At 42.4% G+C, this 144,179-nt stretch overlaps 1 protein-coding gene across 2 annotated transcripts; it reads right to left on the bottom strand.

Moving 5' to 3' along the window:
- Positions 1-59,054: 59,054 nt before the first annotated feature.
- Positions 59,055-143,759, bottom strand: DICER1 (dicer 1, ribonuclease III). Of its 2 annotated transcripts, XM_038744448.1 has the most exons (29): positions 143,672-143,759; positions 120,343-120,409; positions 118,879-118,979; positions 112,590-112,778; positions 111,888-112,050; positions 110,730-110,860; positions 110,108-110,242; positions 109,199-109,359; positions 107,991-108,159; positions 104,802-105,274; positions 96,613-96,745; positions 94,667-94,909; positions 94,424-94,578; positions 92,963-93,095; positions 92,203-92,278; positions 91,029-91,168; positions 88,409-88,588; positions 83,867-84,080; positions 83,227-83,380; positions 82,210-82,392; positions 81,950-82,055; positions 79,033-79,208; positions 76,457-77,237; positions 73,454-73,609; positions 69,130-70,012; positions 66,581-66,849; positions 64,286-64,448; positions 64,124-64,199; positions 59,055-63,776 (listed from the first exon to the last, which is right to left on the bottom strand). In XM_038744448.1, exons 4-29 carry the CDS (start codon positions 112,731-112,733, stop codon positions 63,611-63,613), a joined length of 5,763 nt encoding a protein of 1,920 aa, XP_038600376.1. In that variant the 5' UTR covers positions 112,734-112,778; positions 118,879-118,979; positions 120,343-120,409; positions 143,672-143,759; the 3' UTR covers positions 59,055-63,610. The 2 variants fall into 2 exon arrangements, with proteins under 2 accessions (XP_038600376.1, XP_038600377.1); XM_038744449.1 differs by lacking the exon at positions 118,879-118,979.
- Positions 143,760-144,179: the final 420 nt, after the last annotated feature.

Here is a 144,179-nt window from a genome sequence, read left to right as displayed (position 1 = left end):
ACAAAGATGAATATTGTCCAAGTTCACATGGAAGACACTCAACAGTGAGCTGCTGATTAGCTTTCATTTCTCAGTTCACTCACTAGTAAAGAGATTCACTACCTGGACCCCAAAGAGAGAAACTAGCCCCAAGATTGATTGGGTGTGGCGAGGGGAATGCTGGCATTGTGACATCATCCAGTCGATTTTGAAATCGCTTAAAGAAATACTGCAAGCTGCCCCAAACAACTCTTTCATTTTTTAATGGTATTTGTTAAACTCTTACTATGTGTCTATCACTGTACTAAGCACTGCAGTAGTGATAATAATAATGATGGTATTTGTTAAGTGCTTACTATGTGCCAGGCACTGTACTAAATGCTGGGGCCGATACAAGCAAATCTAGTTAAACGCAATCCATGTCCCACTTGGGGCTCACTTGCATAATCCCCATTTTACAGATGAGGTAACTGAGGCACAGAGTAGTTATGTGACTTCCCCAAGGTCGCACAACAGACAAGTCACGGAGCCCAGATTAGAACACAGTTCCTTTAACTCCCAGGCCTGTGCTCTTTCCTTTAGGCCACGCTGCTTTCTCCTCCTATCACCCTCTCCTGCTTCCTCCCCCTCAACACATTAAAAAGTACCAAACACATCAAACAGCTCAGAGGCTTCGTTTTTGCAAAACAGCAAGGACAGCACCGGGGCAAAAAAACCCCTAAGTTGCAGGTTTGCAGTCTGTTTCCTTTAAAGCCAATAAAGTTTGTAATGTAGGGGACCCTCCACGGGGTAAAGAGATTCATACTATTGAAACTGAGTCAGTGAATGCAAAACATCAAAAATAAAGTATTGGTATTTGATATTCCTATATTTCAATACTCCTTTGATACTCCAATACGAAACTGAAACTGGCTGGGGTTTTATGCATTCTTCGTCTTGCCTTTGATTTTGCCCAACTGTTTCCTTTGAAAGTGTTTTCTTTAATCACTGGACCATGGAGTAAGAGGACTTGCAACTTGTTTCTGGAGGGTTGAGCTGTAACGTGGCAGTTTACACAGGGGAGGGGGACAGACCCCTGCCATCTGTTCTCCCTTCTTCCAGGAAGGAACTGGATTGGGCTGGTCCATTTTAGAGTACAACCTCACCCCAGAGCTGACACACGGTGTGCAGAATCTCAAAACGCCAAGTTAAGGAAATCGCCTTCAAACGGCATCGGGTGAGGCCCCGGCCCTTATATTTTTCATTCTGAAAGCAGAGAGCTCATCCTATCATCCCTGTAGTCAGGGCCAGGAGCCCCCCCAGAACCGTCAGCCCTTCAGCCCCCCAGACTGCCCCTCAGGCTCCCGGACCACCCCTCAGACCTGTAATGGCAGTCAAGTTTTCGGAACACCTGATTTGCAAATGATCTGAAAGTGTTTCCTATTAGACATCTAATTTAGGGGGTAAAAATTGCACAAACCCAATGCTGAGGATGATTTCTAAAGAAACTCAATCCCCTTGTCACAGTTTCAAACTCCAAATAGGTCTGGCTAGGAGGAGAGTAAACACAACAGATACCTGATTATTAAGAAGGACTTTGAATTGCCCAAGACTTTCACGCCACCCCCCTCCTCTACAGTTTTAAAGCTATACGGTGTCATCCTTGACCAATCCCCTGTAGCCTATAGCCCAGTCCTCACCTCCCCGCTTTTTTTTAGTGGTATTTGTTAAGTGCTTACTATGTTCCAAGCACTATACTAAACACTGGTGTAGGTACAAGCTAATCAGTCCGTGTCCCACATAGGGCTCTCAGTCTTAATCTCCATTTTACAGATGAGGTAACTGAGGGACAGAGAAGCGAAGTGATTTGCCCAAGGTCAAACAGCTGATAAGTGCCTGAGCCAGGATTAGAACCCAGGTCCTTCTGACTCTCAGGGCCGTGCTCTAGCCACTAGACAACACTGCTTCTCACCTCTGCAGACTTATTTGCCTTTATGAAATGAAGTCCATATGTTTGTGTATATAATAATAATAATGATGATGTTGGTATTTGTTAAGCACTTACTATGTGCCAAGCACTGTTCTAAGCACTGGGGTATATACAAGGTAATCAGGTTGTCCCACGTGGGGCTCACAGTCTTCATCTCCATTTTAATGATGAGGGAACTGAGGCCCAGGGAAGTTAAGTGACTTTCCCAAGGTCACACAGCTGACCAGTGGCAGAGCCGGGATTAGAATTTGTAATCTCTGACTCCCAAGGCCGGGCTCTTTCCATTAAGCCACGCTGCTTCCCATATATTTATATATGTCTATACACACACGTGCGCACACAAACACACATACACACACATGTATATTCATTCATTCATTCAATTGTATTTATTGAGCGCTAACTGTGTGCAGAGCACTGTACTAAGCACTTGGGAAGTACAAGTTATATATGCACACATATATAACCATGGTATTTGTTTCATCCGGACAACAGTGCTCAGCACAATATTAAACAATCTGATCAGTCACGGTCCCTGTCCCACACAGAAAATGGGAAAATTGAAGGTTTTTGAAGATTGGGAAGATGTGTGCAGAGCAACGTCTTGGAAAAACATTTTAGGCAGCTGAGTGAATAAAGGACTGGAGAGGAGGGAAACTGAAGTAGGACAACCCTGGAGGAGCTTAATAGAGTAGTCAAGATGGGATGTGTGCCTGGATCAAGGTGGGAGCTATTTGGATGGAGAGGAAGGGGCAGGACTGGGAAATGTTGTGGAGGAAAAACTCATAGTATTTAGTGATAGATTGGATGCAAGACTTAAGGGAGAGCAAAGAGTCAAGGATAATACCAAGGTTGCAGGCTTCGGGGCAGTGAGGTTGGTGATGTTGTCAACTGTGATGGGAAAGTTAGGTAGAAGAAGGGATCCGGGAGGGAAGATGCAGAGGTATAGATATATTGAGCCCAAGATATTGCCTGGACATCCATGTGGAGATGCCCTGGAGGCAAGAAAAGTAGTAGAAGTAATAAACAGTTATAGTATTTACTGAGCACCCACTGGGTACAATAGACTGTACTGAGCACTTAGAAAAATATAACAAATACAAGAGACGTGTTTCCTGCCCACCAGAAGCTTATACTCTAACAGGAGATATTGACATTGATGTACTTCCAAAATGAGCCAAACTGAGCATATTTCCCAGACTGAGCCCCCACCTTCCTCTTCCCCTCCTCCCCTTCCCTATCCTCCCTGCCTTACCTCCTTCCCCTCCCCAAAGCACCTGTATATATGTTTGTACATATTTATTACTCTATTTATTTTACTTTACATATTTACTATTCTATTTATTTTGTTTGTTGTCTGTCTCCCCCTTCTAGACTGTGAGCCTGCTGTTGGGCAGGGACCATCTCTATATGTTGCCAACTTGTACTTCCCAAGCACTTAGTACAGTGCTCTGCACACAGTAAGTGCTCAATGAATACAATTGAATGAATAAATGAATTTCCACATGGCTTTTTGAGTAGTTTCCCTTAGATGACAGGTACCCTCCCAAAGCCTCTATTTCTGATATTCTCCAGGATAGCAACAATTTATCCCAAGCTCACTCCTCCAGAGAATTCCTGTTTCACGATTCCCAACTTCTCACCAGATTCAGAACAGTGCCTGGCACATAGTAAGTACCTAACAAATACCATTCAGACAAGATTGTGGTTCATGACAATCAAAATCAAGCCTTCTCCTGCTCATCCATGAGATTACAAAGGGAGTGAGAAATCGGGGCTAGCAGCATTGATTTGGGAGTGAGCTGCATAGAGGTAATAGCTGCATCCTTGGAAGTTTATGAGCTCCCAAAAGGAGTAAGTGTAATAATAAGTCGCATTGCCTAATGTAAAAAGCACAGGCCTGGAGTCAGAGGACCTGGGTTCTAATTCCACTCTGCCACTTACCTGCTGGGTGACCCTGGACAAATCACTTCACTTCTCTGTGCTTCAGTTCTCTCACCTGCAAAATGGAGATCCCAAACCTGTTCTCCCTCCTACTTCATCATCATCATCAATCGTATTTATTGAGCGCTTACTACGTGCAGAGCACTGTACTAAGCGCTTGGGAAGTACAAATTGGCAACATATAGAGACAGTCCCTACCCAACAGTGGGTTCACAGTCTAAAAGGGGGAGACAGGAACAAAACCAAACATATTAACAAAATAAAATAAATAGAATAGATATGTACAAGTAAAATAAATAAGTAAATAAATAAATAAATACAGTAATAAATATGTACAAACATATATACATATATACAGGTGCTGTGGGGAAGGGAAGGAGGTAAGATGGGGGGATGGAGAGGGGACGACGGGTAGAGGAAGGAAGGGGCTCAGTCTGGGAAGGGCTCCTGGAGGAGGTGAGCTCTCAGCAGGGCCTTGAAGGGACTTAGACAGGGAGCCTCTTGTGGGACCTGACTATCTTGTATCTACCCCAGCACTTAGTACAATGCTTACATAGTGAGCACTTAACAAATACCTCAATTATTATTATTTTCAGTGTTATTATTAGCTGAAGCCATGGGAGTTTATGAACTCCCCAAGGTAGTGAGAGTTGTGTGAAAAGAGAAGGGGACCCAGAAGAGCCTTGAGGGTTACACAGAGTTAATGGGTGAGAGAGAAAAAAGAAGCCAACAAAGGTGACTGAGAAGCAGCTAGGGAGGTAAGAGAGCCAGAAGAGAAAACGGTGTCAGTCAAACAATTTGGGACAGTACTTTCAGGAGAAGGGAATGGTCTAAAGTGTCAAAAGAAACTGACAAGTTAATCAGTCAATATATCAATCATATTAGCTCTGCCACTTATGAGCAGTGTGACTTTGGGCAAGTCACTTACCTTCTCTGTGCCTCAGTTACCTCATATGTAAAATGGGGATTAAGACTTTTAGCCCCACGTGGGACAACCTGATTACCTGGTATCTACCTCTGCACTTAGGACAGTGCTTGGCACATAGGAAGCGCTTAACAAAATACCGTTATTATTGTTATTTACTGAGTGCTTATTACAGTACAGTGCTCTGCACACAGTAAGCGCTCAATAAATACGATTGATTGATTATCACATGCAGAGAACTGTACTAAGCATTTGAGAGAGCACAATACAACAGGCTCAAGGACAATTAGAATAAAATCCATTAGATTTGGTAAGGGAGAGATTATTACTGACCTTGGAGACTGCAGTCTCAGTGCAGTGAAGGAGGTGGAAACCAGGTTGTGATAGTTCAAGAGAGAGTTGGAAGAGAGGAAGGGGAGGCAGCGGGTGTTCAGGGAGTTTGGATAGAAATGGGAGCAAGGAGATGGGGCGATAGCTGAAGGGTGCAGAGTGATTCAGAGAAGCCTATTTTGGTGGAGAAGAAACATGAGCATTGCTTGAAGACAGAGAGGGAAGATCCATTAGGGGGCAAGAAGCAGTGTGGCCTAGTAATAATAATAATAATAATAATAATAATAGCATTTATTAAGCGTTTATTATGTGCAAAGCACTGTTCTAAGCGCTGGGGAGGTTACAAGGTGATCAAGTTGTCCCACAGGGGGCTCACAGTCTTAATCCCCATTTTACAGATGAGGGAACTGAGGCACTGAGAAGTGAAGTGACTTGCCCAAAGTCACACAGCTGACAAGTGGCGAAGCTGGGATATGAACCCCTGACCTACGACTCCAAAGCCCGTGCTCTTTTCATTGAGTACTGCTGCTTCTGCAAGTAGCAAGTCACTTCTCTTTGCCTCAGTTATTTTACCTGATAAAATGGGGATTAAGACTGTGAGCCGCATGTGGGACATGGACTGTGTCCAACCTGATTAATTTATATCTACCCCAGCGTTTAGTGCAATGCCGGCACACAGTAACCACTAAACAAATACTATTTTAAAAAAATGAAAATGGCAGTCAGGGAGGGTGAAGAGTGGTAATAAGTATTTTTAGAAGGGAAAAGGCTCAGAGGCACAGGCTGAGGCTCAGAATCAGGCCAGAGATCTTTCCTTGAAGGATGGCTTGAAAGACTGAGTGGGCTAATTACAAGATTCATCCCTAACACCAGGAACATCAAGGGAACACAGGAAAATATATGAACTAGTCACAGCCACCAAGTTCCACTGAGAGTCCTTTCCTGATACAAGAATAACCTATCAGTAATAATGATAATAATAATTATTATTATTATGGTATTTGTTAAATGCTTACTATGTGCCAAGCACCGTACTGAGCTCTGGGTAGTTAATGAGATAATCAGATTGAATACAGTCTCTGTCCCTTGTGGTGCTCACAGTCTAAGTAGGAGGGAGAACAGGTATTGAATCCCCATTTTACAGATTAGGAAACTGAGGAACAGAGAAGTGAAGTGACTTGCCCAAGGTCACACAGCAGATAAGCGGCAGAGCCAGGATTAGAACCAGGGTCTTCTTCTGTACTAGGACATGCTGATGAGGGCTTTAGGGGAGGTGGGGATAATTAGGAACTTTTCTTCCTTTCCTTTCAGATTTGACTGATAGAATCCAGAGAACATAAGAATATAAGCATGCAAGCAATTCTTTACTGTGAGAATTGCATTCTCACAGAAGCTGGTATTGGAGAAAACTTAAATTGTCATGCTCACACTATGTCTGTTGCTATGCACCTATATGCAACCATTTCTTCTCGTGCAGTGTTGTTGTACATACAGAGCTCAAACACTTAGCACAGTGCTCTGCAAACAGTAAATGCTCAATAAATGCAATTGATTGATTTTGTCGGACTAATGTTCGTTTATTCTGACCCTGCATTCAGGCCAAATCATGTAGTGACAACATGTGTTCTTGCAGAACTGAGGGTGTTTCAAAAGGAAACAAAATCTTTTGATTGTAAACTCCTCGAAGGTAGAGACTGGGTCCCATATTTCTTTTTCTAATTGTTATTTGTTAAGTGCTTATTATATGCCAGGCACTGTACTACATGCTGGGATACCTCCTCATCCCCCCCAACCCTACCTCCTTCCCCTCCCCACAGCACCTGTATATATGTTTGTACCGATTTATCACTCTATTTGACTTGTACATATTTCTATTCTATTTATTTTGTTAATGATCTGCATTTAGCTTTAATTCTATTTGTTCTGACGACTTGACATGTCTACATGTTTTGTTTTGTTGTCTGTCTCCCCCTTCTAGACTGTGAGCCCACTGTTGGGTAGGGACCGTCTCCATATGTTGCCAACTTGTACTTCCCAAGTGCTTAGTACAGTGCTCTGCACACAGTAAGCATTCAGTAAATACGATTGAATGAATACAAAATAATCAGGTAAGACACAGGCCATGTCCCAAATGGGGTTCACTCACACCCTTAATCCTCATTTTACAGATCAATCAATCAATCAGTCAATCAATCACATTTATTGAGTACTTACTGTGTGCAGAGCACTGTACTAAGCACTTGGGAAGTACAAGTTGGCAACATATAGAGACAGTCCCTACCCAACAGTGGGCTCACAGTCTAAAAGGGGGCAACAGAAAACAAAACCAAACATACTAACAAAATAAAATAAATAGAATAGATATGTACAAGTAAAATAAATAAATAAATAAATAGAGTAATAAATATGTACAAACATATATACATATATACAGGTACAGATGAGGCACAGAGCAGTTAAGTGACCTGACCAAGATCACACAGCAGATACAGAACTGATGTTAGGACCCAGCTCCTTCTGACTCCCAAGTTCATGTTCTATCCATTAGGCCTCACTGCTCCTTATGTTCTCTATACTTCTATTGTACACTTCCAGGAACTAATTCAGCAGTGAGTGAGTGAGTGAGTAGGTTCTAATCCCAAATTAAAAAAATTCATAGGCCCCAAACCTTTTCATCAGCACAGATCAGCAGTGAGTGTACTGGATAATTGTTCATAAGGGAAAAGCCTGGGAATTTTGTACTTCTTTCTATCCCAAGCCCTAACTCTGCATAAGGACTCTGGGAAGCGCTTTAGGGTGCAGAGGAGGTTGAAAGGGAGCCCCTGGAGCAGAGGGAGAGTCATATTCCTAACCTCCCCTTCTTGACTGTAAGCTTATTGTGGGCAGGGAATGCTTCAACAAACTCTGTTAGATTGTACTCTCCCCAAGCTCTTACTACTGTGCTCTGCCCAAAGTAAGTCCTCAATAAATACAATTGATGGATTGATTGACCTTCCTAGACACTTCCTTGCCTGCCCCAGGCAGATTCCTGATTCCAGCCATGCTGATAACAATTCCCAGGCTCTACCCTATCCCTCCCCTCTCAGGGTCGAGTTTCCAGTACTCTACCAGTACTCCTCCAGCTATTGGAGGGAGAGTCAAGCAGAGGCATACCCATTCCATTCCTAGCTTGGCCAGTGGCTAGTGAGTGAAAGGCAATCTTCTACAAGTCAAAACTCACCCATGCTGGGCAGCAGCGGCATGGGAGAGAGTAGAGGGTGGAGACTCAAGTTTACTGAGCGGAAGGAGGCAATAGTAAACCACTTCCATATTTTTACCAAGAAAAGTCTATGGATACACTACTAGAATGATTGCAGATGGAGAGAGGGGTTTTCTGGGAGAGATGTGTCTGTGGTGTCGCTATGGGTTGGAAACGACTCGACGGCATAAGACAAGACCCTAGCCCTTCTCATCTCTTTCCATCTGGCTGACAGCACATGAGTCACCAAACCCAATCAAAATTTCCCCACAGATTCCCATGGAAACCTAAGAAAGCTGTAACAAAAAGAAGAGCAGAGCTAATTAAGTTCCCTTTCGGCCCACTGCCTGGGTTCTTTGAGACCTTAAGTAGTTGTTAATTTACGTGACACTGAATCACTTCTGGAGGAAGAACAGAATTTTTACATGGATGAAACGAAATAGTTTTAAGACACAGTAAATAGCACCATAGAGCTACAGGCAGTATGGGAAATCCAGAAACCCAGCTCTCGTTTAAGGAAGCAGCGTGGCTAAGTGGATAGAGCATGATCCTGGAAGTCAGAAGGATGTGGGTTTTAATCCTGGCTCCGCCGCTTGTCTGCTCTGTGACCTTGAGCAAGCCACTTCACTTCTCTGTGCCTCAGTTACCTCACCTGTTAAATGGGGACCGAGAGTGTAAGCCACATGTGGAACAGGGATTGTGTCCAGATTGATTGGCTTGTATCAACCCCAGCTCTTAAAACAGTACTTGACACATAGTAAGTGCTTAACAAATTCCATTATTATTATTATTATCGTTACCATTATTATTATTATTAGGAAAAGGCCTAGAGCCTCCCTTCCCGTTCTGAAAATGGTTTGTCCTTGGCAGTGGCGGTAGTGGCCGTTTGGTCCAGTGAGGAGCAGTGCCCCCAGGGCAGAGAGGGGCTGCAGAGCCTGGTCCCTTTGCCACCAAGTGGAACTAGAAACCAGGCTTCAGTTGGGGCAGAGGAGTCAGAAGTGGCCTTGGAACCAATAGCCCCTACCTCTTCCCTCTCCACCAGCCCCTGCTTGGGGACCTGAGGGGAGGGGGCACCTGGATAAGGTGACCAGAGGCAATGTCTCAATGCGTGAGAAGCAATGTGACCTACTGGATAGAGCATCAGTCTGAGAGTCAGAAGGACCTGGGTTCTAAATCCCAACTCCATCGTGTGCCTGCTGTGTGACCTTGGTCAAGTCACTTCACTTCTCTGGACCTCAGTTACCTCATGTGTAAAAAGGGGATTAAGACTGTGAGCTCCATATGGGGCTGTGTCCAACCTGATTAGTTTTTTTCTACCCCATTGCTTAGTAGAGTGCCTGGCACATTGTAAGCACTTAACATTGTCATTAAAAAAAAAAATTAGGCCAGGGCGAGATGTCACCTCCCCAGCATGGCCCAGTCCAGCCAGCCTCACCCCTCATTCATTCATTCATTCATTCATTCATTCATTCAATTGTAATTATTGAGCACTTACTTTTTGCAGAGCACTATGCTAAGCTCTTGGGAAGTACAAGTTGGCAACATATAGAGATGGTCCCTACCCAACAACAGGCTCACAGTCTAGAAGGGGGAGACAGACAACAAAACAAAACACGTGGACAGGCGTCGTCATCAGAATAAATAGAAATAAAGCTAGATGCACATCACTAACAAAATAAACAATAGTAAATATGCACAAGTCAGCTACTGCTGCCCTGTCTACCCGGGACTCATTGCTGCTCTCCAATATCAGTGTGGCTCAGTGTAAAGAGCAGGGGCTTAGCAGTCAGAGGTCATGGGTTTAAATCCCGGCTCCACCAACTGTCAGCTGTGTGACTTTGGACAAGTCACTTAACTTCTCCGTGCCTCAATTACCTCATCGTAAAATGAGGATTAAAACTGTGAGCCCTCCGTGGGATAACCTGATCACCTTGTAACCTCCCCAGCGCTTAGAACAGTGCTTTGCACATAGTAAGCACTTAACAAATACCATCATTTATTTTGTATTTATTTTTACCACTCCACCCTGAATCTGTTTCCTGGGACAAAAGGCCATGGTGGTCTGCTCCCTCCTCCCCACCCCATCTCTTATATCTTCCTTTATATCCTCCCAGCCTCCCACCACCCCAACTGCCACTGGAATGAGCCAGTGAACTTGCATCCTCGCATCTGGGAGGAAACTGGGGTTCCTTGTCTCCAGCCCCGGATGGGATATCATCATGTTATTTTATGTGATATCATAGGCGTTTTTCTAGTTTCATCCCTGGCTACACGAGAATATTTCCCTACAGTCTTTAGATGAGGAGTTAGATATTGCTACATTAGGGAATCTTTCAGCATTCAAAAGGGCATGAGGTGAATGGCAACTCTTACTTTTTTGCCCTTGCCCTTGTTCCTTTCATTAATCAGCTTTGCTTTACTACCAGTCAGTGGTATTTATTGTGCAGAACACTGTACTTAGCACTTGGAAGACTACAGTACAACAGAGTTAGTAGTCGAGCATGGCCTAGTGGATAAAGCACCAGCCTGGGGGTCAGAAGGACCTGTGTTCTAATCCTGGCTCTGCCACTTGTCTGCCACATGACCTTGGGCAAGTCACTTAACTTCTCTGTGCCTCAGTTACCTCATCCGTAAAATGGGGATTAAGATTATGAGCCCCATGAAGGACAGGGACTGTGTCTAATCTGATTTGATTGTAACCAACCCAATGCTTAGTACAGTGCCTGGTACATAGTAAGTGCTCAACAAATATTATTATTATTTTTATTTTCTTTCCTTTTGGGGCTGTCACCAGATGCACCCCCACTAACTCAACTCCCCTTCGACCCCAACAAGCACACTTTCAGACTCTGTGCCAGGATCATATCTGCAATATCATCCTGTTCCCTCTCCCAGGAGCTTAGTACAGTGTCTTGACCAGAGTCCATCTTGTTGACTCTCGCGGGAGCTTAGTACCGAGTCTCACACGGAGTAAATGCTCAACACAGGCAATAAATAGTAACTAGAATTAAATGTGAATTTAGGGCAAAAGGAAGCTTCAGCAGGAAAGGTCATCTCCCTGGAGTTGGGAAAAATCTCCCAAATCTGAAATTTACCAAGTGGCCCCCAAGCAAACTCTTAAAACATGTGCTGTTTTCTGCACCACCAAGCAGGAAATGCTTTTCTGCTCTTTCTCCTGATGGGTGGTGGGGAAGGGGGGAGAAGGGGGTTTGACCCCCTAGGGTCAAATGCCAAATTCTCATTCCCACTGAGACCTAGGAGATCACAAATTATCCATCTGATAAAAAGTAAGAAAAGAAACTGGTAGGAGAAGAACTCTCCTCAACAAATAAGATATGCTCACAAATTAAATTGTTTAGTACAGTACATGGCACACAGTAAGCACTTAATAAATACCACATTTATCCCGGCGTGTATGTTTGATCCAATTTCAGAGGGGAAACTTGTGTGTTTCCAATGTAACTTGAGGTGTAACAAGAGAAAATAATAAGTTGATAAAATGCACTAGAACAAGATCTTGAGACGGTTTGCCATGAATGGGTTGAATATCAGGCTGGCCGATATTCCTCCTTGACTCCTTTCCCAATCACTTAGGAATGAATGTCTTTAATTAAAACCTTTCTGTTTTCAAGATGCAACACACAAATGACAGAAATATCTTCTTTGTCTTTGGTCTGTCAACATCTTGGAACCATAGAAGTGAATAATAGTGGTATGTTAGGAGTATTGAGCTCAAGAGCACTGTTTTTAGTTAAGGCTCAAAAGGTTGCCAGTAATGATGGTCTTAAACCTCAAAATAGAGGCCTAAGGAGGCCCAGTGGGCTCCAGGGTTCAGCAGAAAGATACCAAGGCTTTTGCTTGGCCATAACTGGTTTGAATTCACTCTGGTTGGTGATGAAAGCAGCAGCAGTTATCACCTGGCCACTGGGTGGGTATGTCAAATGAGTAGGAAATCTCTCCAGCCTGGTTCTAATGAACAAGGAGTCACCGTGATCAAAGAGGCTAGTCCTATTGGCTTTTAGACAATGAATCATAGCTTTAGCACTTCCTCCTGCTCTCATTAAATTGTTCATAATCGGTGTCTCTGCACATCCGCCCACAAGACTGTAAAATCCTTGAAGGCAGGGGTCTGGTCTTTTCTCCTACAAGGACTTAGTATAGTGCTCTGCAGCCATCAATCAGTTGTGTTTCTTGAGTGCTTACTGTGTGCCGATCACTTTACTAAGCACTGGGGAGAGTACAATACAATAACAGACACATTCCCTGTCGGCTACGAGCTTACGTCTGGAAAGGGGGTTGATTAATCAATCAACTGCACACAAGCTGATCAATTAATTGACAACTTGAAGAGCTTCCAGCAAATAGATCACCCAGATTGAGCTATCTCTCTCCCTGCAAGGCTCTATGTAAGCCACCTCAAATTTTCTCTCAGAAGGTCTATTTTTCCAATCGATTTTCCATTCTTCTTTGGATGGTCTCTGGCCCTACTGTGGGTCCAGTGGAAAGAAAATGGCTCTGGGAATCAGGAGAACAGGGAGTTAGTGTTAGATCTATGAGGAAGGGAACACCTCCTGCGGCTATGCATCAGTGATGAAAGTTTCTGACTGAAGAACCATGTAGGGGTTTCCTCAAAGTAGACAGGCCCAGAAGGATTTCTGAAAATTAGTTGGTTAACACAGGTGGCAAAGACAACAGAGGTTCCCACAGCAACCACCAGTTGGGTTATGGTTCTATGATTTAGCATCAGCAGTAGACAGGAGGAAGGATTCATTCATTCAATTGTATTTATTGAGCACTTACGGTGTGCAGAGCACTGTACTAAGTGCTTGGGAAGTACAAATTGGAAACATATAGAGAGGGTCCCTACTCAACAAAGGCTCACAGTCTAATGTGGGCAAGAGGTTAACAGAGAGAGTTGGAGAGAGAGAGAGAGACAAAGAGATATATGAAATCAAGGTACAGTGAGAAGGTCGGCAGTAGAGTAGTAAAGGGAATGTGCTGTGTTGTGGTAGAAAAAGAAGAAGGGGAAAGAGCCAGTTAAGTGTTTTAAAATGATGGTAAGGTGTTTCTGTTTAACGTAACTGTAGAAGAGCAACTGCTAGAGGTTCTTAAGGAGTGAGGATACATGGCCTGACTGATTTTATAGAAAAAGGATCCAGGCAGCAGAGTGAAGGAAGGACTAGGGTAGGGAGAGATGGAGGTAAGGAGGTCGGCGAGGAGGCTGATGCCGTTGTCAAGGTGGGAGATGGTAAGGGCTTAGGTCAGTATAGTAGCAGTTTGGTTGGAGAGGAAAGTGTGGATTATAGAGATGCTGTAAATGTAGAACTGGCAAGATTTTGTAACATTGAATGTGGATTTTGAATGAGAGGGATGAGTCAAGGATAACACCAAGGTTTCGGGCTTGTGAGACAAGGAGGCTAAGTGGTGTTGTCCAGAGTGATGGGAAGTATTCATTCATTCATTCAATCAATCATATTTATTGAGCGCTTATTGTGTGCAGAGCACTGTACTAAGCCCTTGGGAAGTACAAGTCGGCAACAAATAGAGATGGTCCCTACGCAACAATGGGCTCAAATATAAGGGCAGGATAGGATTTGTACCATATCTGTGATTTATCCAGGTCATTTTGAGATTGATTTTTGTGTTAAAAAAGATAGGAAATGCAGAACAATCTGTAAATTTGATGAGCCTATTCAAGATTATAAATCAGTCATATTTATTGAGCACTTATTGTGTGCAAAGCACTGTACTAATTACTTTGGAGAATGTAATATAATAATATAACAGGCACATTCCTTGCCCACAGAGAGTTTACAGTCTAGAGGGGGAAACAGACATTAACATAAATAAATAAATTTTGGATATGTACATACATACGGGGGGGCTCAATAAAATGATAAAGACAGGGCTACACATAAGGAAGTGGGAAAAGAGGAAACGAGGGCTTAGTCAGGGAAGTCCTCTTGGAGGAGATGTGCCTTCAATAATGTTCTGAAGGTGGGGAGAGTAATTGTCTATCGGATATGAAGAGGGAGAGCATTCCAGAACAGAGGCAGGAAATGGACTGGAGGTCAATGGTGAGATAGATGAGATCAATGTACAATGAGAAGGTTAGCATTACAGGAGTAAAGTGTGCAGGCTGGGTCATAGTAAGAAAGTAGCAAGGGAGGTAGAAACCGATGGTAAGGAGCTTCTTTTTGATGTGGAGATGGATGGACAATCGATGGAGGCTCTTGAGAAGTGGGGAAACATGGACTGAACATTTTTGTAGAAAAATGATCCGGGCAGCAGAGTGAAGTATAGACCAGAGTGGAGAGATACCGGAGGCTGGGAGGTCAACAAGGAGTCTGATACAGTAATCAAGGTGGGATAGGATAGATTAACGTGGTAGCAGTTTGGTTGGTGAGGAAAGGACAGATTTTAGTAATGCTTTGAAGGTTGAACTGACAGGATTTAGTGATAGATCGAATAAGTGGGTTGAATGAGAGAGGGGCGTCAAGGATAACACCAAGGTTATGGGCTTGTGAGACAGGAAGGCTAGTCCATAAAGATCTGGACTAGAACTCACTTCTGGGCCGATTCCTATGAGACATCACTTAAAATATCCCCCACGATTGGCACCAAGCCATGATGGCTTCCCATTCATGGTGGCCCTCAAACCACTTGCCAGAAGCATTCAGGATTAAGATTCTCCTCTCCGAATTCTCAGTAAGGAATGTCCATGGGATGGGAGGCCAAGTTGTGCCTAGAACTTCCTGATTCTGCTGACAACCCCCAGGACTCCACTCATTCAAAAGAAATAAACTTTGATTTTAAGAAATGACATGCCAGTCTTAAGCTTCAGAAAGCCACACGACTGGGTGTGCAATCCAACCTCCGCAGAGGGTTCACCGGGTAAACTGAACTCAGAGATTTGACACTGCGAGGGTATTTTTTTGTAATGAAGGAGAGGCATGTGGCTATGGCCACTGTGTTTCTGTCATGTCAAACCTGTCCATTTCCATCAGCGATAGGTCTTGGAAGTACAAAACACATGCACTGCCTTTGGGCTAGTTTCAAGTTTCTACAACGCAGTAAATCCGTTTGTTTTTATTTCTTCATTCTGTAAACATTTCTCCATCTAATATGGTAACTGCTGTTTATACAAATGTATAAAAACAGAGGTCATAGAGCCATAAGATTAAAGTCTTACTTCAATATGTCCAATCCATAATAAAATAAAAACTTACAAACAATCCGAAGTAACAGTTTGAGGGTCTTTAAGAATTAATGTATGGAGAATGTAAGAATCTTATTTGGACAAAATATTTTCCACAGCTGTCAGGGCTTATTTAAAAGGCAATATCCTTTTTCTGGCATTTTATTTAGGGTCTGTTTATACCATGTGTAGGATTGTTAATCCCATGATGTATGAGTCAGTGGTCTCTGATTACATGAAGGTAACATACAAAATGAAGTTAATAGATGATTTGGTGTGATAGTAGAAAAATGTAAATTGGTTGTCTTATTTACAGAGGTGCATTTTCTATTGATGATGTGTGTCTAAGGATGGAAAACAGCAGCACTGGAATCAAACATATTGTTTCATGCAATTGGACTATATGCTCTCCAGAGCAAATGAATCCTGCTGTTTGAGACAGCTGACAAAATCTTTACCCTAAAATTGATTAATTCCCCATGAATGGGTCCTTACATTCACTGGGGAAGTTAATTGTTGGGCTTTAAAGCTTCAAATAGCAGCCAAGTGATTAATTGAAATCTTGCCCAAAAGTCTTATTTTTTCATAAGTCAGCTTCACAGATGAGAGTTCCATTCAAGCATTTCTCCAACGCTGAAGGAGACCTCAGCACTGAAGCGCTAATTCACACACTGGGCCAGAGGGGCTGAGGCCACAAGGCTTTTCTCTCTGTTGCTGTAGAACGCCCCCCTCCTTGCCCCCCAGTTAACCAGAGGTAGGTGAGTGCAAGGAATTGCCTGCCAAGAAAATAAGATGTCAAATTTGCCCTAGCAGCTTTTCCACACACACAGCTCCTGATTTGACTCCAACACAGCAGTCCATCACCTTGCCCCCTTCTACCTCACCTTGCTTTGCTCCTTCTAAAACCCAGCGCACATATTTTGCTCCTCAAGTGCTAACCTTCTCACAGTGTCTCAGTCGCACCGCCAACCCTTAGCTCACGTCCTGCTTCTGGCCTGGAATGCCCTTCCTCCTCAAATCTGACAGACGACCACTTTCCCCTGCTTCAAAGCCTTATTGAAGGCACCTCTCCTCCAAGAGGCCTTCCCAGATTAAGCCCCACTTTTCCTCATCTCCTACTCCCTTCTGCATCACTCTGACTTTTTCCTTTTGCTCTTCCCCACCTCCTAGCCCAAAAACACTTATGTACATATCTGTAATTTTATTTATTTGTATTAACGTCTGTCTCTCCCACTCTAGACTGTGAGCTCATTGTGGGCAGAGAATGTCGCTGTATATTGTTGCATTGTACTTTCCCAAGAGCTTAGTACAGTGCTCTGCACACAGTAAGTGCTCAATAAATACGATTGAATGAACAAACAAACGACTGCCAGGAGTGATACCTTCACAGACCCCAGAATGGAAGATTCTTGAAAAATGGACTGTCGGATGGTAGCATCTACACAACCCTTCGAGAAAACGGTACCTCACCTCTCCTTTTTAGCAGCAACTGCAGTGCCAACATAGGGCTGCGGGAAAGAAGTTTTGAAAAGCTACAGAAAGCCTGTGGGGTTTTCCCAGCTAATGGAGATGTGGCATAGAAACTGGTTAATATGCAGAAACATCCTGAGGTATACACTAAAATGAAATTCAAACAAACATCTTCTTTGTTCCTACTCCTTGTAACCAAGCCCTCCTCTTTCCGTTATTGGTATTTCAGCTAGTATTAACCACAGGATTTGCATTTATTCCTGACAACCTATATGTGATATGGCTATAAATGATCATCTGCTAAAAAGTTTTTTTAAAAAATTTAATGGTATTAGTTAAATGTTTTCTATGTTCATTCATTCATTCAATCATATTTATTGAGGACTTACTGTGTGCTTGGAAAGTACAATTCAGCAACAAAGAGAGACAATCCCAGCTCACAGAGGGCTCACAGTCTAGAAAGAGTGAGACAGGCATCAAAACAAGTAAACAGGCACCAATAGCATCAATATAAATTGAATTATAGATAAATACACATATCAAAACAAGTAAACAGACATTAATATAAATAAATAGAATTATATATGTACATATATACACAAGTGCTTTGGGACAGGGAGTTGGGGGGTAAAGGGAATGGGTCGGGGCTATGCCGGGTGTGCTGGGGAAATGTGGGGCTTAGTTTAGGAAGGTCTCCTGGGAAGTGTGATTGTTTGGTGGATTTGAGGAAGAAGGGCATTCTAGGCCAGGGGTAGGACATGGGCCAGGGGTCGATGGCGGGACAGGCAAGAACGAGGCAAAGTGAGAAGGTTAGCACATAGTACTATGTGCCAGGCACTGTATTAAACACAGGGGTTGATACACAATAATCTAGACTCCTAGTCTTAATCCCCATTTTACAGACAAGGTAATCAATCAGTGGTATTCGCTGAGCACTTACTACGTGCAGAGCACTGTACTAAGCATTTGGGAGAGCACAATGTAACAGAATTGGTAGACACATTCCTAGCCCACAACGAACATATGGGTAACTTAGGCACGGAGAAGTTAAGTGACTTGCCCAAGATCACATAGCAGACAAGTGGCGAAGCTAGAATTAGAACCCAGGTCCTCTGACTCTCCTTCCACTAAGCAATGTTGCTGTTTCTAGGATACCTTTTTTTCCAGGCATCCTATGAGAGTGTATAATTGGAACTTTCTTTCAAAATTATCCCCAGGTTTGCACAACAAAGTGTTTGAATGAAGCATTCTTTCGCAATTGAACATTCCTTCCTGGTGCCCTGTATATGCAGATTGTCAGGCTTAAGTGAGTTTTGAGACCTGGATAATTTCATAGTGTTTCCAATTACACCCTGACTAACCCCCTGCTCCATTTGTCTCTTCAGTAATTACTCTATGATATAACAGTTCAAGTTATATCCAGGCAAATCTTTCCTTTTTATCCAAGTATCTGCTCCTCTCTTTCTTCTCTGATGCTGCTAGAAAATTTCACTACTTTCAGCACCTCACTCCTCACCCAAGATCCCTTTGGCCTTCTTTGGGTCACAACATAAAATAATAACAATAATGATGATGATGATAATAATAATAACGATGGTATTTTTTAAGTGCCTACTATATGCAAGCCAATAATAATGATAGTTAAGTGCTTACTATATGCCAAGCACTCTGCTGGGAGACATACAAGGTAATCAGGCTGGACACAGTCCCTGTCTCACATGAGGCTCACAGTCTAAGTGGGAAGGAGTAAGATTTAATCCCCATTTTACAAATGAGGTAACTGAGGCTGAGAGAAGTTAGGTAATTTTGCCCAAGGTCACACAGCAGACAAGTGGAAGAGTCGGGATTAGAACCCAGGTCCTCTGACTCCCTTCAATGAGCAATGCCTTTCTGGGTCAGACCAATAGTCCATCCAGCCTAATGTTCTGCCTGTGATAGGAGCACCAAGAATGCCTAGGGGAAGAGTGGGATCCTTTCATCTTTGACTATGATTCCCTCCTCTGCCTCTTCTGGTGAGGAAAGTACAAAAGGAAAAGCTGGAGAAGCAGCGTTGCTCAGTGGAAAGAGCCCGGGCTTTGGAGTCTGAGGTCATGAGTTCAAATCCCAGCTCCACTAACTGTCAGCTGCTTGACTTTGGGCAAGTCACTTAACTTCTCTATGCCTCAGTTACCTCATCTGTAAATTGGGGATTAATCAATCAATCAATCAATTGTATTTATTGAGAGCTTACTGTGTGCAGAGCACTGTACTAAGTGCTTGGGAAGTACAAGTTGGCAACATATAGAGACAGTCCCTACCCAACAGTGGGCTCACAGCCTAGAAGGGGGAGACAGAGAACAAAACCAAACATACTAACAAAATAAAATAAATAGAATAGATATGTACAAGTAAAATAAATAAATGAATAGAGTAATAAATATGTACAAACACATATACATATATACAGGTGCTGTAGGGAAGGGAAGGAGGTAAGATGGGGGGATGGAGAGGGGGACGAGGGGGAGAGGAAGGAAGGGGCTCAGTCTGGGAAGGCCTCCTGGAGGAGGTGAGCTCTCAGTAGGGCCTTGAAGGGAGGAAGAGAGCTAGATTGGCAGATGGGCAGAGGGAGGGCATTCCAGGCCAGGGGGATGACGTGGGTCGGGGGTCGATGGCGGGACAGGCGAGAAGAGGCACTCTGAGGAGATTAGTGGCAGAGGAGCGGAGGGTGCGGGCTGGGCTGTAGAAGAAGAGAAGGGAGGTGAGGTAGGAGGATTAAGACTATGAGCCCCCCGTGGGACAATCTGATCACCTTGTAACCTCCCCAGTGCTTAGAACAGTGCTTTGCACATCGTAAGCACTTAATAAATGCCATCATCATTATTATTATTGACTACAATATAATCAGATCAGGCATAGTCCCTGTCCCACACTGGACTCACAGCCTGAGAGAACATATATTCTTCTAGACTGTGAGCCCACTGTTGGGTAGGGATCGTCTCTATGTGTTGACAACTTGTACTTCCCAAGCGCTTAGTACAGTGCTCTGCACACAGTAAGCACTCAATAAATATGATTAATTGATTGATTCGGTGACCATGGCCGCTGAGAGCAGCTTCCCATCTGGGGAGTTCTCCAGTGTATGGATTTAGCACAGCTGGGAGATAGCATGGCATAAGTAGGGACTTAAAGACCTCAAAAAAAGCAACACTCTAATTTCAAAGTTTCAGCCAAGGTTCACCTTCCCACAACCCCCTTTCCACACCACCATGTAGATAATAATAATAATAATAATGGCATTTATTAAGCACTTACTAGGTGCAAAGCACTGTTCTAAGCACTGGGGAGGTAACAAGGTGATCAGGTTGTCCTACAGGGGGCTTACAGTCTTAATTCCCATTTTACAGATGAGGTAACTGAGGCACAGAGAAGTGAAGTGACTTGCCCAAAGTCACACAGCTGACAATTGGCGGAGCTGGGATTTGAACCCATGACCTCTGACTCCAAAGCCCAGGCTCTTTCCACTGAACCACGCCGCTTCTCCCTCTCATATCTGGCTCACCTAACCTCCCCTTATATATGCACCCTCTCCACCTATCCTCACCCACAGAACTACTCACTGAAGATGGTGAGCCCACTTTTAGACTGTGAGCCCACTGTTGGATAGGGACTGGCTCTATATGTTGCCAACTTGTACTTCCCAAGCACTTAGTACAGTGCTCTGCACACAGTAAGCGCTCAATAAATACGATTGATGATGATGATGAGCAGCAGCAGCCAAAGATAGAGACAAGAGAAAAGAGCTTCTGCCTCAAGGCCTGAGATTGCCCTGGGGCTGCGCTTTCTGATGTTCTTCGCTTCTGGGCCCACCAGAGGTGCCACGGCCTGTCGTCATTGTCTACCATGATGCTTTGAATAATAATAATAATAATAATAATAATGGCATTTGTTAAGCGCTTATTATGTGCAAAGCACTGTTCTAAGCACTGGGAGGGATACAAGGTGACCAAGTTGTCCCACGTGGGGCTCACAGTCGTAATCCCCATTTTACAGATGAGGTAACTGAGGCTCAGAGAAGTTAAGTGACTTGCCCAAGGTCACACAGCAGACATGTGGTGGAGCCGGGATTTGAACCCATGACCTCAGGGCCTTTGAAGATTTCAGGGCCTTGCATTGGACCCTTGGGAAATCTCTGATGTAGTGGAAAGGGGCTGGAGATAGGGTTGAGGGGATCTGGAGTTATTTCCGAGGAGCCACTGGCCTGCTGTGTGACCTTGGGCCAGTCACTTCACCTTTTTGGAACTCAGTTTCTTCATTTATAAAACAGGGAAATTCATTCCTGTCTCTCTTCCCCACCTCTCAGGGATAAGTGCTCAATAAATACGATTGAATGAATGAATGAATGAATATGTACCTATATATATGTATATATGTTTGTGTGTATTTATTACTCTGTTTATTTTATTTGTACATATTTATTCTAATTATTTTATTTTGTTAATATGTTTTGTTTTGCTCTCTGTCTCCCCCTTCTAGACTGTGAGCCCACTGTTGGGTAGGGACTGTCTCTATATATTGCCAACTTGTACTTCCCAAGCGCTTAGTACAGTGCTCTGCACACAGTAAGTGCTCAATAAATATGACTGAATGAATGAATGAATATGTACCTTTATATATGTATATATGTTTGTACGTATTTATTACTCTGTATTTATTTTATTTGTACATATTCTATTTATTTTATTTTGTTAATATGTTTTGTTTTGTTTTCTGTCTCCCCTTTCTAGACTGTGAGCCCACTGTTGGGTAGGGACCATCTCTAGATGTTGCCAACTTGTACTTTCCAAGCGCTTAGTACAGTGCTCTGCACACAGTAAGCGCTCAATAAATATGATTGAATGAATGAATATGGCTGATGATAAAGCTGCGTTGGAAAATAAAAGCACTAGAAGTGTAATCTTCATCATTATTTGGCAAAATTAATAATGAAAGGCAAGTTTCTAGGGAACAGTGCACCAGTATGGTGCAACTAAGGTATCCCAGAGGATGAGGGAAGTCTGAGCTTTCTTTTGATCATGGTCCTCTAATACCTCTGTTCAATATAATAATAATGATGATGATGGCATTTATTAAGCACTTACTATGTGCAAAGCACTGTTCTAAGTGCTGGGGTGGTTACAAGGTGATCAGGGTGTCCCACGGCAGGTCACAGTCTTAATCCTCATTTTACAGATTAGGTAACTGAGGCACAGAGAAGTTAAGTGACTTGCCCAAAGTCACACAACTGACTAGTGGCGGAGCCAAGATTTGAACCCATGACCTCTGACTCCAAAGCCCGGGCTCTTCCCGCTGAGCCACGCTGCTTCAATACTACGTAACTCCTGCTTCTTGTCTTGTGCCATTTCTTGGTATGTTGCTGTCAAGGTCATTCTCCTGGCCTCTTGTTCTCTGCCACTGCCCAACCTCTAGGAAAAAATAAACAAATGCCTGCCATATAATTACCATATAATTACCTGCTAACTGGAAGGCGGACATGCCAAACACTACGATGAAATTGTGGTATTTTGATCTTCATTTGGCATAACCAGCTTGGTAGAAGACAGTTTGTGACAGCAGTGAACGTTCTCTCTAAGAGGTAATAGACAGCTACTTCAATTATCCTTTTGACAGCTGAACATTTATTTTATATTGAAGAGCGCTTACTTCTCCCACAGAAAAAGTATTTGTCAGTAAACCAGATACGGGTCCCGCTGCCTCGGAATCTGTCATGTTAATGATTTGTTTTAGAGGCAGAATCCGATCTCCTTATTGATCGTATCTACTCCAATGTTTAGTGTTTGTCACAAAGTAAACACTTAACAAATGCCATTATTATTTTCATTATTATCAGTAGTAGAATTGGAGATGATACAGAACTCCTCACCTTCCCAGGCAAACCCTTCCCTTCCACACCTTTCTCATCACTGTAGACAACATAGCTATCTTCCCTTGTCTTATAAGCCCGTAACCTTGGAGTTACCCTCGATTCAGCTCTCTCATTCCATCTGTCACAGAATCCTGTCAGGTCTGCCTTCACATCATGCCTAGAATTAGCTCTTTCCTCTCTACCCAAACTGCTACTATGCCGATCTGAGGACTTACCTTCTCCCGCCTTGACTATTGCATCAGCCTCCTCACTGACCTCTCTGCCATCTGCCTCTCCCCAGTCTAGTCTTTACTTCACTCTGCTGCCCAAATCATTTTTCAAAAAAAATTCCGTCCCTGTCATCCTCAAGAACCTCCAGTGGTTGCCCTTCCACCTCCTCATCTAACAGAAGCTCCCTTCCATCGGCTTTAGAGCACTCAAATAGCACCCTCTTACTACATTTCCTCAACGATTTCCTAATACAATGCAGCCCACACACCTTGCTTCACTGTACCTCGATCTTGTCTATTTTGCCTCTGACCTCTTGCCTAATGTGTGTCTCACTCTAGATTAAGCTCCTGGTGGATGGGGAATGTGTCTACCAACTCTGTTATATTGTACTCTTGAGTGCTTAGTACAGTGCTCTGAACACAATAAGCACTTAATAAATTCAATTGACTGATTGATATTGCATGAAGGACTCAGGAGGACTATAAAGCCACTGGACATAGATGGAACCACTTGATCCTCAGCCTGTTCCATTTAAACCCCACATGAAAGGTATTACAACTTCTCCATTATCCAAGACGTGGCAGTGCCTGAGCTGCCTGTGTGATGATTACACCCATTCTTCATGTCTGTGAAGATACCAAACTGTGCTGAATGAACAAACCCATGAAGCTTATTTCATAAGATAAGCAGCCATATGTAAACCCACAGCCACTTAGAAACTTGATTCTTCAAAGACATTAACACTTGCAGGATCAACAGATAGATTCCTCCCCCCCCAGAATTTATTTTAAACAAGATAACAAACTGGAATGTTGGCATCAGAATAACCCTACGGATGGGAACATCTGTAGTGAGAAGGAGAGAGCCGAAGTCTTTTAAAAGGGGTGTCCTACATATGACTTACCAAACCCAAGAAAAGCTTTTAAATAATAATAATGGCGTTTTTTAAGTGCTTACTATGTGCAAAGCACTGTTCTAAGCGCTGGGGAAGTAACAAGGTGATCTGGTTGTCCCACGGGGGGCTCACAGTCTTAATCCCCATTTTACAGATGACTGTAACTGAGGCACAGAGAAGTTAAGTGACTTACCCAACGTCACACAGCTGGCAATTGGCGGAGCCAGGATTTGAACCCATGACCCATGACCTCCAAAGCCCAGGCTCTTTCCACTGAGCCATGCTGCTTTTAACAGGACACCCTAGATATAAACTGTGAAAGCTACAACCTCGCTTTTATTTGCCTCTGGAAAACTTCTCACAATATTTCAGTGGTGGAAAGAATGCAATTGGAGTACTCATTCTTAATTTTCACTTGTAAGAAAGTCTATTATCCTATTGTAGCTGAGGTAGATGGGGGAAGGGGACTGTTCTGACTATTTTGACACCTGTCTTTTTGTTGTCTGTCTTCCCCTTCTAGACTGTGAGCCCATTGTTGTTTAGGGACTGTCTCTATATGTTGATGACTTGTACTTCCCAAGCACTTAGTACAGTGCTCTGCACACAGTAAGTACTCAATAAATGATTGCATGAATGAATGAATGAAAAGAGAAAAAAAGAGGAAGAGAGAAAGAAAGAGGAAGAGAGATGAAAAGACAGAGGGAAGGGGGGGAGGCAGGTGGAGGGAGAGGGAGAGCGCTGTCCTTTGTGCTCAAAGATGATGCTACTAACAAGAAACCACACGTGTGCAGGGCTGCTTGAGAAGGTCAGTGTATGACTGTCATCTCCTTATAATAAAAACAGTAGAATTGCTGCAGCATTTACTTTGTGCCTCTAAACTGGGAGCACCATGTCAGACAGTGACAGTGTCTGACCTCGTAATCTTGTATCTACCCCAGCATTTAGTTCAGAGCTTGGCACATAGCAAGCACTTCAAAAATGCCACAATTAAATTAATTTTAAAATACTAGGCCAAACACTAAGGTAGCTACAATATCATCAGTCCCTCTCTCAACTGGGCTCACTGTCTAAGGAGCAGGGAGAAAAATTATACAAACCCCATTTTACAAATGAGGAAACTAAAGCATTGAGCAGTTAAGCGACTTGCCCAAGTCCATCCAGCGGGCAAGTGGAGACCTGAGATCAGACCTCGGGTCTCCTGATTCCTTCCAAAATGTCCCCACATAGAGTCCGTCCTTCTGCCTTTCCGATTCTGAGTCTTAGCTCTGTTTCCGATCAGCCACAATTCACAATCTACCGTCTACCCACAGTCACGCCTGTGCATCTGGGCCCTGACCCGACAATTTCACTAGAGCTCCGAGCAGACTACCGCAGCATTCGGACTGTAATAATATTTTTGTGTAATTTTCTGGCCCATAAAAAGATTTTACAATGAAAATGACGCTATGGCAAGGAGCTATGAAATTTCACTCGCTTGTTCCCTTTTATGTGAAAACAAACCGATGAAGACACAGACATCAGAGAAGCAGCATGGCTCAGTGGAAAGAGCACGGGTTTTGGAGTTGGAGGTCATGGGTTCAAATCCCAGCTCTGCCACTTGTCAGCTGTGTGACTTTGGGCGAGTCACTTCATTTCTCTGGGCCTCAGTTACCTCATCTGTAAAATGGGGATGAAGACTGCGAGCCCCCTGTGGGACAACCTGATTACCTTGTATCTCCCCCAGTGCTTAGAACAGTGCTTGGCACATAGTGAGTGCTTAACAAATACCAAAATGATTATTATTATTTATCAGTGAAAGTGCAAGACAATAAATATGATGTGAGGCAGCTTCCAGTTTACACTTCGTCCCCTCAAAGGTGCAGGAAATCTTTGCAGCAGCCATTTTCAAACAAGTCACCTGCCTTGGTAGATGAAATAACCTCAGTAGTGTAAGAGGTAGGCTCTCCCAGACATTCAACTCTCCCAATTTTTACCATTCCACTATTTCCCCCAGCCACAATCTATTTTAATGTCTTTCTCCATCTGTAGACTATAGGCTCACTTTGGTCAGGGATCTCGTCTACCGACTCTGTTGTCTTGTATTTTCCCAAGCGCTTAGTACAGTGTACTGCATACAGTCAGCACTCATTGTGTATACCTGAGCCCTATTGGAAAAACCAGGGGCCCTCTTGGAAAAAACACCTGAGTTCACTCATCTCAGAGCCAGGAAGCAGAAACTACAGGTCAGCACTCAAAGCCCTTGATGGAGCAAATAATCTCTACCTGTGACTGTTCTTTCATTATTCAAAGAACAAAGTAGGCCAGGAGCCGGTGACTTGCTTTTTGTTTTCATTTTCTTCATCAGACCTGTCTGGAAAATAGCAACCCAGGATCTAAGTAATAAAAATGTACAATTCTAGTTCATCAGGGTGTTGACGCTATGCTCACTGTGGGCAGGAACGTGTCTGCCAATCGTTATATCGTACTCTCCCAAGCTTTTAGAACAGTGCTCTGCACCCAGTAAGTGCTTAATAAATATAATTGATCGATTGATTGACTGAACCCAAAATGACTCAAACCATCCCCCGGCCCAAGGCTGGGTGGGTCCTTGCTAGACGATTAAAGTCCAGCTCGGTTTCGGACCTCTCTCAGTACCTCATCGTCTCTTTCCTAAAACTCCTATTAGAGTGGGAGCTGCTTCCAGCCATCAATTACGATCTGCTGAGCAAATGTTTTGCCTCATCCACTCGTTGTAAAGCAGGGTGTCAAATATATGGCCGGCTTGCTAAACCCGGCTCTCTTGGAGGTTTAATCCCCCTCAGGGAGTGATTACGGACAGGGCCACCTACTTCCTCTGCCCCGTTGGTGGGTTTAATCGGTCCATCTGGAAGCAAGTGAATTTGAGGCAGGGGAGGGAGAGTTGGTCGCCATCTCTGGTGCTTTCCTTGCCCTGTTCCTGAGCTTTCGACAACAGCAGTGGGAACACCACACAGATTTGAAAACAAGATGCTGGATTGACAGATGTTTCAACGCTAAAGGGACATTAAGGAGTCTAGAGATTACAAGCAAGCCCCAAAGCCCAATGGAACCTTTTCTGCAGGAACTTATAATGACAATGACAATAATAATTGTGATATTTGTTAAGCTGTTACTATGTGCCAAGCACTGTGCTAAGCCCTGGGGCAGATAGAAGATAACTGGGTCCCCACACAGGGCTCACAGTCCAACTAGGAGTGAGAACAGATATTGACTCCCCATTTTGCAGATAAGAGGCACAGAGAACTGAAGTGACTTGCCCAAGGTAATTGCAGACAAGTGGTGGAGCAGGGATTTGAACCCAGATCTTCTGACTCTCAGCCCCATGCTTTCTCCACTAGGCCAGTTAGACAGTGAAGTGAGAGACTTGAGGTTAGGATCCCTTTTGAGTGCTTCATAAATTGGACTCCAGACCCATCCTTCACTCTGCTCCACTCTCATCCCCAAACACATCTATAGCCTCTTTTACCTCCTTTAGATTGTGATTTGATTTTGATTTTGATTTGATTTCCAGACTGTGAGTCCGTTGTTGGGTAGGGACCATCTGTATATGTTGCCGATTTGTACTTCCCAAGTGCTTAGTACAGTGCTCTGCACACAGTACGTGCTCGATAAATACAAATGAATGAATGAATGAATTGGGGGAATCAACTTGTTTAACACACTGGGGCACTAAATAGACCACAGCAAAGGTCCAGGCATGATACAGGAATTCTACTGACTGAGTTCAGAGATTCTCACTAGCCCCACTCCATTTCACCTGAAACCCAGACTTGATTTTCTTAGGTTCATAATCTTAGGGCAAGAAAGGTTGCCATAAAATATCGAGTTAATCCCTTTGCCACCAGTAATTCTGTTAGCAGTCTATATTTAGCACTGAAATGCACTGTTTGCGAAGCACTGAAGTAAGTGCTGTGAGGAGTTACATTGGAGTGGGAAGACAGGAAATTTCAGGTCCTGATGGTCTACTGGGGAAATCTTACTGCATATGATATTTGCATAGCTATAAATCGCAGCCAGTAGCAAACTAAGCATAACCAACTCAGTTCCACAGAGATTTGTCCAAGTGCTGAATAATTAAGAGGGTGGGGCTGAGCTATGGGGACTACCCCTAAACTGGGACGGATGGATGAGAACCCAGCCTATGTCTCCAAGATCAGGGACCTCTAGATCTTTTCTCCTCTGATCTAATCTAACCTAAAAAAATCTAATCTCATCTAACCTAATTAGAACCTCAGTTCTAATACTGGGTCTGCCTCATGTCTGGTGTGGGACCTTGGGCAAGTCATTAACTTCTCTGTTCCTCAGTTACCACATCTGTAAAATGGAGATTAAATCCTCCTCTCTCCTTCTTAGAGTGTGAGCCACATGTAGGACAAGGACTGTGTCCATCCTGATTAATTTTGTATCTACCCTAGTGGTTAGAATAGTGCTTGGTACATAGGAAGCACTTAACAAGTAAATAAATAAATAATAATTATGGTGTTTGTTAAGCACTTACTATGTGCCAAGCACTGTTCTAAACACTGGGGTAGATATAGGGCAATCAGGTTGTCCCACGTGGGCCTCACACTTTTAATCCCTATTTTACAGATGTGGTGACTGAGGCAGAGAGAAGTTAAGTGACTTGCCCGAGGTCACACAGCAGACATGAGGCAGAGCCAGTATTAGAACTGAGGTTCTAATTAGGTTAGATGAGATTAGATTTTTTTTTAGGTTAGATTAGATCAGAGGAGAAAAGATCGAGAGGTCCCTGATCTTGGAGACATAGGCTGGGTCCTCATCCATCCGTCCCAGCTCAGCAGAGCCGGGATTAGAACCCAAGTCCTCTGACTCCCAAGCCTCTGCTCTTTCCACTAAGCCACTATCATAATTATTATTATTGCTATAATTATTATTTTTATCCTTCTAGGCACATCATCCCCTGCACCAACCCTGGGCAAAGCAGAGTCAGGGAAGTATTCAAGTTTGAAGTCATGTTCATTCAGCACACGGTGAGAAGCCCAAGTTTGAAATCCTTCACACCCTCTGAATGGCACTCTAGGAATAATTATACTTATTATCTTTCCCAATTAAGAATACCCTGAAAATTTGTCCTTTCCCTTCCCTGGCTGGCTGGCTGACCATAAAACGTTTTAAATGCTTTCTGTAAGTTTCCGAGCAAGGTCTAATGCTATTTATTGAAGAGTTTACATAGGGCTTCGGTCAACGCGGATAAACTCCGTGGCACAAAACCTTGGAAGTGTATTAATGTACAGAACCACCCACGGAGTGTGGTGTAATAAAGTGAGTCCTGGCCACAGCCAAAATAAATGGAACCTCAATTCAATCCGCCAGACACAAAAAAGCCTGGGGAAAATATATGATTAAAGAAAGAGAGAAGTGTACCAAACACAAAACCCTGCCCGATCATGTTTAGAACAGTCACAGGCCCCTGTGTCATGATGATGACAGATGGGACTTTTTTCCAATTTCTTTATTTAAAATGTCTCTCTGTGGAGCTGCCTTGTGGAATACTCAGCTCATTCTTGTGAGGTTCCCAGAGGCCCAGCTGTTGGACAATGTTACGGCAGCTTACTCGAATGCCGTTCTCCAGAACACCCGATGCAAGCGAGCAGCTCGCACCAGTCAGCCACAACTGCTGACCTTTTTTCTCCCGACGAGGTCCATTGGAAGAAATAAAACACATTTAACTAAGTCACTGAGCAGGCAATAAAAAGAAAATTGCAGCACTTTCAGATCACACCAGGAGGGAATCCTTATATTTTACCTTCTCTCTGTGGCACTCAAGGAACTTTCCAGGGAAGCAATATTGGTTAAGTGCCTCCATGTGCTTGGTGCTTAAAGCTAAGTACCACAGAAAAATTAATTCAGAATGCCGTTTCCCTGCCTACTAGGAGTTTCCAGTCAAACGTAGATGCAACATACTGGGGCATATGAAAAGAAAAATGGTTTATACTGATGCAAGAATGAAGGACATGTGCCCCCAACCTCTCTGTCACAGATAAGAGACAGACAGAAAATACAACTAAGCATAACCGTAGCAAACCCAACAGCTCAACAAAGAGTACAATGTGAAAGGAATTGATGTGAAATGTGAAATGTGAAAGTCTTTTAGACTTTTAGACTGTGAGCCCACTGTTGGGTAGGGACTGTCTCTATATGTTGCCAACTTGTACTTCCCAAGCGCTTAGTACAGTGCTTTGCATACAGTATGCGCTCAATAAATATGATTGATTGATTGATTGGTTTGTCACACTTCTATTTTTTCAGCCACATTGGCCTACAAGGTGAAAACATCAATCCATCGATCACATTTATTGAGTGCTTACTGTGTGCAGGGCACTGTACTAAGCGCTTGGGAAAGTACAATATAATAGAGTTGATGGACATATTTCCGGCTCCTAGAGCTTACAGTCCAGAGGGGGAGACAGGTATTAATATAAATATATAAATCTCAACTTACATAGTGCCATAGTTGAACGTCATAGCTTGTTGTGGGCAGGGAATGTGTCTACCCACTGTTTACATATCAGTCATTTTTTAAAATGTATTATTTAACAGGGGGAGGATGCTATTAGAGTTCAAAGGGAGTTCCAGAGTTACTTTGGATGTGTTACTCTGTGACTACTCTGAGCCCCATGTGGATCTGATTATTTCGTACCCCAGCACTTATCACAGTGCTTTGTGTATAAGTACTTAACAAATACATTGATTATTATTATTGTTGTTTGTATTATTGTTGTTGGTATTATTTTTATTGTTAACTATTGAGAAGTGAAGCATCACTAATCTCCAACACATAGAGTCTTCTCTCTAAAATGTCATTAGGAGTTGGTCCCAAGAGCAGACTAATCACCAGAAGATAGCATATGGAAGGCTGAGAAGAAGGAGAGACAGTGAGAAACAGATGCTGAAATTACGCATGTGGGCATTAAACCAGCCCAAAACCGGCCTACTGATGGAACAGCGAACCATCTCCATGACAATCAATCAATCGTATTTATTGAGCACTTACTGTGTGCAGAGCACTGTACTAAGTGCTTGGGAAGTACAAGTTGGCAACATATAGAGACAGTCCCTACTCAACAGTGGGCTTACATTCTAGAAGGGGGAGACAGAGAACAAAACCAAACATACTAACAAAATAAAATAAATAGAATAGATATGTACAAGTAAAATAAATAAATAGAGTAATAAATATGTGCAAACATATATACATATATACAGGTGCTGTGGGGAAGGGAAGGAGGTAAGATGGAGGGGATGGCGGGGGGAGGGGGAGAGGAAGGAGGGGGCTCAATCTGGTAAGGCTTCCTGGAGGAGATGAGCTCTCAGTAGGGCCTTGAAGGGAGGAAGAGAGCGAGCTTGGCGGATGTGGGGAGGGAGGGCATTCCAGGCCAGGGGGATGACATGGGCCGGGGGTCGACGGCGGGACAGGCGAGAACGAGGCACGGTGAGGAGATTAGCGGTGGAGGAGTGGAGGGTGCAGGCTGGGCTGGAGAAGGAGAGAAAGGAGGTGAGGTAGGAGGGGGCGAGGTGATGGACAGCCTTGAAGCCCAGGGTGAGGAGTTTCTGCCTGATGCGCAGAATGATTGGTAGCCACTGGAGATTTTTGAGGAGGGGAGTAACATGTCCAGAGCATTTCTGGACAAAGACAATCCGGGCAGCAGCATGAAGTATGGATTAAAGTGGGGAGAGACACGAGGATGGAAGATCAGAGGGAAGGCTAATGCAGTAGTCCAGACGGGATAGGATGAGAGCTTGAACGAGCAGGGTAGCTGTATGGATGGAGAGGAAAGGGCGGATCTTGGCAATGTTGCGGAGCTGAGACTGGCAGGTTTTGGTGACGGCTTCGATGTGAGAGGTGAAGGAGAGAGCGGAGTTGAGGATGACACCAAGGTTGCAGGCTTGTGAAACGGGAAGGATGGTAGTGCCGTCAACAGTGATGGGAAAGTCAGGGAGAGGACAGGGTTTGGGAGGGAAGACAAGGAGTTCAGTCTTGGACATGTTGAGTTTTAGGTGGTGGGCAGACATTAAGATGGAGATGTCCTGAAGGCAGGAGGAGATGTGAGCCTGGAGGGAGGGGGAGAGAGCAGGGGCAGAGATGTAGATTTGGGTGTCATCAGCGTAGAGATGATAGTTGAAGCCGTGGGAGCGAATGAGGTCACCAAGGGAGTGAGTGTAGATGGAGAACAGAAGGGGACCAAGAACTGAACCTTGGGGAACCCCCACAGTAAGGGTATGGGAGGTGGAGGAGGAGCCTGCAAAAGAGACTGGGAGTGAACGACCGGAGAGATAAGAGGAGAACCAGGAGAGGACGGAGTCTGTGAAGCCAAGGTAGGGTAGCCAAGGTTGGACAATCAGCCAGGGCTGGGCTCAACCTTGAATCCCCATCATGGCTTAATGGAAAGAGCGTGGGCTTGGGAGTCAGAAGATGTGGGTTCTAATCCTGGCTCCATCACTTGTCAGCTGTGTGACTTTGAGCAAGTCATTTAACTTCTCTGTGCCTCAGTTACCTTGTATCTACCCCAGCGCTTGGAAAAGTGCTTGGCACATAGTAAACGCTTAACAAATACTATTATTATTATTGTTATTGTTATCCTAGTTGTAGAACAAAGACCCCTTCTCCAACCCAGTCACAGGGTTGGAGTTTCGTGCTCCAGGTCTTGTGAGCAGTTTCCCCTTTTTTGGGACGATTTCTTGAGTCTCTAGGGAGTCTCATCTGAGCAGGGCCAGGGCCCCTTAACCCTCCACAAGTGGCCAATCCCCCTAACTCAGTGTTACAAACCACCAGATTTTCCAGGTCTGAGGTCTCAAATGACACATGGGAAATTTAGCCCATCAATCCCCTCTGCTTCTCTCTCCTCCCTGATTTTTTTTTCTTTACAGTTCAATATTTTGAAATCTGGGTTCCTATTTCAGCATAAGGGTTTTGCCAAAGGACAATCATCCATCATGGGCTAGTCCTCCAGGAGCATTACTTTCTTAAGGAAGAATGCCAAGGAACAGAATTCTCCCCAAAGCAAATGAAATAGGACCTCTGTCTGAGCTTCCTTAATGAAACCTAGTCAAGGGTGGGGATGACCACAGGGGCTAATCTCTAGGGATGCCTTCTAGGACAATCTGACCCTGGCAATTGGCTGAGTTCACTCTGTTCCCCCTCTCTCCTGAACGCACCCCAGAAAGATGGTCTCTCTGAAGACAGATTGCTCAACCTGTGGCAACATCCATGATGGCAGGATCTGGGAACAGGCTTTGTAGGGATCAAAAACGAAAGCTTGGCACCCTCAGCAACTCACCATGATCACAGAACCCACAGCATTGGCCCGATGAGTTCCAAAATCTTCCAAAAATATCAGTTTTCCCAGTGATCTCTTGAGGACTCCTTAGTGGGACATTTTTGAAATGACAAAGAGATTGGACATCTCTGTGGAAAAGACACAAGTCTGCGCTGGAAAGCCAGAGAGCTTTCAAGGAAACATATTTGAAAGCCACAGCTCCTTTTCATTCACCTTTTAAAACACAGCAAAAAAAATGGGTGGGGGGAGGAATTTTCAGAGCTTGATTTCAGATTGGGAATCCAGAAGGAATGGTCACTGTGGGTGGGTGAATGACAACACGATCTCCAGCAATTCATGGTGACGCCCTTGCCAACATATTGGCTGCATTCCATCTCCTCAAGGCTAAGCAATCAAACAATCGAGGAGTGGAGAGACGTATGCCAGGCAACAGTTTAGGAAGACGATCCTGACAGCAGGGAAGGATGGAGAGAAGAGGCTGGAGGCAGGGAGACCAGTAAGGAAGCTGATACAATTTGCAAAATGACAGTGCTAAGTAGAGCATCACTGAAAACGAATTGGCTGGCAGACCCAAAAGAGGGTTGGGTCTTTTGGGGAGTAAGAAGTTAGGGATATCATATCTCCTCCAAGAGGCCTCCCCTGACTATGCCCTCATTTCCCCTTCTGGCTAGCCCATCTTTGTCAACTCACTCTTGGGTGTGTAGCCCCTAACTAGTTTGATACTAATCCCAGCCACAGAGCACTGTTGTATATCTCCTTATACTCTTTTCCTCTACCCGTAATTTATTTCAATGTCTGTCTCCCCCTGAGAATGTAAGCTCTTTGTGGGCAGGGATAATGTCTACTAACTCTACCACATTGTACTTTCTCAAGCTCTTAGGATAGTGCTTTTCACACAGAAAACACTAAGTAAATACTACTGATTGATGGTACTTCCTCAAGCTCTTAGTAGGGTGCTCTGCACACAGAAAACACTAAATAAATACTATTGATTGATTGATGGTGCTGTTAGGAAGCAGGATTAAGACTCTGTCCCTACGTTGGCGAATCTCTCTCTTCCTTCCTTCTTCCTATCTCCCTCTGGGAACTCTGCAAATGCCTCAAAGGCAACAGCTAGTATAAACGGCAATACAAAAATATGAAATTCCCTCTAGACTGTGAGCTCGTTGTGGGCAGGAATGTATCAGTTGTTGTATTGTACTCTCCCAAGCGTTTAGTACAGTGCTTTGCACAAAGTAAGTGCTCAATAAGTACGACTGAATAAATGAAATATCTTCTACAATACTTCTGAGACTCTCCTGGTAGGTGAGCCACTGGATTGGAACTGATTTTTGTTGCTCTGATGATGACATTGCACTTTTTTGTGGTATTTGTTAAGCACTTACAATATGTCAAGCATTATTCTAAGCACCGGCTGGATACAGTCCCTGCCCCACATGGAACTCATAGTCTAAGTAAGAGAGATCACAGGTACTGCATCCTCATTTTGCAGTTGAGGAAACTGAGGCACAGACAAGTTAAGTGACTTGTCCAAGGTCACACGGCAGACAAATGGCAAAGCCGGGATTAGAACGTAAATGCAATCAGATGTAAGTCAATCAAAGATGTCCCAGCAGACCTTGCTGGAAAAAAGAAGCAAAACATGAAGTCACTGTTGGGCCCTGGGATACATGAGACACGACCATAATTTTTTATTTTGATTGTCTTGGGGAGCAAGAGGCCAGCCAAGATGCTTGATTTTGTTTTTCAAGGAAAGGATGTTTAGGCTGATGGACAAGCCATGGGCTGCAAGACTGTATTAGTTGACCTTGTTGGCCTCATATAAGTAGGGCAAGGTTTAAGTTGTTGCTGGAAACTTGGTGGGGGTAGATTTCCCTGTGGTTTCCTAGTCAGACTATGACAATGAGGTCACAGACAACATTCAGCCTTGCCGCCTGGAATATCAGTTTTAGCCAGTCAGATTGCAGGATTTTAGACCTGAGAACTAGGAAGCAGCTCTACTTCAGGCTTTTCAGAGCAAAACTGGGAACTGGAAGACTGAGAGACCTGAATCTCTCTTGGAAACCTATTCCCCTGGTAAGGGTGTGGACGGAGAGGAGACAGAATTGTTCATCTTCAACATCCTTCAAACAGCCAGCAGGTACCCATCACAGCATGACACCAGCATGTTTAATTTAGAATTTGTTCCCACAGGAAGTATCACGGGACATACATATTGCTAGGGTCAAGAAGGGCTGGAATAAATTTGTGGAAGAGAGATTTAAAATGGGTTACTAAAGAGATTGTTAGAAATAAGTTTGTTGTGGGCAGGGACTGTGTCATTCAACTCTGTTGCATTGTACTCACCCAAGCACTTAGTACAGAGCTCTGCACACAGTCAATGCTTAATAAGTATCATTGATGATGACGGTGATGGTGATTAATATAGCGGGAAAAGATAGGGATGTGAGGTATCTCACCCGTAACAAATATGGTACTTCCCAAGCACTTAGTACAGTGCTCTGCACACAGTAAGCGCTCAATAAATATGATTGATTGATTGATTGATTGTTTAAAGGAGGGCAGCCATCATAAGATTCTTCCAAGCACCCTTTAGCCGTTATTGGAGTTGGAAACTTGTGCTGGATTGATCACTGCTATTTCTGCTGGTCTTAGGCTACAAGGTCAGGAAATTCTTTGATACTGAATTCCCTTTGTTTTCTGGTTTGGCTGTTGCTAATCCTCCACTGGTAATGGAGCTTTTAACACATATTCCTAACCTCACTGTCCCTCCACTCCACACTCCCACAGTCCTTCTTCCACTTGCTTAGGTACTTTCTTCTCCCACCTTCTCCCCACAGGTGGCTGCTGGTTTGGGGGAATAAGACCCAGTCCCAAAGTAAGATGAGGAATGATGGGGTGGGAAAGCCTCCAAAATGCCTGGGGAGCTGCAGCAAATGGCCCGGGGATAGGCCAGTAAGTTAGGCAGTCATATTTATTAAGCACTTACTGTGTGCAGAGCACTGTACTAAGCGCTTGGGAAGTACAATTCAGCAACAAATAGAGACAATCCCTGTCCACAATGGGCTCAAATTGTATTTACTGAGCCCTTACTGTGTGCAGAACACTCCACTAAGCACTTGGGAGAGCACAATACAACAATATTCATTCATTCATTCAATCGTATTTATTGAGCACTTACTGTGTGCAGAGCACTGGACTAAGTGCTTGGGAAGTACACATTTTAGACTGTGAGCCCACTGTTGGGTAGGGACTGTCTCTATATGTTGCCAATTTGTACTTCCCAAGCGCTTAGTACAGTGCTCTGCACACAGTAAGTGCTCAATAAATACGATTGATGATGATTGGCAACATATAGAGACGGTCCCTACCCAACAACAGGCTCACAGTCTAGAAGGGGAAGACAACAAAACAAAACATGTGGTCGGGTGTCAAGTCATCAGAATAAATAAAAGTAAAGCTAGATGGACATCATTGACAAAATAAATAGTAAATATGTACAAGTAAAATAAATAGAGCAATAAATCTTTGCAAATATATGCACAGGTGTTGTGTGGGGAAGGAGGTGGGGGGGTTGGAGGGGGGAGAGGAAAAATATAACAGACACATTTACTGCGCACATAGAGCTTATAGTCTAGAGGGAGAGACAGATAGGAATAGAGTGCCCAGTACTTAACACAGTGACTGGTACAGAGTAGCGCTTACCAAGTACCATTATTGTTATCATAAATAAATGAAATTACAGATATGTACATAAGTGTTGTGGGGCTGGGAGTGGGAATGAATGAAGGGAGCAAGTCAAGGCAATGCAGAAAGGAGTAGTAAAAGAGGAAACTGGGGCTTTGTCAGGGAAGGCCTCTTAGAGGAGCAGTGCCTTCAATAAGGCTTTGAAATGGGGGAGAGTAGTTGTCGGTTATGAAAAGGGAGGGTATTCTAGGCCAGAGGCAGGAGGTGGGTGAGAGGATGGCTGTGAGATAGATGAGATCAAGATTACTTTTGGCTGTAAGTGCCTTATAGGCAGGGAACACATCCACCAATTTTGTGGCATTGTACTCCACCAAGCACTTAGTCAAGTGGTCTGCACACAGAAAGCACTATTGATTGAAAGAAGTATGCTATTTGCCCTTCTGGACACTTAGCCTGCTGATTAGGGATGGACCACTCTCACCATTGGAACTTGATTCATTTAAGATTCATTTAATAATTTTATTAATGATGTGCAGATATCTATAATTCTATTTATCTATTTTGATGGTATTGATGCCTGTCTACTTGTTTTGTTGTCTGTCTCCTCCTTCTAGACTGTAAGCCCATTGTTGGGTAGGGATTGTCTCTGTTGCCTAACTGTACTTTCCAAGTGCTTAGTACAGTGCTCTGCACAAAGTAAGCACTCAATAAATACGATTGAATGAATGAATGAATGAAGAAAGCCTGGTAATATGTACACCTCTACTGTCATCGGAGCTCTGACTTGAGGATTCTCACAAAAACAGAAAAGTTATTGATATATTTGCCTTCTTTAGCCTCAATTCCATTTAGAGAAGCAGCGTGCCTCAGTGGAAAGAGTAGGGGCTTAGGAATCTGAGGTCATGGGTTCGAATCCCAGCTCTGCCACTTGTCTGCTGAGTGACTTTGGGCAAGTCACTTCACTTCTCCGTTCCTCAGTTATCTCATCTGGAAAATGGGGATTAAGACTGTGAGCCCCACGTGGAACAACCTAAATATCTTGTATTTCCCCCAGCACTTTGAATAGTGCTTGGCATATAGTAAGCGCTTAACAAATACCATTATTATTATTATTATTTTGCCTTTCAATACAGGTCTTGTCTTCCTTGATGAAATTCAATGGGCCATCCCTCAACATACAGCCCGGGGCCATGGGAGAGGAGAGAGGAGGAATGGATGAGATGGGGATGAGGTTTTGAATACCTGAATGTCCTAGACCCAATAATCAATTAATCAATCAATGGTATTTATTGAATGCTTATTGTTTGCTGAGCACCATATTAAGTACTTGGGAGAGTACAATGAAGCAGAGTTTTGGGGTTTTTTTAATATGGTATTTGTTAAGTGCTTGCTTTGTGCCAGGAACTGTACTAACTGATAGAAAAAGCTGATTAGGTTGTTCACAGTTCCTGTCCCATATGGGGCTCAGAGTCATTCAATCGTATTTATTGAGTGCTTTTTTTGGGTAGGGCACTGAACTAAGCACTTCGGAAGTACAATTCAGCAACAAATAGAGACAATCCCTGCCTACAACGGGCTCACGGTCTAGAAGGGGGAGACAGACATCAAAACAAAGTCTTAATCCCCTTTTGAAAGATGGGGTAACTAAGGCAATCAATCAATCAATCATATTTACTGAGTGCTTACTGTGCTGCCGAACATTGTACTAAGCATTTGCGAGAGTACAGAGAAGTTAGGTGATTTGCCCAAGGGCACACAGCAGACAAGTGGCAGAGCTGGCTTAGAACCCATCTCCTTCTAACTCCCAGGCCTTTGTTCTATCCACGAGGCATGCTGCTTCTCAATCAATCAATCGATCAATTGTATTTATTGAGCTCTTACTGTGTGCAGAACACTGTACTAAGCGCTTGGGAAGCACTATCATCAATTGTATTTATTGAGCGCTTACTGTGTGCAGAGCACTGTACTAAGCGCTTGGGAAGTACAAGTTGGCAACATATAGAGACAGTCCCTACCCAACAGTGGGCTCACAGTCTAAAAGGGGGAGACAGAGAACAAAACCAAACATACTAACAAAATAAAATAAATAGAATAGATATGTACAAGTAAAATAAATAAATAAATAGAGTAACAAATATGTACAAACATATATACATATATACAGGTGCAGTGGGGAAGGGAAGGAGGTAAGATGGGGGGGATGGAGAGGGGGACGAGGGGGAGAGGAAGGAAGGGGCTCAGTCTGGGAAGGCCTCCTGGAGGAGGTGAGCTCTCAGTAGGGCCTTGAAGGGAGGAAGAGAGCTAGCTTGGCGGATGGGCAGAGGGAGGGCATTCCAGGCCCGGGGGATGACGTGGGCCGGGGGTCGATGGCGGGACAGGCGAGAACGAGGTACGGTGAGGAGATTAGCGGCAGAGAAGCGGAGGGTGCGGGTTGGGCTGGAGAAGGAGAGAAGGGAGGTGAGGTAGGAGGGGGCGAGGTGATGGACAGCCTTGAAGCCCAGGGTGAGGAGTCTCTGCCTGCTGCGCAGATTGATTGGTAGCCACTGGAGATTTTTGAAGAGGGGAGTAACATGCCCAGAGCGTTTCTGGACAAAGACAATCTGGGCAGCAGCATGAAGTATAGACTGAAGTGGGGAGAGACATGAGGATGGGAGATCAGAGAGAAGGCTGATGCAGTAGTCCAGACGGGATAGGATGAGAGCTTGAACGAGAAGGGTAGCGGTGTGGATTGAGAGGAAAGGGCGGATCTTGGCAATGTTGCGGAGCTGAGACCGGCAGGCGCTCAAGAAATACGAATGAATGAATGAATGAACAAGAGGGAGCTTCTCATCAACAGGGCAAGGTTTTAGGGCAGTTTGCTTTATATGCCATCTGTTCCAATAAAGAGGGAGATTTGGGTGCTGTGATGGTAAGCTGCCTTCCAGGGCCTCCCTAGGTTTTTACATGACTAAATGATTGAATATCACTTCATTCATTCATTCATTCAATCATATTTATTGAGTGTGCAGAGCACAGTACTAAGCGCTTGGGAATTACAAGTTGGCAACATACAGGGACGGTCCCTACCCAACAGCGGGCTCACAGTCTAGAAGGTTCTAAAGGTTTTAGAATCATTTGGTTCTAATAGGTCCCATACTAATATTAATGACAATAATAATATTTTGACTTTGCTTTGCTCTTATTATTTTCTAAATAGTTTCACAGGTGGGATAATGCCTGCCAATTGTCAGCTGTGTGACTTTGGGCAAGTCACTAACTGTGCCTGTTACCTCATCTGCAAAATGGGGATTAAGACTGTGAGTCCACCATGGGACAACCTGATCACCTTGTAACCTTCTCAGAGCTTAGAACAGTGCTTTGCACATACTAAGTGCTTAATAAATGCCATTATTATTATTATTATTATTATTGTAACCTTCTCAGAGCTTAGAACAGTGCTTTGCATATAGTAAGTGCTTAATAAATGCCATTATTATTTTTATTACCAACTCACCCAAACTTTTGGTACAGTGCTCTGCACCCAGTAAGCACTCAATAAATACCATTGATGGATTGACTGGTTTTTGTCCTCCCACATTTCTGGGAGGTATGAAGAGGCTGGTATTATTATTCCAGTTTTAGTTCTGAACTGGTTATGTTGTATCTAACTAGCTCAGTGCTTTGTACAGTGCTTGGCACCTAGCAGAGACTTAAAATTCCACAGTGGTTTTTATCATTATTTTGAGAGAGAGGATAAGTTATTTATCTGAGGTCCCACAACCGTCCAGTGACAGGGCTGGGACTCAAACCCAAGTCTCCTGTCTAGCAGCATTGCCTAGTAGACAGAGCATGGGCCTGGAAGCCAAAAGGACCTGGGTTATAATCCCACTCCACCACTTGCCCGCTGTGAGAACTTGGACAAATCACTTAACTTCCCTGTGCCTCAGTTCCCTCGTATGTAAAATGGGGATTAAGACTGAGAGCCCTGTGTGGGACAGAGACTGTGTGCAACCTGATTATCTTGTATCTACCCAAGTGCTCAGTACAGTGCTTGGCACATAGTAAAAGCTTAAGAAATATCACAATTATTATTATTATTATTATTATTATTATTGTTATTATTACCAGACCCACCAATTTCACAAACTGCTTCCCAGCTAAGTGGGGCTCTCCAAACAAAGCTTGTTCTTGTTCGTTTATGTGTGGTGGTCTTAACCATTAGACTCTAAGGTCCTTAATTTATATTTCTTCTCCATGATCTTCCAACTCTAGTTTGGTTCCCTGACTAAACTCTCATTTCTCTTAATCCCTTTCCCTTCTGCACCACCCTTGCATTTGGATTTTATGTGCATATTTATAATTCTATTTATTTTATTAATGATGTGTATATATCCATAATTCCATTTATTTATATTAATAATGATGGCATTTGTTAAGTGCTTACTACATGCAAAGCACTGTTCTAAGCGCTGGGGAGGATACAAGGTGAGCAGGTTGTCCCACTTGGGGCTCACAGCCTTAATCCCCATTTTACAGATGAGGTAGCTGAGGCACAGAGAAGTTAAGTGACTTGCCCAAGGTCACACAGCTGACAATTGATGGAGCCGGGATTTGAACCCATGACCTCTGACTCCCAAGCCCGTGCTCTTTCCATTGAGAAAGCTTCCATTAGAGAAGTTTCGTGGCTCAGTGGAAAGAGCCCGGGCTTTGGAGTCAGAGGTCGTGGGTTCAGCTGTGTGGCTTTGGGTGAGTCACTTCACTTCTCTGGGCCTCGGTTACCTCATCTGTAAAATGGGGATGAAGACTGTGAGCCCCCGTGGGACAACTGGATCACCTTGTAACCTCCCCAGTGCTTAGAACAGTGCTTAATAACTGCTATTATTATTATTATTATTATTATTATTATTATTATTGAGCCATGCTGCTTATTGATGCTATTGATACCTGTTTACTTGTTTTGATGTTCGTCTCCCCCCCTATTCTAGACTGTAAGCTTGTTGTGGGTAGGGATTGTCTCTTATTTATTGCTGAATTGTGCTTTCCAAGCACTTAGGACAGTGTTCTGCACACAGTAAGTGCTCAATAAATACGATTGAATGAATGAATGAATGAATGATTTGTATCACTTAAGCCCTTGATATTCAACCACCCTCAGCTCCACAGTAACTGCATTGTATTGTATTTTTCCAAGTGCTTAGCACAGTGCTCTGCACAAAGTAAGCACTCAATAAGTATCAGTGATTGTTCAATATCTCTAGTTTACTTATATTAATGTCTGTCCCCCCTGCTAGGCTGTAAGCTCCTTGTGGGCAGGGAACACATCTACTGACTCTGTTATACCATACTCTACCAAGTACTTACTACCGTGTTCTGCACGTAGTAATCATTCAATAAATACCACTGATTGATATCTGTCATTTACTTAAATTAATGTCTGTCTCCCCCTCTAGGCTGAAAGCTCCTTGTGGGGAGAGAACATATAAATATGACTGATTGATTGATTAAACAAACAGCCTCCAACAGATCCTTTCAATGATGATATGTGCAGAAGGTTGATTAATGGCCCAGAAAAAGTGATGAGGATAGGAAATGTCTAAACATCTTAAAAAGGCTCTTTTTTCGTTTTCATTCCTAAATCAATTAATCAATCAATCAACAGTATTTACCGAGCATTTACCATGTACAAAGCACTGTACTAAGTACTTGAGAGAGTACAGTGCAACTGAGTTGGTGGAAATGTTCCCTTCCCACAAGGAAACCCACTTCACCTACATTTGTTCGGAAGAACAAAAACTCTTTGGTGCAATCCAACTTCAATCCAATTTAAATTGTTTTTTGGACCTGAACGGCTTAGAGATCAACTAAAGAAAACCGTGTGACATGGATAAAATACAAGACAAATAAAGGGTTGAAGGCAAATCTTCCCAAATCCAACTGAACTTGACTCCTCTTGGGGCTCAGGAAGTAACTGTGGACTGCCCTATGGTAAATGCCAATATTCCCTCTGGCCTCTTTTAATCACTCTGTGGCAGCTCCATCCGGAATAACTGCACCGTTTTTTTTCTAGTATCACTTAAAGATGCTCTCAGCAGCCAATTTTAACAACTCTCCTGGCATTTGTTAAGCACTTAACCTACATGCCAGGCACTGTACTAAGTGTTGGGGGAGATACATGAGATACCAGGTTGGATACAGTTCATGTCCCACATGGGGCTCACAGTCTTAATTCCCATTTTACAGAGAAGGTAACAGAGGCACTGAGAAGTTAAGTGACTTTACCCAAGGTCACACAGCAGACAAGTAGCAGAGCCGGAATTAGAACCCAGGTCCTTCTGACTTCCAGGCTCTTACTCTTTCCCCTAGGCCACGCTACTTCCCTTCTAGTCATTCGCTCACTGTTATTCTCAACCGCTGCAGAGCCGAACACATTCTCTTTTATTCTTAAAACTAAACAGCCTATTTCATTTTTTCGGGAGTTATTCCGGAGTTTGGATGTTCTGGAGAATGTTTTTCGGGGGAAGAAAAATTGATTTTTTTTCCAAAAGTTTGGTTGTGTCAAATATAATTTATGCCCATACATAATTCATCCCCTAAGATAAATATTGAAACCCAAGAGGGAAGAGGCTGGTGCAGAATTTATAAAGGGGAAAAGAAAATAACCACCCTTCCCCCCATCACTACCAGAAAAAAAGTGCCATTTAAATCAAAGGGGGAGTTAACTTCAGCTAAAGTCCTAGCTGGATCCTGAGTAATGGAGCAGATTTCTCGTTCTTTTTTTTTTTTTTTTTACAGGCCTCTATTGTGTCTGTTGAACTGTTGCTCTGTCTTTAGTAAAATCTCTAACAATAGAAATCTTCTATTAAAACCACCTGCAGGCCTTTGTCAGTTGTCCTTGACGCTGTCGGGTAATTTAGATTCTTAAGCCAAAACAAATCATTAAATGGAAGGTGAACTAGAGATTTCACCGGGGCTGAGAGGAGGCAAACTCTAATCAATGGATATCTTCCTCTGAGAGAGGAGAGTTCCCGAGGAGACTTTACCACCGCTCCCCGCCACCCCCCCAAACTAGTCTCTTCCCCTTCCCCCACTCCACCCCCAACCCAGCCTCATCCGCACTGGCCTTAACCACTGGATCTAATTAGGCTGAAGAATCCCAGGTCCAAGTCAGTGCTGAAAGGCCATCGGTAGGCCTATCCATTAATAACTCTCTAGTGCGCTGTACATTGTAATTGTCAGACTGCAATTTACAGTAATCCTCCAATGCAAAAACTTAAATAGCTGCAGCTGATTTGAAATTCATACAACCAGTTGAAAGAGAGAAAAGCAAGATGCAAGGGTTAAAAGGCCAAATTGTGCAAGTGTGTGTGCTGAGTGACAGATATTTTAGTACTAGTCTGGGACCATATTTTAAAAGGTCACTGAAAACTTTTGGCTTGGGCCCTCTGACAAACAATGAACTTTCCATATATTTATTTGCCATCTCTTTGTTTTTACAGCAAGCAGAATAAATGAGTTAAATGACGTTGCGTGAGCCTGCACATTGTCAGCACAGGTTATAAGTCATTATTAAACTCCATCAAATCAGACCAAACCCGGTCTAGGCAATGAGACTAAAAGTTATTTGCATTCCTTCTGTCATAAAAAATCATATCCCCTTACCCAAGGCTTTCGTTTCTTTATTAAATGCAGCCACAAGAGTATTTCAGGTCTGGCAATATAAGCTCAGGAAAACCTATTCTGTATAACTCAGTGTAACAGCTTAGAACCGATTCCTCTAAAAAGTCCCAGTTGAGTGGAACTGGGCACTCAATCAAGACACACATATTACTTTTAAATAAGATTAGCCTTTATATTTTGCTGCTTAAGTTCAAACTTTTCATGTCATTCTCTCATTTTATGTAAACTCCAACATAATTCTGTTTTAGCAAAGACTTCAAACAAATTAAAAACCTCAAGCTGAAAGTGTCTCGAGCAAAAACTTTCCTAATGGCACAGCAATATGTTTGGTGACGCTAAAACACTTTTAAATGCTTAGAACAGTGCTTGGCACATGGTAAGCGCTTTACAATTACCATCATCACTTTTAAACAAGACAAATTTTCTCTGGATTTCCCTGGGTTTGTAATTACTGCTGAGGAGCGTATGCTTTTTCTTTCTTTTTTTTTTTTACAATGGCAAAAGCAGTATCTGTGCTCCGAAAATTATTTGACAAATAACTTACAACATCTGTTTAAAAAATTGTCTTTGAGTTTCGGCCTCCAGTTGCAAGCAGCATTAATTACAAATGCAAACAGATCAACTCGGAGTATCTGGGGAACTAGGTGTGGGCAGGGGGAAGGGAGAAGAGAGAGAGAAGGAGCTGGGCCGGGGGGAGGTGGATCGGCTGAAAATGAGCTTCTTGCTGAATAGCAAACAGTTTTTTAAATGTTTCAATAAATCTCTGCTCTCACTAGTACATTTTCACATTTCACTTGTCTGGGATCCTAAAGCAACAACGATAAGTCCCTCTAGCTGGCAACCAGCTTACTGGGGATGGTCTCTGAGCTGTCGGCCAGACGGCCACAGAATGGAAGCCGTCAGGAGAAGATCATTTAGACAAGTAAAATAGCAAAACGTATGACCACGGATAATCTGAATATCACGTCGTTCAACATTATTGTCAATCTAAGTCAGCTGGATTATTTCAACTGTCTCTGTGGGAAAGAAAGACCATCTCTAAGCAATTTCAGTCCTTATTCGTTTCTCAAATAAGGGCGCAGAATGTAGTGATTCGGAAATTGGTTTGGTTTTTCACATCGAACACGCTCATGTTAGCTTCTGGTGGATTCAGAATCCGTCAGGCTAGGGGATTCCAGTTTCACCTCTAAACTCCGACCTGACGATCAAGTATTATAACCAAGCTGTAATGCTAAGATGCCACAAATCTGCTCATTAAAAAACTTGGTTCAATTCCTCGCCAGCATTTTAAACTAAAAACCAACATACAGCAGGCATACAAGAAATACTGTTGATGATAACCTGAAAAATGCTGATATCTGGTCCCCCATTTGGCTGCTAATAAGAACAGTGAATCACTGCTTTAATATCTAGTAGATTACCTCATTAGATCCTTAGCAAATGATCTTAAGGTGAGATTTCCCCCCCCCTCCTTTTATTGGCCAAATTCAGATGTGTACTTGAAGCCAATATGGTATTTTCTAGTTAAGCCCATAAACTTCTATTGTAAGAAAAGAGCTGGATTTTCAAAAACACCTGCCTAAACAATTCATATGTGCACTGTATACCAAATTTGTACAGTAGATTCACTGAATTTACAACCATCAAACTATATTAAATGTACAGTATCAAGATTTATCACTTTCTAAATGGACTCTCATTTTAATAATGCCTTGCACTTGATCCCAGAGGACACCAAACGCTTTATATCCTTCAGCATGGTAGAGCACCATGCAGTAATTCATGATCAAATATAAAAAACCTATTATAACACCAGCACCACTGCACCATATAGGAATTACTTCACCCAAGAGTGAAAGGCATCCACTTCTGGAATGACAAGCTGCAGCTGTTCAACTGAGGAGAGAAAAACCAAAACTTGAATTAGGCAAAGAAGAAAAAAATTGATGTGGGATCGAGGAAAGAAGCAGGGAGAAATTTAGGTTGTAACGCAAATGGGAAAATGTCAGTTCTTAGAACTTTTAACTAGTAGAAAATATCAACCTTCTAATCTCATTCACATAAAGCCCTACTGAGAGCTCACCTCCGCCAGGAGGCCTTCCCAGACTGAGCCCCCTCCTTCCTCTCCCCCTCCTCCCCCTCCCCACCCCCCGGCCTTACCTCCTTCCCCTCCCCACACCACCTGTATATATGTATATATGTTTGTACTTATTTATTACTCTATTTATTTATTTTATTTGTACATATTTATTGTATTTATTTTATTTTGTTAATATGTTTTGTTTTGTTGTCTGTCTACGCCTTCTAGACTATAAGCCCGCTGTTGGGTAGGGACTGTCTCTATATGTTGCCAAATTGTACTTCCCAAGCGCTTAGTACAGTGCACTGCACACAGTAAGCGCTTAATAAATATGATTGAATGAATGAATGAATGAATGAATGAATGAATAAAAGAAATGGATCTGGGCTTCTCAATGCACATGAATTGTCAATATTTTTCCCCACCAAATATAAACTCTAAAAGTCTATCATGATTTTTTTTCTAATGGTATTTGTTAAACACTCATTATGTGCCAGGCACTGTACTAAGTGCTGGGGTAGATAGAAGCTAATCAAGTTGGACATAGTCCATGTCCCAGGTGGAGCTCATAGTCTTAATCTCCATTTTACAGATGGGGTAACTGAGGCACATAGAAGCTAGGTGACTTGTCCAAGCTCACACAGCAGAAAGGTGGTAGAGCGGGGGTTAGAACACAACCACTCTGTTTTCCAGGCCTGTGCTCTTTCCACCAGCCCACGCTGTTTCTCGGCATGATCTTTGGACATACTGTTCAAATGCAATATGCAATTAATACAAATCTCACAACAGGCATTGAGAGAAATCTTAGGTCGGTTTGTTACCCACAATTTAGGTATATCACTTGCTGCCTTTATCATTTATAAGGCATTCATATCTTCCCAGCCACCACTCTGCTCACTCCGCTAACGGAGCCGAGAGTGGCAGGGATAACACAAAGCAACAAATGATACACTATACAGGGAGAGGTCTCGTTACGGGGCTGGAGAAAGCCACCATTGGGAACTGCAGGTCCCCCAGCATGAGAGAAAGTCAGAAAGTTTGAGAATCTGCTAGGGAGAATTCACCAAGAGTGATCTACTGTGGCTCACCCTGCCAAATACCCTACCAGAAGCAGGGTGTCCTAGTAGAAAGAGCATAAGCCTTGGAGTCAGAGGACCTGGGTTCTAATCCCGGCTCCATCACTTATCTGCTGTGTGATCTTGGGCAATAACTTCACTTCTCTGGGCCTCAGTTACCTCATCCGTAAAATGGGGATTAGGACTGTGAGTGGGATAGGGACCGTGTCCAACCTGATTAACTTGTATCTACCCTAGCCCTTAGTACAGTGTCTGGCACAGGGTAAGTGCCTTACAAATACCACAAAAAAATAAAAGAAATTCTGCAGGGCACAAATTTTCATTCTCGCGACCTTAAAAACACTCAGATCGCCCAGTGGATGAGCACCTAGTGTGTGCTGATCACTGGACTAACCATGCAGCTCTGTGAGCAGAGAACAAGTCTGCCAAAACTGTTGCACTGTACTCTCCCAAGAGTTCAATACAGTGCCCTGCACACGGTAAATGTTCAATAAATACTATTGATGATGGTGAAGATGATGTGGCAGCATACACTTGAGTAAGAAACCAGGTCCCTGCCTCCAAGAAGCATCACATGAGAAGCAGCATGGCCTAGTGAATAAAATACAGGCCTGGGAGTCAGAAATAATAATAATAATAATAATAGTATTTGTTAAGCACTTACTTATGTGCCAAGCAGTGTTCTAAGCACTAGGATGGGTACAAGGTAATTAGGTTGTCCCACGTGGGGCTCACAGTCTTAATTCCCATTTTACTGATGAGGTAACTGAGACACAGAGAAGTTAAGCGACTTGCCCAAAGTCACACAGATGACAAGTGGTGGAGCCGGGATTAGAACCCATGACCTCTGACGCCCAAGTCCGGGCTCTTTCCACTAAGCCACGCTGCTTCCCATAGACCCGGATTCTAATCCTGACTCCACCACTTCTCTGCTGTGTGACCTTGGTGAGGTCGCTTCCCTTCTCGGCCTCAGTTACCTCATCTGTAAAATAGGGATTAAGATTGTGAGACCCAAGTGAGACAGGGACTGTGTCCAACCCAATTTGCTTGTTTACACCCCAGCCCTCGATACAGTGCCGGGAACGTAGTAATCACTTAACAAATACCACAATTTAGTTTTAGTTGAATAAATTTAAAGCATCTCACAGTCACAAATGAAAACTCCAGTACTTTGTGAGGGCTGACTTTCCAGTCTTTCCAAACTTTAGGTTTAGAAATCATTTTCTGTCACTAAAGAGCCAGGATCCGGCTATTTTCACTAGGCCAGCTTGCTCCTGTTTAGTACTTAATCTGATTACTAGTGTCTTGTTTACATCCACTCTCATCCTTCTTTCACCTACTGCTTTGTAAATAAACTTTCCTAAAATTTGAACAGAGATTAAATCATTGATTCAACCTGCGACAAATCTTACTAAAATGTACAAGGATTTCTCCAATTAAATGCAAGAATAATTCCCTGAGCCTTAAGATTTTCCTTTCAGATACAAGCCAGAACTGGGAAATGAGGCAGAAAAAGGAAATGAGGACAACTGGGGCGGAGAATCACAGGCATTCGTAGTAGACAACACGATTAATGCAGAATAACAAAAGCAAGTATGGTATTGGTTGGTGCTTATTATGTCAGTCACTTTATGAAGTGCTGGGGTGGTAATAATAATAATAATAATTGCATTTGTTAAGCACGTACTACGTGCCAGGCACTGTTGTAAGCACTGGGGTAGATACAAGGTAATCAGATTGGACACAGTCCCTGTCTCAAATGGGGCTCACAGTCTTCATCCCCAGACCCAATCAATCGCATTTATTGAGCACTTACTGTGTGCAGAGCACTGTACTAAGCGCTTGGGAAGTACAAGTCGGCAACACATAGAGACAGTCCCTACCCAACAGTGGGCTCACAGTCTAGAAGGGGGAGTGCAATCCTGCACTCACATGGAATCCCCAGTCTAACGGGGAGGAGAACAGGCATTTATTCCTCATTTTTACAAGTCAAGAAACAGGTGAAGAAACTGATAGAAGTTAAAGTGACCTGCCGAAGGTCACACGGCAAGTAAGCAGCAGAGCCGGTATTCAATCCAGGTCATCTGACTCCCAGAGTGGTGCTCTTTCCACTTAGTACAGTGCTCTGCACACAGTAAGTACTCAATAAATACAACTGATTGACTGATTAAGCCACGCTGCTGCTAAATCACTGGATAAGGGGGTAGTGGGCACAGACTCTCCAGCATCATCAGTCCATGCCGCAACTGCCCCGGAGCAGGAGATGAGGGCAAGGGGGACAGGAAAGAGGACAGAGGGTTACATCAGGGCAAAGAGGGGTTCAGAGAGGCACACACTCTGTTCTGTGCTGGGCGGACTGTGATCCAAAGGCCCGGGCCACCCATGCCTGCCACCTGCGCTCCCAAATTAAGCACATGTACCCTTCCCCGCAGCACCTGTATATATGTATATATGTTTGTACATATTTATTACTCTATTTATTTATTTATTTATTTTACTTGTACATATCTATTCTATTTTATTTTGTTAGTATGTTTGGTTTTGTTCTCTGTCTCCCCCTTTTAGACTGTGAGCCCACTGTTGGGTAGGGACTGTCTCTATATGTTGCCAATTTGTACTTCCCAAGCGCTTAGTACAGTGCTCTGCACATAGTAAGTGCTCAATAAATACGATTGATGATGATGGTGGGATCAAAACATAGTCTCATCCCAGCTCACCGGTGGGAAACTGCTGGACTAAAGGTACGTTAGGTGCATCTGGGTGAGATCACACCAGACTCCTGTGTTTGTGGGCCAAGGTGAAGCACTTCTAACAATTACCCAGCATGCTCACTTCGCTCCTCTAAAATTAATGATAATAATAATTCATTCATTCAATCGTATTTATTGAGCGCTTACTGTGCGCAGCGCACTGTACTAAGCACTTGGGAAGTACAAGTTGGCAATGTATAGAGACGGTCCCTACCCAACAGTGGGCTCACTGTCTAGAAGGGGGAGACAGAAAACAAAACAAAACATATTAACAGAATAAAATAAATAGAATAAATATGTACAAGTAAAATAAATAGAGTAATAAATACGTACAAACATGTATACATATATACAGGTGCTGTGGGGAAGGGTAGGAGGTAAGGTGGGGGGATGGAGAGGGGGAGGAGAGGGAGAGGAATGAAGGGGCTCAGTCTGGGAAGGCGTCCTGGAGGAGGTGAGCTCTCAGTAGGGCCTTGAAGGGAGGAAGAGAGCTAGCTTGGCGGATGTGGGAACTGTGAGCCCACTGTTGGGTAGGGACTGTCTCTATATGTTGCCAACTTGTATTTCCCAAGCGCTTAGTACAGTGCTCTGCACACAGTAAGAGCTCAATAAATACGATTGATTGATTGATTGATTGATTGAGGCCATTCCAAGCCGGGGGGATGACTTGGGCTGGGGGTCGACGGCGGGACAGGCGAGAACAAGGCACAGTGAGGAGATTAGCGGCAGAGGAGCGGAGGGTGTGGGCTGGGCTGTAGAAGGATAATAATGATAATAATAATAAGGATAATAATAATAATAATGATATTTGTTAAGCGCTTACTGCGTACCAAGCACTGTTCTTAGCACTGGGGTAGATACAAGGTAATGAGGTTGTCCCACATAAGGCCCCTCATTTTCCAGATGAGGTAACTGAGGCCCAAAGAAGTGAAGTGACTTGCCCAAGGCCACACAGCAGGCAAGTGGCAGAGCTGGGATTAGAACCCACATTCTCTGACTCCCTAGCCCGAGCTCTTTCCACTGAGCCAAGCTGCTTCTCAACCTACTCACCGTTATCTTGATCTTGTCTATCTCACTGCTGAGCCCTCATCCATGTCCTGCTTCTGGCCTGGGACTCCTTCCCCCTTCGTAGCTGACAGGCCATCCACCTCCCCACCTTCAAAGTCTTATTAAAAGTACATCTCCTCCAAGACGCCTTCCCCAACTACGCCCTCGTTTCCTTTTCTCCCCCTCCCTTGTGTGTCACCTTTGCGCTTGGATTTGTACACCTCAAGACTGTGAGTTCATTACGGGCAGGGAACACTTCCACTAATTTGGTTGTATTATACTCTCTCAAGCACTTAGAACAGTGCTTTGCACAAGGGCCTCTATAACTACCATTGATCGATTGATTGATTCAAGCACTTGATATTCACCCTACCCTCAGATACATATCTGTGATCTGTTTTAAAGTCTGCCTCACCCTGTAGACTGTAACCTCTTTGTGGGCAGGGAATATAACTCCATTATATTGTACTCTCCCAAGAGCTTAGTAAAGTGCTCAGCACACTTCAATCCATACTTCACGCTGCTGCCCGGATTGTCTTTGTCCAGAAATGCTCTGGGCATGTTACTCCCCTCCTCAAAAATCTCCAGTGGCTACCAATCAACTTACACATCAGGCAGAAACTCCTCACCCTGGGCTTCAAGGCTGTCCATTACCTCGCCCCCTCCTACCTCACCTCCCTTCTCTCCTTCTCCAGCCCAGCCCACACCCTCCGCTCCTCCGCCGCTAATCTCCTCACTGTGCCTTGTTCTCGCCTGTCCCGCCATCGACCCCCGGCCCACGTCATCCCCCGGGCCTGGAATGCCCTCCCTCTGCCCATCCGCCAAGCTAGCTCTCTTCCTCCCTTCAAGGCCCTACTGAGAGCTCACCTCCTCCAGGAGGCCTTCCCAGACTGAGCCCCCTCCTTCCTCTCCCCCTCCTCTCCCTCTCCATCTCCCCGCCTTACCTCCTTACCCTAGACACAGCACCTGTATATATGTATACATGTTTGTACGTATTTATTACTCTATTTATTTTATTTGTCCATATTTATTCTATTTATTTTATTTTGTTAATATGTTTTGTTTTGTTCTCTGTCTCCCTCTTCTAGACTGTGAGCTCACTGTTGGGTAGGGACCGTCTCTATATGTTGCCAACTTGTACTTCCCAAGCGCTTAGTATAGTGCTCTGCACACGGTAAGCACTCAATAAATACGATTGAATGAATGAATGAATGAATGAATAAATATGATTGATTGATTGACCAGTTGATTAAATAACTCGAAGTTTTCTCTTACCATACCTAGACCGTCTTGATCACAAAACTTTCTCAACCAATCATTCATTCATTCATTCAATCGTATTTATTGAGCACTTACCGTGTGCAGAGCACTGTACTAAGCGCTTCGGAAGTACAAGTCGGCAACATATGGAGATGGTCCCTGATGCCACTGTAGTCTCCTATGCCTTTCCTCCAGAATTTGGGGTCACAAGTCAGTTTCCCCTTTAGGAGATGTGGCTAGCACTTACTTGGGTCGGTTGAAATATTACATTTTCTTCTTCCATAGGACAAAAACAAAATGCATTTACAATTTCATTCTAGCAAAAATGCAGAATGTGTCTGTTATATTGTGCTTTCCCAAGCACATAGTATAGTGCTCTGCACACAGTAAGGCTCAATAAATATGACTCACTGACTGACTGCTTAGGTTACGCTAGTCAGAGCCCAACAAAGCAGCGTAGCTCAGGGGAAAGAGCCCGGGCTTGGGAGTCAGGGGTCATGGATTCTAATCCTGGCCCCGCCACTTGTCAGCTGTATGACTTTGGGCAAGTCTGTAAACTTCTCTGTGCCTCAGTTCCCTCATTAGTAAAATGGGGATTAAAACTGTGAGCCCCACTTGGGACAACCTTATTACCTTGTATCTATCCCAGCGCTTGGAACAGTGCTTGGCACATAGTAAGTGCTTAACTAATGCCATTACTATTATTATTAACAAATACCACGGGCAAATCCCTTAACTTCTCTGTGCTTGTTACCTCATCTGTAAAATGGGGATTAAAACTGTGAGCCCCACGTGGGACAACCTGATTACCTTGTATCCCTCTCAGTGCTTAGAACAATGCTTGGCACATGGTAAGAGCTTAACAATCACCCTCATCATTAATATGATTGTTAATAAAGCTTCAATCAGGTGAAAACTGGGAGTCAATTGTTGAGGAAAGGACGATATCGCATCTTGCTATTAAGAAAGGGGAGGGTCATTTCGAGCAAAAGCTTTGAAGAACAAGAAACACTGAGACAAAATGGCAAGTAGCACCAGGTGCTGCTAACATTAAAAACAAGGGACTACCTTTTTGTGTGCATAATGTGGCCGGATTTGTGGATCCCACATGGGTCTTTTCAGTTACACGTGCACCAACAGGTGAATTTCACCATCAGTCGTGTCTTCTTCAAATACATAGGATAATTACATGTGTGTAGTTGTATGGATATATAAATTGGTTCTCTCTATTTGGGTTAGGCAATAGAGAACCTGTGTAACCCCTATCTAAAACACTGCTTGATAATCGTAAATACCAATTTTGTACCATAGCGAAACAGCGTGGCTTAATGGGTAGAGCCCGGGCTTGGTAGTCAGAGGACATGGGTTCTAATCCTGGTTCTGCCACTTCTCTGCTGGGTGACCTTGGGCAAGCCACTTAACTTCTCTGTGCCTCAGTTACCTCATCTTTAAAATGAGGATTAATAATAATAATAATAATAATAATGATGGCATTTATTAAGCGCTTACTATGTGCAGAGCACTGTTCTAAGTGCTGGGGAATTTACAAGGTGATCAGGTTGTCCCACGTGGGGCTCACAGTCTTCATCCCCATTTTACAGATGAGGGAACTGAGGCCCAGAGAAGTTAAGTGACTTGCCCAAAGTCACACAACTGACAAGTGGTGGAGCCTGGATTTGAACCCATGACCTCTGACTCCAAAGCCTGGGCTTTTTCCACTGAGCCACGCTTCTCTCTCCTCTTGGTCTGGCCCCTGTCGCCCTGCTCCTCAGACTCCTGGGAGAATAATGACAATAATAAGAATAATAATAATTGTGGTGTTTGTTAAGCACTTACTATGTGATAGACACTGTATTAAGGGCTGGGGTAGACACAATCCCGGCTCCGCCACTTGTCTGCTGTGTGATCTTGGGCGAGTCACTTCACTTCTCTGTGCCTCAATTACTTCAACTGTAAAATGAGGATTGAGTCTGTAAAACCCACATGGGACAGGGACTGTGTTCGACCCAATTTGCTTGTATCCACCCCAGCACTTAGTACAGTGCCGGGCACAGAGAAAGCACTTGACAAATCATCATCATCATCAATCGTATTTATTGAGCGCTTACTATGTGCAGAGCACTGTACTAAGCGCTTGGGAAGTACAAATTGGCAACAATAATGACAAATGTCATTATTACTACACAAGGCAATCATATTGGGCACAGTCCCTGTCCCACATTGGGCTCCCAGTCTCAGTTCCCATTTACAGACCAAGTAACCGAGGCACAGAGAAGTTAAGAGGACAGAGAAGCAGCTTGGCTCAGTGGAAAGAGCGTGGGCTTGGGAGTCAGAGGTTGTGAGTTCTAATCCGGCTCCACTACTTGTAGGCTGTGTGACTTTGGGCAAGTCACTTCTCTGCCTCAATTACCTCATCTGTAAAATGGGAAATAAGACTTTGAGCCCCATGTGGGACAACCTGATTACTTTGTATCTACCCTAGTGCTTAGACTTCTAGACTGTGAGCCCACTGTTGGGTAGGGACCGTCTCTATATGTTGCAACTTGTACTTCCCAAGTGCTTAGTACAGGGCACTGCACACAGTAAGTGCTCAATAAATACGATTGATTGATTAGAACAGTGCTTGGCACATAGTAAGCGCTTAACAAATACCAAACATTACTATTATTATCTGGGATTAGAACCCAGGTCCTTCTGAATCCCAGGCCTGCACTCCATCCACTAGATCCTGCTGTTTCCCTTTGCGGAGTGCGCTGTTGGGATTCCTTTCGAGGGACCAGGGTACTTCAGACGACGCCTTAATTCCACAAGGGAATAGTTTCTAAAAAGGAACACTTGGCCCGTGGAGTAGTAGACCAGGAAATCCACTCCAGGTGTCTGTAATACAAGCGTCAAGAACACTGTGTGTGATCAAAATTTGACCCAGCGGTGCTATTGGCAGCCACAGGAGGAAGAGCAGAGACCTGCTAAGCGGCAGAGAGGAACGGTTCCAGTCTGACACATCGCTCTGATGTGGAATAAAGGCAAACCTGCAACATGTTACGTGTAAATTAACTCCGGACCTCTCCTTTCCAATCCAACTTACAGTGGGGACAGGGTCCTAATTTGCTTTTCCTCTGCTTCCCTTCCTTTGATAGAAAGCTAGAAGAACTATCAGACGTTATTTGAAAGTGGGTTTCGTTAAGTTTATGTTTCTACCTAAAACCCATCTTCCTACACATGGAAGACAAGTCCTTTTAGACCGTGAGCCTGTTGTTGGGTAGGGATTGTTTAATTGTACTTTCCGAGCACTTAGTAGAGTGCTCCGCACACAGTAAGCGCTCAATAGAGAAGCAGCGTGGCTCGGTGGAAAGAGCCTGGGCTTGGGATTCAGAGGTCGTGGGCTCTAATCCGGGCTCTGCCACTTGGTCAGCTGTGGGACTTTGGGCAAGTCACTTAACTGCTCTGTGCCTCAGTTGCCTCATCTGTAAAATGGGGATTAAGACTGTGAGCCCCACGTGGGACAATCTGATCACCTTGTATCTCCCCGAGCACTTAGAACAGTGCACATAGTAAGCGCTTAACAAGCAGCGTGGCTCAATGGAAAGAGCTCGGGCTTGGGAGTCGGAGGTCATGGGTTCAGGTCCCGGCTCCGCCAATTGTCAGCTGTGTGACTTCGAGCAAGTCACTTCACTTCTCTGGGCCTCAGTTACCTCATCTGTAAAATGGGGATTAAGACTGTGAACCCCACATGGGACAACCTGATCACCTTGTATCCTCCCCAGCGCTTAGAACAGTGCTTTGCACATAGTAAGTGCTTAACAAATGCCATTATTAAGCGCTTAGTACAGTGCTAAGTGCTTAGTAAGTACTCAATAAATACGATTGATGATTGATGAAATACCATCATTATTATTTAGTAAATACGATTGAATGAATGAATGAGTCGTTGCACTTCTCCAGCTAAACAGCACTCTCGGAAGTTTAGGATTATTGCAATACTTCTGTCTGATCTGATAGTCATCCGGACAATCACTGGGCTGAGGAAGGCTTACTGCACGTTGAGCCTTGTGTGTGTGTTGGGGGGGGGGTGGGGGGGAGTGGAGTTCTACTTAGTATACCCCTCTTGGAAAGCCTACAGAGAAGGCTGGGTGCACCTCCACTCCCCAAACCACTGAGTTGGCCAACCAGGGCCCAGTCCCAATCAAAGCAGGCTGTAGGCCTCCTTTCATTCATTCAATCGTTTTTATTGAGCGCTTACTGTGTGCAGAGCACTGTACTAATCAATCAATCGTATTTATTGAGCACTTACTGTGTGCAGTGCACTGTACTAAGCGCTTGTGAAGTACAAGCTGGCAACATATAGAGACAGTCCCTACCCAACAGTGGGCTCACAGTCTAGAAGGGGGAGACAGAGAACAAAACCAAACATACTAACAAAATAAAATAAATAGAATAGATAGGTACAAGTAAAATAGAGTAATAAATATGTACAAACATATATACATATATACAGGTGCTGTGGGGAAGGGAAGGAGTACCGTAATACCAATTATGCTTCAGTAGCCACCTCGCTTCCCTTTTCTAGACTGTCAGCTCACTATGGGCAGGAAATGTATCTGTTTACTGTTATACTCTCCCAAGCACTTAGTAGAGTGCTCTGCACACAGTAAGCACTCAATAAATACAATAAGCGCTTGGGAAGTACAAGTTGGCAACATATAGAGACGGTCCCTACCCAACAGCAGGCTCAAAGTCGAGAATGGGGAGACATAGCCTGCTGCTGCTGCTGCAGTGAATTTCGAGTGCATCTACAAAGCAAGTTCACCTGTGGTGGCTGTCCAAATAAAAACAGGCTGGGAGGATTAAAAAAAAAAATCAACTGAATCAATATGTATTTACATAGTGAAGTACAAGTTGGCAGCATATAGAGACGGTCCCTACCCAACAGCAGGCTCAAAGTCTAGAAGGGGGAGACAGACAACAAAACATATTAAAGTAAAATAAATAGAATAAATATGTACAAATAGAGTAATAAATATGTACAAACATATACATGTGCTGTGGGAAGGGGAAGGAGGTAAGGCGGGGAGATCGGGGGAGAGGAACGAAGGGGCTCAGTCTGGGAAGGCCTCCTGGAGGAGGTGAGCTCTCTTTAGGGCTTTGAAGGGAGGAAGAGAGCTAGCTTGGCGGATGGGCAGAGGGAGGGGGGCATTCCAGGCCCGGGGGATGACGTAGGCTGGGGGTTGACGGCGGGACAGGCAAGAACGAGGCACGGTGAGGAGATTAGCGGCAGAGGAGCGGAGGGTGCGGGCTGGGCTGGAGAAGGAGAGAAGGGAGGTGAGGTAGGAGGGGGCGAGGTGATGGACAGCCTGTCACCCCCACTGACCTAGTTGCTTCAAGTCACTTTAAACAATCTTAAGTATATACCCGGGATGCTTACTTCTGTTTCCTGGTCAGGATCACCAAATCAGTTGAACCCAAATCACCTCATGGTGCCGTGCTCTGCTGGAGGCAAGTGAGGTTGCCCCACACATGGAGAGAGCGACTATCATCCCCCCACTTAACCCCTCAGAGGACACCATCTATTCTTAAAGCACCCGATTCCTCCACTGAGGCAGCTGGGAGAAAAGAACTCAGGGTGCCAACATATGCCCCCTCATGCCGAATGACCGAGTCTAAAACCCAAGAGTTCAGCAGCAAAATTTGCAGGATTTCTCCTCAACCTCCAATTGGAAATACAGAATCAACTATTTGAAGTCAAATATTTTCCAGTTGATCGGTGGGGGTGATTGTTACTGCGTTCGCACGACTCCTTTTTCAGCCAGTTCTTTTAAGCAACCTGATTCTGCCACAAGCCATTACACAAGTGCATTTCAGAAAAGAGCCAGGTAAATAGTCTAAGTTGTTTATGGAAGGTCCACTTTTCCCCTCCTTAAAATGGTGTGTTTGCGTGACGATTTTATCTTCAAAATCTGAATGGGACAGATGCCTACGGTTGAGTAGCCGCACCGTGCTTTCGATCTGAAACCGCTGTTTAACTTCTCCAATAAAAATCATTTCTGAATAACTTCTCAGGGTTTGTGTTTCAAATCAAGTCTCTACCCCAGATAAACTGAAGTGGAAAAAAAAAAAAAACCCAAAGAGTGAACAGACCATAACTTTATTGGAGATATACTCAGCTACAGTTATTACAAAAAGAAAAAAACAAAACTATTAAAGGTAATTGTGATCCATAAGGTGCAGACTGCAAATTTCTGCAGCATGATTACAGTATGAATGAGTAACATTTTATGTCCCTTAAAGACAGCTGCAGCACGTGATGGCAAATATCTTCTCGTCCATCAAATTATACTTGTTATTATGAATTCTATTTGATTAACCATCATTTGTTTCCAATTATTTACAATAAAAAAGCTTGCGATTTCCAATTCCTGTCGCCGAACCTCTGCCTTTTGCTACATAGCCTGCTGCTGCTGCTGCAGTGAATTTCGAGTGCATCTACAAAGCAAGTTCACCTGTGGTGGCTGTCCAAATAAAAACAGGCTGGGAGGATTAAAAAAAAAAAAATCAACTGAATCAATATGTATTTACAAGTCATTCCTTAACAAGAAATTCATTTTCACTGCTAGTGGAGTATACAATGACCTCTCTGGAAAGTTAGCAATGTATTGCTACTGTCGTCACCATCATTTTGACAGTCATGTTACATGCGTTGGTCTTCAAAAACATTTAATGCACAGTATAAAAGAAAGAAATTCACGGGGAAATAATTAGTTTCCTCAAAATCACTCAGTGGTTGAAAAATATACATAACTGAATATATTTAATAAAAAAAAAAAGTCACTAACGCAAAGTTAACCAACACCACAGCAAATTTCTCTTCTGTAGCTATGAGAGTCCCGGTGAGGTTGGGGGTTGAAAAGAGTTTTCTGCAGATTCCCTAGAGCCTGCCAGGGATGGTTTCTCAGCTGGCATTTTCTCTTCCGAGGGAGATCGACCTCCTAAACACAGCGACACGGAGAGTAAGTCGTTTGGGCCTTGCTTGCAACCTGCTGTGCGATGCCTGTCGGGTCTGGCTGGCTTGATTCCCTATCCTGCTCTGTACTCTGCAGTCACAGCATAAACTTCAGGTAAAGGAGAACAAAGGGCGAGCTTCATGAGGCCAAAAAATAGTAGTTACGAGCTGAACGAGCGGAACGAAGAAACACTACAGACTCTTAAAGGTGCAGGGAGGGGCGGTCCTTTCGGATGGCCAAATCACAGAGAGACTGGGCTTCACGATGAAATCCTATACTATATACATGAAATGTTGTTCATTCGGAGATAATTACGGGAGTGTCAGAGGTCATTCTGATCTGAATTACTTCACATAACAGTAAAAGACAGTTGTAACAAAGGGCTTTAAAACAGAAATCAGAATTTCGTTAACACGTCTTTGTCGTATTTTTCACATACAGTAAAAATGCCACAGACATTACAAATGACCTATTTAAGTTGTGCAAGTAAATGACACATTGCAGGCATTATAATTATCTTTTTCAAATTCAGGAAATCAAAACAGCAGCAAGGCCAAACCACATTTTTTTTCCTCTCCGTTAAGCATATTTTCTCCTTGAAATGAGGTAAAGCATGGTACCAAGTGCAACGCTTCTTTGTGCTACATGAACGGAACAGCGCAAAACAAAAAGCTATAAAATCGCAGCATAGTTAGGAGGACAGATTAAAGAACAGTCTAATAGAAAAAGGAAAATTAAAATGCTTTAATGGTTCCGCCCAACTAAACGCCCCCCACCCCCCCTCAACTATCTTCCTAAGGAGTCCGTGTGGCTGCTATTTCACGATAGGTTGCGACTGTCATTTACACTGGTGCTTTTAGCCTACTGCGTGATTTTTTTTCCATCCCCTCCCTCCAACTAGTAGATTTAGGTCTTTGAATACGAAGGATCTTCTGTCAAAGAGAGCACTCGTGTGACCAGAAGGGTAAAGAACACAGTTCTACAGTGTGGCAAACAAATGATTTTCTTCATCCATGGATGCAAAACCTATTTCAGTGAGGTTACACTGGGAGGAAATTTACAGCATCAAGAATGCTTCGGCAGGCTGGAACTATTTTCCAACCCCTAGATTCCCATTTCAAATGTCCAATTCATAGATTTCATTTAGAAACAAGGGGATCATTGAAGGCTTCAGAAAATATGCTTCAAATTAAAGCAAGCCTTTTCTTTACGTTAAAATTGATTAGCTGAAGTTTGCTGTTGACCAAATATGAACATTTGATTTAAAACCCTGAGAATGTATGACCCAATAATTTCCCAGTTTGAAAAATGTAATATTAACTGAGAACACTGTGTTTAATGGTGTAAAGCAGATTGAGGCATTCTCTCTTCCCTCTCCACTATGAGGTGCAACAAAATTTGAGATCTCGGTGCCAAGCAGTAATGGGATAAATCGACATTTGGAGTAAAACATTCAAACTATGGAATTAAAAACAAAAACGAAAACAAAAAAACCTCAATTTCTGGCATCAGGTAGATTGAAAATTACCAACAAGATTTCTGATACAAGCATTCATCACAAATAAGCCAGGCAAAAAAAATTAACAAAATCAACTTTTGTTTTGCAGAACAAACAGAAAATATTTACAGTAATGGTATTCAAATTTGGCCTGGTTAAAACTTGCCATGATTATCATTTGTCCTACGTGAGGTTAAAAAAAAAGAACAGAAGGTTAAGTTTTCAATACAGAAGTAGAGAAATTAAAATGACCACCTAAGATGAATTTAATTGGTGCAAAATTCATAAATAATTTTAAAATTTCAGGATCCAATAAATAACCAGCATTTCTAAAAAAGTTCAAATGTTCCCTGTCCCTCAGGCTTAAAAGAAAGCAAGGGTAACAGTTTTGTATATATTTTTTTTAAAGTGTTTACGCCAAGGAGAGGACTTTCTTCTGGGGATGGTGGTGTAGTTAAAAGCAAGGAGTACAGTATTCAATTGTAATTTAACACATAAAAATATAGCATTACGAGAAGCATCAAGTTCAGACATGTGCTGGGAACATTAAAACACCTCTGCTCAGCTCTCTCAAACTTCAAGCATAATTAAACAGGGCAAAATTGCAGCAAACCTCTACTGGTATCTTGGTGGGAGCTCAAGACACACCCACAGCTTTTAAAAAGGTAAATTAAGAGGTATTATAGTTACAGTGCAAAAAATTAAAATTTCAAGCATAATACATAAACATAGCACCAAACAGAAAAAAAAAAAACAACGCAGCATGCAAAAGAAAAAAAGAACTGAGGTATTTAAGTGAAGAGTGCCTACAAAGTCTAATTAAAGAGGTTTAGGCAATGCCTAAAAATATGGATTTTTTTCTTCTTTTTCAAATAAACTGAAACAATGAGCTAGTTTCTCTAAATTGAATGACCTAAATCACAGATGTATCAAAAGTACGGCAGTTTATCTCAAACATCAAACTCTCATGACATTTCACAGCACAGCTTTGGTAGGTGAATTATGCATGCAACATCGTGAAAAGTACAGTAAGAAATATTTGCGAGAAATCTTTAAGTGTAAAGGTGCTCTGTGTGTGTGTGTGTGTTTTTAATAAGTAACCAATCAATTATAAAATCTGCAGCATATTTTAGGTGTGATATGTCTAAGGTTATTTTGTTAGAGCAACAGCCTGCACAATGCAACCACTCTCTACTAAATCTTTCCATTCCTGGAACTACCTAGCTTGCACTTTTCAGTAAAAAGCAGAAATTTTTCCAACACCCATTTTTGTTTATGGTATAAGAAAAAATCCTTAGGTTAACCACCTTTTCTGATTTTTTAAAACAGGTCCACTACATATATATGTCAAGGTAACATCTATTATAATCCTGTAATAAGTTAGGTGTCAGCTACACAGATGAGTTGTAAATATACGGCTGTATTACTGACCAATGCATAATAACCTGGAGGGAATGTAAGATAGTTTGTTCCAAAGAAGAATCAGAAATGAAAGACTATCCATGAGCGTTTTTTTCCTTTAAGGCAAGAACCTTTTTTATGCAAGACTATGTGGCATCAGGAAATCCAATTTTCTTTCTACCAACACTCTGGCCATTTCAATTAAAAATCTGTTCCTAACTTATAAGTGCAATAATGATTGGGAATGTTATCTTAGCTGAAGATAACATGGAAATAGAGGACAATACTGGCACACTTATTCTCTCTCATACCATATCATTCAATACAGTTTATAAACTCTTTTGTGACTGGCACAGTGCACAGATTGAGGAATTTCAAGATTACTCTCTAGATAAACCTAACGACTGGTTTCAACATAGCTCCCTGGCCTTCTACCACTAAGCAAAGCTGTACTGACAAAAGTTAAAACCCAAAAGAGATCTGATAACTATTATTATTTCGAATACTTGCTAATGTCATCTTTAAAGCACTCTTGTGATTAAACAAAGCAGAAGTGAGGAAAGAAGACAAGATTGTGTTTGCGCAAAAAACTAAAACTACAATTAGTTCCAAAAAGTTTTATACATACGTTAAATGTTTTTATTCTGCTATCTATTCTGTTATCAACAGACTTTAAATTCTGTCTTCGATTTGTTCCTCTCAACGTCACCTTTTTACCGGTTTCCTCTTCTGATATCTTTTTCATCTTCGTTCTCATTTTTTTTTCCCCACGGAGGATTCTCAGCTGTTTGGAACCTGAGGTTGGTTTGCTTTGAGGCTTCGTAGTGCTCGTCTCGCAGCTGCGGACTTCGCAATCCTGTAGCTTCGGCCGACACCTTTAAACTTCCCCTTTCCTACCACTTCCACGGTTACTCTGACCTTCCCGTCGTAGGTTCTCTCTGCGGGACTAGAAAAAAATCAAGCACTCCAAATTAGAGGCCGGGTAAGTGTGCCTTGATGTATGCGGGTCACTGTTGGGACCTTAAGAAGCATATACACAGGAGCACCATTTACGCCTAATGTGGGAGATATATAGTCAATTTTCAATTGAACAACAAATGGGGTTTGGGGAAAGAAATGTAATGGGGGGAAAAAAAATCAGTTTGAAGACAGGATGAAAAATTCTCTGTAGCCTAATAGAGCTAATGCTAATGAAAAGCAAATGGCAAATTCTTTTGAAAGAATCACCAGTTCAGATTTTCTTCCCCTTGCTCTAAAAGCACATTTACACTTTCAAGTCAAGTTTCCACTTACCTAAATTTGGCGGTTTCTGGTTCCATTTCTAGCAACTCCCGAACTGGGGAACGGGGGACATTTGCAGAAAATTTTTCTATAATGCCAAAAACAAACAATGTTAAGTCTTTGCTGAGGTGCTGGAAAACAGTCATCATTTCTCTCTGAAAACTGACAATATACCTATCAGTGGCCGCATCATCGGATAGTAGACTTGCCAAACCATTTCTAGTGACATTCCGCTGTCCATGTAGATGGCACCAGCAAGTGACTCGAATATATCCCCCATGGCCTTTGGGACTTCTATATCTTCTTCTTTTTCCTCATCCTCTTCGGATCTTCTAAGCTATTGGCAATGAACAGAAAACAAGACTTTTATTAATCATTTATTCCTAAAAGATAACCCATTACTCTTCTTTCTTTTGATGAATTCGGCTCCTGAACTGCGCAAAATACTTCGCCAAAGCCTACAAGATACATCACAGTGGTGTACCCCGATATAATGGAAGCTGTTGATCCCACTTATATAGTATCAGAAGAACATCTACTGATGATTTAATTAAGTCTGGGAATTTGTTCTGTTATATTCCAAGGGCACATTCATTGTCTTCATTCTCTTGCAAGGCAATGTGATGGGCCTAGGACTCAGAAGACCTGGCTCCGCCTCTTAATAATAATCATAACGATAATTATGGTACTTGTTAAGTGCTTACTATGTGCCAAACACTGCTCTAAGTGCTAGGGTAGTGCAAGATATTCAGGTTGGATACAGTCCCTGTCCCAATTGTGCTAACACTCTTAATCCCCATCTTTTACTGATGAGGTAACTGAGGCATGGAAAAGTGAAGTGACTTGTCCAAGGTCACACGGCAAACATGTGGCAGAGCGGGATTAGAACCCAAGATCTTCTGACTCCCAAGCCCATGCTCTATCCACTAAGCTATGCTGCTTCCCCACTTGTCTGCTGTGTGACCCTGGGTAAGACACTTCACTTCTCTGTGTCTCATTTACCTCATCTGTAAAATGGGGACTAAGACGGAGTTCCATGTGCAACTTGCAGACTGTGTCCAGTGTGATTATCTTGTATCTACCCCAGTACTTAGTACAGTACCTGACACAAAGTGCTTAAATACCATAAAATAAAACAAAACAAAAATATCATTAAACAGTGAAAAGAATAAAACCAATTCAGGGCAGCTTCCATTCTTCCCACGAGTTGGGCCGAATAAAAGGATGTGGTTAGGTGGTCACAACCTGGGCTAATGATTCAACTGTGGGCAAATACGACTGGAGAGCAGTCTTGGCAAGTATTACAAATATTCTCAAAAGCAATCTCAGGGATGAGTAGTGGAACAAAATTCTTCAGAAGCTCTCAATTTCTGACATCTAGAAATGCAATAAAGACATCTAACGGAAAAATAAGGAAAACCAAAGTAGGCTGCAAACGCCTTATAGGTAGGGATCACATCTACCAACTCTCCTGTACTGTACTCTCTCACGTGCTTAATACAGTGTTTCACTCAAAAAATCCTATTCACTGGCTGAAGTGATAATTTGACTATTTGAAGTACAGATACATACAGTGCTTTGCACATAGTGAGTGCTGAACAAACACCATCATCATCATCATTATTACTATTATATATGAATTAACTCCATCATGAAAAAAGCTTCAGGAGCTTCCCAAATGCCACTTTACAATGCCTACTATCCCTTGGGCACTGTCTTGTCGAAGGGAAAAACAAATCTGTATTTTCTTTTTAAAGAGGAGATCTATTCATTCCAAGGAGAACCATAACTTGAAGTTGTGCGAGCAATACTGTCAAAATGGGGAAAAAAAATATAAAATTTAAGTTTCACATCCAAGGGATTAGCATATAATGATGAATCTGAAAAAAATGAAAGGAAAAACGGTTTACCTAAATTAAGGCACCAAATGAACTGTACTCTTCAAAAGAAATGTTCCAAGCAATGGAAAGCTGTGGCACGGGAATAAGGGTGATAAATAATACGTGTCCTTTTTATAAAATTGGAGACTTCTATTACATGGGATTTCACTAGGTGCTTTGGACAGAACGCTGCTGAGGAGCCAGGGAACATTCTCCTGATAATGCATGTCTATCTGGATTGAACACGATGTAATTCTGGAGAAAGTGGTTGTGGACACGCACCTGGCATTGTTCAGGGCAAGCGTACTATCTTGTGAGTTTTCCTTAGAGTGGGTCTCATCAATACCCTGCCTTATAGCTATTGGGAGAGTACAATGCAACAGAATTAGGAGACACGTTGCCTGCTCACGAGGAGATTCCAATCCAGAAGAGTTCCTCGGAAAGCATTCAGTGTACCAAGCATTCAAACCGCAACCTACCTGCTTCTTCTATCCTCAGAAGGTTCCAGAAACCCCTGCATCCTGCTAAGCAATTTGATGACATGGGCTAAATCGGACACTCAACTAAGTATTCTCCCAAGACAACTAACCTCAGAATCCATTCCTTGCATTTCATTCTTTTCAAGCTGAAACTGCACGAAGTCATCAATGACGTGGAACAGCTCTGGGGAGACAGCTTTGAAGTACTTGTGGTAGTCATACTTCACAGCTAAAGACGCAAAGATGGTGTTGTTGACCAGAGCGGATCGCAAGTCAGTTAGAACTCCTGGGGAGTGCTGCCGTGGGTCTTCATAAAGGTGCTTGGTTATGAGGTAGTCCAAAATTGCATCTCCCAGGAATTCCAAGCGCTGGTAACAATCTGTGAAACAAAATTAAAGTAGCAAATTTAAATTCTTTTTGGGAAAAACTCAGCTTTGGGTTAAGTGACTCGTGAAGGGAGGAATGCTGATTTAAAAAACACAATAAGAGAAAATGCACCACGGCACTAGGCTACGGTTTCAGAAACGATCACATTTAGTTTTAAAAGATTTATAATTGGGTGTGAAAAGCTGTTAATGCCCACCCTCGTTTAAGAAGCAAAAGTTACATGCTCCGTAGACGGCAGGAAAATAAAAGTATACACAAATGAGCTCAACACATTTTTGCACATGATTGGTCAAGGGAATGATACTCACTGAGGAATACTGTTGTTACTTAAACCCTTTTCTTCAATATTGACCTAACTAGGTAGCCGTTGGGCTATGTTACTGCATTCCTGTCAATCACACATCATAACTTCAGCATGATGAGACTCTATGCATATTGCTTTCTTCATGTTCTATGCTCCACTGCTACCATTACAAATGGTTTCACTTTCCAATCAAAACCTGTGAAACTTTGTAAAAAGGGTGTAGTTACCCTTTCCCCATTTCCACCTTATGTTAATTCAAAAGGCAACTGGGAGAAGGAAGAAGTCATTCTGGATGTGAAGTGGTTGTCGCAGTGGATTTTGAGAGTGATGTGTGCAGATATGTGTGTGTGTGTGTGTGTGTGTGTGTGTGTGTGTGTGTGAGAGAGAGAGAGAGAGAGAGAGAGAGAGAGAGAGAGAGAGAGAGAGAAATGGCTGTCAGTTCCGCAAAACTGTCATTCTGTCTTGGTGACTCTGATATGTGCGGTAATCCTCCCTTGGAGCGATTTAAGGAGCAAGGGAGAACAACAGATCTGTTGCTATGTCTAGCTCTAAATCTAGTTACATAATGTGCATATTTTTGAGATTATTGCAAATATTTTGCTTGCTCCCAAGAGCCATAATTAAAACTGCATTGATAGGAATTATAAGTTAAACAGCACTATGCCTTCTAGAAAATACAAGACCAAATGAACACTTATTTTCTATTACACCCTTCGACTTCATTCATTCTGGACTTATCTGGAGTCAATCATCTATCACCCTGATTATGGGGATTAGGACTACAGCTTTCAAATGTATTTTATGTGGGTGGAGGGGAATGGGAGGGTGATTTTTCCTTCCCCTTGCGGATGGTACACTTACAAAATGAAGTGTTACTGGGACAGCGACCATATTTTACAGTAAGGAGGGCACCAGGAATTTGAAAAAGAGCACTACTTTTGAATCATCTTTGAGTGCCAACTCCATGGGTCCAGGGCAGCCTGAGGGTTAGAGTCCCAGCCTGACGATAATGAAGAGTCTCACAAAGATCCTAAAATCAGGTCTGACGAATTTAGCAATTAAAAACTTGATTCTATTTTCTGTTCTGCCTCTGACCTTTGATAAGACTGAATTTCTGGCATCTCTGTTCCACCATAAAATGAGGCTCTCGATGAAACTATCGGAAAAGAATGTTGATAGGACTGGTGAAACTCTGCCAGTAAGAGAGGCACGTGTACAATACTATTTTTTTTTTTCATGTTGGGAAGGGATTCTATTCTGGGTACAAGGAGAGAAGGAGTGCTGAGGTAGAGACAAGCTAATCAGATTGGACACAGTCCATATCCCACAGGGGGCTCTCAGTCAAACCCCATTTTACAGATGAGAGAACTGAGACACAGAGAAGTTAAGTGACTTGCCCAAGATACAGAGAAACTCATTTGTGGAAAAACATCGTTTGTGAAAAGTAGTCCAATACCACACAAACCCACCTGGCCTGCCCACAGCTTACTGGAAGGGATTCCCCCTCCCACCAGCCAAGAGACGTGGTCCAATCACCATCACGTCAGTGGCAAGCACCTCCATTTCAGCCTCTGCTCCCATGGCTCAAAATGCAATGTGACCCTTGGGGAGGGGGAGAAACCCACGAGCCTGTCTCCAAACCGAACTTCGGCTGGATCACCCCCTCCTATTCTCCTATCCCGCAGGCCTGAGGGCTGCAAAATACACGTCCATAAAAATTTCTGCCCATGACGTAAAATCAAATATGTGCACATTTCGTCTCCGAAGCCATCACTATTGCTCTTGCCCCATGCCAAGGCCGGGAAACACCGTCACTGGTAGTGGAGGTAACGAGGAGGGGAGGCGGGGAGGCTCCAGCCCCACCCCAGGCAAGAGTCTGGCGTGAGTAGGCGGACGGAGTTATCATCAATCTCGCAAGTGCGAGCTCTCCCTTTCAGAGAAAGGCAGCTTGGTTTTGGGATGACTTACCAGTAATGGTATTGTAGTGGTAAGAGGCATGAGTAAATGCCTGGAGAAGATACGCCTTGTTCTTGAAACTGTAGTTGATTTTTCTTTCGAAGTTTTCAAAGCCCGATATAAGGTGAATCAGTGTTTTCTCTGCATCCGGATAATCAAACATGCACCTCGGGGGAATCTTCAGGCAACCATACTCCATGTCTTTATAGAAAGAAGACTGCACGTTGGTTGCGGAGGCAGGGGCATAGTTTGCCAGCAGATTCCTCGGTGGATCGTTGAAACTCTGCGTGCTGGGGCACAGAGTGCTCTCCCACTCAGTCTTCTTAATTACCGGGAGAACCTTCAGGCCCAAAGAACAGAGAAAAAGCTGGGCAGCTCTCTCACCGCAGCTGGTCAAGTAGCAGCCCAGCAGAGCCTCCACACAGTCTGCGATGCTCTTGTCGGCGATGCACTGCTCCGTATGCAGGTCGTAAGAGATCGACTGTTTCCCTGTGTCGATGCCACAGTTTTCTTCGGAGGGATTCCAGAAGCCAACCACAAAATCGTCCTCCTCGACAGCTTTGCTAGGATCCAAATAGCACATTGCATCCCAAGAGCTGTAGTCAAAATCATCAAAATCGGATGAAAACTGTACATTACCCAGGGATGCCTTTTTGGGCATTTTCCATTCGTAATTAGAATCAGTGGTTGAAAAGGGAGAAAGAGAAATTTTCTTCACAAAAGCCCCCGATCCCATCAACATATTATCTATAAACTTGATGTGTTCCTGATCGTACTCCAAAAAGTCATCTTCGTAATCAGCTTCTTCCTTTGGGAGCCTCCACATCAAGTCTTCATCCTCTTCCTCATCAAAATCATCGTCCAGTTTTCCATTAGCCAACATGCTGTCTTTTGTCTGAAAAGAGGGGGAAGGGAGGTAAGGTATGACTGCTGTTTTTAAAAGGTTTTGAAATTCAATAAAAGCGAGGGTTATGGATAATTTCAAACGACAACCACAAATACTAAAAGACAACCTAAAAATCGTGGCCATTTGTTTTCAATTAACATAAAATAAGTTACTTAATCATATTCACAAAGCAAAGCTATTGAATGTTCCTTTCTAAGTTATTTAGTGGCCTTTTATCCACTAAAAACTTTCAAATGATGCATTTTGTAAAGGGCATAAAATTGTAATATATATGTTACGTCTATGATAAGCGTCAGGACTAAAACATTTCCCTTCCTTACACACACACACACACACACACCCCCACCCTTGAGTGATTACCTATGTCCTCCTTTTAAATATAAAGACTGAAAAAAAAAATACTCAAATTTATGCATGAAACAAATTCTAGGGGCAATAAGCTGGTTCGGCCCATAGCTTTCAGATTAATTATATGTCAAAGCGAGGGAGGATTAAAGAATACTCCTATCAACAACATAAAATTATATATGCATTAAGACAGTTTGGTTTCTTTTGCCTGAAACTGATATTTACATAACATTCACGAAATTACTGTTCGGGGCTTTAAACTGCTTCACGCTGACCCCTTTGGACCATAAGAAAGCTACCAGATAAAACAAAATTGCATTCGTATTACTCTATTCTACATTTGTTTATTCAAGAATGCACTGTAAAAAGAAACATGTTTTCTTCACTCTAGAGTACAGTAGTTAAATTTTACTGTAGCCTGCATTACACTGAAAAAAAAACAGATTAATATGGCAACCCAATTTTGACAGAAAAAGTGCTAATTCCAGCATCTTTGGCCAAATCTTGCTCAAGGGGACAACCTCCACGATATGTAATGAGATGAATCAAGTGATGTAACTTTCTGAAATATCAGAAAGATGCAAGGCCCTTTTGTTTTGCAACAAAAGCTATATTTGAAAATATATTTTTTGACAGAAGGCAATCTTCCAAACAAAGAGTTCTCCAATTTTGTTGTCATGCATTCTTGAGATTCTGCATACATTTCTTTCGATCGGCCACAGGCACGGGGACCTGCTTACTCTACACTTCTTTTAAAAAGACACAGACGGCCTAAATCTCCAGGAATCATTCGCTTCAGCCCAACTAGTGGAGCTGCGGGAAGCACTGTCCGCAGAGAAGGGTGCCAAATCAAGACTACCTTGGCTACTTGCCAGCTTTCCCAGAGCTGGGACCAGTGGTCATTTGAAGAAAATGGAACAGATTAGTTACCCTCACCTCTGCACCAGAGGTGTGATCTACACAGACTATAATGTCTGTCTCTTTCTCTCTCTCTCTCTCTCTCACACACACACACACACACACACACACACACTCACACACAACCCCCCCACCCCCAAACCTCTATTAGGCTGCATGGGTTAAATGAAACAGGCGCCCATTTCACAGGCAGGACTGACAGAGTGGCCTCCCCACCCCAACCCCCGCTGCCCCCCAAAAAAGATGGACAAAAAAAATCGAATTCAGCAAGAATTAAGATTACTTTTATTGCTATTTTCTGCTCCATCATTAAGATGGCGTTTTTAGATCCAAATAGTTAAGTGAGAAAGACACAAACACCAAGATTTAACTTCTATCTTCTCCTTCAGATGTGTACTGCATTTCTATGAAACGGGTACATTTGATCCAGATTTGATTACGTTTGAAAAACAATCACCGGGACACAAATTAAGAATGCACTTGGAATGTGGGGATGATTGTTTGCAAATCACGGTCAAACTAAACGTTCTCTTCCTAAAGAAAATAATGGCTATACAGGGTCCCCAAATCCACATATTTTTCTCCAAAGTTATGCCAGATTCTAAATAAATCGCAAATTAATTTTTTTGGCACAAACTGCGGCAGATCCGATGCAGTAAAATGTTCTTTCTATTTTTTTTCCCAAGCCCAGTTATTCGATCTATTTTTCAGATAAGTGAAAATGCCTTTTTCCCCAGTACAGTTTGGCTAAGAGTTCCAACTATGAATGAAATGATTTAGTAACAGCCATGGAATTTCAGATTCCAACTCAAACCCTGAAAGTTAAAATAACTAATTCCAACCCCCAAAAGGAAGAATTTATAGCCCTTAGAAAAGTCCACTACCTGTAGTGAGAATACAATGCAAGCCCTGCACCGAAAACCAGTGGAGTGTTTACAAATACAGCCTTCTGTGAATGATGAATACCAGAAGAGTGAAAAGGGGGGAAAAGAAAAATGGTAAAAGTTCTTTCAGTGCATTTTCGTATGAAAGGCGTTAACCCAAAGTTCCCCAACTGTTTTATTTGTAATACACTTTTGGATTTGGCTGTCCTCCTTTTGTGCCCTCTGGTGGCCCTCAAGTTAAGATTAAATGTTCCTGCACTAAAATAACAACCTTCAGTACACCTTATTAACTCCTCTGCTTTGGTTTTCTCCCCCAAAGAAAACCGGTTATTTTTTCGTTGTTCAATATTCGCCGGAAGCATTTCTTCTTGCCTGGTACGCTATGAATTTTTTTTGTTTTTTTAATTAAGGTTAGTTATTCCTAAATTGTTGGCAATTACAGTTTTGCTGAAAAGCAGTTAATTCGCTGGCAGTTTGGGAACTTTCAAAAGAAACACACCACGGTCAGGGATCATAAGACACGTTTTATTCACTTTTTAAAACAGAGCTAGGATTATATGATGACCTGCAAAACATAATATTTAAGGAAAGGTTTTCAAAGCCACAGCGTAGGACTTTGCCACCTGGAATGGGGGTGGGAGGTGGTCTTCAAAAAAAGAATAATTACCCAGAAATACAACCCTCCTTCTGACTTCAGTAAAGATGCAAGGATCCAGTTCAGAGTCATGTATGTTATGACAAGAAGTCAACTGATTTGCATGATTCACAATCCTGAGAAGGCACGTACATCTCAAAAACTGGTAAGAAGTCTCCCTCACTAACCTGTCCTCTGATCCAATTCAAATGTTAACTTACACAATACAAAAAATTAGTCTGGGCTGTTCCTGTATACTTGTCATTAAGACGCTGCATACAGACCTGAACAGTTTACAAAGACGTGAACTTACGTGCAGAGAAACAGACTATTAAACCCGCTCAATTGTTCCAGTTTTGCAAAAAGCACTATTCCAAAAATAGGAGCCAATGCTCCAGTTATTCTCCGCATGCTAAAAATCATAGGCATGGCTTACAAAACCTCATTAAAAAGCTTTTCACAAAGATAAGCTCTCAACTATGATTTGGCCTACTATTTTCACAAAATGCACCCCAAGATGTCATCAAGTCCAGTCCTGGAGATACAGAGGTAAGCACACCAAACAAAACAAGAACTAAGAAGAGGATCGGCCACCACTCACAAAACCAAGATCGTTAATAACTTGCCCGGAGAATCAAAACTTACCGGATCGTCTTTTTCCCATTTATCAGGGTTGCTCTTGTCTTGATTTACAATGTAACCAGGAGGAAGCCAGTTGACAGGGGGATCAAAAATGGACACCACCATGCGACTAGGCAGCCCCTTCTTCTTCCCAAGTCGATACAGATTACAGTTGCTGACCTTAAAGAGAAATATTTGTTCAATAATCTCTCTCTCTCACACACACACGCACACGCCTGGAGTTTTTAACCAGTATCTTTACCTGCTCTTTATTTTAGGAATATTCTCTCAAAAATAGCTCCGCTCAGTACTGCCAAAATGTGAAGAACGCTTGACCATCAGAACACTGAGTTAGTAGAAGATGTGCCTAGAGCTTTGACAAACCTCTATTGATGATGGGTGTTTATTTAACAATAAATCAAACGTAGCTGTTACTTCATAAATCTAATCTAAAGGAATTCTGGGATGGAAAGGAAGCCCTTTTTCCAGGAAAGAGCATAGGAAGTGTAAACTATGCTATAAAATAACTTCTAATGGATTCGATCCAGTAATCTACACTTCAGCCCTCACTGCTAACCACAACTTTTTGCCTTTTTTTTTTTTAAATGGTGCTTGTTAGGCGTTTACTGTGTGTCAAGCACTGTTCTAAGTGCTGGAGTTGATAAGTTAATCAGACCGGACACAGTTTCATGTAGAACAGACAACCACCACCCAATATTGGAAATGATGTCACAGTAGTACCAACTGCTAAATTACTGACATTTGCAAATACATCATACATGAAATAAAACTCATCACCAAGGATGGACTAATGGTATTTTGGGATATTTAGAATTTCATCTATATTTTTAATGTAATATAACCCAGATTGATTTCCTATACTTTGGATGACCTAAGAGATTCTTTTTTATTCCTCTGACAGAGAGACAAAGACAAGAGGAGCACTTATTTCACATGCATATGGTAATTTTTTGACCCCTAGACTATTTGTTTTTCTAATTGCCGAATTTTTCTTTACTTTTCTCATAAGTTACTTTTCATTCTGTGATTAATGATTTTCAGAATTGTTCTTTTCTATTTATATCATTTGATTTAAAATGCTTCTTTGAAATTACAATGATTCCTCCACACATATTTTCTCCTTAAACCAGTTTTTGGCTTACTTTGGGTTTATTCAATTACTTCCAAATGCCTGCCTCACCCAATCACAAAGATTTAGTTTTGCACAAGTGCACACACTTAAAACAAAAAACACAACAGTAAAATTAACGGGGGCTTTTTTTCTGAAGGCAAATGACGGACTGGAACTTCTTTGCAAACTTTAAGCGATTTGAACAGGTGTTCAAAAACATTTATAATTCCAGCAAAGACTTATGATAGGCAAAGCGGTTTAGTGGCCCATTTGGTCTTAAGGATCAATGCTCATCATATTAAACATTTTTATTCCCTCATTCCAAGCTGAAAAGTGGCATTCTGGGTACTTTTTTTTTCCAAAGAAAATAGCACTGGTTATGTATTTAGGGCACACAAAAGCCAAATTAGCTGCTGGATAAGCTTTGATCATATGCTGTACTAAAACCTGACTCACCACTGCTCTGTTCATTCCAAATGCAGAAATACTGAGATCATATACTTTTCAATTTTTTTCTTCCTCATCCAATTTAAAGAGTCAATAAAACACTGTTGCCCTAATTAACTTGTACCTACCCCCAGCACTTAGTGTTTGACACATAGTAAGCCTTTAAAAAAAAATGCCATTAAAAAAAATCACAGCACCCCACAACAGAAGCAGCAGCTGGGCCACCAGAGTTCAATCTTGGGTTAAGCGCCAGGTTCCCACTGGGCATAATTAGGGTTGCCTCTCCTCACCCTTGTCCAGCCTTATTTTGTGGGCTCTGAAATGATAGCATGGCCCGGTGGACAGAGCATGGGCTTGGGAGTCTAAAGGGCCTGGGTTCTAATCCTAACTCTGCCAACTGTCTGCTGTGTGACCCCGGGCAAATCACTTCACTCCTCTGTGCTTCAATTACCTCATTTGAAAATGGGGATTAAAACTGTGAGTTTGAGCTCTCCTTAGACTGTAACCTCACTGTGGGCAGGAATGTGCCTATTTGTTATATGGTACTCTCCCAAGTGCTCAGTTCAGTGCTCTGCACATAGTAAGTGCTCAATAAATATGACTGAATGAATGAATGTGGGACATCGACTGTGTCCATCTGATTACATCAGCGCTTGGGACAGTCTCTGGCACATAGTAAGCACTTAAATACAAAAAAAAGAGATCCTGGCAATCCTCTTATTTTTTATTATAATATTCCAGCCTTTCTATAAAGCTAGAATTTTAAGAAAATTTACAAATTTCAAAAAGTTGCATTTAGACTTTAGTGACCCCCACAGATCTCCTCTCCCTCTCAGTTAATTGAAAGTAAATTTCTTGGTCCATCTTCTCATGTTCAAAACACATACACACACACAGAAAAACATTTTGGATCAGTGACCTGTGAGACTGCATCCCACATACGGTTCTGGTAATATAATAGGAAGGGAATGAGGGTGGTAAATTGATGCTATAAACTTCACTAATCTCTTTCCACAAGCTTTAAGGGGCAAAACTTGTCCATAATTTTGACAATTCTGGCTACACACACTTCTAGAAATACTGACTGGTCATTAAATACTCTATGGCAAATTAAGATTCTTTTCTAGATACACTAAACTCCACTCTGCCAGAATGATTTTGGATAGACTACAGTGGCAGAAGGAGGAAACATGCAGTTGTCTGGATACAGTGGGATGTGGTGTTGGGAAAAACATTGGAGGGCATTTGCACAGCTTTGCATAAGGAGTAAGAATTACCATGTGAGTCTTTCTCAGCCACAGTTCTGCGAAAACACAACGCTACCATCTACAAGATACTTGAAGAGTTTCCCTCAATTGTACCGCTCCACCACCCAACATCTAAGAACTCATCCTCCCCAGAGCCATCCTCGACGATTTGATGGTGTCTGAGGAGATCCGAGAACTTACTTTTTTGCTTCGCATATATGACAGGCGTCCCTCGTGAGCATCAGGGTAAGTGCAAAACAGGTATGTAGTGATGGCGTGCTTTAAAAAGGAGTCACCGAGCATTTCAAGTCGCTCCAGGTTAAATCCATCACTAGCATTCGAAAGGGTCAGAGCCTGGAGAATGAGACCGGGATTGGGACCGAGGGTTTTTGAGGAATATCCATTGGAAGGGCTATATTCAGAAACAATCATATCTTTCGACGCATCGACAACTTCTAAAGTACTGGTGGTCACTGCCATCTCGGGGCATCCATCTGAGGTAGATTTGTTAACATTTCCATCAAGGTATTTATTACTCGGTAGAGTACATTCATTGCTGGGCTTGGGCTGGTTCTCACTACTGTATAAATTCTGCATCGGATATGAGGTAGCTGGTTGTATAGGTATTTCCTGCTTATAGTAATTGAGTTGATTTCCTTGGCAAAAGTCTTTGTTAACTAAATCACAATTGCCATTGGCAAAACTTTTATTGTAAGAAATACCATTAATTGCTGAAAGGTCTGTCGAGACTTCAATTTGGAGTTTACTGGGTGACTCGAGCGGTATTCTGTAGTTCACAGACATCTGGTCATGATTTTCTTCAGAGGAGGTTTTATTAGCACCTTGATGTGCAGCATTTTCAGGGACTAAAATTGTGCTGTGCTTACAGTCATTTTCATTTTCAGCTAAAGAGGAGTTAGGAATTGAGATGAAGGATTTGCTGTCAATAGATTTTTTCCACCCAAAGTCCAAGTTGGGATATCTGCAAAGACATTGGTCATGGGTTTTAAATCACCAGCCACAAATGAAAAGAACCAAATTCATCGCAATTGATCACACCATTTACTAGTTACATGCATATTTTTTCTGAAGAGAATAAGTTTTCTCCCAACCATCTCCCCTCCAATCCCTTCCCCTTTTCTTGGGCGGGGGGATAAAAGTTTTGAAAGTTGTAGATTAATGGCATAATTCTGGCCTTGGAACAGGACAGAAGATAAGGGACCAGGACTTGGAATTGAAAAGATCTTAAAAGATATAGGCTCATAGGCAGTTGTTCCTGAAGTCAACGAAACGGAATCAGTGGTGGATGATGATGACATTTTCCCACCCTTCAAACTGAGGACAGATGATGGCAGTGCAAGAATCACCATTAACACAGCTATAGGACCCATCAGTAGGTAGGATACTCAATCATTCTTTGTTTCGGGATAGCAGTATTTGAGGTTTTCAGTAGAACGGCAAAATAAGACCTGCAGCCAAGCGACTAAAAGTCACATTTGATTAGTTATGGGCAGGGAATGTATCTGCTAATTCTGGTGTATTATAGTCTCCCAAGCTCTTCGTACAGTACTCTGCACATAGTAAGCGCTCAATAAATACCATTCATTGATTGATTCCATTTGATTTTCTATTAATGTCTGGTCTCCCTCGAGACTGCAAACTCGTTGTGGGGAGAGAACATGCCTACCTACCCCAACGCTTGCTACATAATAAGCACTTAATAAGTACATTATTATTATTCTCCCAAGAACTTAGTACAGTGTTCTACACAAGAAAAGCACTCAATAAACACCACTGATGATGATGAGTTTAGAGTAGTTGAGTGGATTTCTACTTGGTAGCACTAACACTAAGACCTTGGCTGAGTTACAGTCTCATGGCCTAAACTCTTCATTCATAAAATAAGGCTATCAGCGTGTGCCCCTCTGGACTTCACAGACTGTGTGAGGACGAATGAGAAACACCGGGCAAATGGCTTGGAAAACGAAAGATGTATAAAAAAATTTCAGGGTGGGGGTGTTTCAAGTAACCCAGTTCAGCCCCTTCCTGAGGGAGAGAATAACCTGTCTTGAGATGCCTCTTTGGAAAGCGGGACAGAGGCAGGGGAAGGGAAGGAAGCTCTGATCTTACTCTTGAAGAGAAAAGCAAAGACTTTTGTGAAATACCCTGTGTGAGAAGTGCGTTGCAAATCACTTAGCGGCATATGAGGGTGTACCTAGGGGCGAGGTGGATCTTGCAGGAGAGTCTGCTGTCAGTGAGGCTGCAAGTGCATTTGCTGTCCCCCTGCAGCATCCCGGCCCCCCGGAGTCAGAGGACCTGAGTTCTGATCCCGGCTCTGCCACCTGCCTGCTGTATGACAAGTCACTTCACTTCTCTGTGCCTCAGATTCCTCCTCTACACAATGGGGATTTCAATACCTGTCCTCCCTCCCACTTAGACTCTGAGTCCCAAATGGGCGAGGAACTGTGCCCAACCTGATTATTTTGAGTCTCCCCCAGCGCTTAGTGTCATGCTTGGGACGTAAGTGCTTAAATTCCACCATTATCATCATCAAAGCTTCAAGACACCACATTGGGAGGGAGTGTGACGAGAGGCCGCTGGGACCCAGGTAATGGGGAAGAAGGACACTATCCTGGGATGTTGGGATCCTTCAACAGGAGCCAAGCGCCGGCTCCTCGGTATCCCCAAAAAAGTTAGATTTCTAATTTAGTTAGCAATGCTGGGAGAATTTCCTAGCGGCAGGTGAACGAGCACAAACGTGACTGTGAGGAGCGTACCTGAAATCGGCAGGAAGCGATTGAACCCCTACCCCAGCATCGATGGCTGTCTGGGCTCTCAGCTCCTCGGCTGTCAACAGGCAGTGCAGGCGATAAAGTATACTGGGGAGGCAGACCGCTTTTCTCCACAGTGACGCTGGAATTGGATGGATAGCACAGAGCTCTGGAACCAGGATCTTTAAGCAGGAAAAAAAGATAAGATGATTTCCTAGGAATATAAGAATGATCTAATCTGAACACACCTCAGGGCAAATTGATCTTCGGCCCTGGCATGGTTGTAAACTCCTCCCATTAGGTGATAAGCTCCTGGAGAGCAGGGCGCATGTGTCTTGCTTTTATTGTAGTCTCCGAAGTGCTTAGTATTGTGCATTGCCCTCAACACATGTTCAGACTGATTGATCTAGGAAACAACTTCATCAATAGAAATCACAGAAAATTCCTAGTTCACCCATTTGAGCAGGTGCAGTTGGAATCATGCCAGGACCCAGGGACAAAGACAGCTAAACATAGCGGGCAACGCCACTCAACTGCCTCCAAGTTCATTCATTCATTCAATGGTATTTATTGAGCGCTTACTCTGTGCAGAGCACTGTACTAAGCGTTTGGGAAGTATAAGTCGGCAACATATAGAGATGGTCCCTACCCAACAACGGGCGCACAGTCTAGAAAGGAGAGACAGACAACAATACAAAACATGTAGATAGGTGTCAAAATCATCAGAACAAATGGAATTATAGCTATAATGCACATCATTAACAAAATTAATAGAATAGTAAATATGTACAAGTAAAATAAATATACAATATTTATTTAAAAAATAAATATATATATATGTATATATGCTTTTACATATTTATTACTCTATTTATTTTACTTGTACATATCTATTCTATTTATTTTATTTTGTTAATATGTTTGGTTTTGTTCTCTGTCTCCCCCTTCTAGACTGTGAGCCCACTGTTGGGTAGGGACTGTCTATATGTTGCCAACTTGTACTTCCCAAGCGCTTAGTACAGTGCTCTGCACACAGTAAGTGCTCAATAAATACGATTGATTGAATAATAAATCTGTACAAATATATACAAGTGCTGCGGGGAGGGGAAGGGGTGGGGGGATGGGGAGGAGGAGAGGAAAAAGGGGGCTCAGTCTGGGAAGGCCTCCTGGAAGAGGTGAGATCTCAGTAGAGCTTTGAAGGGAGGAAAAGAGGTAGCTTGGCGGATGTGCGGAGGGAGGGCATTCCAGGCCAGGGGAAGGACGTGGGCCGGGGGTCGATGGCAAGACAGGCGAGAACGAGGCACAGTGAGGAGGTTAGTGGCGGAGGAGCGGAGGGTGCGGGCTGGGCTGGAGAAGGAGAGAAAGGAGGTGAGGTAGGAGGGGGCGAGGGGATGGAGAGCCTTGAAGCCGAGAGTGAGGAGTTTTTGCTTGATTCGTAGGTTGACAGGCAGCCACTGGAGATTTTTGAGGAGGGGAGTAACGTGCCCAGAGAGTTTCTGTACACACGTAATCCAGGCAGCAGAGTGAAGTATAGACTGAAGTGGGGAGAGACAGGAGGATGGGAGAACAGAGAGGAGGCTGATGTTCCATGTAGGCATTCAAATATCACCGACTGATCAGGGGTCAACAATGGACAAAGATTTGGGATTGTACTACAAGAAGTGAACACCGAGCATTCAACCCCATCATCTATCCACTGAGATGGAGAGGGATCACAGTCAGATGCCTAAGTAGTAGTAGTAACAAATAGTATTTATTGAGCACTTATTGTGTGCAAAGCACTGAACCAAGAGAATACATAAGATAACACATTAGATAGGTCCTGGCTCTCAAACTAAGAAAAAGTACCTTTTGGTGGGTTCCATTTGAACCAGTTTATGCAAATTTTTCATCAGTAGCGGTTTTAGCCTATTCGACAAAGGTGAAAAATAGTCTAAACAGCTTTGCTCAGTAACAAGGACAAGTGAGTTCCAGTAGAACTAGAAGCAATGGTCAGATTGAAATGCTGGTCAAACTTCCCCTTGACTAAATGTCTGACTTTAATCTGTGCTTAGCACCTGCTTTGCCTGTGGACAGTTCTGGGCACAGGGTATCCCATGGCTACAAGGCCAGAGTAAAACTTATTTCTCCCTATGCAGTTCAGCAGGAATAGTGACCCCTATTATAGGTAACCCCTGCTGTGTGACCTTGGACAAGTAACCTAACTTCTCTGTGCCTCTGCTACCTCATTAGTGAAAAATAGGGATTAAGAGTATGACCCAATGTGGGACCAGGACTGAGTCCGACGTGGTTAGGCTGTATTTACCCCAGTGTTTAGAACAGTGCTTGGCACAAAGTAAACACTTAACGAACAGTGCTTGGCACAAAGTAAGCACTTAACAAGTGCCATAATTATCCCCCACAATACTGTAAGCTTGTTGTGGGCAGGGATTGTCACTCTTTATTGTTGTACTTAAAATGCTTAGTGCAGTGCTCTGTACACAGTAAGTGCTTAATAAATACAACTGAATGAAAAAATATGATTGAATGAACCCCCACATTAAGTCAAAAGCCCTGCAGTAGCACCAACAGCCAGTTCGTGTAATGTTAGGCCTTGCTTTTCATCAGGGTTGTAGGCCTAGAGAGTTAAGACTCGACCCATATTTAAACTTCAGTGTAAATAGGCAAAGCCTTCTAGAGCACCTACACAGACTTTAGGCATGGACTGTTGTCCTCAAGAGGTATAGGGATAGCAGGGGCAGGGGTGCAGAAGGAAAGGTTGAGGAAGAGGAGGAAAACAGTAAATATGGAGAGATCAGACAATAGTGAGGTTGGGGGGGTGGGGGCAGACCAGGAAAAGTGAGGTAAAAATCATAGGATAAAGAGAGAACAAAATGGGGACCATCAAAATTCCACGACTGTTTCATGAGTATCAGCTAGTTACCTGCTTATTCTGCAGACTTTCCCATTTGGCTTTCCTTTTCTCAGCACTGCTTAATGGAAGAGCTTTGCCCTTCTGGTTTAAATGGCGAGGAGTCAAAAGATTAAGTCTAAGGAATTCAAAATAAAATTTCAAAGTAAGAAAATCATCCCACAAGTTTTCAATGGAGTTTTAAAACAAAGCCACGTAACAGCCTGCAACCTTGAGAAATTAAAGAGCTCCGGAGCCAAGACAGCGTTAACTCCCTTCCTGAATCTCCTTACCTTGAAGATGTGTGGTCCACATCCAGCAGTGGCTGGTTGAGATTGGTCAGGTCAAGATTATACTTTGTTTTGTAATATTCAGCAAAAGTTTCATATTCAGGGGAAGGGAATTTACTGAGTGGAGTAAGATCAGTGTATACATCAGCTACATAAAATCGATGAGGCTGATCGAAATTGCGATACCTACAAGTAAAGAAATGGTCTGGGTCATATTCAGTCATTCTTCCAAAAAAAAAAAAAGAGTATTAATTCTTAGAATCCAGAATCCACGAGAATACACCTGAAGCAACAAACATTCAATTGGCGTTTCAGTACTAGGTAGCCTTTCAAAATGGCTGGCCAAACTTCAACCCTGAAAAACACTCCCCGTTGCTAGAACCTAAAAAAGTTGGAAATTCAAGATTTCATCACATTTTTTACACTGTTTTAATTTCCATCGATGCCCTTTGGTTCAAATCTCATGTCAGATTTGAAGGCCAGAAATTTCAAAGGAAGCAAAACTCAAGAAACTTAGACAGATAACTAAATTCTTAACACCTTTCTAAACTGGAGATTGCCAGAACATCTGAGAAGAAATTGATAATCTCGTGTGGCCTTCTGGAGAACACCATGCATGATCCAAAGTAGGTACACTGGGGCCCACATAAAACCACTTTCACAAAATTTCCAATTACTGATTTTTATTATTAGGCTATAAAGATATTCCATCCTATTTTGAATGGGGAAGAAAAGGAACTGAGGAGAAAGAGGCCAAAAACTAGATATCACCACCTTTCCTTGCAGGTTAAGAATTTGATTTCCAAAGTGCCTTCAAAATAATCTGCTCTGACACCTGTGAAGATTGAGGGAAAACATTCTCTCTCCCAAAACTAAAAACTTCAGTCAACAACCTTTCTACTAGTAAAAACACTTTCAACTATGAACACCACGCAACTTTCAAGGACAGCTACAAATTGGTAAATAGTCATATTTTTTCCATCTATTATTACCAGTTTCAATGACTGCTGGAAGACCCACCTTGGAATGATAACTGCATCCTGATAATCCTCTAGTTTGAAAATAAAAGGTGTTTCTTTTGTATACTGTGTACTGGGAATGCCTGTACGAGCTTCTGATTTTTCGATATCGTCCATGAATTTAAAGTCAATGTCCAAAGTGCTGGAGTCATTAACTAAGAGGGGTAGAAAGAAAAGGAAAAAAAAACCAAATCTTGATCTCCTATATTGGAAATTCAGAATGAGCCCTCCCCAAAAAGGTGACAGATTTAACAACCCACACCCACCGGCTACAGAATTTAGGCGTCTCAAGATGAAAACTCACAGAATAGAGGTCCTCTGTCAGTAGATTCAGGGGGCTGGAGGTATGAGGCTTCAGTTGCACTGGGGCCCCCTCCCTCTCACCTCTCTTCCAACTCACAGGAATTTTGGGGTGAGCAATAATCTCATCCCCAAACAGGAAAAAAAAAATTAAAGCACACAAAAGGAAAAAGACAGTGCCAAATAAGAGTCAGGCCCCCTTCCTAACCAGGGCTGAGGAGTGAGTGACAGCACTCAATCAACTGCCCCAGGGTGAGGGAAAACCTTCACAGTCAGAACCCCACACCAGATTCCTCCATCTGGCTGTCCCAGCCCTGCATTTCGAAGCCCTGCAAGCTTACCGACATTAAGAGGTAGAACACAGTAGGCTGAATCAGCTTCTGTGGGTTTGAATTCTAGTGCAGGTTTTTCAAGCCGAAGAATATGGGAGAAAATGTATTGGTGGAGTCTTGTGATCAGCTCGAGCATTTGCAACGACAAAGTGAAACCAGATTTCTTCAGCTCAATAGATATGGTAACCTCTCCCGACCGAGTATACACAGGAAAATGAGGAATCTAGGAACCAACACAAAAAGCATGCCAAAAAGAGATTCTTGCACATAAGTGTGTGTGTGTGAGAGATATGTGAGCAGTATTTCTAAACAATACAAAAAGCAAGTCAGAGGCCATAATTTGGATCTGATCAGCTACAAAAGCCCAGACTTTCTATCCCTTATGCCCTAGCCTCACTATGTTTCCCCAATCCCCTCCCCTTAATCCTCCCACCCGACTCCAGCACACTTCCTCATCCTCCTCCCAAAGGGCCAGTCCTCCTCAGTTCACTCACATCTATCCCCTCCTCACCTCCTGCGCCATCCCCACCCCATCTCCTGTCCCCCAACACTGGCCCCCGCTGGCTCAGTTCCATCTGTAATAAAATTTATTTACTTATATTAATGTCTGTCTCCCTCCCTTTAGACTGTAAGCTCATGTGGGCAGGGAACGTGTCTGTTTATTGGAGTACTGTCCTCTCCCAAGTGCTTAGTCCAATGTTCTGCACAGAGAAAGCGCTCAATAAATATGACTGAATGAATGAATTCAACCCTTTCCTACCCCTCATGGCATCCCCCTCACTGCACCCTCCCCACAGCCTCAGCCAAATGCTAGTTGTGGAACCCCTGCTTCATGACGGGGAAGCTTCCCTTCATTCTTGACCTGTTCCTGACCCATTCACTGCTCCTCTTCACCATCACTGAAACCTAGCTCTCTCCAGATGACACAGTATCACTGCCACTATCTCTGGGCAGGAGGGAGAGTTCATCCTCTCTTACTCTTCTAGATTCTCTGGGAAAGGAGAAAGAGCCGGCTTCCTTCTCGCTCCCTCATGCCGCTATTGCACTGTTCCACCTCCCCAACCCCTTTCCCATCCTTTGAAGTGTCCATATCATCCGCCTCTACCACTTAGTCCAATTATTAGTCACAGTCCTCTATTGCCACCCAGGCTTCTCCTCCAGCTTTCTTAACCATTTTGACAGTAATAATAATGGCATTTATTAAGCGCTTACTATGTGCAAAGCACTGTTCTAAGCACTGGGGGGGATACAAGGTGATCAGGTTGTCCCACAGGGGGCTCACAGTCAATCTCCATTTTACAGATGAGGGAACTGAGGCACAGAGAAGTTAAGTGACCTGCCCAAAGTCACCCAGACGACAACTGGCGGAGCTGGGATTTGAACCCATGACCTCTGACTCCAAAGCCTGTACTCTTTCCACTGAGCCACGCTGCTGATCCCTCTCACATTCCTTCTCTCATTCTCCATCTCTTTGCTGATCCTTGGGGACTTCAATATCCCTGTGGATGTCCCCAGTGATTCTTCCACTGTCCACCTCTTCTCACTCTGCTATTCCAATGACCTCCTGCTCCCCTCATCTCACACACTTACCAACCTGGGCAAACACCTGATTTTGTAATCTCCTGTAACTATAAAATCTCTACCCTCACCAATTCTGAAATTCCTCTACCAGACCACAACCTACCAACTTCTCTCTTTCCCATATACTCACCCCCCACAGATCTGTCCTCTTCCCCCAGAGACCTCCATTCTTTTGACCCTCTCCAATAGTCCACACCCATTTTTACCCCATTTGGTCTCCATACCTACACTATCTTCTCTTGACGCACAAATCAACCCACTCACCACATCTCTCTCCATTGAACTCCACTCCCTTGCTCCCTTAAACCACCGCCAGTCTTGTACCACTAACCTGCAACCCTAAATCGCCTCCACTGAGCACATTATCCACTCATTCATTCATTCATTGTCGAACTTATTGGGTGCTTACTGTGTGCAGAGCACTGTACTAAGTGCTTGGGGAAAGTACAAGACAACAATAAACAGTGACACTCCCTGCCCACAACAAGCTTACAGTCTTTGCGCTAGCTGCAGAGAACTCTTGGCAGAAATCCAGACACCCCTCTGACCTTGCCCACCCTAAATTCATTCTTATCAGCTTCCATTTGGTCTTCTCCTCTATCCGATAATACTTCTAATTCACTCCCATACTCACTGCCCCTGCCAGATGTTCCAGACATTCAATTCCCTCCCTAAACCTCCTTTCCCTCTGCCCCCACCAACTCTTTCCCCTAATACCCTGACCACATACTTCATCAACAAAATTGAAACCACCAGGCATGGCTCCCTAAAATCTCCCCTGCTCCTCTCTGATCCCTCCCTCCTCTTCTGCCCTCTTTGAATTTCCCTAGATTCCCTGCAGTAACTCAAGAGACCTCTCACCTCCTCTCTAAATCTACACCCTCCACCTGTTCTAACCCCATCCCTTTTTGTAAACACTTGCCCCTTCCCATCTTCCCTCCTTAACTGCCATTTTCAAATGTTCATTTCCCAATGGCTTCTTCCCCACTGCTTTCAAACAAGCTTATGTATCCCCTATTCTAATAAAACCCTCCCTTCACGCCACAACTCCCTCTAGTAATCGCCTCATTTCTCTCCAAATTTCTTGACAGTTGTTTACATCTACTGTGTCCACCTTCTCTTCTCCAATGCTCTCCTCTATCCCCTCCACTGTGGCTTCCTCTCCCTTCACTGCACCGAAGCAGCCCTAAGGTAACCAAAGATGTTCTTTTCACCAAATCTGACGAACTCTCTCTCTACTCCTAGACCTCTGTGCTATCTTTGGTGCTGCAGACCACCCCCTTCACTTTGATACTTTATCCAACCTTGGCTTCAGACACTCCTCTCTTGGTTCTTCTCATCTCTCTGACAGCTCCTTCTCAGTTTCCTTTGCTGGCTTCTCCTCTGCCTACCATAGTGAAGGTCCCTCAAGGCTCAGGTCTAGGTCCCCTTCTATTCTCTATCTGCTCCCATGGCTTCAACTACCATCTCTATGCAGATGTTTCCCAAATCTACATCTCTCACCCCTATCTCTCTCCTTCCCGCATTCTTGCATTTCTTCCTGCCTTCAGGACACCTCTACCTGGATGTTCCGCCAACACCGCCAACTAAACATACCCCAAACTGAACTCCTTATGCTTCCAACCAAAGCCTGCCCTCCCTGTGTCTTTCCCATCACTGTAGACAATACCACTTTCCTCCCTCTCTCACAAGCCTGTAACCTTGGCATTGTCATCAACCCATCTCTCTCATTCTACCCACATATTCAATCTGTCACCAAATCCTGTCAATTCTACCTTCACAACATTGCTAAAACCCACCCTATTCTCTCTGTCCAAACTGCAACCACACAGATCCAAACACTTATCCCATCCCACTTTGAGTACTGCATCTGCCTTCTTGCTGACCTCCTGTATCTCCCTGCTCCAATCCATACTTCACTCGGCTGCCCAGATCAGTTTTCTAAAAAAAAAATCAATTCAGGCTATGTCTTCCCATTCCTCAGGGACCTCCAGTGGCTACCCATCCACCTCCACATCAAATAGCAGCAGCATGGTTCAGTGGAAAGAGCCCGGGCTTTGGAGTCAGAGTTCATGGGTTCAAATCCCAGCTCCACCAACTGTCAGCTGTGTGACTTTGGGGAAGTCACTTCCCTTCTCTGTGCCTCAGTTACCTCATCTGTAAAATGGGGATTAAGACTGTGAGCCCCCCATGGGACAACCTGATCACCTTGTAACCTCCCCAGCGCTTAGAACAGTGCTTTGCACATAGTAAGTGCTTACTAAATGCCACAATTATTATCATTATTATTATAGAAACTCCTTACCATCGGCTTCACAGCACTCTATCAGCTCGTCCCATGCTGCTTCACTGATCTCCTACTGCAACCCAGACTGCACATTCTGCTCCTACAGTGGCAGTTTATTTACTGTACCCCAATCTCATCTACCTTGCCGCCGACCCTTTTCCCACATCTTCCCCCTAACCTGGAACTCCCCTCAACTCCAAATATGCCAAGGCATGACTTTCCCCACCTTCAAAGCATTATTGTAGTCAAATCTTCTCCAAGAGACCTCCCTGATTAAGCAATCTTTTGCCTTGCTCGCTCTCCCTTCTAAACTTCTATACATTTGCTCACCTGTCAATGCTGGGCATTTGATATTCGCCTCACCCTAAATCCCACTGCACTTAGGCACATATTTCCAAGTTATATATTATAAATGACATTCATATTAACGTTTGTCTCCTCCTCTAGACTGTAAGCTCATTATGGGCAGGAAACCTATCTGCTAATTCCGTTATATTGTACTCTTCTGAGCGCTAGTACAGTGCATTCAGTAAATACCACTGATAGAAGTGAAGCTTCGCTAACCAGTCATTAATGGAAGAGTACTTTTTGTTCATCTTAGGTTGTCAAAGGTCCTGTCATTCTAAGTTAATGACTTGAGAAACAGTAAAATATCAGGGTAACAATTCATTCAAAACTACTACCTGAGGTATAGGTTTGGCTGTCAGTATTCCAAAACATCTTGTGGTATCCTCAGGAGGATACAGTTTCCGCCTTCTAAAGTTGAGTTCGTCAGGTAAAGGTGTAGTTAACACCATTCCTATTACATATAGATAACAGGGTTGATCAGGTTTGGGATAACTATTCCGCAAACACTCTGGAATCTGTTATTGAGAGAGAAAACAAACGTTACTAAAAGAATGCCAAAAGTTAAGTCCAACACATATTTATTGAATATTTAGACTATAAAGACAATAGTCTAAGTATTAGAACTTTACAGGTTTGGGGGTTGGATATGATCCTTTCCCTCAAAAGATTTTGCAGATTCTCGAAGAAACTAGATATGTGAAACTAGGAACTCATCTGTGTCGAATCTGATTATTTTCTACCTTCTGAGTGCTTAGTAGAGTTCTTGGCACATAGGAGTGTAGCACAATTATTATATACACTTCCTGTTGCAATCAAGTACATAAATACCATACCAAGATGAAATCTGCACAAACTGCAAATCCAAATTAAGATAAATGGCATTGGTGTGCCATTTAGATGCCAAATATTGAGTCTGATATGCTTTCCAAACAGCGGTAAATTTATGGATTATATTCTTCCCAAATGCTTAGTATAATGCTCAGCACAAAGTATGCATTCAATAAATACCATTATGATTGAGCAGAAAGGTGATCTTTAATTCTCCCAATACATTCAACAAGAGGACTCATACTGAGGTCTAATCTTTACCTTTTCAGAAACATGCCTCCTGTATGGGTGGGATTTTTCTTGTACTAATTCAACAGATTCACTGCCTGATCTTAAACACAGTATGGAAACACCAAGATCAGCTAAAAAACACTTCAAACTACATAGTTGGACATGTGTCAATACTCTTTTTTTTCAGAAGATCCTTTTATTATCTGAAATAAATTTACTAAAATGGGTACAAAAATAACCAGTATTTTCTGGGGGAAAGACGGAATATCAGGGAGAAGGCCTTCGTAACGATCCATGAAACAGCAACTAAAGCTTGGGAAGGTTTTCAGAATAAACCACTTGCTGCTATAAAAGCAATAATCACATCAGTGTGCAGGTATTTCTATGGAAGAAACAGAATGCAAATTTGGCCAACATTAATACAGCAAGTTTTTACATTAGAAATTTCTTCCATCTGTTGCTTGTTTCATTTCCATCTACAGATTACTGAATTTTCAAAACTATACGGCTACACAAAACAAAGAAGCAGTGTGGCCTAGTGGACAGAGGCATGGGCCTGAGAATCAGAAGGACCTGCATTCCACTCCATAACTTGTCTGCTATGTGATCTTGGGCAAGTTACTTCTCTTCTCTGTGCCTCACTTACCTCATCTGTAAAATGGGAGGAAGGACTGTGTCCAACCTGATTAACTTGCATCTTCCCCAGCCCTTACTCCATCCAGTGCCTGGCCCAAAGCAAGCACTTAAATACCATATAAATGTTTGCCAAAAGTTGGCAAAATATATGTATTATAAGCATGAACAAAAACTTATACTAGTGAAAAACAGATGGACTCCTTTCCATCTTGAGGAACTAGTGAATGATAAACTATTAGTTGATCGAGCTCAATGCCACCGTACTGTGAAGGAAACTGACATATCAACTGTCAGAATAAAGAAAATAATAAAAAAAATATACACCCAGTTCTGTGCAGTTTTCATTATGCTTTTTTGGCTAGAACAATGTTAGGGAATTTCAGAATGTTCATCCAACCCCGGGAATCTGTTTGGAAAACGCCTTCCCCTTGTGCTATAAGACAAGGGGCACCCTGAGATTATGAGATAGCAAAGAAGCTGCGAAGTGTCTGATAAATGAACAAACTACTCAGACACATTTACTACAAAGTGCTTGACAATAACACCAAAACAATGGTTTGAAGCCACCGTGAAAAGTGGAAAGAGAGATCAATATGAAACTGGAAGAGCAAACAATCAGTGTGTTGCTTACAAAACACACTTGTGATACATTTCTGAAATCCCACTGTAGATTTAACTTCCTCTTAGAATCTTAATTAAATATAAAGAAGGCACCGGAGGGCTCTAAACCAAGTGTGCATTCAGGAAAACATAGCAGGCAAGTGGAAACAGGATAAGAAACTCAGGGTAGCCAGTTGCAGAAGCTCCTGGCCTCAGCACTGCATAAATCATTTAACAAAACTCATCAATGATTCCACACTGAAGCAGGCAGCTGTCTTAGAATGGAAGTGATTCGCTCTCACAGCATACCCCAGTGGGGCAGCTTAAAGAAGAATGTTAACCCTCCTGCTTGGAAGGTCCTGAACTTGTCATGGCTTGGAAGAGTTTACAAGGAGGAAGACGACGGAAACGGAAATGTTTGTCAGTAGAAGTGGGCTTCTGCTTAATCCCTGCAGCCCCAAAGTGGAAAGTAAAATCCCAAAGATATACACCCGCCCCTAAACTCAGAGCCTTTTGGCAACGGCTATCTGCAAGGACAATTCAGGCCCTGCTGGCTGTCATTCTTACACTTGTTTCAAGTGCTCGCTTTTGAGTCTATTGCAAGCTGCCCAGAAATTGCCAGCAGTTAACAGTCTTCACCCTAAACTGGCTGATACTAACTGCTTTCGGGTAGCACTGCCTTCGTTTGGTGGAGCCGGGTCTTCCTGGAACACTGGTTTCTTCTTCGTCGTGTAAATCAAGCTCCTCCTCGTACTTAACAGTCTCTTTTCCAACTGGCATTAAATGATCATCCAGTTCACCTAAAAATGGGGGAACGAAAAGAGGCTCAGTATAAAACAAATCGACTATGAAAATCCAGCGCATCCTCACCCCACCTCCTTCATCAGTATCTCCCAGGCTGCTACTTTTCAAAGTAGTAGAGGCATCTGTGGATCTCAGGTTCTCTGCTGTGGTTTTGAATATCAAGGGTTGTTTCCTCACCCCAAAATTTTTCCCAGGGAAGACACAAGGGGTAAAAACCCAAGGGAAGCAACACTTCATATAAAAAACCTGTTTCCTCCTCCCACAACTCATCCCTATTGAGGGGCCAAATGGCAAATCTGGGAGAGAGAGACACGGCCATGCTGATGTCTAACTCGTCACAAACACATCCAATCACCAACAATTTCTCCATTCCTGTGGCCACAGAACTAAGCCCTAAGCACTAGCAGCAGGACTGACAGTTCTCAAATAACCCAGACCACTTATGTTCTTCCAACTTTAAATAATTCTGATCCAATAAGAGCAACTTCAAAGAGTCGTGTTCTCCATTCACTTCTACTGTTCTTTACCTGTAAGCTGAAAAAAACATCATTTTTTCTTTATATTTCACACTTGCTCATAATCAGGTTTCCTGTCATGCGGGTATTATATTCTTGATGAATACACATTGTGCTAAATCCCAACAGGTGTGTGTTTCCAGAAGGGAAAAAAAAATCCACTCCCATTTTATCCAAAACACATACGAACACCATGGGAAAGATTACTACTGAACAGATTTAATTATATAATTTGATTAAAAAGCACAACTGCTTAGTGAAATTTTATGGACTCTCCTAAGGTACCTCTATTTTTGGCTTTCATCATCCTAGTTACCTGCATTTTCAAGAACAGGAGACAGCCAGAATAACCTACAGCCTTCAGTTTCTATTCCAAAATATTTTTCTGAACGAATATTCACCAAAATGGCTATAGCATCTCTTTGCTTCAAATATAACTCATATTATACTCAGCAAATCTGTACTCAAAGAATTCCTCTCACACCCCATTAGGCTTGATTTCCAAAGATTTTTACCAATTTTGTGCAGTTTTTCACAGCAAATAAGAGCTACAACTCTCTCTGCCAGTCTTGTACAGCTCATTGGAGGACCCTGGAAATAAAATAAAATAAAATGAATGTTAAAAAATTTGGATCAAAAATTTATCATGAAAAATAAGCACTACATTTTTTTTCCTTTTTTAATGGTATTTGCAAAGTGCTTCCTATGTGCCAGGCACTGTTCTAGCGTTGGGGTAGATACAAGCTAATCAGGTTGGACACAGTCCATGTCCCACATGGGGCTCACAGTCTTAATCCCCATTTAACAGATGAGGTTATTTCTGCCAGGTTCACTCATTTATGCCATTGCTATTATAACATGACCTGAAAATTGTGTAGGTTTTATGGACTCTAGGATGCATTTAAGAACACATCATAAAAGTGCACTGCCCAACCAGAACACATCGGGATTTAGTTCATTAGAAATATAAAGAATTTTTAATCTGGGAAAGGTAGGCTAGGAATATAAGGATGTTTCATGTTCCTTACAATGCTGCTATTTTCAGAATAAAGCTTTTTTATGGTATTTGTTAAGTGCTTCCTATGTGCCAGGCACTGCACTTACCTGCTAAGCACTGCTCAGCACTGGGGTAGATACAAGCTACTCAGATTGGACATAGTCCACGTCCCACACATGAGGCTCACAGTCTTACACCCCATGTCATAGATGAGGTAATTGAGGCACAGAAGACACGACATTCCGTATTTGAATAAGCCATTCCTTATTTGAACTTACCACGATCGAGGCTCGGAGCGGAGAGTTGATTGGCAGATAAAGGGTTGAGTAAAATGTACTATCAGGAAGTTCTCTCGTTTTACATTTTGGAGCTAGATGAGTAAATGGATCACTTGGTAATCTAGCGCAGTATCTAAGGAGGGGAAAGGTTGAGTCTACAGTTAAAGGAAACTGGTAGATTCAAATAAATTAACCTGGTTAATTAAGAAGGTTAACCTTAATGATATGGAACTAAATTTGAAATTTGCTTAAAATTGTCACTCTCCAGAAAGTACTTTGCCAGGAGGTTTTATTTATGTTTTGTTTTTTTTTAAATAATGGTACTTATTAACTGCTTACTATGTGCCACGCACTGTACTTTAAAGCACTAGGGAAGACATAGTTATCAGGTGGGATCCCGTCCCTGACTCAGGGCTCACAGCCTTAATCCCCATTTTTCAGATGAAATAACTAAGAAACAGAGAGGTCAGGTGACTTGCCCACAGTCACAAAGCAGACAATTGGTGGAGCCGCAATTAGAATCCAGGTCCTCTGATTTGCAGGCCTGGGCTCTTTCCACTAGGTCATGATACTTCTCAAGAAGTAATCAGCAGAATTGAGTTTAGCAAGCTGCTCCTCTGTGAATCACTCTGGGAAGAGAGCCTAGTCCCGTGATGCAGGAAGTGAGCAGGCTCGTGATTTCCCATCCTCTGAAGTTTACAAAGCATAGTAGACTGGCCTTCATCAATCCAAATCCTGGTTAAGTGATTCAAACCGCTCATACTTGCTAAAACAAAAACTCATCTTCTTTTCATTCATTCCTTCAATCGTATTTATTGAGCACTTACTGTGTGCAAGGCACAATACTAACGCGGTTAGGAGTACAATATAACAACAGACACATACCCTGCCCACAACGAGCTTCTCTGACCACCCATAGAGCCAAAAGTATCATCAGAACCTAGAAGTGAGCTGATTGATGGCATATGAGAGATCTGACTACAATACAGTGAAAGTCTCTTTTTGACTATTCCACCTTTCCCACCAGGACATAATAATAATGGCATTTATTAAGTGCTTACTATGTGCAAAGCACTACAGAGGTGCTAAAATGAATAAAACAGCCCTCCCCCTTTTCCTGTTACTTATAATACGAGGATAATAGCTTGGGTGCCTGGCCTATGGTGAGTTGCAAGAATACACTCAATCATCTTCATCATCACCATCAACGGTATTTATTGAGTGCCTCCTGTGTGCAGAGCACTGTACTAAATGCTTGGGAGAGTACAATACAACAGAGTCGGTAGACACGCTCCCTGCCCACAATAAGCATAAAGTCTGAGGCGGGGGGGAGACATTAATAGAAAAATCAAATGTTACTTTCAGATTTTGGGCTGCGGTTCTTAATCTCGCAGTGCTCCATGGTAAAACACCAAACACTGCAATCTTTAAACCGAAACAAAGAATGACTGAGCACCATACCTATTGATGTGTCCTATAGCCGTGTTAATGGTGACTCTTGGACTGCCATCATCTGGTCGGAGCACGTAGGGTGGGAAAATGTCATCATCATCCACCACTGGTTCCGTTTCGGTTTCCCCAGGATCGACTGACTTGGAGCACTTGTTTCTTAAGATCTGAATTGAAAAAAAAAAAAAAAATTATGTGAAAAAAAATTCCTCTGCTCCACCAAGAAACAGTTAGTTCTCTTTTTTTGATCCCTACCTTTTCAATAGCTTTGTAGGTTTTGAGATCTTCTTCAAAGGTTATGATTTTGTCTGTGTCTGCTAACATGATGTAATTAGAGATCGGTGCCCTAGCTCTTCCCTTGGACTGCACGTAAGAGCGGTACTCTGTGGGCAAATCAAAACGGACCACCAAGTTGCATTTTGGTATGTCAACACCCTCTTCCACTATACTAGTTGCAATGAGTAAGTTGGTCTCATGTGCTCGAAATTTCCTAAGCACCTATAAAAAAAAAAAAACAAGGGAAAGTTCTTAGAAAGAAATGAGACGTTTTTAAAAATGCAAAGCAATCACCAGGACCAGAGTTCCCATTAACACAAGCCCAAAAGCTTAAGATTCCAAGATCACAGCCATGCAATGACACAGAAATTTGGAGTGTGAAAATGTGCACAAACATTTTAACATGTTCACAAATCTAAGGCTCACAATGCCTAAAATCAGTGGTATTTATTGAGCGCTTACTGTACGCAAAGCACTACAATACAAAAGAGTGGGCAGACACACTTCCTGCCCACAAGGAGCTCACAGTCTAGAGGGGGAGATAGACGTTAAAATAAATAAAATTATAGATCTGTACGTAAATGCTGAGGGTGGGGTGAATATCCAGGGCTCAAAGGATACATATCCAAGTGCGTAGGTGAGACGGGGGGGAGAGGGAGTAGGGGAAACGGTTTAAACTGGGGAAGGCCTCTTGTAGATGTGATTTTAATAAAGCTTTCAAGGTGGGGAAAGTGGTGGTCTGTCCTATATGAAGGGGGAGGGGGTTCAAATAGCTCTAGTGCCTATAATGGCATTAAACCAGAAAACCAGTTTAGAATTTAAAATCTTCAGTGTTAAATTTGTGTTTTTTTGAAAGAGGTCCAGACTGAAAATATTTAAACAAACTACGGAACAAAGCAAGCTCTTTCCACTCAAAAGAATTGGAAATAACTATCCCTGCATAACTACTTCATCTGCCAAATATAGTCTTAAAGGTCTTAGTTTGGGTATTAAAATCTTAAGTCTTCTGGCTTTATACTTTGCAATGGATCGCTTTTTCATTTCTGTCAACTGCTCACTTTTTCATCTCTGTCACTTCAAAGAAGTTTAGATTTATGCAGTTGGAATTGGAAGATAAGTTTTTCCAGGAAAGAATCACTACCCTATCTTTCTTCAAAGGGATGGAGAGGGTGACACCCTCTGCAGCTTGGCTAATTTTTTCCTTTAGCTTCCACTTTGGGAGCTATTAATGACCTGAGCTAGGCTGGGTTAAGACGGCCAAAAGTCATCAGGACTCTGATAAATTTGATTTAAGATAATCCTACCACAGCATCACCTTTCAGCAAATTTAATATGAGAATAGCTAATGTGAAAATTTTAAAACGAATTTGAAGTAAATTATTTCAGTATTTTTCAACCAGTCTGAGCCCCCCTGAAAAGAGGTGGTTTCTGAGCTTGGGGCCTTAAAAGGGGTGATTTCATTAAAAGACGAGAAAGCTACAAAACTGTACCAGTGTCACGTTTCTTAAAGTGTCCCAAAAGAGAAAGGACTTTCAACCAAATCAAATCAGAAAGTCGGTTCAGTCTGACACTAGAAAAGTGTCCAACTGAAGCATGATATTCAAAACGGGAGCTAAGAAGTTCTTCACCATTTTGATTTTCTATGAAACAGTAGTTCTGTGCCATCAATAACCCACTAGAGGAAAATGAAATGGTTGATGATATGACAATTAAGACAAGAAATTGGTTTTACAGACAATTCTTCAAGTTCTGAGTGCATGATTCAATCTACAGCCATTTCAAGACACAGATGTGCTTTGTACGCATAAACCATCTGTATTACAAACAAATGTGAAGAACTGTCGAGAATGGAGTTACTACAGGCAGTCCGTCTGTGAATATCCAGAATGTTATTGTTACTATACAATTATTTTAACTTAAGTTACCTCTTCCTGTTTTCTAAATTCCACTTCCATCTGTTTGCTACGAGGTTGATTCTTTCCAATGCCATGGCCAGTTATAAAATTGCTGCTGATATAAGCCAGTTCTGGATCTTGTTTGCCAGCTTCCTTTATCAATCTAGGAAAATTACAGAGATTTTAAAGTTAAACATAGTTGAGAAAATTAAAGAAAACCTTTTATGTAAGGTCTATATTAAAAATGGAAATTGTACATACAGATGGCCTTGGAATGCTTTTCTAAAAATAACGACTTACAGAGAATTCATTCTTTAAATCTCAACCAAGCATATTGTATAGGGATGATGTGGAAAAAATTACCTTTAAATGCTTAAACAGATTACCTCTTAACAGCTCATACCAAAACCCTACTTTAAATGTTTATGTAGGTTCTGAAGGATAGAAGTAAATGGCATCAGAGTAGCTGTGGGAATAAATATATTCTAAGGTTGAATGAACAGAAATAGAGTCCTCCATGCCTAGCTTTTCTGAGGTATTACTGAATCTAGAGCATAAAGATAAAATTGGGTTCACTTTAATGGTCACCACAAAAACATTAAGCTTTTTCGCATAAAGCAAGTTCATAAAACCATAAGGATTAGCAGAAATTATCAAATACTCCTCCTTTGATTCCCTGCAGAAAGAGCTAACCTTGCAATTTGCCCCAGGCTGATGAACAGATCTTCCAACTCACTGAAGAAATTCCACCACCCGAAGTAGCATGCTCCAAATCTTTTTTTTTTGTACATAACTTGAGTACTGTGTGCAGTGCTCTGAACACAGTAAGTGCTCAATAAATACGATTGATTGATTGAGTCCTCAGAGTTTGGAATGCACTAGGGTAACGCAAATAATATGGCTAATCTAATTTTTTTAAAAAATCTATCCCTCATCGATGTGAATCACTTCTGACACCTAATAAAGAGTCCACAAATAAGTAAAACGAAACATTTATCCAAACAGCGTGTTGTCTGGCAGAAGCAAGGATTCAGTGTGCCTAACAAGGACAGGAAATGACAGGAAGCAGTCAGGGAAGCAGAGAAGATGGACACAGGAGAACAGGAAAAACGCCACTGGAGTGGCAGGCTCTGGAAAGGATCAGTTGCTGGGAAGCCCGGGCACTTAGAATTAGCCTGCCACTGCTGCAGGGATTGATTTATCAATTAATGGCATTTATTGAGCGCTTACTGTGCAGAGCACTGACCTGAGCACTTGGGACTGTACAACAGAGTTGGCAGACAATCCCTGCCCCCAAGGATCTTACAGTCTAGAGGGGGAGAGAGACCTGAAAACAAAATTATGGATCTGTGCTGAGGGGCAGAGGGTGGGGTGACTATCAAGTGCTTAAGTGCTTAAGGGGCACAAGCAATGCAGAAAGGAGGGCGAATAGGCAAACGAGGGTTTAGTCAGGGATGGTCTCTTGGCGGGATCAAGGCTTTGTTCGATCTTACCTCCTTCCCTTCCCCACAGCACCTGTACATATGTATATATGGTTGTACATATTTATTACTCTATTTATTTATTTATTTATTTATTTTACTTGTACATTTCTATCCTATTTATTTTATTTTGTTGGTATGTTTGGTTCTGTTCTCTGTCTCCCCCTTTTAGACTGTGAGCCCACTGTCGGGTAGGGACTGTCTCTATGTGTTGCCAATTTGTACTTCCCAAGCGCTTAGTACAGTGCTCTGCACATAGTAAGCGCTCAATAAATACGATTGATTGATTGATTGATTGATTGCCTGGACACTTCAAAGCACTGAAGGCAGGATACAGCATATGGAGACCTGGCTACTGAGAGCAAACCTTACAGCAATACTGAAGCCCATAGGTACCAATAACCCTCGGCAGAGTGTGGACAAATGCAAGAGGGCACAGTCAGCGCTTGATAAATATGACTAAATGAACATACAGACGCAAACACAAAGAAAGGAAAGGAACATACTCAGGAACAAATTCACAGTCATAGAAACAAATGCATAGCCCCACAAAGTTTTGAATACTACGGGCAGGGAACATCTCTACCGGTTTCGTTAAAGCACTTAGTACAGCGTTCTACAGACAGTAAACTCTTGATAAATACGACTGATTGATTGAACATACAGAAGTGTGAGAGCCAGGAAGTGAAGGATACAAAGAGCATGAGGAATGAACAGGAGACAAGGGAAGGCAACGAAGACTGGAGAGGAACAGGAAAGGGGAAGGTTGGAAAGACAGAGAAACAAGTAATGTGATAAGGAGAAGAGAACAAAATTTAAAATCCTTGGATCTTGCAAAAGCCTCAGTTAGTCTAATCTTGGATTGCTTTTACTAAATAGCCTAATGCACCGAGAACTGTCTCAGTGATCCTCTTTGATGGCTTTTGCTAAATAGCCCAATGCACCTAGAACTGTCTCAGTGATCCAGTACGAAGTGTTCCGTTGATAAACTTCAACATGAATTTCTCCATTTCATCTGCTTGAATGTAAGTAGCACCCCAGAGCAAAAGAAAGAATATCAAAAAAAGGAAAGAAAAAAAAAAAGCCACTGATCACTGGCTTACATTTCCTCTAGCAGTTATGCAGAACAAAAACAAATACTAACATTTGATTTAAATTCAGATTTAACATTAGGGTCTGGATGCCTCAGTTCAATAAAATTCAACATATAGTGTATTCTTCTTGTTTAGCATGACTGTAAAACATTACTTGCAGGTTAGAGAAAGAGGTAGGTTTCACTTCCGGAGTATATAATCAATCGTATTTATTGAGCGCTTACTGTGTGCAGAGCACTGTACTAAGCGCTTGGGAAGTACAAGTTGGCAACATATAGAGACAGTCCCCACCCTACAGTGGGCTCACAGTCTAGATGACATTTTGTTGAAGGGATTGCTTTTTACTTATTTTTATGAGGATTTGCTTATTTAATCATGTTGAAGGAGATAGTTGTGAAGTCATTTTTAGTTGAATACTCATTTTGGCGTGGGAGAGGAGTTGTGCTAAACTGCATTAGGAAAACAACTGCTAACCTCAGCAGGGTGCAAAGACCACGCATGAACTTCGCAATGTGTTGCACCCCTACTCATCCACTGCTCTCCTTGCACCAGTAAGAAGATGAGTGGCAGAGAAGTGAGAGCGTAAGGGTCACTGCACAAGCCGCTAGCACGCTGTGGGCAGGGATTGTCTCTGTTGATGAACTGTACTTCCCAAGCACTTAGTACAGTGCTCTGCACAAAGTAAGTGCTCAATAAATACGATTGAATGAAGTATCAACTCATCTCCCCCTTTTAGACTGTGAGCCCACTGTTGGGTAGGGACTGTCTCTATATGTTGCCAATTTGTACTTCCCAAGTGCTTAGTACAGTGCTCTGCACATAGTAAGCGCTCAATAAATACGATTGATGATGATGATGATGATCTGTCAGGTTCTTGGTCCTGAAATTTCAGGGCTGAGGTTCAACTATCATTCCTGAAAGGAGACTCCATGATCATCCATCTCCAAACTCCTCTTCCTAGTTCAGGTCGGTTTCCACCCATAACAATTCACTCTTCCCTAATTGTTGGAAACTTTGCCATTGAAGAGGTAAGCCTTACGGAGGCAATGCACTGATTTCTAACTCCACCTACTGCTTATAAACACACAGCCAGAGAGAGAAAGAGGTGCTAAATAGGATATCATGTTAAGCACTAAGTTCCATTAGGTACTAGTTGATGGAGAAAGCTATGGCAACCCCATAAGTTTGAGCCCATGACTTTTTATAAAACTACACGCGATTATCTCAAATGGGAAGTGATTACGAAAGTAAGTCACGATCACTAGCCCATGCAAGGTAACTTTCATTCATTCATTCATTCATTCCATCGTATTGAGCGTTTACAGTATGCAGAGCTCTGTACTAAGCGCTTGCGAAGTACAGGTTGGCAACATATAGAGACCGTCCCTACCCAACATCAGGCTCACAGTCTAGAAGGGGGAGACGGACAACAAAACACTAGACAGGTGTCAAAGTCGTCAGAACAAGTAGAATTAAAGCTATATGCACATCATTAACAAAATAAATAGAAGAGTAAATATGTACAAGTAAAATAAATAGAGTAATAAATCTGTACAAATATAAATACAAGGGCTGTGGGGAGGGGAAGGAGGAGAGGAAAAAGGGGATTTAGTCTCGGAAGGCCTCTTTGATCTTAGACTGTAACTACCTCCAACTACCTCCGCCAGATCTTTCTAAAGCAACACCCCAAGAGATATTTGCAAAGTGTTCCTCTGAAATAAGGGTGTATTGGGAACAGTGTTGTGGGAAACGTTTTCTCACAGCTCTGAATGTAATTTGTTAAGTTTCCTGATCCAGAGCCCCTGACAACGATGCAGCAACATGACAATCAAGCTCTTTCAGGTAATCCAAAATGACAATGTAGATCACTCCCTATCACTATTCTAATCCTTTCTTGATCCTTACGAACCCCAAACTGGGTCCCTTCCACCTGTCTCCCCGATCTCCCTCCACTCTAGCTACATTTTTCCCCCCTTAAACCACAGACTGGCACAGTCTCCCATTCATACGCTCTTAGTAAGCAGGGGTCACGTCGACCAATTCTGTTGTACTGTGCTCTCCCAAGCGCTTAGTACAGTGCCCTGCACAACGTAAGCACTTAAGAAACGGCGTCGACTGATTGTTGCTACCACCACTGTTAAGTGGTCCCAGCTGGGTCCTGCCCCAGAGGTCAGATACCAGAACCGTGGACGCCACTTCTTGCTCCGAAAGCCCAGGTTCATTTTGGTCACACATTCCCGCTGTCCTTTTGACCAAGTTCCTCTCGGCAAATCCCACTCCGTCCGCAGATAGCTGCCTAGGAAATTTGTGTCTCTCAACCAGCTGTGATGAGGCAAGATTCCCCACCAGATGGCCTCAGATGACAAATGAAAAATAGGAGAGGGAGGAATAGATGAACATTTATTTCTCTCCCTCTGGTCAGAGACGGCAGGGAATCAGGGTGAGAGAAATGAGATCTCCTTTCTTCCATTCCCTTCCCATCTATGCTACCTTCCTCTCACGCTACTACCAACCACGGAACCAGCCTGTTAATCCCTCATTTGAAAGCGGCATGGAAGAAGCAGGGCAACGAGAGGAAGCAGGGGAGGGTTTACGAAACCTTGATCACCTCAGCAATTAGTGCACGCTGGACCTCATTTTATCATCATCATCAATCGGATTTATTGAGCGCTTACTGTGCGCAGAGCCCTGTATTAAGCGCTTGGGAAGTACAGGTTGGCAACATATAGAGACAGTCCCTACCCAACAGTGGGCTCACAGTCTAAAAGGGGGAGACATTTAATGTATTGTATGTAGAGGGTTTCCAAAAACAGCTGAAAGAAAATTAAAAATCTTAACGTTTAATTTATAAAGACTGGCATTTGACTGATACAACTGTCGACAATTATTAACGAGACATGTTTTTCTGTTTTAAACAAATCAATAACATGATTGCTACTTCATATTGAGGAAATGAGAATTCTCTGCTTTTCCTTCATTATTTAGTCAAACCTGAAAAATATACTAAACGGTTTGCTTTTCCTGCAAAGTATTTTTCCCCAATAAATGTATCCTTCAGATTTCTATAATTTGTACTTCCCAAGCGCTTAGTACAGTGCTCTGCACATGGTAAGCGCTCAATAAATACGATTGATGATGATGATTTCTGCCTAAAGCAAGAGAAACATTTTTCAAAAAGGGATTAAATCATGAGAAAACAACTCATGCCCCCTGGATATTTGTTAAATATTAATCAATCAATCGTATTTATTGAGCGCTTACTATGTGCAGAGCACTGTACTAAGCGCTTGGGAAGTACAAATTGGCATCACATAGAGACAGTCCCTACCCAACAGTGGGCTCACACTGCCTTAAAGCATTTTAGTGATACAATTGTGATTTATTTTATTGTGCACTTGTAATCAGCAAGTGGAAAATTGTGTGTATTAAAATAATCTGATTTGTTACGGAAGGAAGAAATCTGTACTTCAGGAAATTTTTCTCAGTTAATAAAATAGATTACTAGATGTCTGAAAAAGCAACCAATCATATTTATTAAGAGCTTACCGTGTGCAGGGAATTGTATTTGGAAGAGTACAATACAACAGGGTTGGTAGACATGTTCCCTGCCCACACTGAGCTTACAGTCTATAGAGCAAGACTGAAGCATAACAAGGAAAAACGTTAAGACAATCAGGAAAAAGTCAAAGCTATCTGCTCATTTATCTGACATTTCACATTACTGATTTCAAACTACTGAATTTTCAAATTCAAATTACTACAAAATTTCAAATACTTTTAATGATTCGATTTTTGAAATGAGTAAAATGACAGTTTTCAGTGAGTTAACTTTTCTTAGGGCGTTAATCACTCTTCTGGGATTCTAAATGGCTGAGTTAATTCACTTCCAAAAGGTAAAATGGGATCTCACAACCCACTTAACCGGAAGATGAGATATTGTGATGCAAACTGCCAGAAATGAAATATCCCACCTTTTTCTGGAGAATTCTGTTCACTAACCACAAAATAAATTCAAAAAGAAGGAAAAAAGGTAGTTTACTACTACTTACTTCAAGATCTCTTAGTATAAACAGTCCTAACTTGTGTACCACCACAAAAGAGGTTACAAGTAAAGGTATTAGGCCACAAGCAATCTTTTTTTTTTCTGAACTCATTTCATATTGGCCATATTTCCACTGAGAATCAAATATGGTCATTAAATTGAAATAGTCCCATAGTTTCTCTAGGAAAATGAGTTGGGATTAATCCAACGAGTTGCAAAAATTTTCATCTAGATGAAACTGGCATTTTTAGTTTGTGGAACAGAGGCACTCATGAACAGGGGCTAGAAGTGACATACTAACTCAGCCTACTTTCTCCCCAGAGCGTGAACTGATTTAAATATCTAATTCACATTTCAGGACAAGAGTTTCCAATAAGGCAACCTGGGCCAGAGGGCCAGACGGGAATCAGCCCTGCCACATTTGCAAAGAGATGAATCAGATACTAACATTTCCATGGTTCTTTCACCAGTAACGGATTGACTCAGCCGGGCTAGGAAATCCCCAGGATACCTGCAGTCTTCAGAGAGATGTCACAGCTTAGTACAGTGCTCTGCACACAGTAAGCGCTCAATAAATACGATTGATTGATTGACTGATTGACTGAGACCAACCTTGGTCATTGGTTTTCACTGGTGACTTCTGCTATACTGTTTTCAAGAGAGCTAAGACGGAAGATCATGCCATAAAACGTGGCGTGGGGTGCAGTGATGATGATGGTATTTGTTACGTGCTTACTATGTGCCAAGCACTGTTCTAAGCGCTGGGGTAGATACAAGGTAATCAGGTTGCCCCACGTGGGGCTCACAGGCTTCATCCCCATTTTACAGCTGAGGTAACAGGTGCAGAGAAGTGAAGGGACTTGCCCCAAGTCACACAACTGACAAGCGGTGGAGCCGGAATTACAACCCACGACCTCTGACTCCCAAGCCCGTGATCTTTCCACTAAGCCATGGTGCTTCTCCACTAATAATAATGATAATAATGGCACTGTTCTAAGTGTTGGCAGAGGTACAAAGTAATCAGGTTGTCCCACATGGGGCTCACGGTCCTAATCCCCCTTTTACTGATGAGGTAACTGAGGCACAGTGAAGAGAAGTGACTTGCCCAAAGTCACACAGCTGAGAAGTGGCAGATCTGGGATTAGAACCCACGACCTCTGACTCCCAAGCCCGAGAGAACCCTCTGATTTTTTGGATTCTTATATTCGTTATTCCTAGTTGCAGCCTAAGACTCTCAATTTATTGTAGGGTGACAACATTCTGCATATAAAAGTAGCTCAACTGACAAAAGAAAAAACAAACAAAAAACCACCACTGCTGATAGACTACAGAACTAATTGCAGAGGAAACTTCCCAGAACAAAACTGCTAATTTTTAATTAGGTAATTCCAATATACTTGCTCTCCACTCTTTGGTAAATATTGAGAGGAATTTAAAGGAGCTTTCATTCTTTCCTCACCCATTAGTTCTTGTTCCCCATTATTTAATTATACAAAGATTATATCCCAACAAATTCCAAAGAATATTTTCATACTTAGCTCTAAGACATTGCTCAATATTTATTTACAAAAGCAAAACAGGTTTGTCTTTGAAGAAACTTACCTGTTTAAAACCACTGCCGTGTATCTTCTCTCCACAAAAATAATTCCACATAAAATGTTGGTAAATGGAGAGGGAAAATTTGTCTCTGGCTTCTCTTTTTCTTCAATTTCCTCATCCTCGTCATCATCTTCGGAATCGCTCCAAGAAACATAATTATCTTGGTTCCTATTGTTATACCACTCAACACTTTCAAACTGCTGCCGCTCAAATGGTTTATACTTGCGCAATATTTCAAGCAGTTTGATCACTTTTGGGGTTACAAATTTCAGGTCAAGTGAGGCAGGTGAGAAGTGCTCTTCACAGAGTGCATGTATTTTCCTTAGGAAAGTGTCTGTAAACAATAAAAATTTTCTGTGCAGCTCCTCTTGTTCGTGTTTGATATACTTCTGGAGTTCTCTTACCATCATACCAGCTACTTTATCTGCACACCAAGGTCCCAGAACCACCAAAACCGCTCGACAGTCTGACAGTATCTACAATGAAAATCACATGAGTCAGATGCCGTGTAATAAAAACAAAAAATATCTAGACTCTGGAATTTGAAAATATCTTTTTTGCAGTACTTGTTAAGCACTTACTATATGCCAGGCACTGTTCTAAAGGCTGGGGTCGACCCAAGTTAATCAGGTTGAACAGAGTCCATGTTTCACATGGGGCTCACGGTCCTAATTCCAATTTTACGGGACCAAACAAATAAGTCACAAGAGTTAAATGACTTGCCCAAGGTACCACAACATACAAGTGGCGGGGCTGGGATTAGAACCTAAGTCCTACTAAGTACTAAAAGAAGAGTTATAATCAAACTCCAACAATACAGGAAACTCTCAGTTTAAGTAAACAAAGACATCTTTGTTTACTTAAACTGAGTAAGTTAGAAGCAGCGTGGCTCAGTGGAAAGAGCCCGGGCTTTGGAGTCAGAGGTCATGGGTTCAAACCTCGGGTCCACCAACTGTCAGCTGTGTGACTTTGGGCAAGTCACTTCACTTCTCTGTGCTTCAGTTACTTCATCTGTAAAATGGGGATTTAGACTGTGAGCCCCCCATGGGACAATCTGATCTTCATCATCAATCGTATTTATTGAGCGCTTACTGTGTGCAGAGCACTGTACTAAGCGCTTGGGAAGTACAAATTGGCAACTTATAGAGACAGTCCCTACCCATCAGTGGGCTCACAGTCTAAAAGAGGGAGACAGAGAACAAAACCAAACATACTAACAAAATAAAATAAATAGATATGTACAAGTAAAATAAATAAATATGATCACCTTGTAAACTCCCCAGCGCTTAGGACAGTGCTTTAGTGCTTTAGGACAGTGCCCTCACTGAAACTCGTTCTTGCCTGTCCCGCCGTCGACCCCCGGCCCACGTCTTCCCCCGGGCCTGGAATGCCCTCCCTCTGCCCCTCCGCCAAGCTAGCTCCCTTCCTTCCTTCAAGACCCTGCTGAGAGCTCACCTCCTCCAGGAGGCCTTCCCAGACTGAGCCCCTTCCTTCCTCTCCCCCTCGTCCCCCTCTCCATCCCCCATCTTACCTCCTTCCCTTCCCCACAGCACCTGTATATATGTATATATGGTTGTACATATTTATTACTCTATTTATTTATTTATTTATTTTACTTGTACATTTCTATCCTATTTATTTTATTTTGTTGGTATGTTTGGTTCTGTTCTCTGTCTCCCCCTTTTAGACTGTGAGCCCACTGTTGGGTAGGGACTGTCTCTATGTGTTGCCAATTTGTACTTCCCAAGCGCTTAGTACAGTGCTCTGCACATAGTAAGTGCTCAATAAATAGGATTGATTGATTGATTGCTTTGCACATAGTAAGCGCTTAATAAATGCCACTATTATTATTATTATTATTATTATTATTATTATTATCTTCCTGGGAATTAAGGTCAAACCACATTTTCAAGAAAGGAATCCTGGAATGGGTATATGAGATAAAGTGCTGCTATATCGGCCAATATAGTCTTAAATTTATTTTTAAATAAACTCATGTTTAACATGGATATATCCAAGAGGAAAACGCCAGGCTGAGGCAGAATTTATAATTTTCATTACAATTATGACTTTCATTTACAATTCCCAATGCTGACGGGAATGTCTAAAAAATGGATTTTGCAGTAGACTAGTTCCCAATTTTTAGGAAAATTTTCAATAAAAATCCTTAGCATTTAAGTTATGCTTCTGTGCGACTCATAAAAATACTGGCATGTAGTGCTATGTGACGGTACACAGTAGCATGTGGTGGCATGCAGTGAGAACAGTGGGCCGACACGCTGTTCTAAAAACGAAATCCATCCTGCACCAGGGATTGCCTGGATTCCCATTCCAGCCCCACTGCAGCCTCAGGGCTGCAGGGCACCAAGCTCTCTCTACATCTACATCATCAATCATCATCAATCATATTTATTGAGCGCTTACTGTGTGCAGAGCACTGTACTAAGCGCTTAACATGACTCCTAGCCCGATGTTGCCAACTTGTACTTCCCAAGCGCTTAGTACAGTGCTCTGCACTCAGTAAGCGCTCAATAAATACAATTGATTGATTGACTCCTATCACATAGAATATTCCACAAGAGAGGCAACATAGTGAAATGGAAACGAGCTCGGGTCTGGAAATTGGGAGCCCCAGGTTCTACTCTGTCATTGGCCTGCTGTGAGTTTGGGCAAGTCACTTACCACTCTTAGGCCTCAATTTTTTTCATCTGTAAAGTGGGGGTAAGACTTGTCTTTCCCTACCTCACACAGAAGTAAGGTGAGAGAGCACTTTGGGAACAAGAACACTACAAAAAGATGAAGGAATTAAGCTACCTTTACCTAGAATAATTTGAGCTGTTAAATAGACATTTTACTATCCTATAAGATTTTTTCATCTGTAAAGTGGGGGTAAGACTTGTCTTTCCCTACCTCACACAGAGGTAAGGTAAGAGAGCACTTTGGGAACAAGAACACTACAAAAGGATCAAGGAATTAAGCTACTTTTACCTAGAATAATTTGAGCTGTTAAATAGACATTTTACTTATTACCACATTTTCGATTTCTGGTTGGCCAGGCACTGATGACCTGCACGCTCTGATGACACACCTTTGCGATATCATTCAACAGTAATGAACTAAGGGGAAACAGGAACTTATGGAGCACCATTACCTCTACTACTCTCCTCAAAACCTTAATTCACATTTCCGTACCTGTTTAGAAATTAACGTAGAATCTCGTTCTTTAGAAAGTACAGTTATGTTGCAGTCATTGAGAAAATTAAGTGCTTCATCCAATTCCTTCAGCAGTCTTTCATAGAGTCCGCTTTTATCAACATATGGTCCACAATCCACTACAATCTCACATGGCTGAGAAGAGTATCTTCAAAATTAGAAACACAAATGTTCGTTACTTTCCACTTTGAAAAATGCAGATTGCATGCCGACCAAGTTAAAACGCCACACGTTATCTGCTTTCTGGCACCATAGGCAGGAAAGCTATTTTCAGAAGTTATCTGAAAAAATCTGTCACGTGCTGCTTACTGGAGGGGTACTAGATGGATAGAACTGTTGGACTGGCACAGCTGCATAAACCAAGAGGGTGGAGGAAACTATAAGAGTGCTCCTGAGGGCTCCCTTTCCTTTTCCTCAGGTCCTGGACATGAATAAGAACTTTGTGGTTTCTTCTTTCTCCTAGGGCCTGGGGGAAGGAGCTTCGCTAATATGAAGGAATCAAACCGTGTCAGCCTCTCTGCACGACGGTGGGAAAACACGGTTCAGAAAGCCACAACCCCAAAAGAGACACTGCTGCCACTTCGATAAACAACATCCTAGGAGCTTCGGGCTCATTCTCAATGGAATCCTGCCTCTTTGAACCTTTTATTTCAAAAGCTGAAAAGAAGGGATGGGCAGAGGGAAGGTGCCTGTTGGAGGGCAGACCCCAAATTCTAGAATTCAAGCGCTCAGCACAGTGCTTTGCACACAGTAAGCACTCAGTGAATGAATCAATCAATAAATGAAGAGAAGCCTTTTAAGAAGCCTCTGCACTGGATCGTTTGAGATGTTCCAGCAATGCAAAGAGCTGTTGAGATGTGTCTGGTCCGTAGCGACTCTATGTACGCATCTCTCCCAGAATACCCCACCTCCATGTGCAATCATTGCAGTAGTGTATGCAGTTTTCTTGGTAAAAATAAGGAAGTAGTTTACCATTGCCTCCTTCCAAATGCAATTACTAGTAGCCAGCAATGAACTAGTAAATCACGATTGTTTCTTTATCACGTGCCACACCGCCATGCTTTTAACTCTGCCCAGCGCTTGCTATAATTCCAGAAGGCAACGTAAACCTTTGCTAACTAGTCAAGATGAAAATTAATTTTACAAGGTATCTGTTTTACTAACACAGCGTGAGCCACCAAGCATACCTGTCTAAAACCACCAAATCGGTTGCAGTTTCAGCATTGCTCTTAAGGATTTTCTCCAGTTTCTGAATCTTCTCCTCCAACTCCGCTGGATCACATTTCCCATTTAAAATGGATGCAGTTAGTCCCAAAATTCGAGGACACGATGGATAATTTTCACAGATCTGAGATAATAAAAACAGGCCTCTAAGATTTCCTTTCACTCTGGGGACACCAGGCCTGACTTGATTTTATATACAAACCAAAAAACTACACTTAATTACTGAAGCCATATCTAAAACTTGAGAGTAACAGAGAGTAGCTAATTATAGAATATTTATATTGGAACATAAACTATATTATAGTTCATGCTAGACTGTAAATTCCTCAAGGGCATAAGTTCTCTGCAAATATGCATTACAATTCTCAACTTTCAACTTCAAAATTGCTCAAATTTTCAAGAGGGAACAGTGTTTTTTTGTTGTTGTTTTTTTTTTTTAAGAAAATGTCACTCTGCTACATGCAATCATTCGTTATATAACCCAATCCATAGCAGCATTTTCTCCCTGCACACATGGTAATTGAATATATGGAGGAGTTGTTGCTTGTAGCGGTTTGCCTACATCAGTGCGGCAATGGAAGATGGCGAAATCACACCAAAGTGGTGACTTTAAACCCTGGGCAGAAAATATAAGGTGAGCCTTTAGAGCCTCCAAAAGGACGACGGTTTTGAGAAGCCTGAAGGCATCGCCTTGGATTAAGTGCCCTACATCAATTTCCCATCAACACAACAAGATTCAACTCACTCAATGCTGCTGTTGGGTTTTTTTGTCTTTTTCAATCATAAATGTTTTATGGGTAGGTACCTGGGTTTTACAAATTTTTCATGATGAAAACAAGTTTGCAAGTGGTCCCCATTTTATAGGCACTCACCTTCATAATTTCTCGATAGGGGTGGTCTAGGATTGCAAGATGACATTCATCGAACACCAAAAGGTTTATGTCTGATAAGGATAGGTAATCATTTTTTAAAACATTCAAAGCGACATGACAGGTCATAACCAGAACCTAAAATAAAACACAGATGTATAATAACATCCATGCACAGTAAAGGAATATATAGCAGTTTACTAAATGTCAACACGCAATATAATAACTGAGTTCAAAATAAAAGCACTTTTAACAAAAACCTAATTCTGAATTACTTCAAACAAATCTGGGCATAAACACTAGAAAACACTAGAAAAACTAAGGGACAAAATGACTCCATAGTCTTTCCACTTAGTGATCACAGACTTAGCTTTGTAAAGTTCTGATAAGCACAGCTATATGCATGAAAATAGTTATCAAAATGATTTCTACCACCTTCTCACCCAAGAAATTAACGATTTCTTTATTGCACTTTTCCCATTTCAAAACACTGTATACCACAAATTGTATAATGGTAATGTTTTAATGGGGTAAAATGGTGGTAGATATGCAGTTTTATTTTTCCCCAAAACATTGACTCTTTTAACATTACTGGTATTAGATGCATACATCGTTCAACTTTTACCTGATGTTGGGTAAACTCTTGGTTCCATTTTTCTTTTGTCCAAGATGCACTTATTTCTAGGCTTGAATATTCTCCCACCTTGAGATCTGAATGGGTTCTGACAGCTGATACCTGCTGAGCAACTTGGTTTGCTAAGTACAAAAAAACCAAGATTTTACTGAAGTTTAGAACATTCTCTCCTCAGTCTCGCTGGCCTAAAAACAGCTGGGTTAATCTATAGTCCTAAGTAGTCCTAATTAATCCTATAAAAGAAAGTCCTTTCAGATTCCCCCACCCATATTTTAAAAAAATTCTCAAGACTCTTCCCTAAGCAGTCTCTGCCTGTTACCTGGCCATCCCTCTTTTATTTTCATCCATGTAAACAAACCTCTTCTCTGTCCCCTTTTACCTCGGTGTGTTCCCATGTCACTCACAAAAATCCTTACCACAAAGATTTGATAATTCTGTTGACTTCTACTCTGCCAAGCCCTTAGTGCAGTGCTCTGCACGTAGTAAGTGCTCAATAAATACCATGTATTGATTGATTTCATCTGATCTGATACATCCTAAGGAGATGGGAATCACAACTACAGAACAGAATTTTCCACCCTCTGGTTTCCAACGTAAGGAGAGTATAGAACACTGGAATTTATGATTAGATTATGAACAGCATTTAAATGCAGGGTACGGTTTTAAAAAGACTCATGTTTGTTATATCAAAATTCATAATTTAATATTTTAGCCTCTTTTATAGAAGCAAATATATTTCTTAAAGAATATTTTTTAAGATACATTTCAGGGGAAAAATGCAAATCGCCAAAAGTTAAGGAAATTTAAAGTAAATGTTAACCTGCCAGCTTCATGGGCATAAAGTGCATACTTAAAATTCTACTATGAAAAACATGATTCCTATAAGGAAGGGGTCAGGTTATGGACATTTGGGAAATGTTCCAAAATACACTGATATAAGAGGACATGAAGGGTGTTACCTCAAAGCCCTGAAAACGGTAGTATCCCCACTTAATAACAAATGCAAAAAAACCTTTAAAAAACCCTACAAAATGGGGAAACTACTGTTTATAAGGCTTTATGTGGAATTTTTACCAAATGAGTCCCTTTTATCCTTTACAGTAGTTCACTGAATACTCAAAAAATTTCCAAAATAAAAATGTTTCTTACCAGAGTTGACCAAAAATACAGTCCTTTTCCCATTTTTGTTGAGATCTCCCCTGATCTGATAGGACAGCTCTTTAGTGAGTAGTACTGCAATAAATGTCTTCCCTGAGCCAGTGTTTAAACAGACTATTGTATTATGATCCAGAGCTGCTTCAAGCAGTTCAACCTAAAAATTACAGAATCGCATGTAAGACAACACACACACGAATAATTTTGTTCAAGAAATTTATAACCGTTACACTAGAATAGGAAGAACTACTGCCAATATTGTAAAAGTGCACTTTAAATATCTAGACTATGTACTTCAAAGGGTAACGTAAAGCCCCCAAATCTACAAATTCTTCAATGAAAATTCTATCTTTAAATAGCAAACTTTGTCCTACAAAATTGGAATCTTAATCATATTTAAAGTAGCCTTTATGTGCCAGTTATAGGCTGAGCAATTTTTAAACAAACTTGGTCCATAAACTTTAGCAGGCACTTGGGCCACTCGAGAAAAAGACATTTAATTTTTACTGAAATAGCACAGAATTTGATAACAAGAGCATAAAGCCAAATTCAGCAAGTCCTACTAATGACAGCAATGAGATTACCTGGGAGCTTGAAACCTGCAAAACACATTTATCAGTAGCCTCAACAATACGTCAGTTTATGTCATTTTTGGTCTATTTTTTGGAGAAAAGTGCTAACCGATGGTCTTAATACCTGATATTTTCTTGGCGTGTATATGTTATCATGAATTGCTTCTTGTTGCCATGGAAGTCCAAAAAAAGGACCCATTGGGGAGGAAGCAGGGGTCATGAGCTGTAGTCCTGCCATGCTGAGGGATTGCAAAGCAGGGCTTTTCATTCATCCAGTGTTTCTTTCATTGCATTTTTGTTCTAGCACAGCTTACTACAAAAATGGAAAAACAATTACACAATCACGCATTGTTTTAGAACCTAAACGCCAACAAGAAAAGCTCAGATTAATTACCGCCCTCCCCCCCCCCACCCCGCCCCTTTGATTCTTTTCTTTCTTTCCATTTTAGCATTTTCTCAGTGAGGGATTTCCTATTCCCAAACTCGAGCAGTGTCCGATTTGTGACCGATCGGAGCACTCTAACACAGAAGCCCATCTCCAATCCAGAGGATTCCCAACTGCTGGCCCTTAGTGCGGTCTTCAGAAGTAACCACCGCTTCACCGCGGATAAGGTGTGGCATGCTCCTAGCATAGGGATACACTGGAGGCAATCCCATTTCCAAGTGGGAGCCTACAGGTCTGTCTGTCTCAATGCTAACTCGGATCTACCCAAACACTCAACTCCTCCTGTCTCTGCATCCATGGATGACAAAGAAACAGGAAGCGCCGGGACAGTGGAAGCAGACTCGGAAGGACCTCAAAAGGGAAGCTACATAACGCCAATATACGCAAACAGCCTGGCGGTCATGACTCCTGTAACATCCCCGCTTTAGTCTGTGGAGAAAATGTCACCGGCTTCCTAAGGAATGATCAAGGGGATCTTCCTGAAGAATTAAGGCAAGTTGTCTCCCCCTTAATATTCCAACCTAAACAGGCCAATAAACGTCTACAGTTTCAAGGCCACGTTTTCCCGGGAGTATGAACATATATAACGAATGCTCTCCGTTCAAAGACGTAAAAGCAATTTACACCCCGATCTGTCCAGTCACTGTCTTTTTCTTTAAATACAGTTCAAAACAAATGTTAACAAAACGCAATGCAGTAACAGAGTCACCCCTTCTACTGCGGGATCTGGAAACAAATCTCTGCGAAGTACAAAGTTTAAGACCCAAGTTTAAAAGAATATGTCGGCACCCCTCCCACAGAACTAGCTATTAAAAATACAAGTTATTTTTCTAATTACAACCTTAAATTTCTTCCCAGTGCATTACATTTATAAGTCCACTGAATCCAACTACTGTACATACTCTTAAAAAAAGTGATAGAGCTATAGACCACTCTGTTTTAGAAGATTCAGCTCCTGATGGAGGCTCTTCTGGAGGCAAGTGATGACAGAATGTAATAATACCATTACTACTACTAATAATAATAGTTGTGGTATTTCTTGAGCACTTACTATACATCAAGCACTATTCTAAGCACTGGGGAAGATACAAGATAATCAGATCAGACACAGACCCTGCCCCACAAAGGGCTCACACTCTATGAGGGAAGAAAACCAGGTACTGAATCCCCATTTTACAGATGAGGTAACAGAAATAGACAAATTAAGCGACTTTTCTAAGTCACACAGCAGTCACATGGTGGACGCAGAATTACAACCCAAGTCCTCTGACTCCCAGGCCAGAATTCTTTCCACTAGGTCACACTGGTCTTCGCTAAGAGTGCTTAGGATCTTGGAAAAAATGACAACTACAAAATTAGTTGATATTTCTCAATCGTTCTTCAATTCCCTCTACCACTGATTTAGCCTAACAGAGTCTTAACAAAGCGCATCTGTCCTCTGCCCTTAAAAACTACTAAGTACTTGTTGTTCTGTTTAGATAAGAATAGTCTAATGTCCTCCAAGGCATAATCTATCTATTATTCTCTGGAAATTAACACCCAGATGACCAGGCTTTTTGCCCAACCTACATTTGTTTGCAGAGTATTTGAGAAGTCAACGTACCTCAGATGTCAATCATTCAAGGATTCTCTCAAGAACACCGCACGATAGATCAATTTCAGAAAATGTTCTTTCCCCTCAATCACTTTTATTGTTTTAGTGATTGACACAGGTCGACGCCGTCCCTCCGGAGGGAGATCAGTCCACTCAGTTGAGGCAAGTGGCTAGCTTGGACATACAGAGACCTCACCATCATCATCATCAATCGTATTTATTGAGCGCTTACTATGTGCAGAGCACTGTACTAAGCGCTTGGAAAGTACAAATTGGCAAATTGGTGCTCACCAATTTGTTTACTCAAAAAAGTAACCACTGAAGACAGAGGAATTTAATAAGAAGGCCAACCAAAATTAAAAGCTACCAATGACATTATTTATCACTGTCCCGTACCTTTCTTCTTCCCCTGCAGGTCCCCAACTACAGCGGAGCCATGGGGTCCGGGCCCAGAAGAGCCCTCCTCAGGAATTACGTGAGCAGAGCCACCCCAAGGCCTGGAAGAGTGAGGATCCCTGCAAGCCCAACACATGTTAACATGCAATGATCACGGGCTGGGGAGCACAGAATATAACCTGGGTGACAAGTAGCAAATGCTGCCACAGGTTAAAAATGGTTGAGGGGTGAGGGAGGGGAGATCAATAAATATTTCACACAGTAAGTGCTCAATAAATATGATTGATTGATTGATCAAGCTATAAGCTCCTTGTGGGTAGGAAACACGTCTACCACCTCTGTGGTACTGTACTCTCCCAAGCGCTTAGTACAGTGCTCTGTAAGCACTCAATAAATACCACTGCCTGCCTGCTGCAGGGGCACTGGTGAGACACACCACAAGAGAGCTAAAAGGAAAACAATTTGGGGGTGTCAACTAGAGTCCTTTAGCTGTAACACAGTGCATCCTCCGAGTGCTGTCTGCAGCCCCTGCTCATTGAAGATACTCTCTTCTTGTCTTGCCTGTTCCATACACAGGTGGTATGTACACTTATCCAAAACGGAGCTCTTGCGGGTCTGACTCTCGAGATTTGGCTCTGACCCCAATGTGGCCTATTCTTTGAGGTGAGGCAGGGTGGCTCGTGTCCTCTCTCCTTGGGGGCTCCTCAGTCTGCTTACAAGTGTTCCCTAGAACTTCCAGCTGTAACAAAACTAGGGCCATTAATGCTAGGCTATCCCTATGGTGCATTAAATGTGACCCATCTCTCCTTCCTCTAAACTTCAGGTCAGCCCCCCAGGAATCTAGCTGGAAGTAGTCGAACACAAACTTGGGCTGGGCCTCAATTTCGGCCCATCGCAAGGAGCTACCACAAACTATGATTAATGGTCCACTAGGGCAAAGATCACATCCTCCAACTCTATTGTAAAGGGAAGCAGCGTGGCTTAGGGGAATGAGCACGGGCTTGCGAGTCAGAAGAGGTGGGTTCTAATTCCGACTCCGCCACTTGTCTGCTGTGTGACCTTGGGCAAGTCACTTAACTTCTCTGCGCTTCAGTTACTTCACCAGAAAAATGGTAAAGACTGTGAGCCCCATGTGGGACAACCTGATGACCTTGTTAACTATCCCAAAGCTTAGAACAGTGCTCGGCTCACACTGAGCACTTAACTAATAACATCATTATTATTCAGTGCTTAGAACAGTGCTTGGCACATAGTAAGCACTTAAATACCATTATTATTATTACCCTTTGGATCGTATCTTCCAACTCTACTGTACTCTTTCAAGCACTTAGAAGAGTGTTCTGCACACAGTATGTGTTCAAGAGATACCGCTGATTGACTGTTTCATTTCCCTGGACTGCACCCATGGCATCCAAACTGCTTTCACATTCTTCTTTCACATTTTCACTAGCAGGTCATCTCAGCACCATGAACTACTGTGCTGGGATCAAATTACCTAGGACTGGGAAGTGCTCTGCTACCAAGAGAAGTCAATGCATGAACATTTGTGAAAATTAACAATGAAACTCTGGAGTTCAATAGGACACAGCCACAGTGGCTTGCCAAAGGAAAAAAAAATCACCAAACACCATCCTCTGTTAATCTTTAGGGCGTCACCTTTTAGTACAACATGGAACATATGAAGCCTTGTGTGAGTCTGAGTCCTGGTAAAACAGATGAAATTTAGGGTAGACATTTAGTGGAAGGGATTTAATGTTTAAGGGAGGGTGGGGTGGGGGTGGAGGGAACCCCATCATCCCCCATCCCTGGGAACTCAATAAAGTTGTTCCAAGTTCTTTCGCTTCACAAAGTTTTAAAGATCCTGCCCTGTTCTCAGACTACCTAAAATGGATAAAAAATACATTTATAAAGCAAGGGATAGTAATGCATCTTCTGAAGTTCCATCACCAAAGAAAAATACCCAGGAAGAGAGCAACAAAAACCACAAACTCTTCACTGGCTTTAGGAGATGTTTTCCATTTTAGAAGAAAATTGTGAAACAAGACTTGTGCTTCCCTTTACTGAAAGACTTCAAAAAGAAAAATCAAACAAAAAGCCTCAAGACCCTGCTGTAAGATGTTCCGATGCTTTGGTGAAAAACCAAAAGAGCTAAAGAATCCTGCATCTTATTTGGGAATTCCTAAAAAGACTCATTTTCATTTCATTAATTTAATGGCCTCCTGGTACTTGGGACAGAGAGAGTACACACTGAAAGGTATATAAAGAAGGTTACAATTGTAAAGAACAGTACAAATTATTTTCTAATTTACATTTTCCCTTTATTATTTTTCCCTTTAAAATAATAGTTTTATACCGACTTGAAGTTTCTTTGTTAATTGTAGTATTTGTTAAGCGCTTCCTATGTGCCAGATGCTGGGGTATATAGAGGATAATCAAGTTGGACACAGTTCCTTTCCCACTTGGTGCTCACAGTCTATGGGAGAAGGAGAACAGGAACTTAATCCTCATTTTAGAGATGATGAAACTGAGGCACAGAAGTTAAGTGACTTTCCAAGGTCAGCAGGGAAGTGGCAGAACTGGGACTCAAACTCAGTTCTGACTCCCAAACACCACGTGCTTTTTCCTCAAGGCCACAAGTACATCATGTGTTTCCAAATATTGTCTGTTCCAACTTCATGCTGAAGGGGCATTTTGATTAAACTGGGCTGGAAAAAAGCCCATCATTTCCACATTCAGGTCTCCCTCACTCTGAGAGGTCACTTCCTGAGAAAAATCAGTGTAAAATACATGCTACTTCACATAGGAAAAAAAGATTAGATTCTAAAACCTATCCAGTCATACCAACAGAAAACCCCTTTTTCTGTGTTAATCCTTGGTGGTCAGGGTAAGTAGAACACCTTCAGAAGAGTGGAAGAGGAAGTTGTCAATCAATCAATCGTATTTGTTGAGCGCTTACTGTGTGCAGAGCACTGTACTAAGCGCTTGGGAAGTACAAGTTGGCAACATTAAGAGACAGTCCCTACCCAACAGTGGGCTCACAGTCTAGAAGGGGGAGACAGAGAACAAAACGAAGCATATTAACAAAATAAAATACAATAGATAAGTACAAGTAAAATAGAGTAATGAATATGTACAAACATATATACTGTCCCAAGGACAGTGTAAAAGGAAACACTTCACATCTTTAAATGCTAATAAAGAAGATTATGTACCACAAACCCTAAAATATCAAAAGAAAAAAAAAAGCAAAGGGGGGGGAAAGAAAAAATACTTCCATTTTTACGAACATTTAACTAAGCCAACCATTTCCACATGATCAATTGTATTCATTTTATTTACTGTACTTACTGTTTGGAGAGTACAATACAATCAAGATGGCAGGCCTGATCCCTGCCCTCAAGAAGCTTACAATCTAGTTAATGGATAACAGCTAACAAGGATGGACATCAGGAACAAGAGACAAGTTATGAATTGATTTTAACAGTAGTAGCCAGGATAGCTGAAACTAAGCACTCAAATTATGTGAGAACCACTTCACAACACCCATTCATATCATTTCTCTCTCTCTCTCTCTCTCACACACACACACACACACACAAACATACAAACACATACATACAGTCTTATCCCCAGATTTACTCTGAAAGGACTCAGATAAAGGAGGCAAAAAATCAGAGTATTTTTCAATATCTCAAAACAGATTAATGCTCTGGATTAAGATTCAAAAATCATAATTCTGGGTTTAGTCAGCTGACTTTAGGATTGATGATTTATGCAGCACAGCCATTAGTTGCCGCAGGCCAAAATTACATTACTGGCTATTTCCCCCATTGATTTTATATTTCTCCTCAATAAAATACTGAGAAAACAAAATAATTGTTAAGTAATGTTCAGCAAATAGTGAACAATGGTTTATTCAATTCTTAATAGATTAGTACTGATTACATAGAAACTATTTTTCTCAAATTGTGGATTTACCGTTTTAATTTCTGAGACCTCTGTGTTGTTGTTGCCTGAACTGCATTTTGACATCATGATATCACTCTATGGGTAAATTACATTATGCCCACGCTTCGACTCTAAAAAAATGAACACAAAACACTCAAGTTTAATATTTATATTCCAAAGAGGAGAACAAGTCAAAGAGAGAACACTATCGATTTAAAAATGTCATGGTATTTGAATGTTTGATAAAAAGGGGTTTTTTTGGTTAAAAATTAACACACAAAACATTTTCTGGATAACTGAGGAGGTAAGCTCTAAAACTTAACCAACTGTGTAATAAATGTGCTTTCTAGGAATTTGCGGAGCAGGTATGCAGAATTTGTTTAAAAATGTATTTCAACCAAAACCAACAAATTTGAGTGAACAAACTTTGAAAATGAAACCGTTTTATACACAATATAAAAATATATCGAAGTCACAATTGAAACATCACATCCTAAATTCAACAGGGAAATCATACCTTGGGTTATTAAAAGCTGTACTTTGACTAGAAATTCTAATTTCATTTTCTTTCATCTTGAGTTTTTTAATCACGAAGAGCCAAAAAAAGTTAACATATAATGTTTACCCAAAAAATGACTAAACTCATTTAAACTCATTGAGAAATTAGATGCTCTTACCTTTCATTTCTCAATCAAAATATTGTGCTTTGAGTTTACTGATTTTTTTTTTATTTGGCACCCAAATTTAAAGAAAAATGGTTGGAAGCCATGTTAATTTACAATTACACACAGATGCAATCACCGGTTACAAAGAAATGCTTAACCACAACTAACTTAAATACGATGATCTAGTCAGACTAAGATAAATTTACCTTACACAATTCAAGTACAACACATAGAACAATTGGGGAAAGTTCTTCTTCAAAAACCAGTCTCCAATGCTACAGCGTGATACCCAAATATGAGCAAGAAGAAATGATTCTGCACATGAACACTGTACCAGTTATGTTATGCTGCTTCTCTACTTCTGAGCTCCTGCCTTGTTGAACTATACGGTACAGTACTTTGTGCTTTGGGCACCTTTACAGCACTTAATACAGTAAAATAAGAGTGAGAAGCGTGAAAGAGTTGAGGGTAGATACAACCGTAATACAGGAATCAGTAACCATCTAACCACTACTAACCACCTCCCAACCATCTACCTCCTAACTTATTAAGTCCCACCAAACCAGAGGTTATTACAACACAATTGTCTCCTCACACGAGAGTCTTCAAGAACATAACTACAGCATTATGGTAGAAATGACTTAAAAATATATAATTGCACTATCACAAATCCTCCATGGAAAGCTTATATCTCTTATGTAAACATTCCCATAATCCATGACCATTTTATAGATGGTTAAAAGTCCAAATTTCAAATCAAATTTTTTTTAAAAAGCCATAAGGCAGAGATCAAGGCACCCCGAAGGATCACACTGTTTTCACATTTTACCTCAAAATGCTGATTCTGAGCTTTCCCAGAGTTTCCAAGTCTGCAATTTTGCTTCACCCTAGGTAACCTAAAAGGCAAAATAAAATGGGAAAATTTTAGCACAAATGTTCATAAAAATCAACACTGCAAGTGGTGCCCTGCATGTCTGCATTTTAATGCTCAATATCAGCTGCACAAGGTCCTTCTAACCCTAATTATCACATACTCTTTTTAGACAAGGATACAGACAGTACATGTCTGGAAGTGCATCTCCAAAGTGCTCAGGACATTTCTGCATATTTTCGAGTTTATCTGCAAGAGCAGCCATAGTGATTCATTTTCCACGGCTTTTAAAAGTTGCTTTGTTCGATTTAACACAATTATGCATTTAAAACTTTTTATATGCTTTGTAATATACTGGTCATTGTAGAACAAATGCAAACACAACTAAGCTCTTTTACAAATGCTAGTATACATTTTGAGGAAAAACATTTTATACAGTTGCAAATAGATGAACAGGCAAATAAATTCAAGGTTCACACGGTTTATATTTCAAAGTAGCAAAATGCGACTTATCTAAATACCATCTTCCTGAATGACTGAAATGCTCCTGGAGCTCTTTAAGAACAAACCAAAAGAACAAAACTGCCTAGCTAAATTTTCTTTGCATCTATTGTTATGCAGGCTGTTTGGCATGATTCAAAGACAATCGTTTGTTTCAGAATACAAAATGCCTATAGTTGCTCTTTTTGCACTGGTCTCTACTGGCCTTTATTAAAACAGACAACTACTCATCCAAAAAGGCAGTGCTTTGGAACTATCATACGCATCCAGCGCTTAGAACGGCGCTTAACAAATACCACCATTATTTCTAGGGGGCCAACAAAGGCATTTCCACTGACAATTTTAAAGGTGGTGAATATGTACATGAGACAACATGCAGAAGCAGTGGGGCCTAATGGGTAGCACATGGGCCTGGGACTCAGAAGGAGCTGGGTTCTAATCCCAGCTCCACCTCGTCTGCTGTGTGACCTGGGGCAAGTCACTTCACTTCTCTGTGCCTCAGTTACCTCATCTGCAAAATGAGGAATAAGACTGTGGGAGCCATATGAGACACGGACTGTGTCCAACTTGATTACCCTGTATCTACCCCAGCACTTACTACAGTGCCTGGCACATAGCTAGTGCCCAACAAATACACGCCCCATCCTCCTCTCCCCACCCAAATAAATCCAATGACAATTTACTCTGGGTGGTCGCCATGAAAACTGTAAAACAAAACATTCTCATCTGAATTGAGAAGCAAGGATAAAATGACAAAGTCTGCCAGGTTCAGCCTGCTTAACCTGTTTAATGCAGAAAGATAACCTGCCTCTAGACGGGTGAATACCAGAGGCTCAGCCAAGTTCTAGGACAAAATGGCAAATTTAATACAAATTAGCATCTAAATGCAATAGTGTCGGTGCATCCTTCCAGCTGCAACCGACAGCTAACCCTGCCTGCCCGATGGCTAAAGTCATCTGAGGCTTCCCGGAGAGAACTGCCAACAATAGCAACAGTGAACGGCTGCTGCACTGGACTATAATGTGTCCCAGATTCTAGCACTATTACCTTAAAAAATACTTCCTCAATGTTTGAACATTTCAAACAGCCCCAGCTGTGCAAAGAGAAGGACAGTGACTAACTTGTCAGAAGCATTTCTGCATGTGTGTCTGTGTGTGTGTTGTGTACATATGTTTATATATATATATATACACACTAAAACAAAAATTCAAGATTTCTGAAAAAACAGGAAAAACAGGAATTGAGTTAAAACCAATTCCAACTTGCAGCAAATAACCACAAAAGTGCCGGTTTAGCAATTTTTCTAGTAAGCTAGGTTTTCCATAAGAATCTCAGCAGTTTTATTTCTCAACTCTTTGTTAAGCCTCAGAACACACACCCAGATGCATACCAGAAAACTCAGATGAAGAAGTAAAAACACTGGAACACTACACAGTATAAGCAAACCCAAACAAATGCATTCTCAGGTCTTTTCAAGCAACTAAATGCACTTGATTAATCCTGTAGGGTAAAGTTTTGTGCTGCAAAAGAAAGACCTCTCTACTATTCTACTTAACTTTTTTTAAAAAATAACACCAAAAATACCAAATTGTCTTTTCTTTTCCTGCCAGTTAGATCCAGAAATGAAGGGTATTCACCAGTTACACAGACTATTACAATGTGTTTACATACATCTCCTTGTCATACCCATTCATGATTCATTCTTCAATGTGGGCACATCTAAAAAGTCCTATTCATTCAACTGTATTTACTGACACATTTACTATGTGTCAAGCACCGTACTAAGTCCTTGGCAATTACAGAGTTGGTAGACAACTTTATCAGAACTAATACATAAAAACTGCAAGTATACATTTTGAAAAATCATGGAAAGAACCCTCATCCTTCACACAAAAATTCCACATGAATACAGTACTAATGCCCTTCCCACTAGGGAGAATTTGAGGTCTCTGTTTTGAAGGGCAGAGAGAAGAAAGGAAGGGGAAAGTAGGATACGAAGCAAATCCATCGACAAATGTTAATCGATCTATCAGTGGTAGTTATCATTCATTCAATCGCATTTATTGAGCGCCTGTGTGCAGAGCACAGTACTAAGTGCTTGGGAAGTACAAGTAGGCAACATATAGAGACGGTCCCTACCCAACAACGGGCTCACAGTCTATCGAGCGCTTATTGTGATCAGAGCAATCAATCAATCAATCAATCGTATTTATTGAGCGCTTACTGTGTGCAGAGCACTGTACTAAGCGCTTGGGAAGTACAAGTCGGCAACACATAGAGACAGTCCCTACCCAACGGCGGGGTCACAGTCTAGGAGGGGGAGACAGAGAACAAAACCAAACATACTAACAAAATGAAATAAATAGAATAGATATGTACAAGATAAATAAATAGAGTAATAAATATGTACGAACATATATATAGGTATACATGTATACCTGTCCTAAGTGTTTGGGAGAGTATGCTACAACAGAGTTAGCAGAGCAGTTCCCTGCTGTGAATGAGTTTACAGTCTAGAGAAGCAATCCCCTAAAAGATCAAGTGAGGCCACCTTTCATCATCATCATCATTATCAATCGTATTTATTAAGCGCTTACTATGTGCAGAGCACTGTACTAAGCGCTTGGGAAGTACAAATTGGCAACATACAGAGACAGTCCCTACCCAACAGTGGGCTCACAGTCTAAAAGGGGAAGACAGAGAACAAAACCAAACATACTAACAAAATAAAATAAATAGAATAGATATGTACAAGTAAAATAAATAGAGTAATAAATATGTACAAACATATATACATATATACAGGTGCTGCGGAGAAGGGAAGGAGGTAAGAAGGCGGGAGGAAGAAGCGGAGAAAAGATGGGACAAGAAAAGGGGGTGCTGCAGCCACCGTGATAACACTCAGTGATACTCGAATTCTTGGCAGAATGGGTCAGTCAGGTGGAAGAGAGAGGAAAAGAGAGAGAGAGAGAGAGAGAGAGAGAGAGAGAGAGAGAGAGAGAGAGAGAATGCGTGCAGAGAAGTTTGAGCAGAGATAGGATGACAATCTAGAGTCTGTTCCAGCCTCCTGTCTGAACAGACAGTCCCCCTCTCCTTCCCCCTCCTCTGCAGCACCACTGGAAAGACAGGGAAGGAAAAATGAGCAAGGGTGAGTAAGAGAACCTCGCAAGCTAGACCGCTTTTGATTTCTTCCCCTGCTCTGATGTAGGCAAGGCCAACAGGACGTTGGTTCTAGTTGGCACAAGACGCACTGGCAGTTCCAGTTATGCTAACCCATTTCCACCGTGCCACCACTCCAATGGCAGACGGTTAGGTAAGCCGGGAGGTTTTATGGGTCCTATCCAGTGAGCGGGACTGTAGATCTTGCAAAGCATGCTCAATGGGAATAATAATGATGATGGCATTTGTTAAGCACTTACTATGTGCAAAGCGTCGATCTGAAGCGCTGGGGGGGGGGGAGGGTACAAGGTGATCAGGCTGTCCCACATGGGGCTCACAGTCAATCCCCATTTTACAGATGAGGTAACTGAGGCCCAGAGAAGTGAAGTGACTTGCCCGAAGTCACAGAGCTGACAAGTGGTAGAGCTGGAATTAGAACCCATGACCTCTGACTCCCAAGCCCGGGGTCTTTCCACTGAACCACGCTGCTTCTCTATCAGTACGAAGGTCAACTCTTTTGCAGAATTCAGTGAGCGACTTGGCTAAACCCGCTTCAGTTAACTATAGGCTACCAGGCCTACAAATAAAGACTCTCCCAGCCCTTCTCCCTCTTGCAGTCACCAGGCTGAGACCTGCAGCGGGCATGAGAGCTGGCAGGCATCCAAAGGGGCACAGCCTGGAGCCCCAGAGGAGAGAAGAATGGAGTTGGTTTGCCCTTCTGCTGAACCTTAACCACGGCAATTTGCTTCATGATAACAGCACATGATAACAGGCATGTGCTTCCATCACAAGTGGACCAGCAACTACTTTTCCCATGGTTATGCTCAATTTAGTACCAGAGGTAATTCTCAACTGAAGAGGAAGTGGCTATGACCTGGCCATTCGATAATCACCCCTCTGTAACACCCACTACAGCAAATTCTGGGACTAAGGGGGAATCATTCAAGGGATAAATGCTTGGGGATGAAGTTTGAAAAGTCAGGCACTGGTGAAAAATCACTTATGCCCTTAAAGCAACAGATTATTGAAGTAATTAAATCACTTTTAAATGCCAATAGTTCCTTTAGCCTGTGTAAAAAGATATTTCTGCCCTATCATCATCAATCGCATTTATTGAGCACTTACTATGTGCAGAGCACTGTACTAAGCACTTGGGAAGTACAAATTGACAACATATAGAGACTGTCCCTACCCAACAGTGGGCTCACAGTCTAAAAGACTGCCCTATGGATTCATTCATTCTAAACTGGGATATTGCTGGTAATATTCTCCTTCATTCCCTGGCTTAAATGAACAGGAAGTGACAAGGAGCTTGCTCCTTAATTTGGCTTACTTATTGCTTTGCACCCAGTAAGCAAGTGCTCAATAAATGCAATTGACTGTTGATAAAGAATAGTTAATTGTTTATTACTGTTGACAAAAACTATCCAAAAAGAATATGCTTGCTCTAAATCAACTAAGCCAAGAGGAGAGAGGGGGGAGAGAAAGAGTGCAATTTGTGTTAGACTTGGAAGCACAGACCTTCATCTCACTCCTTTTTGGGGAATACTAATAATAATCGTGGTATTTGTTAAGCACTCACTATGTGCCAAGCACTATACTAAAAGCTGGGGTGGATACAAGCATACACCCTGCAAGCCACTATATATATATATATATGTATATATATATGTATATATGTTTGTACATATTTATTACTCTATTTATTTATTTATTTTACTTGTACATATCTATTCTATTTATTTTATTTTGTTAGTATGTTTGGTTTTGTCTCCCCCTTTTAGACTGTGAGCCTACTGCTGGGTAGGGACTGTCTCTATATGTTGCCAATTTGTACTTCCCAAGCGCTTAGTACAGTGCTCTGCACATAGTAAGCGCTCAATAAATACGATTGATGATGATGATCCAAAAAGAATATGCTTGCTCTAAATCAACTAAGCCAAGAGGAGAGAGGGGGGAGAGAAAGAGTCCAATTTGTGTCAGACTTGGAAGCACAGACCTTCATCTCACTCCTTTTTGGGGAATACTAATAATAATCGTGGTATTTGTTAAGCACTCACTATGTGCCAAGCACTATACTAAGAGCTGGGGTGGATCAAGCATACACCCTGCAAGCCACTGTGGTCATGAAGAGATGCAACAGACACTAAAATGTCTGGCCCCATAAGCAAAACCTAACTGGCTTCCCTTAATCCCACTAAAATGGGGAATGGATCAGAAGTAAAAAATAGAGCTCACAAGCAGCTACTTTTGAGAAGGGATCACGTCTACCCACTTTATTATGGTCTACGATCTCAAAAACTTGCTACAAAAACTTACTACAAAATCTTGCTTGCATGCCCACCTGGACACTCATTGTCCCTTCTATACTGTAAATTCACTGTAAGCAGGGAATGCACCTGTTTATTGTTGTAGTGTACTCTCCCAAGCGCTTAGCACAGTGCTCTGTACACAGTGAGCTCTCAATTTGATTGACTGACCGTTGCCACAGGGAGGGGATTGCCCCAGCCAGAAAACTGATGGGAGCAGGGAACTGAATTGGACTTGCTCCACTCCTTAAGGAGTCCATTTTTCAAGTATGTGAGAACAGGTTAAAAGAACAAAAACAAAACACAAAAAAAGACACAAAAGAAAAACTTACAAGGTTATTAGAGCAAAGTTGCCTGGCAACACCTCTTGCCGAACAGTGCATGTGTCCTATCTTTGATACAATTGATCGGTTAGTGTCTTTGTTTTTATAAAAGGTTTTGTGTAGCTATGGCTCTGTGAATTTTCCCGTTAGTACAAATCTTTGAGAGCCTCAAAAATAGTAAATATAAATATCAGCAATGTTATCACCCCATTAATCATTTGCTCAATTTCCTTTAAAAAAACCTCCCCCCCCCCAGCTTCCTTTTTCTTTTTTTGCTAACGTTTACCTGCCACACCTTCAAAAAATGCAAAATAGGCGGTATCCAAAGAAATACTGGGGAGTGGATCATTCTTAATATAGCGAAAGAAGCAAGGAAGGCAATGATTGTCTGCAGGAGATACAAAACATTGTATAATCCCCCAAAATGGCTTCACACACCGAGTCACCCCTTAAAAATAGGGCCTTGCCACTTTTATTCACTACATTTTGGCAGCCACAATAGCGCATAAAGGCCAACCCGCTTTCTCCTTCAGCCTGAGACCAACCCCTCTCTCCCACAAAAATAAACACTTAGATGCTTGCATCAACTGAACGGATACTTAAAAAAAAAAGTTCAACATTCCCTTTAAAATTCTTGCCTTCAAGATTGCATCTATTCTATAGGCCAGTTGTCTGCATACTTACATTTACTGTGAAAGTTACTTACCTTTATCTAGCCCGTAAGCTCGTCCTTTAGACTTTTGGCTTGTCCTGGGCAGAGAATATGCCTACCAACTTCATTGTATTGTACTCACCAAACGCTCAGTGCAGTGCTCTGCACCCAATCAGCGCTCCAAAAATACCACTGATTGATCCTGATCCACCTTAACTGCACTGTGACCTGAGGACTATCAGCTGCCCTGTATATATGATTTATTGATTGAAAAAAAATAAAACAGTAGCTCCTCAGGCAATTGTCGGCAGAAGGAAACCATTTGCCTGGATACGGTAGGACGTGGTGATGGAAGAAACGACTGAGTCCACGTCTACCAACTCTGTTGTGCCCTCCCAAACAATGAATGCCCTGCTCATGATCAATGTTCAAAGACCATTTATGGACAGGGTGACTGGACACAGAGGAAGTGAGAAAAGTGCTTTCCTTATTGCGGCCTTCTGCAGGAATCCAATTCCCCCATGCTAGGGTTTTCACATACCAACTAGAAGCAGCCCAGGTGAAGTGTTCAAGATCCAATGCCAGGGACTTACATGTGCTAATCTGGGGTGCCAGGCTGGGGGCAGCCTGTGGAGTCCTCCTAGCTGGCCAACAGAGACCCCCTACTGCTCCACAAACACTTCTCAGCAAACAAATCCTAACACAAAATGCTCATTCGCCTGCCAAGCCTTTTGTATCATCACAAAGTCAGTGTAGAATTTTTTTAATGAAACCCAAGGATGTACCGATCGCCCAGAATGCTCTATTAGGTAGCGCTAACCCATCAGGTGGGTTGAAATATAATATGACTAATTTTTATCACTGTTTAGTTTCTATCAGGGTTTATACTGATCAACCCTATTTAAATGTTTCTTACATGTTTCTCAATACTTTTATAAGGCCATTTTCCTGTTCACAGGTTTAGGATAAGAATCCCTGGCACCCATTTTTGTTTCTACAGTTAGAAAAATGTAAACCATTATATACACTCCTAGTTCTTCCATAAGGCAAGTGTTATTTCCTTGCAAAAGACAAGATAAAGGAAAACTTGTGCTGTAACATCCACCAGTGTTTGACACCATGCACATAAACACACCACCATTTCTTCCAGCACAACGTCACCACATCTAAACAGGCTCGCTTTGTTGGAAGAATGCTCCCTATTTCTGCCATCTCCTCCTAGTCAAAACGTGTAGCGCTAAACCCATTTCTACCTAATTTTGCTAAACCCATTTCTAGCTTTAATGCTTTTAACAAAGAATTAGAACCACGCTCACTCTCAGGCCACTCAGCGTACCTGTAAATGACTTTTTTTTAGTGCATTAACAGTATCCTAGAGGTAATGCAGCATATCTACTGAGCACTTACTGTGTGCAGAACTGTACGAAGTGCTTGGGGGAGTACAATATAACAAAGTTGGTAGACAGGTCTCCTGCCCACGACAAGCTTAAAGTCTAGAGGGGGAGGCAGAAATTAATATTAGTAAATTACAGATACGTACATAAGTGCAGTGGGGTTAAGGGATGGGAGAATAAAGGGTGCAAATCCAAGTGCGAGGGTGATGCAGAAGGGAATGGGAGAAGAGGAAATGAGGGCTTAGTCAGGAAAAGCCTCTTGGAGATGTACCTTCAGTAAGGCTTTGAAGGCGGGGAGAGTGATCGTCTATCGGATATAAAGAGAGAGGGTGTTCCAGAAAAGAGGCAGGACGTGGGCGAGAGGTTGGTGGTGAGATAGACAAGCTAGAGAAACAGTGAGTAGGTTGGCATTATAAGAGCAAAGCCTGTGGGCTGGGATGTAGAAGGAAATTGGAGAGGTAACGTAGGAGGGGGCAGGGTAACAGTGATTTTAAATCGACAAAGCAAGGGGCAGGGTGATGGTGATTTGAAGCCAATGGTGAGGAGTTTCTGAATGGGCAACCACTGGAGGTTCTTGAAGAGTGGGGAAACAAAGACAACACAGACTGAACATTTTGATAGAAAAACGACGCAGGCAGCAGAGTGAAGTTTGGACTAGAGTGGGGAGAGACAGGAGGCAGGGAGGTCAGCATGAAGGCTGATGCAGTAGTCAAGGTGGATTAACACAGTGGCAGTTTGGATGGACAGGAAAGGGCGGATTTTAGCCACGTTGTGGAGGTTGCACCGTCACGATTAGGTGGCAGATCAAATAAGTGGGTTGAGTGAGAGATGAGTCGAGGATAATACCAAGGTTCCAGGCTTGTGGAGAATGGCGGTGCTGTAGACAGTGACAAGAAAGTCAGGGGGCGGGCAGGGCTTGGGAGGGAAGAAAAGTTTGGTTTTGGACATGTTATGTTTGAGGTGTTGGCGGGATATCCAAGTAGAGAGGCCCTGAGGGCAGAAGGAAATGTGAGACTGCAGAGAAGGAGCAAGATCAGGGCAGTGTGGTTTACTGGAAAGAACACGGGTTTGGGCGTCAGAGGTCGTGGGTTATAATTCTGGCTCTGCCACTTGTCCGCTGTGTGATCTTAGGCAAGCCACTTAACTTCTCTGTGCCTCAGTTACCTCATCTGTAAAATGGGGATGAAGACTCTGAACCCTACGTGGGACAACCTGATTCCTTGTATCTACGCCAGTGCTTAGAACAGTGCTCGCCACATAGTAAGCACTTAACAAATACCATAATTATTGTTATTATTATTACTACATTTGAGGATCATCCACATAGAGTTGATAGTTGAAGCCATGGGAGTGAATGAGTTCTCCAAAGGGGTGGGTGGGGATGGAGAATAGAAGGGGACAGAAAACTGAATCTTGAGGGACCGCTACAGTTAGGGGGTGGGAGGCAGAGGAGAAGCCCACAGGAGACCGAGAATGAGTGGCCGGAGAGATAAGAGAACCAGAAGAGGACAGTGTCAGTGAAGCCAAGGTTGGATAATGTTTCCAGAAGGGGGTGGTCAATGGTGTCAAGCAAAAGTGAGCAGTTCAACCCTTCCTCGTTGTCAGAATCAGATTAGGTCCAGGCCTGCGGGGGAAAGGCATGCATTTTAAAGTTCATATTTTGATAAGCTAATCGGATTTGGGCCTGATTCTACACAGGCCAAGCCTGAAACTAAATGCAAACCTAGCACTAGAGAGGATTAAAGTCAGCAAATAAACCCCAAACTTCTAGGGCTTTGGGCCGCTATCTCAAGAACCCCTTATGCGGCTTTTCCGCTCTCCATCCCTATTTCCTCTCTATACGGTCACCTTAGGAAAGTTCCCAGAGAGGATAGTGGCACGGGAAAAGGGGGAGAGTGCATGATCATCACAACCTGCGACAGAGCAACTGTCAGAGGGACTTTTGGATCCACTCGAAGCGCAAAGAAGACAGCTGTCAGTGCAAAAGTGTCCTTCCTACCTGCTCAACTTCCACCTGTCAATTTGGAGCCCACTCTGCTCACTTCTAGCAGCAAATTCCCCTCATCGGTTGGCTTTTAGCGTTACAACAGGTGGATCGCTTGAAAAGGTTTTCGCCTGTCCAGACGTCTGTCTGTCACAGCTATGGCAGCACGGTATAGACCTCCACTGATTTAGCATGTGAACATGCGCCAATGTCGGGCACCTTACTCATGATCTAAAAGCCCGCTCCCTGAAATCCAGCTCCACCCCCTCTCCCGGCCACCCCCTGCCCTTCTGCACCGGGCAGAGCTGTTCACGTCGCTCCAGCTTCTCCACAAAAGACCGACTCTTTTTTTTAAGGATATTTGTTGAGTGCTTATTATGTGCCAGGTGCCGTACTAACCGCTGGGGTAGGTACAAGCTGATCAGGTTGGTCACAGTCCACGTCCAGGTCTCCGGCCTTAATCCCCTTTTTGCAGATGAGGTCACCGAGGCCCAGCGAAGTCAAGTGAGTTGCCCGAGGTCACACAGCAGACAAATGGCGGAGCCAGGGGACAGAACCCAGCCAAGTCCGTCGGACTCCTTCCTTCCTTTCTTACTTTCCTCTCTCCCTCTGACTGCTGGAAGCCCCGGAGCCCCCCGTTGAGCATTCCTTCAGCCCGAGACTCTGCACAGTTGAGTTGTTTGGTCTGTATTTTTGAGATCCGCCATGAAACGGTCGCTCCCCTGACTAACCTGTTCCGCAGACTCCAGGGAACCAGTTTCCCCAGTACACAAGCTCTGGTCACCTCCTAAGACACAGCTAAAACCCTCAGAGTGCAAAATTGGCAATTCATGTGGTAAGCACTGCGGATTTTAGTTTCCAACCACATCATTCACTCTTTCTGAAAGGTTCCCTACAATCTGCTCGCCTGTAGTTTAATGCAACAGACGTGTTCCCCTGCCTTTGGGGGATCATTTGGCAGCTACGTGTTCTGGGTTCCTCCTTCTGGGTTCAAGCGCTTAGTACGGTGCTCTGCACACAGTAAGCGCTCAATAAATACGATTGATTGATTGATTGCAAGCTCTTTGGGGGCAGGGAGCGTGTCTACCAGCTCTATTATTGTATTGTACTCTCCCAGGCACTTAGTACAGTGCTTGACACACTGAGAGCACTCACTAAATACGATTTACTGACTGATTCCAGAAAGACCATCAGCCCTTTCCTTTCCCCCAGAGCCTCTAAGTTCCTACACCACAGCCCCCCTCTCCCATCTCTAGTCCTTGCTAGCTCTCTCTCGATCAAATCAATCAATACTATTTATTGAGCACTCAGGCCGTTGTTTTCTAGTCCTGTCGCCCCTTCCTAACCTGCAGAGGTTCTTCAAGAGACTACTACTCAAATCCACCGAGAATCAAATGGCCCAGCGCAGGGCAGGGAGTTCACCAGTTTACTTCGTCAGAATAAAAATGTTTTAATCTTCCAGAGAATTCAAAGCATTTCCCTCGCTCCCATTCAACATCTCTGGGGGCGGCACGGTAGGTACAGTGAGAATGAGAAGCAGCCTGGCCTAACGGACAGAGCACAGGCCTTAGAGTAAGAAGGACTTGGGTTCTAATCTCGACTCTGCCGTGTGTCTGCTGGGTGACCCTGGGAGAGTCACTTCACTTTCTTGGGCCTCAGTTATTTCACCTGTAAAATGGGAATTGAGACTGTGAGCCCCATGTAGGACATGGGCCATGTCCACCCTGACTAGCCTGTATCTTCTAGACTGTAAGCTCGTTATGGGAGGGAATATGTACAGAGAAGCAGTGTGGCTCAGTGGAAAGAGCACGGACTTTGGAGTCAGAGGTCATGCGTTCAAATCCCAACTCCGCCAATTGTCAGCTGTGTGACTTTAGGCAAGTCACTTAACTTATCTGTGCCTCAGTTACCTCACCTGTAAAATGGGGATTAAGATTGAGCCCCCCGTGGGACAACCTGATCACCCTGTACTTTGCACAAAATAAGCACTTAATAAATGTCATTATTATTACTGCACTTTCCCAAGCGCTTACTACAGTTCTGCCAGTTATCAGCTGTGTGACTCTGGGCAAGTCACTTAACTTTTCTGTGCCTCAGTTTCCTCATCTGTAAAATGGGGATAAAGACTGTGAGCCCCCTGTGGGACAACTTGATCACCTTGTAACCTCTGCAGCGCTTAGAACAGTGCTTTGCACATAGTAAGCGCTTAATAAATGCCATTATTATTACTATTATTATTACTATTATTATTACAGTGCTCTGCACACAGTAAGTGCTCAATAAATGATTCACCCATCTGCCAAGATGCTTAGAGTACAGTGCCTGGCCCATGTGAGCCCAATGTTGGGTAGGGATTGTCTCTATCTGTTGCTGGATCGTACTTTCCAAGCGCTTAGTACAGTGTTCTGCACACAGTAAGCACTCAATACGATTGAATTAATGAATTAAATACCTTTATGACTCACTTTTTACATAACTGCAATTATAGCTGGACCTAAGCTTGTTGTGGGCAGGGAACATGTCTACCAACTGTTATATCGTACTCTTCTAAGAGCTTAGTAAAGTGTTTTGCACACAGTAAGCACTCAGTAAATACGACTGGCTGATTAATAATACAATTGATCTCACAAAAAACTGTGGGGGTAAGCAAACAAATTCCATCATCATCTTTTAGACTGTGAGCCCAATGTTGGGTAGGGACTGTCTCTATATGTTGCCAATCTGTACTTCCCAAGCGCTTAGTACAGTGCTCTGCACATAGTAAGAGCTCAATAAATGTGATTGATTGATTGATTGATCATCACAGTTACCTAATGAACTTCCCATATGGCACAGGGACTGTGCCCAGCTTGATTAATTTGGATGTTCCCCAGCACTTGGAAAACAGTGCCTGACAAAAGGTAAGTGAACAACAAATACAATAATAATCATAAAGCACCTCAAAAGAAAGCTCCTTCAGACAGGCAAGAGATCACTCTTCCCCCCTGAAAACTTAGTATTAGCTGAGGAGCTAATCTCCAGAAGTCTTCCCGCCACAAGCTGTGCAAATAAAGTTGGAAGAATGGGCCAAACTCCAAGTTAAGATATTTTAGTTCCCAGATAGCTTCAGGCTGTCAAGTTGACAGAGTAATATTACTCTTAAAAGACAGTTCAAAGGTAATTTTCTCATCTCAATAATTATAGATCACGATTACAGCCTAAGTCACTTGCAATTAACAGAAGCACATGCTTACTGAGCGCTGCAGCAAGTGTGGTGGCCATTTTGAATTCAGCCCCAGAATTAATTGTATTCAGTAAACAAAGGTTTCCCTGTGTTCCCGAAGCTTTCAGTCCAGACAATGGCAGTAATGGGGAAAAAAAGATCTCACTTCATAAAAATGTTTGCCTTTGTCTCTCCCCAACCCCTTTCCATTCAAGAATGGTAGCGCTCTTGGATGCAGCGGAGAAATTCTGAAGAATTAGGTCCGAATTCTTAAATCGGGAACGCTACTACGGGCTTTATGCTCACTGTCGGGACAAGCCTCGCACGCCTCAAAAAACCAGGCTCCAGTTGGCCCCAGGCTGCCGCTCTCTAAACAGGCTAAAGGGAAGATTTGAGGTTTCTCCTCTGCTTCAACTGGAGCTGACATTTTAGTATTTGGGGAGGATCCCCCTCCCCTACGCCGTGAATAGGCTGAGTGAACGACTGCACCCCGAAAGCAAGACTGTAAGCTCCTTGGGGGCCAGTATTCTGTCTACCAACTCTACTGTATTCTCCCAAGTGCTTAGTACAGGGCTCCACGCTGGGAATCTCAATAACTATCAATCAATCGTATTTATTGAGCACTTACTGTGTGCCCCTTCCTTCCTCTCCCCACTCCATCCCCCCATCTTACCTCCTTCCCTTCCCCACAGCACCTGTATATATGTTTGTACATATTTATTACTCTATTTATTTTACTTGTACATATCTATTCTATTCATTTTATTTTGTTAGTCTGTTTGGTTTTGTTCTCTGTCTCCCCCTTTTAGACTGTGAGCCCACTGTTGGGTAGGGACTGTCTCTATATGTTGCCAACTTGGACTTCCCAAGCGCTTAGTCCAGTGCTCTGCACACAGTGAGCGCTCAATAAATACGATTGATGATGATGATGCAGCGCACTGTACTAAGCGCTTGACTACCTATGTAGTAACAGTAACTAAGCAACTACCTATGGTCTGAGGGAAAGAGGATGGTCAGGGAAGTCAGAGGGGTCTAATCCCGGCTCTGTGTGACGTTGGGCAAGTCGCTTCACTTCTCTGTGGCTCGGGTACCTCATCTATAAAATGAGGGCTCAATAAATGTTCTCCCTCCTACTTAGTCTGTGAGTCCCACATGAGACACGGACGGTGCCCAACCTGACCAGCTTGTATCTCCAGTGGTTACCTACCAACCTCCGTATCAAGCAAAAACTCCCCATTGTAGGCTACAAAACTCTCCCATCACCTTGACCCCTCCAACCTCACCTCCCTTCTCTCCTTCTACAGCCCAGCCCGCACCCCCAACTCAGTGCTTTGCACATAGTAAGCGCTTAATAAATGCCATTTAAAAAAAAAAAAACTCCTCCGGTGCTAACCTTCTCACTGTGTCTCGTTCTCACCTGACCCCCGACCCATGTCCTACCTCAGGCCTGGCATGCCCTTCCACCTCAGATCTGCTAAACAGTCCCACTTCCCCACCTTCAAAGCCCTACTGAGGGCTCACCTCCTCCATGAGGCCTTCCCAGACTGAGCCCCCCTTTTCCTCTGCTCCTCCTCCCCTTCCCCATCGCCCCGTCTCCCTCCCTCTGCTCTACCCCACCTCCCCGCCCCACAGCACTTGTATATATAATCTAAAATTCTATTATTTTATTCTATTATTATTATTATTCTATTATTATTTTATTCTATTATTATTCTATTATTAAATTCTATTATTCTATTATTAATTCTATTAATATAAATGCTTGTTTACTTGTTGTGATAATAATAATAATGGCATTTTACTAAGCGCTTATTATGTGCAAAGCACTGTTCTAAGCGCTGGGGAGGTTACAAGGTGATCAGGTTGTCCCACGGGGGGCTCACGGTCTTAATCCCCATTTTACAGATGAGGGAACTGAGGCCCAGAGAAGTGAAGTGACCGGCCCAAAGTCACACAGCTGACAAGTGGCGGAGCCGGGATTTGAACCCATGACCTCTGACTCCGAAGCCCATGCTCTTTCCATTGAGCCACGCTGCTTCTTCTGCTGATGTGTTTATGTTTAGATCTGTAATTCTATTTATTTCTATCGACGCTATTGATGCCTGTTTCCTTGTTTTGATGTCTGTCTCCCCACTTCTAGCCTGTAAGCCCGTTGCGGGCAGGGACTGTCTCTACTGCTGAATTGTACTTTCTAAGTACTTAGTACAGTGCTCCGCACAGAGTAAGCGCTCAATAAATACGACTGAATGAATGAATACCCCACGGCTTAGTACAGTGTCTGGCACATAAGCAGGGCTTAAATACCTGTTTTTTTTTTAAAAAAAGGAAGCAATCAATACCACTGATTGATGGATAGCAACCCCCTCACCACTGCATGGCCCTTTCAGTTATACCCAGTCTCCTTACCTGTGCACTAGTTCAGCAAACTGCCATCAACCTGGCATAAAGCAGTTATCTGGGTTCTCCTGGTTAAAAGAAAACCCAGTTCAGTGGTGTAGACGGGGGAATCCTCTAAAAAGCCATTTTTCTCTTCCTTCACAAGTTAAGAGGAATGGCCACTGGAAAGGGAAGGTACAGACGGAGAGAAGCCGCACGGGAAGCAGAGGGGCCAAAGGTTAATGTGCGGGCCTGGGAGTTGGAAGGACTTGGGTTCTAATCCCGGCTCTGCCACTTGCCTGCTGGGTGACCCTGGTCAAGTCACTTCACTTCTCTGCGCCTCAGTTACCTCATCTGTAAAATGGGGAATAAGACTGTGAGCCCCACATGGGGACATGGACTATGTCCAACCTGTTTACCTTATATCTCCCCCAGAGCTTAGTACGGTGCCTGGCACATAGTAAGCGCTGAAATACCAACTGAAAACAAAACAAAGAGAAGACCATCATCATCATCAATCGTATTTATTGAGCGCTTACTATGTGCAGAGCACTGTACTAAGCGCTTGGGAAGAACAAATTGGCAACACACAGAGACAGTCCCTACCCAACAGTGGGCTCACAGTCTAAAAGGGGGAGACAGAGAACAAAACCAAACATACCAACAAAATAAAATAAATAGACCACAGTCCTCAAATGAAAAACTTTTTAAATATCAATTAGGGCCGGGGATTTTAACTCAGGAAAAAGACGCCCATTCTTGCATGGTCTTAGACCCTAGATGGTAATGACAAGGATGCTTTAAGAAGCATCAAGGCGGAGTTCAGTAGGTGTCAAAATAAAAAGTTGCAGTACCGACACCCGCTTAATACTGCATAAATCAACTGCTTACTACATTCTGCTAACACTTCAAAGCCAATTATGTTCACTCACTGAATGCTGGAAGGCAAAATAAACCACTTTTCATCAGACATTTCTAACAAAAGAACTTTACTTTGTCTTTACCATCTCCCAGGACGGAAGGGGCACAGAAACAAGAGTCGGTTCTTCAATAATACCCTGCTTTCACTAGGTGAAACGGCAGGACTTGGAAATGTTCTTCCGAAAACGTAAAACCGCCTGGGTACAGAGTGACAGAAGAAACAGGTGTGTGCAGGCACACAGTACCGAGACAGGGGAATGTAACATGAATTCTCCTTAATGAGATGTTCTGCAAGAAGGCGACTCCCACGTTATAGGAGAACTGACTGAATAGGAATAAGATATTCAGAAGGCAATTCTATGCTGGAAGCCCTTTCCTTTCAACGTTTGGTTTTCCGTTTTCCCAACTATAAATCTGGTATGACCATCGCTAGAAAGAAAAAAATAAATGTCATGACTCATGAATTCTATAAAATCAGTGGAAGTATACGACTGCTCTAGTTCTTTCCATTTAATGAGATGAAAATGTTTTACAAGCACATTGCCACGGTGTACAAAAATGGGACTGCTCCCCAGGGTATCGTCAAAATGACAAAAAAAAAAAATATTTACCATACCCATTTTCTATTGTCAAATGATTTCGTCTTTGACATCACTCCTTCCCAACATTAATGCTGTGTCATATGTTCAGCTCATGTGCCTTTCACTGAAATGAACTGAAACCGCCCGTGAGTGAGTGAGGTTTGAGGTTCAGATTATTTTCTCTTTGTTAGGTGACTGTCACCCACAGCTGCTTTCATTTTTAAAACAGGAAAGGGCAGGCCGCAGGCAGTTTTGCTCTTCATCGTGTTTTCAAATCAGCCTTTTCAGTCTACTCTCTTTCCACTTGCCTTCCTTTTCACGCCCTAAAAGTTGGAAAATAAACTTCGATGCGTTTTTAAATTCCCATTGGAGAAGAGCACGATAAACTCTAGTCAGTTAAAATCTTCGGGAAAAAGAAGATGTCCAAAAGGGAAAATTCTTAACCCGGGAGACTTGCTGTCTCAACCACAAGTGCATATTTTTAAGGTTACTACCAATCACGGGAATGGATACATCACTTTCACATCTTGGTAAATAAGAGCTAGCCGGCAATATAGGCTTTACAGCGCAGGGTGAGGAGATAAATCAGAGGTCAACAAATCAAACGATTTTGCCAAACGAAGTGGTAACCTGATCCGGTTTTTTTAAAAAGCTCTGAAAAGAACTGAGCTGCCCACATGCTTCAGGCGCTAAGCATCCATTCCAAACCAGCCCGGGGAACATGCTCTCCTTAATAATAATAATGATGATGGTATTTATTAAGCGCTTACTATGTGCCAAGCACTGTTCTAAGCACTGGAGTAGATACAGGATAGACCCTTTCGGGTTTTTGCGAGAGCAGCAATGCACAAAAACTGGAAAGGAGGCAAGGAAACAAAAAGAGGCCTGGCACCCTTGCCAGCCTGGGCCCGGGCTTTGCCAACAAACGCTTGAGAAGACTTTCCCCCCAACAAAAGGGATCCCCTGCAGTACTACTACTAGTAGTAATAACCATAAGCGCTTACTACTACTACTAAGAATAATAAGAGGTTACTCTGTGACACTGTGCCTTTCCCCCCAATAAAAGGGATCCCCTGCAGTACTACTACTAATAATAATAATCATGAGTGCTCACCACTACTACTAGTAATAATAACAATAAGCGGTTACTATGTGACCCTGTGCCTTTCCCCCCAATAAAAGGGATTTGCCGCAGTACTACTACTAATAATCATAAGCGCTTACTACTACTACTAGTAATAATAAGAGGTTAGCATGTGACACTGTGCCTTTCCCCCCAAAAAAGGGATCCCCTGCAGTACTACTAATAATCATAATTATAAGCACTTCCTACTGCTAATCATAATCATAAGCGCTTCCTACTACTAGTCACAATCATAAACGCTTACTACTACTGATCATAATCATAAGCACTTATTACTACTAATCACAATCACAAGCGCTACTACTAATCATAATCATAAGCACTCGCTACTACTAATCATTACCATAAGCGTACACTACTACTAATCATTACCATAAGCGCTTACTACTACTAATCATAAGCGCTTACTACTAATCATAATCATAAGCGCTTACTACTACTAATCATAATCATAAGCGCTTACTACTACTAATCATAATCATAAGCGCTTACTACTACTAATAATGATGACATTTATTAAGTGCTTACTATGTGCAAAGCACTGTACTACTAATCATAACCATAAGCGCTTACTACTGATCAACCATAAGCGCTTCCCACTACTAATCATAACCATAAGCGCTTCCTACTACTAATCATAAGCGCTTCCTACTATTAATCATAAGCGCTTACTACTACTAATAATAATGATGGCATTAAGTGCTCACTATGTGCAAAGCACTGTACTACTAATCATAACCATAAGTGCTTCCTACTACTAATCATAACCATAAGCGCTTCCTACTACTAATCATAATCACTTCCTACTACTAATCATAATTGCTTACTACTACTAATCATAATCATAAGCGCTACTACTACTCATAATCATAAGCTCTACTACTACTCATCATAATCATAAGCGTTACTACTACTCATCATAATAAGCGCTACTACTACTCATCATAATCATATGCGCTACTACTACTAATCATAATCAAAAGTGCTTACTACTACTAATCATAATCATAAGCGCTACTACTACTAATCATAATCATAAGTGCTACTTCTACTAATCATAATCATAAGCGCTATTACTAATCATAATCATAAGCACTTACTATTACTAATCATAATCATAAGTGCTTACTACTACTAATCATAAGCGCTACTTCTACTAACCATAATCATAAGCGCCATTACTACTAATCATAATCATAAGCGCTACTACTAATCATAATCACAAGCGCTACTACTACTAATCATAAGCGCTACTACCAACCATAAGCACTTCTAATCATAATCATAAGTGCTTCCTGTTACTAATCATAAGCGCTTCCTACTGCTAATCATAATCACAAGCAGTTCCTACTGCTGATAATAAGCGCTTACTGCTACTAATCATAATCATAAGCGCTTCCTACTACTAATCATAATCAATTACAACTACTAATCATAAGTGCTTCCTACTACTGATAATAATCATAAGTGCTTACTGCTACTAATCATAATCATAAGCACATACTACTACTAACCATAATCATAAGCGCTACTTCTACTAACCATAATCGTAAGTGCTTACTACTACTAATCATAAGCGCTACTTCTACTAACCATAATCATAAGCGCCATTACTACTAATCATAATCATAAGCGCTACTACTAATCATAATCACAAGCGCTACTACTACTAATCATAAGCGCTACTACCAACCATGAGCGCTTCTACTAATCATAATCATAAGTGCTTCCTGCTACTAATCATAAGCGCTTCCTACTGCTAATCATAATCACAAGCAGTTCCTACTGCTGATAATAATCATAAGCGCTTACTGCTACTGATCATAATCATAAGCGCTTCCTACTACTAATCATAATCAATTACAACTACTAATCATAAGCGCTTCCTACTACTGATAATAATCATAAGCGCTTACTGCTACTGATCATAATCATAAGCGCTTCCTACTACTAATCATAATCAATTACAACTACTAATCATAAGTGCTTCCTACTACTGATAATAATCATAAGCGCTTACTGCTACTAATCATAATCATAAACGCTTCCTACTACTAATCATAACCAATTACAACTACTAATCATAAGCGCTTCCTACTACTGATAATAATCATAAGCGCTTACTGCTACTAATCATAATCATAAGCGCTTCCTACTACTAACCATAATCAATTACAACTACTAATCATAAGCGCTTCCTACTACTGATAATAATAAGCGCTTCCTGCTACTAATCATGATCATAAGCGCTTCCTACTACTAATCATAATCGCTTCCTACTACGAATCATAAGCGCTTCCTACTACTGATAATAATCATAAGCGCTTACTGCTACTGATCATAATCATAAGCGCTTCCTACTACTAATCATAATCGCTTACTACTACGAATCATAAGCGCTTCCTACTACTGATAAAAACCATAAGCGCTTACTGCTACTAATCATAATCATAAGCGCTTCCTACTACTAATCCTAATCAATTACAACTACGAATCATAAGCGCTTCCTACTACTGATAATAATCATAAGCGCTTCCTACTACTAATCATAATCATAAGCGCTTCCTACTACTAATCATAATCAATTACAACTACTAATCATAAGCGCTTACTGCTACTGATCATAATCATAAGCGCTTCCTACTACTAATCATAACCAATTACAACTACTAATCATAAGCGCTTCCTACTACTGATAATAATCATAAGCGCTTACTGCTACTAATCATAATCATAAGCGCTTCCTACTACTAATCATAATCCATTGCAACTACTAATCATAAGCGCTCCCTACTACTGATAATAACCATAAGCGATTCCTGCTACTAATCATGATCATAAGCGCTTCCTACTACTAATCATAATCAATCACAACTACTAATCATAAGCGCTTCCTACTACTGATAATAATCATAAGCGCTTACTGCTACTGATCATAATCATAAGCGCTTCCTACTACTAATCATAATCGCTTACTACTACGAATCATAAGCGCTTCCTACTACTGATAAAAACCATAAGCGCTTACTGCTACTAATCATAATCATAAGCGCTTCCTACTACTAATCCTAATCAATTACAACTACGAATCATAAGCGCTTCCTACTACTGATAATAATCATAAGCGCTTCCTACTACTAATCATAATCATAAGCGCTTCCTACTACTAATCATAATCAATTACAACTACTAATCATAAGCGCTTACTGCTACTGATCATGATCATAAGCGCTTCCTACTACTAATCATAACCAATTACAACTACTAATCATAAGCGCTTCCTACTACTGATAATAATCATAAGCGCTTACTGCTACTAATCATAATCATAAGCGCTTCCTACTACTAATCATAATCCATTGCAACTACTAATCATAAGCGCTCCCTACTACTGATAATAATCATAAGCGCTTACTGCTACTAATCATGATCATAAGCGCTTCTTACTACTAATCATAATCAATCACAACTACTAATCATAAGCGCTTCCTACTACTGATAATAATCATAAGCGCTTACTGCCACTAATCATGATCATAAGCGCTTCCTACTACTAATCATAATCGCTTCCTACTACGAATCATAAGCGCTTCCTACTACTGATAATAATCATAAGCGCTTACTGCTACTAATCATAATCATAAGCGCTTACGACTACTAATCATAATCGCTTACTACTACTAATCATAGGCGCTTCCTACTACTGATAATAATCATAAGCGCTTACTGCTACTGATCATAACCATAAGCGCTTCCTACTACTAATCATAATCAATTACAACTACTAATCATAAGCGCTCCCTACTACTGATAATAATCATAAGTGCTTACTGCTACTAATCATAATCATAAGCGCTTACTACTACTAATCATAATATAAGCGCCTACTACTACTAACCATAACCATAAGCGCTTACTACTACTAACCATAACCATAAGCGCTTACTACTACTAACCACCATCACAAGAGGTTAGGATGTGACACTGTTCTAAGCTCCTCGGGGTTTTTTAATCCCGCCAGGATGGCGGGGCTGAGGGCTGGAAGGGGAAGAGGGGATGCAGGGTGGTCTCCTCAAGTTGAGGGGAGGGAGAGAGAGAGAGAGGCCTTGACTTGCTTTCCCGCCATCTTGGCCCCCGGGTTTTGATGCTTTTGAGGGGGAGCCCGGGCGGTGTGGGGGAAGATGGAGGGGGGACGAGGCCTGAGGCGGGGCAGGACCCCCCCCCCACTTCTAGACTGTGAGCCCCCTGTTGAGTAGGGACCGTCTCTATATCAATCAATCAATCAATCAATCGTATTTATTGAGCGCTTACTATGTGCAGAGCACTGGACTAAGCGCTTGGGAAGTACAAACTGGCAACACACAGAGACAGTCCCTACCCAACAGCGGGCTCGCAGTCTAAAAGGGGGAGACGGAGAACAAAACCAAACAGACCGACAAAATAAAATAAATCGGATAGGAATGTACAAGCAAAATAAATAAATAATGTTTATTTATTTGTTGCCAGGCGCTTAGTACAGTTCTCAGCACATAGTAAGCGCTCCATAAATACGACTGATCGGCCCCCCCCTTGGCCTTCCCCGCACGGTGCGCGCGCCGTCGGCGTCAGGCTAAGGCGGAGCGGCCCGCGGCCTGGTCCCCTTTCCGGAGCCTCGGCCTCTCCTGCGGCCCCGGCCCCGGCCCCCGGCGGCGGCGGGCGGGCCGCTCCCCACGCGAGGCCGGGGCTCCGGGCGCGGCCTTACCTGCGGGACGCGGCTCCGACGGGCAGCATCGGCCCGCTGCCCGGCTCACCAGCGCGGCCTCGTTGGGCCGCTCCCCATCGCCGCCATTTTTTTTTCCTCCTCCTCCTCCCCGTCAGGTTACTCCATTCACCTGGGCCCGGGCCCTTCGCCCGCGCCAACCGGCGTGGAGAACGGCCCTCCGCCCGCCCACCCTCCCCCGCGGGCCCGGTTGAGAGCGGGCCCGCCATTGGACGAGGCCTGGGGAGGAACGGCTAAACGGAGCCCGGCGGCCAATCAGGGGCCGCGACACGGCGGCGCTCGCGTGGCCCGGCCTTGAGGGCCTTTCCCACGCCGCCTCAAATTAATAATAATAGCAATAACAACAACAATAATAATAGTGGCATTTATTAATAGCTTACCATGTGCAAAGCACTGTTCTAAGCCCTGGGGTAGATGCGAGGTGATCAGGTTGTCCCACGGGGGGCTCACAGTCTTATAAACACAGTCTTATGTTGCCAACTTGTAGTTC

The sequence above is a fragment of the Tachyglossus aculeatus genome, chromosome 1 (genome assembly GCF_015852505.1).
Source record: "Tachyglossus aculeatus isolate mTacAcu1 chromosome 1, mTacAcu1.pri, whole genome shotgun sequence".
Lineage (NCBI taxonomy): Eukaryota > Metazoa > Chordata > Mammalia > Monotremata > Tachyglossidae > Tachyglossus > Tachyglossus aculeatus.
This window is presented reverse-complemented; position numbering and strand designations above follow the sequence as displayed.

Coding starts and splice junctions, on each gene's coding strand:
- DICER1 (XM_038744448.1), bottom strand. CDS start 112,733: ATGAAAAGCCCTGCTTTGCAATCCCTCAGCATGGCAGGACTACAGCTC. Junction 92,279..92,962: donor CGCTCCGAGCCTCGATCGTG/GTAAGTTCAAAT, acceptor TTTTATTTCCAG/GGTCCTCCAATGAGCTGTAC. Junction 82,056..82,209: donor GTGGACCACACATCTTCAAG/GTAAGGAGATTC, acceptor TGAATTCCTTAG/ACTTAATCTTTTGACTCCTC.